At 36.0% G+C, this 139,731-nt stretch overlaps 1 protein-coding gene across 1 annotated transcript; it reads right to left on the bottom strand.

The window, feature by feature from the left end:
• Positions 1 to 20,691: 20,691 nt before the first annotated feature.
• Positions 20,692 to 120,563, bottom strand: PTPRQ (protein tyrosine phosphatase receptor type Q). Its single transcript, XM_059847927.1, has 45 exons — positions 120,510 to 120,563; positions 119,948 to 120,059; positions 119,022 to 119,248; positions 116,787 to 116,856; positions 114,576 to 114,775; positions 112,944 to 113,193; positions 111,091 to 111,219; positions 110,197 to 110,343; positions 108,353 to 108,525; positions 105,763 to 105,982; positions 103,984 to 104,136; positions 103,700 to 103,879; positions 102,771 to 102,878; positions 100,083 to 100,364; positions 99,173 to 99,355; positions 98,388 to 98,489; positions 95,971 to 96,091; positions 92,155 to 92,315; positions 90,447 to 90,592; positions 83,514 to 83,667; positions 82,745 to 83,035; positions 82,233 to 82,508; positions 81,299 to 81,450; positions 80,001 to 80,142; positions 78,146 to 78,415; positions 68,103 to 68,435; positions 61,529 to 61,650; positions 57,739 to 57,925; positions 55,261 to 55,505; positions 54,581 to 54,647; positions 53,835 to 53,993; positions 52,422 to 52,644; positions 51,909 to 51,982; positions 46,457 to 46,556; positions 45,476 to 45,604; positions 37,940 to 37,966; positions 37,199 to 37,280; positions 33,403 to 33,493; positions 31,940 to 32,016; positions 29,407 to 29,541; positions 29,165 to 29,290; positions 26,854 to 27,002; positions 24,801 to 24,936; positions 21,448 to 21,571; positions 20,692 to 21,160 (listed from the first exon to the last, which is right to left on the bottom strand). Exons 1-45 carry the CDS (start codon positions 120,561 to 120,563, stop codon positions 21,123 to 21,125), a joined length of 6,927 nt encoding a protein of 2,308 aa, XP_059703910.1. The 3' UTR covers positions 20,692 to 21,122.
• Between the last annotated feature and the right edge of the window lie 19,168 nt (positions 120,564 to 139,731).

A 139,731-nucleotide genomic window follows, 5' to 3' on the forward strand; every position in this document is an offset into this window, starting at 1 on the left:
CAAGGCAGAGCTGTGCTGCGATGATGAGGCACCCACAGATAGTGCCCCTCGGCTTAGCCTGTCAGTGTGAACTTTCCCACGTTGCCCGTGAGGTGACAGGAGTGATTCCAGGTGACTGGGTTACAGTGTGATGGGGCTCGCCGGACAGCCCTTGTCCTTGACACTGTTTAGGGCAAGCAAAGCCCAGGCATATGGTGTAATTGAAGTTTAATCCCTTGGGGCTGGCAGGGTGTAGAGAGCTTCCCAGACACAGAGACAGAAATGGAGCTTGTGACCACTCTGTTAGCTTATACTGTAATGTCACATCATATCTGGAGCTGTGTCACATAAAGAGAGAGGATTGGGAGAATGACCTCTTTGCCTCTTTTCCTGCACTGCCTTGTGTTCTTTAAATACCATGTAATGTCTTTATGCTTATGTAAATACACATATGTGTATATGCATATGTGCCCATATTTACATGCCCCCCCACACGCATATGTACATATATTTATGTGGATAAGTAAGTATATTCCTGTGTGTTTGTGTACATACACGTGTGTAAGCTTTTTATAGAAACAGTAGTACTTGAAGACGAAGCACCTGCAATGGTCTCATAGATCTCAAATATAACTCCAAACTTCAGCTTTCTGAAGGCAAGTGTGGTGGTATTGTTCATTTCTCTAAAGCTACAATGTAATTAGTCATTGACTCGACTGTTTCTCCAAAACTGCAAACCAATTGTTTGGAGTACAAAAATCTTTAACGCTAAGAGTAGTTGTGGTTTTGTTTTCACCACATCAGTGTTGTTGGAGTGGATCTCATTTCTGCTTTAATGAGGCAGAACAATATCCAGTTTTGGATGAGACAGAAAAATTCCGACTGTTCTCAGTGAAACTAATTTTGATACTGTTCCACTGCTGGGGTTTTTTTCCCTCTTCAGATTAAAGAAAAGGCAGTCTGGCATTAAGGCACTGAACATAAGAAACAGTTTCTCAGTTTCCATGTTCTGCAACTTGCTTTCTGTTTGACCTTTGACCAGTCACTTACTTTTCCTGTGATTTAATTTTCCACCTTTAAAGAGGGATATAATGTTGACCTTTACCCATCCGTTGTGTCTCTGATTTAACTTGCTATCCATGGAAAAGCTACTCCTTTACATGCTTTCCGGTATTACAAGAATCTTTTTCCCATAGCATTGGTAATGGCAGTAATAAAAAAACCCAAAGCAGCAAAAAAAAAACCCCAAAAACCAACGAACCAAACACAAGCAACCCCCCCCAAAAAACAAAAAACCCCAAACTCCACAAACCAAAAGTGCATTGTTTAATTTTTTTTTTTTTCAAATTTACTATACTAATTTTTTTTCTTTTTAATCTTTTGTTTCTTCAAAACTACCCTGGGATGTTTGGAACAAGGCAGATGAGCTCAGTCTACTGGTAAGGTGCACAAATGAAAATTTAGTTTAAGAGAGAAGGATAATTACCAAATTGTTGTTGTCCTTTCAAGAGCTTTAAGTGAACTCAGAGAGTTGGGAAACTGTAAGTTTAGGAGCCAGATGCTCCTGCTGCTTTCAACAGATTTCTTTTTTTTAAACAGGAAACAAAATATGTTCTTTCTTCCTGGCACTTAGCGATAGAGTAAACAGATTCAGTTCCTCACAGTGATGTGGGCTCAACATAATTAGTCCTTTGTAGGAATAACTGATAGGAACAAAACTCTTAACAACTGTAAATAAATTTTCATTTGAATGAAAATGGTCAGTTTCCCCCTTCTATAAGAAACTTGAATTTTGCTGCATCTCCCACTGCAGCTCCTTGGTTTATGTAACACAGCTAGCAAACAGCCCTAGCACATATGAATAAAATATCCTCAGAGATGTTCTCTGTTACAAAACTGAATGAAGTGGGGGATTTGAAAGTTGGTATCGGCCTTTTTCCTCTTCATGCGTTTTATTCCTTATCATGTTAGATATGAGCACAAAGACACAAGAGGAAATAAAAGCAGGTGAATAAAAACAACTGGACGTAGAAATGAAAGGAGGATCGCTAATGACAACTGCTTGTAATTTCAGTTGGCTTGGTAGAACCTCACAGAAAAACTTACTCTGAAGCCAGTTCTTTATTCAATTGCTCGTGCTTCTGTGTGTGGTAGCTCTACTGAAAACACACTTTCAGTATATTTATACAAGCAAAACTCTGGTGTGTTGCATTTGGTCTACAAGATCTATCATCTTTACCAAAGAAGCATTTCAGAAAGTCAGTGAGTTGTAAATTCAAAGAGTGATCAGGATGACCAAATACAAGAAAGATGCACTGCATTTTAAGTCACAGCTGGCCTCCAGGAATTAGATCCCTCCAAATTCACTTTGCCACATACAATTTTTCTGGATAATTGTGCGTGATTAATAAGCCTGTAACTGCCCCGATCACTCTTTACACCTTAAGGTTTAAGCAGAAATTTAGTCCAGAACCATTAAGAAGTAATTTGTCAGCTAGTACTCTCTTAACACTTTTTACCATTCCAAATGTCTCCTTTTTCTCCTTCACTGTTCTCAAGATTCCTCCAGCCACAGGCACAGTGCATTTTAAATCTTTGATCTCTTTGACACCTCATTGCAGTGGCATTGGTAATCAGTGAGGATCCATCGTATCCATTCCTGTGTGTCACTGTGAAAGGGCTCCTGGGTGAAGGTGAAATTTTTGGGCCTGGTGATAGTCCTGTTCTACTCACACCTCAAATACTTGATTTGAGAGATGACTAGGTACTTTGGCTACCAGGGTAATGATTCTTAAATTGCTTCTTGTAGGGCAGGTTACCAGTGTAGGTCCAGTTGTGGGCATACTGGGCCTCTCACAATTTTTCTGCACTTTAGAGATGGAAATTCTCTATTCACACTCTCACTCTCGTCTTCTTCCTTTACAATCGGGCTCAACAGCATCCTTCTTAGCAGAAACTTTCAGTATTTTATTGTTAATACAAGATGTTGTTTTTCTGCTTTTGCCTTTTCAAACAGTTTATATTCTTCTAAATGTGTTTTTGAAACCCTTCTAACATTTGACTTTATATCTTCTACTGATTGCTATTTCCAACATCTTTTTTCTTTTCCCCACAGGAAAAATAGCATCTTTTAAAATTGTAGCCTTTTTCATCAAATTTCTCAACAGAGAAAAAAAAAAAAACACCCCTCTCTTCATTACTGTCTCCAGGCAACCACTTAGAGTACTGAAAACCTCTTTGCTACTGAAAACCTCTAGGCTATTGCTCTTTTTGTGTTCTCTGTCAATTCCAGTTCACACAGGCTTTCTTACCCGAGGCTGGTAGGTTGTTCAGGTAAGGGTAGGTGGTGTGTCTAGAAATATGTGTTACTGCCCCTGTTTTATTGTCACTTGCAGCCTGTGTAGTGACATAGTTGGGACACCAGTCTAAGCTGTTAACAGGGTTGTCTGTCATTCCTCATGATGTGTCAGTAGGTACACTCTGATACTCACAGAGGATGTGTTCACATTATCATTTTGCTTTGTCAGGAACACCTTTGTCAAGGAAATCTCTGACTAGCCCTGACTTACTGCCCTTTCCATTCTCCTAAAAGGGTGCTCTCAAGGGTGTGTCATCTGGGTTCTGTTGATGAGAAGCTAAGCTGGAAGGCACCCTGAAATGTTAAGGGGATGCTGGGTCTTCAGCACTGCCAGGTTTGACAGATCTGTACCTGGCTCTCCTAGATGATCCGCTGACATTTGTAGTCACAGTTCTTAGGGAACAACTAGAGAAGTGTGATTTGCTGCTGAAATAGAATATTATGCCAAGGATTGTAAATTGAGGATTAGAAACTTCATCCCTCCTTTCCCTTCAGGAGGATATTTTAAGCATTTGCTTTGTAGGATGTTTGAAATGGCTGACAAATGTGTAAGGGGAAAGTTGGCACACCAAACATTGGTAGTCTGTTAAAAAGCATGTATCTATTCCTGAATCTGCAAAATATTACAGAAGTGTTTCGTAAATAGGGATTAGAGATTTTCCATGAGTTTTCTTCAAAGTCTGGGCAGTGGAGGCTTTGGAAGGTACCAGAATTTTTTTATGCTAACAATGACCTATGAGAAATTTAAGCAAAAAGAACCTTTCTGACATTCCTGGAAGTAATAGTAACAGTAACAGTAACAGTAACAGTAACAGTAACAGTAATAGTAATAGTAATAGTAATAGTTATAATGCCTGCTGCTGGAACAAAGCATAACAAGCTTCATGGCTCGTGGTAGGTAGCAGCCCTTCTTAGCTGAATTTCATTATCTCTTCTTGCCTTAAAATGAATTTCACAGAGGTCTGTAGGAATAACACAGCCTAGCTTTAATTCTTGATTTTAATGTATGTATGATGTTTGACTTCCCTGAGCTTTGTTTACCTAGAATTTTTTGTTCACTTGACCCTATTCAAATGCTGCTTGTCCAAGGATTTGATATTATTTGTATATCCACAATGTCACACGCATTCTCACTGGAGATTTAGGAACTGACCAAAGGAAGTGTGTGTACCGAACATGCCAGTGCTCATCTATAAGTATGTGACACTTTAAGGAATTTAAAAGCACACGGTAGCAACCATCCCTCAAATGCAAGTTTTACAAATAGGGTGGTGAACAGTGTAATATGTGCTCTGGAGCTGGGAAACCAGAAAGGCAGAGACTTGGAAAAGACAGCTTTGTAGAAATTTACAATCTTCGCAGGGGAAGATTTAAAAATTCTTATTCGCAGAGGTCTTGACTGTATAGCTGTTCCAAATTATTGCTGTTTGCCTTTGATTGGATATGGACTTTAGTGTTCATATCAGTTACAGTCCTGTTAGTATCTGAGAGGTGCAACCTTGCTAACTAAACAGACTTCTCCAGTTCAATATGGTAAGATAGGGTTTCATTGCAGCTCTCATGTTGGCCAGTTATGAGACACAGTTCTAAATGGCAGATGCTTTAATGCCTGTGTCAGGGGCTACAGTGACAAATAGTCACCACTGCACAAACACATTTATTTTACTACAAGACGTTTTCCTGGGGAGGAGGGAGTGCCTATCAGAAACTGGAGGCCCATTGCACTGTTGCTGGCTGGGACAAGCATTTTCCATGGTTCTGTCCACAAGCAGGGATTTCTTGGAGGAAGAAAGGGAGTAATAATGGCAGATGTCTTCTACTTGTGATTAGGCAAAACAGGGGGAACATGAAATGTGGCATAAATAAAAGACACATCACATGTTGTGCAATTGCTTGTTGTTGTCATGTTTTTTGTAGTTAGGCAAAAGGCTATTTTTACAGTAAGTGCTGATTTGTCTGTCTACACTACAGACTGTTGGAAGCGTAAAATGCATTTTCACACCATGCTGTTTCCGAACATGATGACTGTGACATCTAAACCTAATCTCAGTCCAAAGGGCAATAGTCAAACCATAACTCTGCAAGTGAAAGGAAGAAATGGGTATGTGAAGAGCAAGTCTCTGCATCCAGCACAGGCTGATTGCATCCCTGCTGTCTATGTACAAAAAAAGAGTTTGGTGCTCAGACTGTGGAAAAGTGATAGCTTACTGTTCTAGGCCTCTCACCAGGGATTTTTGCAGAGCCATGGACCTTCATGGAAAAGTGGTATGTCAGTGGCTTGGAAGTGGAAGCTGTGGAGATGCACTGAGGGTAATGAATGCGGGAAAGTCTCTCAGCAATAGACAGGGATTGTTTAAAACAGCGAATCACAAAACCATGAAATGATTATGCCAAATGATTCTCTTTCAAAAAGAAAATAGCTGCTGTTTGTGGAAAATAGAAGCTATTGAGATAAAGTCATCTGGAAAGAAATTTGCACTGTATTAAATAGCAGTAATGACCTTGAATATTGTATCCTGTTGTTACGGAAACTTGTTGCACAGCTGCAAAACTGTTTTGGGCCGTGAAGGTCACTCAGCTATTCATCTGTGTGACATTTAAGGTACATGCTTATATACAAGGTTGGTTACCTGTGATCTGCCACTCCAAGAAATACAGAGGTCTGTACTGTACTCTTTTGCCTCTGTATTCCGTTTGTGTCTCATAATTTCACCTAAAAACTTCTGCATGTTTCTATACTAAGATTTCATTTGCTTTGGTATTCTTGAAGGCTCAAAACCGTGTTATGTAAAGTACACTGGAATCTAGATGTTTTATCATAGTTTCTTGAATGAGCCATGGATATGTGACTCAAAGGAAAATCTGCAAATCTATTTCTTGAGATTTTTGAAATAAGTAAATGGCTCTGATGACTACTTGTGTACTATGTTAAAACACCTTGGTGATGTTCCAATATCCAAAGCAGTCTAATGGTCTCTCCTAAAAGAGAACATGACATTTCTCAAGGTATGGAAAGAACCTTGGCTGAGCTGATATTCTTCCTTCCCCGTGCAGTTCTTTTGGCACATACAAACAAAGACAGGAATGAAAGTGGGGTAGTATTCAGAGATTCTATATGACAAAATGCGTCTTACCCTTCTCATTCTAATCAGATTTCAAAAAACATGCTGAAAACCCACTTGTATTTAATTTTTCACCAGACTTTTCTGGACAGCATTTCAGAGAAACTGCACAGACTAAAAGATTCCCAGATGCCCTCTTGGCCTGCAAAAAATCATCCAAAATAAGGCTTCACCTGAATTAATGTAAGCATGTGGATTTTTGGAGAAAGTGTATTGATTGTGTTTTTTTGGGAAAATATTTTAAAATTAAACACTGAGGAAAAGTTTAGAAGAAGAAACATAATCTATTCTGATTATATTAAAAAATCCCAGAAAATGTAATATTAGATCTGTGTTCTGAAAGTGGTAACTGACAATTTATATCTATGTTTAGACTAAGAGAAAATAGAATTTTTATTTTTGAACTGTAAACCGGCTGGCTAATAACAAAATCTGTCAACTTGTAGTGTCAGTATTTGTGAACAACATTTATGTATTAAAGCAGACTGATACAAATGTTTGCCTGGAAGTCTAAGCTTTACAGTTATTACTTTGAAGTATTATTGACTACTATAATAACTGAGAAATAGAATGTACTGAAGTTATTGTGCATTAGCAGTTCTTAAGTAAACTCTACATGACCAATAATAAATTAATTCTATTTTGATAGGTTCATACATAGTGGCCTAATCATGCTCTGTTCAGTGGGAGCTGCTGAGTACTTTGGACTTCTAAAAAGCCCACTGTAAAAATGAGATGAGATTCAATCTTTTGTTGTCTTTTAAGCTGTGAAATGCACCCTGCACACTATACAACCCTCAAGGACATTGTGGTAAAGAAAGTGACATTATGAGAAGCCTTATATATATATATATATATATATATATATATATATATATATATGTGTGTGTGTATATGTATATATGTATATATATATATATATAAAAATTATATATAACACACACACACACACACACACACACACACACACACACACATATATATATATATATATATATATATATATATATGTATGTATGTATGTGTGTATAGTTTTGATCCAGCTGATGCTAGGCCTGAGTATTTAATGGAATAAGGAGTTATTAAATGATCACACAATTGGCACCATCTTTTCAAACTGTATTATTCATTATTCTGGCTGCAAAGTAGTGTGTGAGCACATTCAAGCAGCATCAATGCCTCTTGGGTGCTGATATTCAGCTGTCTTTCCAGACAGAGGATGTGTCTTTGCTGAAGTTGATTTTATACAGGCAGCAGCAACAGTTTATAAACAATAAAGAATCTGCAGAGGCTTGGATTATCACCTCTGATTGTGGAGCTTTCTCAGTCAAGCATCTCAAATTTGACATTTCCATGGTCCCAGGAATTTTGTGACACTTCACAAAACTATTTTCCAGAATTCCAGCTGTTCAGTACTGTATTTATATCCTGATTTAGGTAATAATGAACTTGCTTACCATTTTTTGGAACTTCTAAGCTGTTAGTGAAGTCATGTATCTGAAGTAAGAGGAGAAAATACAAGACTAGAAAAAACAATGTCGCTTTCTTCAGACGTTTGGGATCCTCTGACAGAAGATAAATATGTGCTCACAATGTCCCTGAACTGAAAGTCATGCAAGAATTTTACAATCAGTAGAGAAACTGCCTGATGTGATCAAATAATTCTCTTTTTTCTGACCAACATGAGCTAGCTAATGAAAAAGAAATTATAGCTACATTTTTATTTCTGAAAAAAGTCATTGAGTCACCTTAGTTATATAGCACATTCTAGAGCTGCAGGCATGCACAGAACAATAGTAATGCCTGTGACTCAAACTGACAAATATAGAGAGTTGTAAATGAGATAAAGTTTGTCAGACTTCTTGATGTGACTTTTCCAATGCCCCAAAAATTCTAAGTCATGATCTAGAGTGGTCTTATCAACTGTACCAGGTTCTTGGAAGGAATTAGCTTCTGATTGTGATAGCTTTTGGTTTTAAGTACTTTGAGATTATTTTCATAAAAAATAAGTGTGAATTCTTTGTGATTTATTTGCAACTTTATAGTAACTTATAACAGAATTTATTTTCATTTGAAGAGTCCAAGTTAGACCAACAGCTTTTTCACTTGAGCTGTCAGTGCACACTGCTGATCCCAACAAACAGTCCTGCTGAACTCTGGTGAAGACAGGAAATGCCTAACAGATATTTCTGAAAGAGATTGCATGATATGACTTGTCAAGTTCTCATTGTCCTGCATATCACTTCTCTACCCATGTGTTACCATTGGCTCAGCACAGTGGCAATCCTAGGTGAGATCTTCACGATCATAACTCTGTTGTACCTGAGGAAATGCAGTACTAAGAAGAACAGATTGGACTTGTGGGTTCTCAGGGTTGGGACTGAAGGTAGTTCATGTTCAGACTCAGGTGTTTATTATTTCTTATCAGTGAAACAGCCTCACGACCATGAGTTCTGCAGCTTTTCATTAGCAAGGCACAAAATGGCCAACAATCTCTTGCTCCAAGGTCTTTTATGACTAAACTATCTAATTAAGAGCTGACACCTAGATTATTTTACCTTTTAACCCAATAACTGATCTCTTGATGCCCACAATGCAGACTTTTCTGCCCAATTACAAAACATTGCCCAAACCCGTGAAGAAAAAGGAAGAAAAAGGTAAAGAAGAACAACCTGTCTCCACCCTAAAACCTCTGCCTTGCTTCATATTTATTTCTATATTCTAAAACCCCAAACTCTAAGTTTTCCACCCTGTGATATTCCACACTTCTAACCAGCTACACATCCATAATGCCAGTGCTATTAATCAATTTTAGAAGCCTTCTCCACAGCCTCAGGTCAATTGTAGTGTTCTTTTGTGGGTCTGTGCCTTTCAGCACAGAAAGTTTAAAATTCTCAGCACCCAGAGTTCCAACATCCAGGTTCCAACAAGACTAGTCTCAGCCATCCTTAAATTCCTTTTTGTCATAAGAATTAATATGTGATAGCAACTATTGACCTGAACCAAATGGCTTCCTTTAGCAAATATGACACAGACATGACACCAGTCACGTATAGTCTATGCCCATCATCCACATTCTTGCTCTTGGACACAGTGAGCTTACAGAAATAATTAATGGATAAGTGTGACTCTTCCAACTTTCTGTGTTACAGAGAACATCCCTGCCTGCTTCTGTTAGTATCTGTTTACAGACATGTTGCCCATCAATTTATCTAATCCCTTTCTGAACATCCCAAAAGTGTCTCACCTCCCAAAGTATTTTTTGCAATTACTTACATCTGATAGGGCTTGCAGGATCAAGTCCCAAAGGACAAGCCAGCGAAGGGAAATCTAGATAGATAATCCTTCTTGGACTCACCATGAGAAGGGTCTCAGAGCTGCCAAGAGACATCAGGGAGTTGCATAGGTTAGCACATGCCAATTAGCACTAATGCCATCAAGGGCCTGATTCCACATGGGATTTATGTGCCTGTGCCCCAATTTGAGTGCCTAAATTCACGTGAACTTTCAGGCCTTGCTGCTGCAAGACCTTAGAGATCTCTGGAAGGGTATATGTGCTGCATTTTTCATCGGTAAATATCCAGATGTATCTAAACATGATCTTCTGGATGCATGCAGAAATCACTCTCTGTTGGCTCGGCAGAGCAGCTAGAGGCATTATTTTTCATGCACTGGCATACTGACAATACCTAGAACAGATGGAGCCAGAACACATTTTCTAGATTGAACCTCAAACACAACTTAGCCAAGGGCATTTTATGTGGCAGTTCAGGACTTGTCATTCTCGATGAGACTGTAACTGCCTCTTAGTGAAGCCACAAGATAAATGGCCATCTTGACATACCAAGGCCCTTGAGTAACCTGATCAAACTTTGAAGCCGGACCTGGGTTGGATGACCTCCACAGGTCCTTTCCAGCCTAAATTGCTCTAATACTCCGTTCTAAAGCTGAGCAAGAGCAGTCGTAAGCAACACAGGAAAAAAAAGGTTGGGAAAGAAAGGATAGCATAGATGTGTTAGGTCAGAAAAAAAAAGGCAAGGGACAGTTCAAGAAATCAATATCAAAACTCATGAAAATTAAGAAGAAACTTCTATTAAGGTTTGATTTGCAGTATCAAGAGAACAAAGCAGACCTAAACAGAGAAAAAGCCATTCAGAGATTATGCTGGGCTTAATGCCTCTCTCAATTCAAAATGCTATTAAAAATGAAGTGCAATTAGCTAGTTACAAAATTATTAGCACTAACAACAAAAGTAGAAGGAGTCAGGACAGGACAGAAAAACCAAGAGGTGAATTATTAGATGAATTTACATGTTAAAACTGGTTCAGCCTCAGTGTGATTAGAGAATTGCCCGAAATTATCTTTGCCATTTTCTGACATCTTTGAGAACAACTGGTGCATGAGTCAGCTTGCAGAGGAGTATGGATGGACAAATGTAAAACAGAAACAGAAGGAATGGGACTTGTCAATGAGGAGTTCAACCTAAGTATCTGTGAAAATACTGGAAAATTGTATAATATTTGTGTACACCTGTAAGAATACAAAGGGGTGGATAATGTCAACATGGGGTAGTTTTGTTCCTGTTAAAAAAGCCTTAAGACTAAGCTGTGCCAAATCAATTTTTTTTGCCCTGCCATGATAGCTGTTATGCAATACGCAGAAATATAGCAGAGTATAAGGAGAATAAGCAGAAATTATTTAAATGAAGTTTTTTCTACATTTTCACATGCCATCCTCGTATGAACACTATGAAAATGAAGACTATGTAATGAAAGTTATATGCATATTCAGCTCTTTGTAAACTCACCAAAGCAGAACTCTTAAATGAGGAACTTCCCAGAGTGCTGCTCTAGGAACTTTGGTTTTAATTAATAACTCGTCTGGTGGAAGTGAAAATATGGTTGTCAAGTTTGCAGATATCACAGAGACATCTTGAATTATCACCTTTTGAAGGACTTGTGTAGATTTCAAATTCTTCATGACTTCAATTTGATGAGGACAAGGGCACAAATGAGCACTTCAGGGGGAGGATCTCTGCAGAAATACAAACTGAGTACCTAGCTAAGTGGTAATTCTACAGAAGAAGGAAACTGATAGTTATGGTGAGTTGTAAAATGAACATATATCATGCTGTTCGGAAAAGAACCCCACGCATCCCACTAGGTCATACAAACAGATTAGAGGCACATGAGATACTCCTTTCCTCCTGTTCCAGGCTGGGAAGACAGCTGAAGTTCCATGTCCATTTTCAGGGACTGCACTGCATCTCAAAACTGATACAGCTGGTACAACTATAGAAAGCACAAAATGGGAAGACAAAATGCCAACAAGAATGATGAGGTGCTTGGAAACATTGTGTAAATGTTGAATGAATATGGCAATAAAGAGTACAGAAAAGTAAAGGAAAAGTGCTGGCAGTGATCAAGCAAACAGTAAACACTGCTGCAAAGAGGAACAGAGTAAACTGTTGCTGGTGTTTATGTGGATGGAAACAAATAGCTGCAATTAGTTATAAGAAGGCAGATTTATGTCAGTGTCCTGATAGAAAGAAAAACCCAGATAGCTTGGCTGCAGAGAAGCAGCAAATCAACTTCTTCTAGAAGTGACACTGCCTTCAAGCAAAATATGCTGACTATGTGCCAATGAGATTCCTTTTTTTGCCCTATTTTGCTATGAAAAATGTTATGATTGCTCATTATTATGAAGAATTCCACTTTTTTTTCGGAGGGATAACTGAGGAGCATTAAAGGTAGAAGATGAAAAGCAGTCAAGATATCAGTGCTCTTGTGGGGAGGAAGAGGATCCAACCAGGCTCCTGTAATTTTTTTTATTACTGTACTTCAGGTTTTGAACAGCTTCCTTCCACATTTCATGTAAGAGCCTGCCCCACTCAGGGTACATCCCCTTCTGAAGAAATATCTGAATATTCTTGAAAATGGCACTACTGGGACAAGACAGGTAATGCATGTGTGATTCCTTGGTGTGATGATTCCCTGAGATGGGATAAACAAGGATAAACAGTTCTCTGTTCTGAATCAAGAAGAGGATGAAAGTAAATCAGTTTATTATTTGGGTGCTTAAAATAAAAGCCTAGCAGTTTACTTCTGGACTTTTTTTAGAAGAGGAAATCAGAATTGGCAATTCCAGTTGAATTAGACAACAATTTTTATCTACATCATCAGTCCTTGTTTTTTCCTAAGTCTCATTCATAATTTCTCAGATTTCCTTTTCTGAGTTGCTAGTTTTCTTTGTGCTTTGAGTTTGACCACTTACCTGTCAGCTAAGGATTCTGCCCAAGAGTTAAGCACTGCAACATTTAAATGTCCTTGAAATTCTCGAACACAACCCAACTCCTACTTATGTCATTGCTCCTTTCTTAATACCTTTCTTTTTGACCTTCAGACACACACACACAAAAAAAAGTCCATGAAATATGAAGCAGATTGTAATCTACCTGGTCTGTACACTGAAAACTTCGAGTGCCCAAGAGCCACCAGTGTTTTTGGTACACAGAGAAGCAGGAGAGGAGCACTCATTTGGAAAGGCTGGAATGCAGGAGATTGCTTTGGTTGTCCTGTGAGCTCACTGCTTCATTGTGGAACATGACTGGGCTGAATGCCTGGGCTATTCTGATGCTGTTGGCCTCAACAGCTTCCCCTGACTCACTTCCTCCCAAAGGCAGGGTTTGGATTACCCAGCAATGCCAGCAGACCCTCACTGCCAGTCATGTGCTATGTCTTTGGCGTGGAACTTCATTTGAATTGTGTGTGACCTGTGTGCAGCACAAGGCTAGCCTCTGCTGAAACACAGAGCCTAAAATTATTCTTGCAGTCCTTCTCCACAAAGAACTGTACATAGTTCTTCTCCACTATATACTGGATCGATTTCCTAAATGTGATTGAAAATATCCTATATAGACTTGTTTAAAAATAGAAATAGAAAACATAATTTAATTTGATTTGTATTCTCTTAGAAATGACACCATAGAGTCTTGCTCATGGATTTACACATTTGAAAGATGAACCCTTTAGCCGTGTTCATCAAAACCCCAAACTCTGATTTTTATTTGGAATTTCTCTCTCAGAGAAATGCTGGATATCAATGGAATATAGTGTTTCTGTATTTAATTAATGCAGTATTTAAAGCAGTATTTTTAAATTAATTTAATTAATGCAGTATTTTTTTCTCCTAAGCGTTTTAATACACGTATTTCAAGTTCATCATTCAATGTACTTTTGCTAAGTACAAGGTTCTTTTCATACAGATATTGGCTCAATTAACATGTTTATTTCAAGCTCATGTCTAAGCTTTAATCCTTCTGGAACTGACACCAGCTGTCCATTTTGACACTTTTTGTTAGTTTTATCTCTATGGAAGCTTTCTTCTTCTTCTTCTTCTTTCAGCTGTTGGAGAAATTTTGTTTCACAAAGTCTACTTAGCAACTTTCTTCCTCATTTTGGAGAACCAGATGAGAGCCCAAAGCTTATTTTTAAAATCAGAATCAATTACTTCTGTAGATTCAAGACTTACCTGTCACAAAACAAACTTGTCACACCTGACATGACTGATTTAGATGTGCTTTTAGTTTCAAGAGCTTGAGTAGCTGCTTGGGCATGATTACATAATAAAGGGTGTGTGGATGTGATAGATTGTAACAATGACCACAAGCTAGAAAAAGTGTTCTACAGTTAATTATTGTATTTTTCATAATTTTTCTAGTGTTCCAGACACAGAGCTGGGAGATTTTTTCCCAAACACTGAAAAAGAAGGAAGATGCCTTGGTTGATAACTACCTGCTGTACTCCTGAAGTGCAGATTTGGAATCTTTCCAGAAAGATGAAGTTAGTTCTATGCAAAATCTCTCTAAGCTAATGCCCTTCATCTTGAGAGCCACTGCCTACCACAGGGTCTTCCTTGTCAAGGCAAGAGAACTGAAGGGATGATGAAAGGTAAGCAAGCACAAGCACTGTGTTGCAGTGATGCCATCCATAGTGACCCTTAACAATCTTCTGGCCATTTGTTTGGTTGGGATGGAGAAGGAATTTATTACTTTGGTGGTATTTTTAGTTGTGACAGAAGTGCACAAAGAAATTTTGGGAGAAACTGTTTTCCCCCAGAGCTTTCAAATACAAATCCATAGGACACATAAGTGTTAGGGAAAAGGTTTGACAGGTATTTTTTATATGGAAATTAAGTGATCTGTTTCAGACATGCAAAGTCCATGAAAACTTAAAACTAAGAACAGACTTTCTCCCACATTAGCATTGGACATTCTTCTTCTGACTGCCAGCTGGCAGTGGTAGTGATGCCAGGGATCCCTTCTGGTTTTAGAGGGAGCACACCAGCATGCAGGAGGGGAATGTTTGTCTCATCAAATTTTGACAGAATTAATATAGCTGATGCATTAACCATCATTAACCAGCAGCCTGATATGTCCCCAAAATCTGCTTTGGAGTGCCAGGAGAGGATAATAGGAACTGGAAGGGCAAAAAGAATGGGAAAATCAAGAAGTGATTAATGTCTCTGTCTTCATGACCATTCAGTCATACTTTTGGTGTACAGGATATTTAATAGATATGTTTTCTTACAATAATGCCCACATCACAGGGTGCAGGGGTGTCTTTTAGGAATTACAATAAACTGGCTATTATGATAGAACATTTTTTGTCAAAGAATCCTCCTAGTGGCTGCCTTATCAGGACAACTCACTATTTTCCTAAGACAGCCCGTAACTATTTAAAAGTCATATCTCCAAATCCCCACTTTGAAAGAGGAAAAAATACAAAACATAAAGAACAAAAATGTGTCAAAATTTAAGTGCACTTTAAGTGCAAACCATGAAGAAGACAGTAAGTCTCTATAAGTTAAAAGCACTATTAATACCAGTTAAGCAAGAGGTTTGCTTCTTGGTGTCCTAAGCAACAAGGATGGGTTGCTGACAATGATGACAATGACCTGAATTTTCTTGTTCATCCTTAGCAGAGAAAGGTTCAGATGAAACTCCTACATAAAAATGTCAGACAGCTTTGAGAACATTTTCTAGACTCCCTGAATGGGACAGTGCATTGTCAGATATCTGTCGTGTTCTCAAAGGGAGTAGGATTTCATGCTAGGCAACCACTCTCCTCAGGTCAATTTCTTGCCCAGGCATGGAGGGCAGTATTTTGTTAGTGCAGCTCAGTAAAGAATTCTGCGCACAATATGCAAGCCCAGATTCACACTTTGTGTATTGTCTCTCTAATACTGACAGAGAATTAGTAGAATTCTGTAAGAAAACTAGTTAGATGGAGCTGTTGTGAATCCAAACAGAAGGCAGATACATGAAAAGGCACAGTTCTGTAACTGCTTTGTGCTGGATTCTGAGAAAGGGATTATCCATACAGGAATCAAATTAAAAGTGAATTAATGTTATTTAGTGAATGAATATTATTCCCAACTGGTGAGCACACACAGATAGCAGGCTGAGGGGAAGAGAGGGACATACAGGTTTAATTAGTTTTAAGTTTGTGCCTCCATGAGTGGAAGAAATTTTGTTTCTATATTTAGAAATTTTTGGAAGATGGCTTGTTTCTATATTTAAGATTACTGAAAGAATTTACTAAATAGAGTTCTTTGTTCCTCACACAAAGTTGAATCACAAAGGATGTTACCAGCTGTCATAATAGGTGTTATCTGCATTTGTGTTTTCCAAGGAAACCAGGGACATTTTATGGTAAAGCTTATTTAAGTTCATTCCTGCATGGATGGCAAGAGTTCCCTGCACCATGCATTACTCAGGTTGTTATATTGTCCCAAATATGCTCTGTGTGTTCCAGGACACACCCCCTACTCAGCAGGCTTCACGGAATGCAACTGTGAGTGGTACAGCTTTAGCTGCATATTAGGTTTCCAGTATCCAAGTATTCTTTTTATATCATATAGAACTCCATCTCCTCCAAAATATTTTGGGAACATCCTTGTAAAACTTCCCCCAGCTCTCACAGTACTGACTGTAAGGACTACTGGAACGGTTTATTCATGATTACAGTAGATAGCTGAGTGCAGCTGTCATCCTACAAAAAGATCACCCTGGTAACACCAATCAACAAGCAATGTAAGATGATCCAAATATATCTGAAACCTTCTAAATGTTGTCTTTCAACTGAAATACAGACTCACAACTTCATTGCAAGCTGCCTGATGATGTGGGATCTATGAAATGTGTCATACACTCAGTGGTGAAAAGCTATTGATTTTCAATTTTTTTAACATATAATCAGAGAAAGGGCTTACATGATAAGGCAGTGAGAAGAAACAAAATTAGTAATTAGTTCAGCATTGCTTGGGAAAAGTTATTGGGAAAAGAGAATCGAAACGCAAAAATATCAAGCACTGAATCCATCCTTCTTCCTTCAGCTCACACTGAACAAAGACCAGTACTAAAATCTACCAGAATTTATTTTAGCAGGAAGGGGAACTTCTGGATAGAAAATCAGCTTGCCCTTAGAATTGTATACGGAGTTGATGCTGCAAAGACATGCCACTGGTAACATAGCTCAACTCTGGAACCCCAGAATTAGCTTTGAACTTGCCTGGTAATCATATCCACAGAGAGGATAAGGCAGAAAATGTATTGAACAGGAGTCAGAGCAAAAACACGGCTGATATTCCGTGATGTCATCTGGAAACCAACTCATGGGAAAGAGACGGAGGCAAGATTTGCAGTAAGACCTCACCTGTAAGACCACTACCTGAAGATTCTGTCTGCAGTACTGAAATTCAAATGACCCATATTATTGTTTGTAATTCCTTCTAATATAGTCACATAAAGATAAGAAACACAACATTAGAAAAGAGAAGAGAACATGGAGAAAAATGTTGGGAGGAATTGGCTTTTTTGACACTGTAGAGTGGTGACACAACAGTCACAGAGAAAGGGTTGAAACAGAACATCATCTTTCAGCACATTTTCTCTGACTCATTTCCTTAAAATCAAAACCAACAAAGACATGGTCAGTGCTATGTGTCAGTGGTTTCCAGTCACAGTCTATTGTATTCAATGCATTGCAGCAATGAATGAGCACATAAGTTAGTTATAAAACAACTCTGAATTAATTATTATCATGTGTATATCCTCTAAACCAGTGGCTAATTAAATATTTGTCACATCTTAAAAGAAAAATTATTTTGGATCTATTTTTACTGAATATTTCCATGGACAGACAATGATCTTGTGTTATGCTTAATGCATGTCTAGCCATCTAAAAAAGGTACTTCTCAAATTTTATTTTAACCTGCTGAAAACATTTTCAGAAAAAACCTCCCCTGTTCACAGACTTCACAGGGCTTTGTGTCCTGAAACTCAACAAATTCATATCCACCTCTAGGTTGATTTTCAGTTTCTGTATGAAACCAAGAAGCTCCCTGTCGTGCTACCTTAGTATGAAATATGATTGACTCATTGTTCTTTGCTGATTTTCTTAGTAACTGCTTCTGATCATACTCTGTATTGCAGCAATACATAGATGGTACTACACAGATCAATTCACATTATTAATCTTTCACATAATGTTAAGAAATTAAATTACTGAATAGCTCCACATATGTAGTAAAATCACAATTGAACTCACAATTATTTTTATCAACTCTTTTAAAACAGTAGAAGAAGTGCTTAAAATTCAACATGAACTTAATGTTCTGCTGTCTTTCTGTTACCTTTGTGAACAGAACAAGTCAGTATTTTAAGGGCACGACAGTAGTCTCTTGTCCAGCAGAACTGGCTATAAATACATATATATATAAATATTGCTTCTTCTCTGTATGGAGATATGTCAGTCTCTAGAAATCTCCAAGATAATTTAATACAGTGTGACCTAATTTCAATAATCCTCTAGAATTTCTGATTTTTTCCTCCAATTTTTATTAATTCCATTTCTAATTTTGTCAGAGTACACTCTTGCTATCTTAGTAGGGCCAAGAATTTGTAGAAAATTGAGTGATGACATCAAAAATGAATGGATGGGCTGCTTCATATATAGAAATATATTTTTAAAATAGCAATTGGACAAATTTTGCTTGACTCCAGCTCTGCGGTGCTGTCAGTAGCATCAGCATAGGGAAGGGTCATTTCAAAAGGGAAGGAGGAATGGAAGACAAGAGACTATGTGGAAATTCTTCCTTCACAACTGAAGTGAGGTCTGGAGGAATATATGGATGCTCCTCTATCCTTGTGAAGCATTGGCAGACACACAGGAAAACTCAAACTACTAAAAACCAGTACTTGGAGAGAATTGCTTGGAGATACTTCTTTCCCTGACCATGTACCTTACGAGCTCTTGCCAGTTCATGCTGAATATTATCTTTTACCCTGGAGACAATGCAAATGCATCAAGGTGGCATATATCAGATTGCTTATGTCAAATTGCACAGTAAAGTACTTGAACTACTTTTCATAGAGAAAAGGGAGTCCCTATTTCTGTCAGGCAAGCATGTTCCTGAATGCAGCGTAACCATGGGCAGATCCCCTAAAGGAGTGCATGGAATCTTCATCATAAAGTATTTTATAAAAGCCAGAGAACACTGAAGCACATTTAGAACTTCTGGAGTTCATCTCTAAGTTGCAAAAGGCTTAGCTTTTTCCTGCAGATATTTCACCATTGTGGATATAAGACTATACAAGATTATGACTCTATAATGTCAATTTATCACAGTGCTCCCTGTACTGCTACCAAGTACAACCACAAATCACAAAAAACATCTGTAAGTCCCTATAAGCAATTTGTCAAAATACTTTAAAGTACATGTATAATAAATGAAGAACACATGTTTCATAGGAACCAAATGAAACTAGAGCTGCACCGAATGCTTTGCCAGAGACTTGAACAGCTGTGGACATCACCTCTCTCTCCCCCTATCAAGCTTTAAAAGGCATTGTTTTCTTTTTAGCCTGACAGGTGATGTTTACAATACCGTTGATCTTCCTAAAAGACAGATTGCCCAAATATCTCTGTAGACCAATTCTACCTCCCTAAATGCTGTCTTTTGATTTTCATTTTAGATATTTGGCACCTTGCAAAATTACAAAGGGTCTTCACTGTACCATCCTTGCTAGTTTCTAAAAAGACCCTTGTTTGGTTCTGAAAAAGTACCACGTTACCTCCTGCACAGCATTTTCTGTCTGGAAGCTACAGAAGAAATGGAAATTTTTGTTCATTGGCTATTCTGTTCTGAGTGTGTGCACACAAGAACAGCCCCTCACATTTCAGGGTTCTAAAGAGTTTTGTCTGACTTCCCTGAGCTCGATGCCTCAACAAGACAGCTTTGATTTCTTCTGTCTAAGCACAATATAAGATGGCAGTTCCAAAGCTCCTTTGCTATTATGTTTTTCATCTTATATTAAGGTCACAGCTTCATTGCTATTCAGAATGATGATACATTTCTTTACCTGAGAAAAACTTAGCAATCAACCCTTCCAGCCAAAAATATGAATTGAATACTGCCACTTCCATGTAAAACCAGGGCACACAGTTTCATTATCTCTCTAGCCTTCCTAATTTACTAATTTTTGCTTTTCTTCTTAGATACAAGCTTCCGCCTTCTCTCTTCCGGTTTGAGATCTATTTACAATAACAATAATCATCATATCATCATCATTGGGAGTGGAAGATGTTTACTCTTATTAAATCTCTAGATATAAGCTCCCATAATTTTCAGTGTCTGCAGTGATTTCCCAAATCTTAGGAATGTGCAAAAACATTTTTACTTGACAACCTTGTTATAAAACACATTGATATTAAATTTTGAGCAACCTTTCAAAATGCTGAATAATTCCATAAAGGTGAACGAATTCTAAACGTTCTATTACATAAGTCAATCTAGCATTCATTATAACAGATAATAGATTTATAGTTTTACTTTGTTTTATCTGCTTGAAAAAGTAGCAGGAATGTAAAAGCTTTTTTTTTCTGCACAGAACATATGCAATCATCATTATGTATTTAAAAAAACCCAACCTGCTGATTATAAAATAGTTTAAATAGCCCCAAGTGTCCCTGAAGAGCTACTGTGTGCTGTGTAAAAGCTGAATAATCCTCCCCATGTCAGAAGGTGACTCTTCAGCTGTTCAGGATCATGAGCTGATGTACTACCACTTGTAAAAAAAAATATTCAAAACACAAGAACATACAGTTAGGTAAAGATCATGGTGATGGTCTTGGAATTAATCTGCAAGAACTGACAACACTGAAGCCAATCTATCAAGAATGAGTAAAGAAACCTTAGCTTTTACTTAAAACCAAAACACACAGAACACAGCAAATTCACACCAAAGTAGGTTCAATGGAAATATTAATTTTTTACATCCTATTTGGCTCATTTTTCTTTTACAAAGATAGTTTGGAAATAAGGAATGTGTTCAAATACACTTTAAATACATACTGAATGCACTATTTATAGAACACCAGAAGTGTAGTTTGTGCAAAAGTACTCCAAACCATTATTGCTCAGTGTTCTGAGTAAAATACTTTAACTTATTTATGAAGGCACATTGATAGAAGAAAAGATGTCTCAATCATCTGTGTTTCCTTTAATCAACAAAATAGGGGAATTCTCTTTGGCCCCTGTGCTTAGAAAAATATTACTTTGATTTTCAAAATCTCCTTTTCTGTAATATTTACTCCCAGTATTTACATGGTTGTTTCTTCCCATTCAAGCTCCACATCACCTGCAGAAGAAACAGATATATTAAATTAGTCTACCTTGTAAACAAATAGCAACTTATGGCAGAGAACTGTTTTTCACTGAATTTAAAAGATCTTGCAGGAAAAAAAGTGGGGAAAGCTTGAGCAATGACTGCTGTTGTGAGGGGGAATAAAGAGCAGCAAAAGGCTAGATATTTATACTTTTGAAGCAAAAAATGCATATCAAAGGACTTTTTGCTGCTTCTTAGTCTGGAAAAGTCATTGCACCTGCTGTGAAAAAATAATTTTGACACAGTCTGTATCTCCTTACCTTCCATGGCATCCAGAGAGTCCATCTTTTGCAGTGCTGAATAATTTACAAAACATAAGGGCTGACTACTTCCCTTGGTTGTCAACAGATCCAATACACACTGATGTAAAAATATATATTGTGCCTGTAAGATGTGAATTTAAAGATGATTGAATAGATGCTTGATTAGAAGAAAAATCTACTTCTAATACCAAAAAGCAGTTTAACTTTTTCTATAACACCTAGAAAATCTCAAAGTAACTGCAGTTTAACTCAGCAATTTCAGTACTTTGGTGACCATATCATATATGCCTGATCTGATTTCAATAATTATGAAAGATAATGCTTTAAATTTGCCAAAACATATTAATCCTTATGAGCTGTAAGATATATGAAATTAGACTAACCATTACTGAGACTAATTTTCTGTGAATGTTTGTTCTATGAAAAGACATTTTGCCTCAAGATTCAGACTGAAGAAGCTGAACCATAGGAATGTAATATGTAGATAAGAAAATTCTCCTCTTTCTACCACAGAGAAAACCAGCAGGGTGCACTCAAATGCAGAAGTTCAAGTTAATATAAACCTATATGTTCTAGGAGCTTGCACAAGTGCTAGGAGCAAATTAACCCAGTATTTTGAGTGATACTTCCTGAGCTGTAGGCTCATTTTTAACATACGATAACACAAAGAGTAGGCAACTAAAGTTAATTTGTCACTTTTAAGGACTTAAAGTCTGAAAAGAAGAAAACAAAATAAGACAATGTAAAAATGAAATAGAGGAATGGAAATGGATAGAAATATAATAAGTGGATTAAGCATATATTCACATAGGAGAAGTATTGTGTATGTAGATGTAGAAAATAAGCCAGGTACACTCAGATTGGAAGAGACCTCTTGAGACCACCTGGTGCAACTACCCATTGCTCAAGCTGGGTTAGCTAAAACATTTTGCCCAGGACCTCGTAGAGATGGATTTGGAATATCTGCACCAAAATCATACTCTTACCCTTGATTTTTGCACGGGTAAAATATTTATATAACTTTAGGGCTCAGTAATTGCTATTTTGTTTCAGAACAGCCATTAATTTGCAATGCAAGTGTCTCAGATATATGAGAGAAATTTGCATGCATGGATAAGAGTTATTGTCACAGCTCCAGAGCTGTGGGTAATTAAAACAGCTTTTCACAGGTCCTCTGAAGCATGCAGCACCATTACACCTTTCAATAACTTTCTTACTCAAATAATAGCATGGCATTACTTCAAACTAGCCCTTGTACTTGGCAAGAAGATAAACTTTGATATGTCTGCTGAACAAACATGCATTTCTAGAATGAAGGTCTTAAATTTCAGTGGAGTTTAGATTGGTTATTCCAGTTCAGAATGCAGCCTCTGAAAGCTCTGTAATCTCTTGCACTCATACAGTAACTTCTGATGATGGACCAATGAAAATCTTTCTGGGTTTGCCAAGGGAGAGTGAAGCAGAATACCTGGGCTATTTATGTGTAACTAGGTATTTTCTCAGTTAGAAACAATGACAGTCTTAACTATTCTTATCCATTGGTTACAGTTACATATTGTGACTTGGTTAGCAAAAAGAATATTATTTTGAAGCTATAAACAAACAAAATACAGGCCCGAGAGCAATCAGCTTTTATTTATCTTACTCATAGATCTTACAGACAGTTTGACTGAGGGATTTCTATACTGAGTTCTGGGAAGGAATTGCTCCTCTCTTTTATATCTTCTGTGCTGATCACATAAAATCTGATTAATAGGCAACTCAACAGTGTTTTATAACAGAACTCTAAAACAGCTTGACTTTTGAATCCACCATAAAACTTTACAAGACTGATTCCCTTTGGGCAAGTTTTGATGCTGATCTGACTTTTGTAGTCTTGCAAATATGAGCTAGAAATGACCTGGACAGAGAACAGGTGATCTCAGAATTTTGCAGCTAGCATTTAGATGGATACTTGATTTGTTAGGAAATCTGAACTCTCACACCATCATCTTGTATTGCATTTTGGCACACCTTTTCCTAGCGCCTGCCAAAACATTAAAATGAAGAGATAGACAAAAATGATGCATACTTTAAAAACTTGCAATGAGATTATCAAATGTCTCACTGTTTTAAGATTTTATTTTGGGAGTGCTCCCACTAAACTGCCTTCCAGCCTATGACTTATTTCTAGATGATTCTACTTCTAGTCAAAAAAGTAAAAGAACCAAAAAGTATACCCAGAATTCATCATCACAAAAAAGTAGTGGCAATTTTTTAGCTGCATCAAAATTTCAAAAGGGAAAATTTAGAGCACATGGTATCCAGACTGCACCATACAAGATACATCATGTCAGAATATCACCAGAATGTCCCATAAAATCTTCTGAAGAAGGATCAACTGCTTTTTGTATTCTCACACACTTTTTACATATTCTGCTGTGATATGGAATAGCAGAATTTCATTCCAAATGAACCAGGTCTCCTTATATCAAAATCAACTTAAATCCATCAGTCATGTGGAAGTTCATCCTGAAACTTTCCATCCATACTGAGAAGTTGGTAAGTCATGCTGTAGACTCAAAAGCTTCAGGCTGCCCTGGGTTAGATCTGGCCAGCAGGAGACTTATGCTAGAAGCCTTATCCAAACAAAGCTGATTTCTGTTCCACTGCACATTTAGGATCAGCTTTAAATTCTTCTAATTATTCTTTTACATAAACTCAGAATTCCAGATACAGCAGAAGTCCTCCTCACCAGCAGGCAAATAAGTCTGACAGAAAAAATAAGTCTGCCAGAAATGTACTTTTTTTAGACCCCAGACCCACCATTGATTTTTAACAGTTTGAAATCTGTGATTAAATCCATCCATATGTACTATTTTATTTAAAGCAATTGAAAAAGAATCAAAGAATCAATAGTGAGTTCAATGGTAAATTAATGTTTTTAAGTTTGGTGGACTATGCCACATATGCATACACACAAAAAAAAAAATACACTAAAGTAGTGTAGTAGTAGTACTAAAGTAGTAAATGAAGTCAAATTAAGTAGAGAATGAGTGAATCCATTTTTTATATAACAATTGTTCCGCACCCAAAACTTGGAATAAACTTTCTAAGAGACTGAGAAATTATTATTTAGGTTTAAAAATAAATAGCACTCTTTTCAGCATTTGTCAAGATTTTGCTGGCTAAGTGTACTTAGGTGGATACAGACATTATATTTCCACAATCCTTGAAATAAATAAATGCAAGATTTGGTAGAAAATGTATTATACAGCTGATTGTGAAGAGCTTTCTAGTCTTGTTTTGTAGATCACATGAAGAGAGAACTAATTGTTCAATAAAAGGAAAACAGAATAGATAAATCTTACCAGGTTTTGTACCATACACATTCTTTCACTTCTTAGCTCAGCTACAAGTCCATAGATATCCACAAAATCATGGTCATTTACATGTTGAGTTAAATGGTCAAGCGCAATATAAACACCTGTTCTTCCAACACCAGCACTGCAAATATGATAAACAAGATAAAATATAGCTTTTATGTTAATGCTTTCAGCATTTTCTTAGAATATTTTGGATAAATTGTTTATTGTGAAAAGAAAGACTTTTGAAGGAAAACCTAAATTTTTTCAGTATTTACATCTTGTGAATTACTTTCTGAATTGGACCAAGTGAAATCTGGATTTGAGCCATTTTCTAATTTTGATTTCACATTTTTATAATTTTTGTTTTCACATTTTCATAATTTTTGATTTCTCATTTTCATCAGGCAAATGACATACTACTCATTTATATGTTCATATGACCCAAACCTGTTTGAGTGGAAAAAAAAAGATCCTATAGCTTTTCTGTGAGTTTTCTAGAGCTCATTTATTGAGAGGAAAAAAAGACCACAAGATTTTGTGAAATCACATTGGGATTCTGTAATACTTTTAGTATTTGAGAGAAAATAACATCGGATCTAGCAGAAAAATTTAAAAGAAAATACTTTTAAAAGGAGGATGAGTGTGCAAGACAGGTTGGTAGGTTGTGTTTTATTTCAAGGTCTTAAAATGAATAGTCCAAATGACTATCAGACTTCTCTGCAATTGGTGTAATAAATGTAGGGTATATTACTGCAGATAATCAAGAGACATATAGCAGAACTCCTGAGCTTGCAATTGAGCTTGCAATATCTAATGAGAAAAAGTAATGAATGAGTTTTCTGGATATGAGAATACACAGCAATGCTTTATAACCATCAGGAATTTGAGCACAGGTAGAGTATCAGGACCATGCTGGCCTCTTTACATATCTCCTTCTGAAAAAAATATAGGGTTCCTTGCAAAGAGTCCCCACAGAATATAAGTATCCTGAAAACACGAAGACTGTTGTTCTCTCCTGTCATAGTGTCTCTGGCCCTTGCAGTAGAGGGAAATGTTCATCAAAGACAGCAATATCAAATGAGTAAGGCTTTACTACCCTTTGTGGATCGCAGCAATGGGATGCTGAGGAAAAATATTAAGAACTCCCATGCATGATAAGGTAGAAAAGATTTGTAGCATCAAAGCCATCTTTTCCTTCCACTTGTTTCCAGACTCGTACCAAATGAAAATGGGGCAAAGACTCAGTAGCAGACCTATGAGTTCAGATCCCTTTTATGGAGCATGCCCACACATTCAGTGGGAACACTGACCTGCACAAAATGCAGGTCACACTCATTGGTTTCCTTAAGACTTAAGCCTACTCACACACTTACTCTTTGAAACAGAAATTTAAGGGTGTTAATGAAACCAGTGGAAACTATGACAGCTGAACACCTCTAACCACCAGAGCATTTATTCAAGAGCCTAAATATAGGTTTTAACTGTTTACAGGCATCCAAGTTTGAAATCTGGCCTTTGCAAATCCTTATTTCTATTTGTCATTCTCTGGTTTCAAACAGCTTCTTCCTTATGATATGGAACATATGCATTTAAAATAAATTTTTAATACTTGCTTCTTAAGAAGAGCTCTAATTATAATAGAAGTAATTTAAACCAATACATGTCATTTGCTATTCCTCTTCTCATGATTAAAGAGGAAAATGGAGAAAAATCCAGCAATGCTTTATGGTAATTTTTGGAGCAATTATTTCCCTGACATCACCTCAATTGATTTCCATAAATGGCAGGACAGACGTTGGTATTTTACCTTCTAGAAGGGAGTAAGAAGGACTGCTAGAGAAACCTTAAATCCATCCATATGTACTATTTTATTTAAAGCAATTGAAAAGGTATCAAAGAATGTAGAAGGACTGCTAGAGAAACCTTCACCACTGTCCATCCTAGAACCATATCTGTGCACTCAGCCTCCATGGCTGCTCTTCTGGAAACTTCCCTGTGCTTTATTATGCACTGAAATTCAAAGCTACCAAAGGATGATTTTGGTGAATATACTTACCTGCAGTGCACCACCATTGGTGTGTTATCATGTGCTCGGCTTGCACGGATAAGTTTTACAAAATGGATAATTGGTGCAGTGGTTTCAGGGACTCCATGTTCTGGCCAAGAAGTGAAGTTACACTGCCGCACCATCATGCAGTCTCCATGCTGAAAAATACAGAATAATGCAGTTTTTACAGAAGAAATGTTACAGAAGGTTCAGTAAGGTACACGTAACCTTCTCAGTAATTTCATGCAAAAAATAGAGTTAAAATAACATAATAATTATAAGATTACTGGCACAAAGGGGTAATTTGCTGTGCATAGAACTTCTGGCACATTTTTTTGAGGGTTAGCATCAAGTCCATTTTTCAGGAAGTATTAGTGATTTAAGTAGTGACCCTTCATTTGACTTTAGTCATTATATTTATAATTTGTAGATTGCAGGTTGAAGTTTCTATGGCTCATTTAGAAATTTAGTGAGCTGGGATGGCAAATTTGTTCAGGAAAAAGCAACCACTCTAAGACTGATCCAATGTGATAAAGGCAAACACACATACACTGGGTGAACACAGATATATTTTCTTTCACTCTCTCTCAATCAGAGCAGCAGCAACAGTAACCTCAAAAAAGAGGTTATGATCTAATACCCAGATTACTTTTGAAGGATGTAAAAATGAAAGAACAGGATCATGCCAAAGGCCTGTCTACATCAATATGCTCTTTCCAACAGTAGTCAAGAAAAAATCTTAGGGAACATTATAAAACATGACAACAATGTAGCTGTAGTTCCCCAGAATATCCTTTCCATTCTTAATAGTTTGTGACTTGTGGACTGCCTCAGTGAGAGACAGTAAATGGAAATTTAATAGTACTCATCAGTATTTTCTTCTACTAATTTATATAGATTTTTTTAAATCCCTGTAAGCCTTCACAATATCCTGCAGCAAGGAGTACCACAGTTTAATCAACTGTTGTGTAATGAACCAGTTTCTATTTTTTCAAATTGCTTTTGAACCAATCACTTTCTTCTTTCATATTGCAAGAAATACTGAAAAACGGTGAACAATTATGTGTAGCAACTACTTTGTAGTTATACTATTATTTTTAAACTGATCAACAGAAAAATGGAAGAGAAATTCACAATGGCAATGATTTTGAGTTATTTGCTTCACATATGCTTTTTATCTTCACTGGAAGATCATCAACCATTCACCCATTTGTGAAAGGACATACAGTCTTAAAACCAGCAACAGAGCAAGTTTAATGACATGCTATAAAGGGCATAGCCTCTTGTGCAGGGTAGTTAAGCTATAGCAGATAGCTATAGCTGAACTACCCAGTCAATTCAGATTATCTTCTTTTCAGCCTCACCCTCGTTTACACAAGTGACTTGGCATTTCAGTGGAATTCATTTTTATTCTAAATGGTACTTTTTCCAGTCTTGCTTCTCTATGTTCTATTTTTAGCAGAGAAAGAGTTTTATCTTCTCTCAGTAATTTTAAAATGTTCAGCTTCTCTGTACTATGTGCACAGCATATCCCTGAGGGGAGACTGCTGGGACCAGCCCCTACCTGCTGTGTGCCCTTTGTCACAAGCATATGCCACAGGATGGTAATGCCGACGTTAGCACAGCCAAGATTGGGTCCTAGGATCTGGCTGCACTACTTACAACACAAATCAATTCTGAGAGTGCAAAAGAAAGCTGACTTAATTTTGGGTCTTTATTCCCAGATTGATTTTTGAGCTTTTTGCTGTTCCGAGTTAATGTTGGGTTATAATTTTTGCAATGTGTGGAAACTGTAGTTGTGGGTCATGACAAAGGTGAAGGTCTCTGCTGTACCCCTGCTCCTCCTTCCCAGCACAAAGAGTAGGAGTAATACTGATGATTCTCATTCACATTGGGTGAATCTCCTGGGGGTGGAGGCCAATGGCTGGTGGTACAATGCAAAGCAGCTGCACCAGAGAATCTTGCCCTTTAATCTGAGAGGGATACACTCAAAAGGATTTGTCTGATCTCAGAATGGTTAAGATTACTGCTTTCTAGAACAGACACCCATGTTTCCAAGTAGAAACTTCACCTCCCACCAGACCAGAAGTTCAGTAACCTTAATAGGCCCTTCATAGCATATTGGACAAATATCTGAGCTCTTTGTTACAAAAATTCTCAGGAAATAAAACATGAATGAAAATAAAAGGACAGTACAATGCATATGCACTAAAAGATTAAAAGAAGAATATTGAGGGAGTGGTTGGGTGGGATATAGCATATCTGATGTTCTTTTGGGTGTTGGATGAATTTTTTTCTATCACCTTCAGAGCTGGCTTACCCTTTCAATTTTTAGGTCTCTGATGGTCCAGTCTATTTGAATATCTTCCATCAATTTAGTAATCACTATATCCCCAAACACAGTCACTGGTTTATTATCTTCTGGCCAGTACTGATGACATCTTATCTGCAGAGAGATGATTACTAATTAATTAACACTTATAATGTTATAATCTTGACAGAAACTACATACAGAATTTCCAATTATATCAAATGTTTTTAATCAGTTCACTGGTAACTTACACGTCCTTTTTCAAAACATTGTGTGAGCATCACAAGTGTTTTAGCTCTTGTCTCCCACACCATTCTCCAGAAATCACCCACTGTTCCTGGTAATGGTCCCTGAGTTGCAATAAACTCGTTTGGACATAAATAGCCCTAAGAAAGAGAAAATGTTTAATACATAATGGTTGGCAAGGAAACAAAAGAGTTTGTATGTGACTCATAGTTGTGCCTGCATCTGCCATGCCTAAGGCTAAAATCTTGTCAGAACTACTAAGCAAATTGGCATATGCCTGAATAGTCAATGTGTGGCAGGCTGCCTTGGTAAACTAAAAGAGAAATGGTTTTTTTTGGTAGTCCAGTTATGAACCAATACTCTTACTAGAGTATGGGAAGTGCCATGGTAATAGAAATGCATTTAGCAGAGATATTACGGGGACATCAGGTCATCAATTCCTATTTAAAAATATCTAAGCCTTCATATTATACTTATTTCAGATCCAGCTAGAGGCCACCAAGAACTAAATCAAGAGGTGACCAACAAAGGAGAATCAAATACGGCTAAGGAGCAATGGAGCCAGGGAAACAAATAAGCAGAAGTCTGAGAGCCAGTGCAAGTAATACACACACTAATGACCTTGTTCTTTGGTGATTGTCTGGGTTCTGCTGTCACTTGGGGCTAAAGCTCGTTGAAATAAAGGATCTCCAATTTAAAGATTTTCAAGAAACCTACTGAAGGTGTTGACTTTTATTTTAGTGTTGGCTTTTGCTCTTTGGTTAATTTATAAATCAGTGTAAAACTTGGGAAGAAGGAATTTTATTGAAAAAAATTATAGATGCTCTGAGTGCATGGTTTGACATGGATCTGGTTCCTCACAGAAAAGAAGTACACCTACAGGAACTACTATGTACTACAGAAAGTCTAAAATAACAACAATAGCAATAATAGCAATAAATGTATGTGGTAGAACTAGCAGTTTATAATATCACAGTGTTCTGCTTATTGCTCAAAACAACTGACACAGTGGTTTACAGCACCACCAAAGCTTCTTGTTGGAATTATATAGCCCCATAATTCACAGCTGCCTGTTACTTACTCCATCTATAATATAAAGAACAGGTGGCAGTGGGAAACTATGTTAATCCTCCTTAGTTTAAGAGTGAGGTGAGAAACTATAATTCAGGGATGCAAAGCTCACAGTTCAGTTACTGACTTTGTTTAACCAGTGAATGTCAAAGTAGAGGCAGAGTTCCCATTTGTTAAAACTAAGTACAAGACTTCTCTTTTCCTCTCTTTATGGAGAGGAAAAGCATGCATATTTAAACAGGCCTAGGTAATTAGGTATGTAAATACACACACACATTGCATGCTTACAGCTATATGCATTTATATATTTATACATCTACAAACATGGAAAGTGAGAGCATATAAAGGGCGAAACGTTAGCCTTGAGAAACTGTAACATTGGAATTGTCTGTTCACTGATGAATGGTCATCCAAAATGTATGCACACAAGCAAAATCTCAGCAGGGAACTCTCTGTAGCTGGCTTTTGCTGCAGCTTTTTGAAAGTTGCTGTTAGTGTTCCCTGCCTAAGATGTGGCCTGTCAGTGACAGAAGGGTAAAGACTAGACCATGCTCCAAGATGCCTCTGCTTTCCTTAGCCATTCTGTGTAGTCCCAGCATCAAGTGGCATGGTTCCTTCTATCTGCTAACTCTCAGAACAAAGACATAGTGGGAATAAATACCATTTGCTCAGAGAAAGGAAGATCATCTTAGCTCTACTGCTTATTCTCTGTAATGTATTTTAGTTACCTGCAAATAACCATTTCTACTTTCCTTTGTGTTGTCTGATTTGACTACACTCTGCATGTCTTGCTACATGTTTGAAAAGTCTTTAATGTAAATCAAGCCTTGACCTCATGTGAGATCACCAGCCACTGCTAGAAGAGATTAGATGCATAACTATAATTCACACTTTGAGCTTCAAGAGGACAAAAATGAGATTAAAATATAGATGAAGTATTTACTGAGCACACAATAAGAAGATGGGACAGTCTGTAAAATATAGTTTTACTTTCTTCTACAAGAAGCCTACTTTCATTTTCCTCCATCATAACTTTCTCAAAATAATAAGGAGCATGCCAAAACTGTTAGCCATTTCTATGAAAGTTTTCAGTTCAGTTATCTTTGCATTGTCCTGTTCATATACAACAACTTTAATTCCTGAATCAAGAGACCAAATAATACCCATCTAAACAATTGACCTCAGTGGGAGTTCCACTATGAAAATTGTATGAAATAATTTAAAAAAAGCAATTTGCTGGACACAGTTTTGATTATTATTGGAAATCATTGCTTAGCAATGAAAATGGGATATATGTATTTTTAACTTGGCATGTTCAGTGCTACAGGAGTCACTTGAACAATGTCATGGCAACAGTGGCTGTAGCGAATGAAAGAAAAATTAGAATCCTGTTTTTGTTGCAAGTTATATTTTTGCTCTTCTACCAGAAAACAAATACAGTAAAAATGTGAGAGACTTTCTACTTACAGACACATAGCTGGCATTAATGTAGTCAGATCCAGGAATACCAGCATCAGGCATCAGCTTTACTCTGTTGTTATTATCTATCATGGAAGTAAAGTCTAGTTAACTAAAAGATTGGTTCAAAAACCATAAAACATGTAAAAACTGTTCCTGGAGTGCTAAGAAATCAAAAATACTATTATTAGCAGTAACAATATTTGATGGAGTAGAACAGTAATTATTAAGGTAATTTAACCTTTTTCCATTACTGTATGGTCTTTCCTCAATGTTCCAGACATGTTGAAGATAATACTTTTTAATTTAAGAGGTGAATGAGCCAAAACCTCCAATCTGATGTCTGTATGGGAGAATTCTGTACCTAAAAGGAGCCTATGTACTCCAAAAGCCTGTGTCCTAGCACACACAATTTCTGTGTGAATCAGAGGCCAGGGTCAGGGATCTGATAGTTTTCTGATAGTTTTTTCTATATACTTGCTGCCCAGGTCACTGAGCCAGACTCTGGCACTTTTCTGTAGATTCAGTTTTTTTACATAAGGTTAAGTCATTATTTAAAAAAAAAAAAATAAAAAAGGTTAGGGTTTCTGATTTGGTCCCACAGCACATATGCAGAAATTACAGAAACCTAGAAACATATTATGCGTGTAACACCATAATTTTGGTGTTTGGTCTTCAACTTATTAAAGAAAATTGAATACAAAGTTAAATATTTATGAAACATATCTGTTTATGTCTTATTATCTGTCATGAAGATAGATTTTTAGTGACTGAGAATATGTCTTGAACAAGGCAGTAGATAGCAGGAACAGCTGCTCTGAAAAGTTAATAGCACAGAATGTAGCATTATTAACCAAGGAATGCTATGCACTCCATCTCACATCACAGCTAATGCCTAAAATAATAATGACATTTCTTGTCTTATTAACTGAAAAATGAAGCAGTGTTGAGTATAGAGAGACAGACTCCTGTCTCCTGTGATAATATCTAGCCTGGGCTTACAAGTTATCATACAGTCACTCTGATCTTCCGTGGAACCTTTGTAGCACATGTACACATACCCACAAGAAAGCATATCCAGACTCCTGAGGTAGCTGAATGCACAAATATGTGGATTTTATATGTTTAAAAAATTACTTCTTACTAAAGGGGGAAAAAAAAACCAATGAGGAAGAATTTTAAAGAGTTTGCTACATGGCTTGAATTACAAAGCCAAGAAACTATTGAGGCTACAGTTTCTTGCACCTGCATATTAAAGCTTGTGAGAGCAAGTTGAAAGCTACTTGCAAATAAAACTGTCTTCAAAAAAACCTGCAAAGTAAAGATGGATTACTTGACAGAAAATTATTTCATAATGTGGGCTTGATTGTACTGCTATTTCAAAGACAGATCAAACAAAAATACACTTGCATCCCAAATATCTGTTACACTATTGAAAGTAAAGGGCAAAGTTGGTCAGTAAACACACATACATGGCTTTATGTTTGGGAAACGATTCTTAGACCTATTCCAAGGCAGATCAGCATCCGTTGAAGCAAGGTCTTCAAGAAACTTGGGAAGTTCCTGCAAAGGAATAAATGTTTGTTGGAAAACTTTTCCACTTGAATTTGAAATATGACACAATCATCCAGTAAGAAGAAAAACTACAGTTTTGCAGCAGTGAATTTCTAAGAACAGCTGGAAGCATTACAGAACTTCCCACCTCACTGTCAACCCATTTAAATCAGCAATGTTAGATGCAGCACTGCAGACAATGCTGTCAACTTGAACAATTAAGCTTACATGAACTTTCACCTTTAAAAGCCTGGATAAAGTCAGTCTATCACCTTTTATAGTTTTCTGATTTTTTTCATGAAGCCGCATGCTTGGTTACCATGCCCTACTGACTCAGTCGAATAATGCCTTTTCCTGACTCCTGTAGCTTGGGAGAGTTTTTGGTACAGCATGAGAACTGATGAGAATTTAATTAGGTTGAGACAACTGGAAATTAGTTATTGTTCTTGGGACTGTTTGTTAAAGGGGTGGGAAGAGCTATTTTGGGTTGTACTGCAGCTTCATAACTGGCCATTTGTTCTATTACTGGAGGACAGAGAAGGATAAATCATTCATGCTGAGGAACTTATTTAATGGGGATGTTTGTGTGCATAAACAGGTATAATTTACAAAGTTGATAAAAAGAGTGATGACAAGTTCAGAACTTGTTAATGGAGAAAATGTGTTAAGTGATGACCTTGGTGTTAAGAGAACAGAAGATACAGAAAATCCAGAATTCTAAATACATTGTTAACGTCAATAGAATTTTACTTTGTTTGACAAATGTTATACACAAGTCTATCTATCTAAGATATAAATTAAGAGGTCTACTTGTTGCTTTGAATGAACACAATACAAAATCTTGCTGAAATCCTTTCAAATTTGTCTTTTAATTTTAGTGGTTACCGTCTGCATGGACTACTTCTAAAAGTCGGGCAGATATCTTTACTATGAGGCTCAACATTGATTACGCCCTTTTGCAGAGGTATTTGAGACAGTCTGTCTCTTATGAATAAAATTCAATGGTAATCTCCTAGCAAATAAATAAATAAATAAATGAGGTAATGAAAAATGAAAAACCAGGACTGTTTTATTTCAGTTCTTTTCTTTCATTGTTAATTCAAATATTTTGTCAGCCTGGTGTGTAAAACACAGTCAAAGGTGGAGAAGTTAAATTTCTCTCAATCAGAAAGCTGAAACTCTCCCCCAAAGTTTTCGTCATTGAATATTTTCATGAAGGAAGGACATACACAAAATGCCTATTTTGAATAGTGTTTTGGGCCATGGAATCTCATATCATGTGAACTTTAACTTCCCTCATTTGCCTCACTCCTCTGAGTTTTAGCTTGCCAGTTAACAACTGTAGAAGTAGCACCACTATACAGTACTTTGTAGTAGAGAGGAAATAGAGAAGCAGGTCTTGTTATTTTCATAATGATGCTTCCATAACCGAACAAGTACTCAAAAGCCTTATACCAATTCTCTGGATTAGTAGGGATTTCAGTCTTATCTATTATTTTCATATTTGGGGGAAGAGTGTTTGGGTTCTCAGACTCAGTAACAACTTGACACAGAAAACATGTTTCATTGCAAATTCATAAAACTTTGAAATAAAACATTTGCTTTTTGTTTACTGTAGTACATTTGTGACACTGGTGACTCTTTGAAGGATTTCAGTTTTTTTACTCATGAGCAGAACTTATCATAAATCAAGTATTATTCAAGTATTTCTGTTTCAGTAATTTCCCAGTCACTAGAAAAGCATAAGTTCCCAAATGTATTTAGAGACGCAGGAATCAGCTGGAAAGCTGGAAGTTTGAATAGCAATGAGGAGATGCCCATCATCAGTTACTTTGGCTCCCTATGGTTTCTTTAAACTTGTCTTTTCTGAGAAGAAATGGATCCAGGTCCATTCTGGAGTCCAGATTCCCTTCTCATCACATTAACACACAGGTCCTGTTCACAAGTGAACCAAGATGGGCCCCTGAAGCTGTCCTGGCACTGCAGTTTGGTCAGTCAAGCAAATTAGATGAAACTGGGAATGTCCATGGATTACAAGGGTAAGTGAAATAGAAAGACTCACATTTACGGTGGAGAACTCCAAACTATATTTGTTGTCCAGAAACTGCCTATTGTAAATTATCCCTCGTCTACTTTACCTGCCAAAGCATATCTTGGAATTGTCCAGGAAGACAAGTAATGTAGGTACACTCATTTTGAGGGACTGAATGTACCTTGAAATTCTGCCTGCCCTTGGACAAGTCATCTGGGAAGATATCACTACCCTCTGAAACATGGCAGTTGAAGGTCAGAGAGTAAAAAGACTGAAAACCTAAATGATAAATAAAACTGTCTATTATAGGGTGACTATATAAATTATTTGAAGGATACCTCAGCTTCTTGTATTTCTCTAAATTTTAAGCAGATTGCAGATTTTGGTTTGATAAAACACTATTGTTTAAGATTAAGATGTTACAATGCTGTAAGACTTAGCCAATGTGGGTTGCACCTAAAGAAAGTAATACTAGAGACTTTCTGGTAATGAATGTTAAAATGCGAAAGTGTTACTGATATTAAAACTTTTCATCTGTTCAGTCATGCATAATGTAACTATAATCATTTTTTGGTCAAGTGAAATAACACTTCTACTTTATTGCTCTGAGAATTTTATGGTGCTTTTTATCATTAAATCCAGACCAATTTTACCTAATGAGCATAACAAAAAACCTGTAGGAAATACCATTAATATTTATATACTTTTGTTAGTGCTTCCTTGGAAACTGAAATATAATAATCTAGCAAAAGTAAAGCCAGTTGTTAAGTCTTCATTTTTGTTAATCTAACTGGTAAATTATTCATGGTAAATTTATAAAATAATAAAGTCACTGGACACTGACAAATTTTTTTTGGGCAAACTACTGTATATGTTAAGAAAGATAATGATGATAAGGATTCTGAAATAACAAGAAGTTATTGTTGAGAAAAAATATGATAGCCATAAAATATTGCTTAATGAAAATAGTGAAAACTTTGAGATTTAAATTTGGAACTATACATGTATTATATTATCTGTAATGTATATTTTGAGAATGAGGCCCCTTTCAGAAATGCAGGCTTGCTGTGTTCATCTGCTCATGTAAGGAAATGGAGGCTATTCATTTGGAAGTTATTCTCAAGAGCATAAGAAATATGCCCTATTACTTGTAGAGGAACAAAAGCCAAAGTACCACGTACAAACCTTTGACTTTCTGCACCAAAATTTTTGAAAGAAAAACATTCCTGACTTTCACGGCAGTATGACTGAGGCCTGAAAATTTTACAGAATGTACATTAATTCTCCTTTTGGAGTCATCAACGCTCAGGAAAACAAACATATTTATAGCAGTCAAATACACCTGAGTATATGTTAGAAAACTTTTAATAACTTATTCTTATGTAACTTACATATGCAAAACTAGATATGTAAAAACATAAATATTATGGTCTTGAAATGTTGGAGACTAAAGAAGATCATCTTTGCCTGACACTAAGGTGAATAATTCTGACCAGGTTGTAGTGGAGGCTGCAGAATCCAAATCAGTGTACTGTTACTTTCTAAACAATCAACCTGGTAATTGGGTATTGATTATCAAGGCCAGAGTCCCTCATGGCCTTGCCTGCTTAAAATGGACATGAAATGTGACACACGAAACGACTGAAGGTCTTGCGATGTTGTGACAACTGCTAGCAACATACCGAAAATTCTTCCTGAAACTTTAGGTTGTTGTTTGTGCAAAGCTCTTCAACATGTTGTAGAAAGGATTTTTTGCTTACTGGCCTGAAAGTAAAGAAAGAAGAATTAGAAACCCATAGGGAATATCTTTGTCATTCTTGTTCTATAACTGTAGTTTATTAATAAAAAATATTTTTCAGTTCAATGGAAAATGATACTTATAGGCAGAAAATTATAAATTGCTTACAGCATGCTGATTTGATTTCTTTTCAATCAGTTAAAAGAGAAACATTTTACCCCCTTGTTGTTCCCCCTCACAACATTTTTAACGTTGCTAATGTTAACAGTACTGTAGGCTGTGATTGTTTTTATGGGTAACAGCATTTCAAGCGAGGTTTCGACATTAAAGTAAATTTGTAAACTTATTATTGCATTCTAAGGTACATAATACTTCTTTGCCAGACAGAAAACATTTTACACATTACAAGGTTTTAGACGTATAAAATATTGCAGTGACCTCATTCTCATAATGACATGGTTTTTAAATCCTGAGGAGTTTAAATAACCCTGTATTACTTCCCAAGCTAAAACACAGACATGCAGGCTTCACCCCAGAGAGAGAGAAAGCATTTCTCCAGTTACCATGCAATTAGTCATGCTTTTATGATTTATACGCAGCTTGGAGTTTTTTTCTAACATTGAGGAAGGAACCACACATTGAGACTCACCGATGAACACAACATAAAAATCTTTAGTAAACTTACTTGATGGATTTTCTATAACTAAGCAACCTGAAATAGAGATCTTTGTTAAATGTAGCAAGCTGAGAGTTACCAATGTTGCGCATTTTAATAGGTTCTAGATTAAATACCATGTACCTAAAGATTGGTTTCCCTTATGGATTCAAATTCAGATACCTTGGGTGATTGTCTTTATAGTTTTTATCTCAGGTATCTGCAGATATGAATTACATAGTTAGAGTTTCTATCATTTTCTTTAGATCACTTCTCAGTGCTCTAGGCTCATATGGCCCTGAGAAACCCATACTTGCTGCACACCACTACATACACATTGGCAGGCTTCACTTTGCATTCTTTAGCCAATATCATTCTTCTAAGGGCCATTTCAGAGCATCAGGGTAGGATCAATCTGAGTGAACACAGACACCTATTTCTCAGTCACTCTAGATTTCTTTTATAATCAATGAGGAGAAATAGGTGTAATTTCATCTCATTTGAAGCAGATATCTAAAATGAGTCACAGATGAGTCATGATACTGGTGGGCCTCTACAGAAACCACAGCTGTGGTTGTTTTCTAAAGATTTTAAAAATTAGTGTCCTGATTTCGTCTTCATTTTTCACATGTTCATGGTTGTTTCTGTATATGTCAATTTTAAAAACTGTGATACATATTAAATCTTTAACTTGAGCTCACAGCAGATTTAATGAAAATAGAACATGAGCATCTGTACTCAGAGGACTTTCAGAGGCCTTGAAACTTAGTCAAAATTGCCTCTGAATGGATTTAGAAACCAAATTTTGAGCACTCAGACTCAGAAAACTTGTTTAAAGGACCAACTAAAAAAGTTTACAATAATTCAGTTTTAAAGATAACCTGCTCCTTCAAAAAACTCTGACTACTCCTTTTATGTGTCTGTTCCTCCAAATATACATTCTCACAGAAAATATGACAAAAAATGTTCTATAATACAAAGTCTACTGTATTGCTGTCATAATTTGAGTAGAAAAGGAAAAAATCGCTTTAAAGATAGTTTATGAAATGATTCTTAGTTATTTAAATTTTAATTGAGATAATAAAATGAGATTAATACAATTGTTGAATAATTTATTATTAAGCATCAGGGAAGTTAATTTCAAAGCTATGAAGAATGCCTTTGTGGTACATGCCCTTTCAGAGCAGTTATCCTGAAACAAAGCAAACTGGCTATGAAAGCCTCACTAGATCAATCTCACTGGAGTGAAAAGCATTCACAGAAATAAAGGTGCTTACTAAGAAGGACAACTGAAGGGCAGCTTTAGAGTGAAAAAGAAGGCAATAAGATAAGAAAGCATGCAACTCTATTTATTCAGAATGTTTAGACATGTGGCTTGTGCTTATTGTATTACATAAGTTGTTTGCATTATGTGGCAGATGAAACTACCTCCTAGTAATATTGGCAACATTATAGAACTAAAGTTTCCTAACAAAAAAAAAAAAGGACTTTCAATAGCTGTTCCAAAGTACTGCACAAAAATAAATATTTGTCTTTGACTAGAACAGAAACTTTTGTAGACTTTTTTTATTCGAGTCAAAATTATAAACAGACTTTAAAGGCAAGTTCCACTTCTTTTTCCTTTGAATTCACCTATCTTCACCACAGAACAGAGAAATGTCATGTCCCAGTTGACATTCCAGTAATTTTTCAAATACTCTCCTCTCACATTTTGAGCAATGAGGGGCCTACTGCACATAATTTGCAGTAAGAAAATGCAGTTTGGTCATTAGGAAATAAAAATTACTTCTATGCTGTGCATAATCAATCCAGGTAGGTAATTTAGTGTTTCAGGGCTGAAGGTACATGGATCCAGCAGCTTTGTTTAAGAAGCAAGGGATCTATGGGTTGACACTTGAATCTATCTGTAGGGATTTAGGTGATTTTTAGAACTACTGAAATGTCACACTTTTGTTAGCAGCAAGTGCACATAGCAGTAGCTTGGCAGCTCAGAAGATAAGATGATTTACTTTAAAGTGCTTATAGGAAAGGTAATGTCTAACTTGTCTGACTGTGGCAAAGGTGTTGGCTTTGCTGTGTAAGGATCTTCAGAAGGGATAAATTTTGTGTTCTCACTAAAGGCTTCTAGCAACTCTCAGTTTCAACATCCTTAGGCTAAAAAAATAGCATTTTTTTCTATGTCTCTTGACTTGGAATACATAGTAACAATCTTACAGTATTTTGTCAATGAACAAATACTCATCTATATGTAATCTTGTCCTCCACATTTCCCAGTGTTTCATATAAAATTTAAAAATATGAATATCACTAGATCTTGAGCACATTTCAGAATCAAGCCTTGAAGTTGAAAATGTCCCTATTTCAGCTGGACCATTTCAGAGTCCCAGGTGCCTGACTTTGATATGAGGAAAGAAAAACATTCTCTGAGATAAAGAATGCTTTATAGCTTTAAATCTGATTTTCTTTTAAAACAGTGTATTGTTTCATGTGTGGGGTTTTTTTTGAAAACTATCAAAAATCTGAATCCCACTCAGATTACACATGATAGAGCTAGAAAGAAGCCATTTATTTGTGTTGGCAGTGATAACTGAAGACATATTGTCACACAGACTCAGCTTTCTCTCTGGGTCAATCATCTGAAATCCACAGGGAATTAAAACTTTGTCCAACCAGAAAACTACAAAAATTACTATGTAGGCAAAAGGCTTAACTCATAAGCACCACTGACACTTCCTAGGACCAACAGAGGAACTAATTTTTAACAAGTTAATTGAGAGCAATATTGAGCTTAGCCTTCCTACATATTAAAGGCTAAAGAAAGAGAACACATGGTCATTTCTTCCATTGTACCAGGACACATACATCCATAAACCTTGTTCTCCTGGAACACAAACTCCAGGAAGCCTATTTTTGATTGCTGATTACTGAAGGGAAACTCGTTGAAGAAAAAGGCAAGGCAAAGCCATGCCTATCCCTACTCAAAGGAGCACAGGTCTGTCTACACAGAGAGTATATCAGGCTGCTTTTTAGCATCAGTGTGTGTGCAAAATTGTTACCTCAAATACAGACACCCACTGAATGCACAGTATAGAGGAAAGATGAGATCAGATCCTCATTTCCTATACAATACTTTTCCATAAGGAGTTCTAATTACCTGGTTTTTGCAGGGGCTACAGTGTCTCTAACACAGAAATATTTCTTCTGACCCCATTTTCTTGACAAGCTGTCTCACATAGAGTGAAACAAAAGCCTCAAATGATCAACCACAAGGTTCAGCTTCTCAAGGACAGATTTTTAAAAGACAGGGATCTAAATGGCTTTATCCTTACTGTGGAAACCACTGCAAAAGTAGGGTGCAAGAAATGTTGTCTCTTAGGTAAGCACCTGGAACAGGGAAGAGTTACTTGTATCTCACCAAACCTGGTTCACACTGAAAATTTAGGGATAGAATCAATTCACAGAAAATTAGTGTCTGCTTTGAAGAGTGACTTGGCAAACCCTGTGGACCTGTTGTAAGTCAGACAAGTGATGAATGCATACAGTATATGTATATTCAGTGAGTTTAATGAAACAAAGTTTGATCCAGTTTAGATTGATGGGCTATGCATGTTTTGAACAAGGTTGTTTTTTACTGTTGTCTCACACCATCTCCACCATCATGGAATGCAATGTATGTCCCAAATATTCAAAGTTAGCATTTGGGATTCATAAAGATCTCATTTTCCACTAAATTCTGTAGGACTAAATTCCCTGCATGCCCTCTGAAACTGCATCCAGTTGATCAAATGCTTAAGGAAGACTCGTTGAGAATGAGTTTATGTGTACTAGCTAGTATTAGTAATTTTAGCCACTGAAGTCTTTCAATATTTTTAAATTATTTTTATTATTTTAAAAGACTGCTACTGGAACTGGGATTTTCCTTTAATTTTCTGGTCTTAAAAAAAAAACCAATGTTACCCACAAAAAAATTTCAAAATTGTCAAAATGGAATGCTCGGCCCTTTTAAATTTCTCTTTTCCTACTCAAACTGAGTAGGAACTACAACTTTTGTAGTGCAAAATACTTCATATTTTAAAAAAATTAGAAAAATGTGTAAAATATAATGCTTTGATTAACCTATACTGAATGTTTGCTGAGCTTCAAGCTGTTGAATTTCTGGTCTAAGAATGATGAAAAGTATTTACAGTCATATTCATACAGAACAGAATTTTTTTTTCTAATTTATTGTTTTTTCTCGTGAGATACCAGCTGCAAAAATTTTCTAAGAATATGAGCCAAGATCATAAGCTGCAATCCACCAAGTATGAGAGAATGTCTGAAGAGAAAATGGATGAGACACAGGCAAAAGGGATCTCATGGAGCAGGCTAGAGTATTTTGATTTTGTGGATGAACTCTGTCAGCTGCAAGCGTGTGCCTTTATTGATTTATAGTAGCTGAATAATATAATGTCAGAGTAGTGACAAAAAAACCTGTTTTCCAAAATACCCCCTTCAAATGAGCACTGAATGGAATGATTAGAAGTTGGAGGGAATAAATTTATGTTGTTCTCTTTTCACCCAGGATTTTCACACAAACTCTTCACTGCCCTTCAGGGTGAAGCTGGACCAGATTTCAGTTGATTTTCTGCTGCCTGAAAAATGCAAACATGCCAGTCTGGAAAAGGAATCTGCCCATCTCTGCCCTCCTCATACACTTGCCATGAACTGCAGCACAGCAAGCATTGCAAAAGCAGCTGAGACAGCTGCCTAAATGCAGCCAATGTAGGTAGTGCAGATGCAGTGATGCCCATTCCAAATGCATGGGAAATTTGTGAAGGGTAGACTGCAGTCATCAACATTAAATACTGTAACTAAACATGCTAACATGTCACTGCTTTAGCCACAAATCATGAGAATGATAGGATCAAGAACTGGGACTGTGATTGACTTCAGCATAGCTGTTCCCCAGTGGCAATAGGTACAAAAGAGCTTTTATGGTGCAACTGTGGAAGTGTAAAAACAGGAAACAAAAACATTTTAGTCATTAGGTTTTGCAGTAAGCTGCCTTGGTACATGCTGCGTGCTTCTGCCAGCTCCCTGATACAACTCCTCATTACCAGGAAGAATTAACCATATTAAAGACAGCACTAGAGACACCTAAAATGTCCCTTCTTGCCATTGACTTTACTAGAACAGAATACTACACATAGTGAAAGATTCTTAGAGACTCAAAAAAAAAAAAAATGGCCAAAATAAACTAAAGAATTTTGAACAGATAAAGCACATCCTGCCCTTCACTACTATATGTATGTTGTCTGGGAGAGCTCCTTGGGGCACATTTTCTGTCTTCCAGATGAAAAGATGTCAGGAATCCTGTCCTGAGGAGCCCTCAGCTAGTGTCTACACTTCATCAGTTGGTCATAATGTTCAGCAAAGGACCTGGGCAAGGAGTCTGCTGTAGCTTCTGTGCCACTACGGTTTGAAAAATAATAATCCAAAATTTTAACAGCTGCATCCTGTACCTTACAATGACAGAAGTAGAAAGTCTTTGCTTTTGGCCATTAAAGGACAGTTGGAAGGAGGGAAGAGGAAAATAGAGATGGAAGGACATGACAAATTGCAAACCAAAAAGTGAGACCGACTCATTAAAATAAGGATGATGTAACTAAAACTGGTGAAGCACTGTTCAGTAAAGGTCTTGCTGTGCATAAATCACATAAAGAAGTGTACGTAAGTATGGAATGTTATAGTTTTCAATTACCCTTTAGCATTTGGGACTGTAAAAATTAAAAATACACATAATTTAGACAGAAAAGTGGCAGAATGGTATCTGCAAATCTGCAAACAAAGATTTGACTGTGTGGATATGTTGCTGAGATTGTGGGGACATAGTATGAAACAGCTGCAGTGTGAGTACAAAAGGCAGTTGAGGAAAAAAACTAATTTCTCTTAAGTATATATATCCTAACTTCCAAAGGAAAGAAACAGCATGCTTCTTATGTCACATTTACACTGCCTTTGTTTCAAGGATAGGTTGTTTATATCAGGGCTATATTGCCATACTGTGTTATAATTTCCACTTAAAAATAACCCTGATTTATTTGAAAATAGTTGTGTAAAATTCAACATCAGGGACTAACAATACACTTGATTTCATGATGAAAAATACCGTTGTTTGCCATTAGAATATCTGCAAAGATTGATGTTTCATTTTGATTAGCTATATCATTTGATATAGTATAACACACAGGTTAAGAGAACAGAATGGAAAACACACCATGTTTCTTCAAAAATACAAAAACTTACTGGATGACAAAAATCTCCTTGCGTCTAAAGAAAAATGAAGAGTATCTGGAAGTAAAATCCATTAACACTTTAGTACATAAACAACATTAGTATTATCTTATTCAGCTAACAGTTTGGAAACAAGGTAATTTTGAAAATCCATTGAGATAATTTATCTGAAACACAGTTACTGCAGTGCATTGGCAATGGTTCTGCCTTCAGAGGATGCTTTGCACTGCTATTAGCAGGTACTAAATTCTGCTGTCTGAGCAAGTGCCCTGCACAGGACATACCCCAGCCCTTACGTCAATGAGTTCCAGATGATTCCCAGTATGTTTTCTCATCTGTCACCCGCAGCCGTTCTTGTGTGCTCTATTTTGAACAGGTTTGTACATGCAAACTTACTCTGTACCACACACAGACATACACAAAAACCCCAGGTCAACAGCTACAACCTTTCATCTTCCAGCTATTCCTAGTCTGCAACAGTAGGATATTTGGCTACTAGGGCAAGACTATTTTAGGCTTGTCATCTTTAAGAAGACTGCCTACCACAGTGTTTCATCTGTGAGACAGCAGGGAAAATACAAGCAGGTGAAGAATTTTCACCAAATACTTCTAACATAGTTAGAAGTGACACATATTATGACACATATTATTGATAATCACCATTATATTTATTTGTTGAGTAATATCAACATTTCTGGCAGTCAAAAAACAGTTCATTTGATAAAAATCCATGACAAGATTTCTTGTCAGGTACAAAATGTGAATTGCAGCATGCGACTTAAATAAATGCAAGTTAGGATAGCCAGTGTGCTGAGCTCCACAGAAACCCAGATGTTTTGCCAATCCCTTTTTAAAAAAAGACAAATGCTCTCAAAATGTCAATTAAACAATGACAGATTTGTTCTTGAGCTAGTTTTTCTTGAATTAGTTGTCAGAGATTTCTAGGAGTCTGGCTTTTTCAGAAAGCTTGTGTAAGTTTGCAGCCTAAACAAATAATTGGGCCATTAAAAACACTCAGAAATTCTGCATGTTTAAAATATGTAACCCTTCTTTGGCCAACAATTAAACAGTGATTTGCACTTTATTTTATCTTGTTGTAAAAAGGGTTAAGATTAAGTGATTTTCTAAAAGCTAGTGAGAAGTGTCTTGAGGATGGAGGTCATTCTTTGAAAAAGGATCTCAGTGACCTGTGTAAATAAGAACAGCACAAACACTTCCAAACAAGCAAAGGTCAGAAAGGGGTCATGGCTACAGACCCTTTGGGCTACTGTTTTGCCTAAGGAGTATGCTTACCGTGTAAATCTCTCATCCTTCAGCTCCAGGTCTGCCACTGTGATCAGCTGATCCAGTTTGAATTTCGTGTCAATAATTTCAGCATCTCGTGGGGAGTATGTGCCTCCCTCTTTTTGCTTTTGCCGAATTCTAAATGGAAAATAACAGTGAAAAATACACATGCAAATATTTAAGGACACATATGTCAATGGTTTGGTTTGACAGGCTGAAAGTGAAAAATGGTTGCCAAGAATCCTTCCTTGGCTTTTATTGTTGTCTCCCTCATAACAGTGTAATTTAGTCAAATTTATGTTGTCTAAAATTCAGAGGAAAGAATCTACATGCTGTATTCTTTTAGCTTTCCTACATAAATTCTTTGGTAATGCCTGAATAATGCAGCTGAGTAAGAAGAGAACTCATGAATGAGAAAACAAGCATCCTGTGTGCAGTACACAGCCTGCTTCTTTACATGGATATTTTGTACATTATTTGAATTAAAACTCAATTTGTGTTCCCCATGTGAGAACTCAATGTATTTAACTGCTAAATTAATTGGGAAGACAGAAAATATAATTGAGTGTATTTACTTCACACCCAGCTGTAGATAGTATTAGCCATCACAATAACTACAACCAGCTGACACTCTGATCTGTCAATAGAGAAGTGGCTCTGAAAGGTTAAGAAAGGCTACCACTCTGATTTACCCTCTGGAGAAGTTGGATTTTCTTCATCTTGTGAGGGTAACTTTCCCTTCATCTAGGGAGGTTACCCTCACTAGACTAAAATCTTTGTGAGTCTCTCCCTAAAGTTCTACATTAAAAAAAAAACCAAAAAACAAAAAACAAAAACAAAAACAAAAAACCTTAAAAAATCCCCAACCCAACCAAATACAAGACTTTTCGAAATCCCAGATTAGTTCCACTTATAGGACTGTTTCAACTCTTCTTTAAACCATTTTTGAGTGTTTTCAAACCAGCTATGGCAAGGATATATAAATCTCACCTTGCAAAAGCATATACTGCAGCCACCAGAAGAACAACTGAAAGCATACACAAAGTAACAGCAAGGACAACTTCTACAGATCTTCCTGTCAGTCCTTCACCTGCAACAGAAAGTTGAAAGCTAATATATCATAGATTCTTTGGAATTTTTAAATTTCTGACAATATGAAATTAGGGAATAATGAAAGACCCTTTCAGTCTCTGTATAACTGCACCCATTTTATGTTTGTTGAAGAGCTGTTTCAGAAAGAAAAGTATAACAAAACCAGAAACAGTTTATGTAAGGGTTCCTGAGCATTGCTGATCTATCCAACACATTATTTTAATACAGCTGTATGTGCAGGTGTCGCCTGGTGTTTTTCAGTTTTACCTGCTGAACAGTCTCTACTGCAGTAACATCAGTCTGAACACTGGCCTGAGTTCAGCTCCTGCTTCAGTCTCTGTGCAGGACTGCTCCAGCTCCTCAAGTGGAAAAGGAAGACACAACTCTAAAGCAATGAGACTTGCAGCTGCCACTCACAGACACAAAGGAGAACATACTGGTTTTAGAGGTATTTTAAGGGTGCTGAAAGAACTGAACTAGTGATGAGATCTGAACTTTCTGGATTAATCTGCCTCACTGACCATTAACTCCTGCTCCTGGTTTATATGAGAATTGGTGATATTGCTAGGAATAACCACCACTAGTAGGTCAAAAATAATCATAAATGCCTCTATGATAGAAAAGCAAAGGTGTTAGTATTCTAATCAGTCCTTCCAGGTGAGAATGAAAGCTCATTCAGAAATTGATAAACTATTTAGATTAGTAGTTTCTAGGCCTCTTTCTGAACTTCTATAATGCTAAATTTCTGGGACTCATTTAATTTCCCACCCTTCCTGTAATCCTGTACCTAGAACGAAACTCACCCTCTTTTTCTTTTAGGCAACAGTGAAAATAAGGAAAGCAAGGAAATCCTACTGCTGGTATTGTTCTCTTTTGTTGACATTCCCCTCCACTTGCTGGTCCATTGTAGAAAAACTTAGCTCCTGTTTAGCCTCAAGGAGAAGGAGAAAATGTACTGCTTCCTGCCATATGGAACTATTTCCCAGACAAGGAATGAGGTCCTCCCAAGGACACACTGGGAAACATCATAGTCTTGGCTTTGTGATTTTTGGATTTGAGAGTATATTGCAGATGATCTGGACTGATGTACACAAGAGAATGTGATTAAAATTCAAAACCATCCTGATTCATCTGAAGTCACCTTAAAACAGTGGGATAAACTTTTGTAAGAACAAAAGTGCATGGTTCTACATGTGGGCAGGAATAACCAGCTACAATACAGCATAGGAAACAGTAGGCTAGGTAGAAATTTATCAGAAGTAAGTGTGAGATTGTTGTAGACTGACAGGAGCATGAATAAGCAATATCAGCCTGTATGAAGTGACAGACAACAGAATTCAGTATAGTTTGAAAAAGACTTAAAACAATCCTTCCACTGCATTAGCAAAATTTTAGATGCAACACTGGACATTACAAGGTAGGAAAAAATTTAATATTAGTTTAAGATAATAGAATAGAAAAGCAAGTACATACAAAAATGTTTCAATGAGAAAAGGAATGAAAAAGTTCCTGCCACTCACTTTTTCAGTGTGATAGGGCAAAAGTATTATAATGTGAAAGAAGAGAAGAATATCCAAAGACACCTCTAAAAAACTTCTATTTTGCACTGAATGTTGAAGCCTATGTTGAAATGCACAATTAACATTAATCAAAAAAATTCAGATGTTATCAAAAAAAAGTTGCTGGTAGGATGCCAACCAAGAATTAAAACCCCACACTTTCTGCAACAGGGGAGGACTAAACATATTTCTGTAAGCATGTCTGTAGAGATAATCATGGGCATGGAAGAGGAGACAAAATAGAGAATATCATGATATATAATTCTGAAGTGCTGCACTCAATATCTGTTGATAAAAATTGCAATAATAAAATACTATAAGGTCAGTTTCTATGCAAAAGACAGTGTCAGGAATCCCATTGTGACTATTTCCTGTCTTATCAGCTTTATATTTAACGTAGAAAAGGTATACTTACCCAGAACTACCAGTTTCCCCACAGTGATTTACGAAACCATCAGAGTTTACAAAAAGGTTACAAACTGCCTTAGTGTATTACAAGTTTAAACAGTATTTATCACTGTACCCTAATTATCTCATGGAAAAACGCTGACCTTTCATTGTAGCATGGACAATAACTTTGCAATGAGAGTCATGGATTGTGAGGAAGAAACTCCACCTCTCCAGGTCAAGAGGAAGGTTGTGATACCCCAAATGTGATTGGGTGGGTGGGTGCCCTATTTAAATGTATCCTTTACTATAATTAAAAACATTATTGCAGCTGTATATTTCCAGGACTTCTGCTTCAGTGTTCCTCCCCAACAAAATCCCTATCATCTACAAGACCATCTGACACATCTCACAAAATGATTTCTCAAGATTTTCCATATTTTTTTTTGCTTCAAATACATAATATTAAATTGCACCAAAAGGTTAACTTGCTGATTTTCCAGATCAAAGATCTTTTATATCAGTAGATTTAGAAACCAGAGTAATGTAGGATTTTTTGAACTGTTATGAATACGTCTGCTAGAATTCAAATTAATGTTTCAGCTAATAAAATGAAAAGTGTAATGTTGGAAACCTACAGATTTCAGAGATTATTACGAAAGAAGCTAACTGATTTAAAATCAAATTGCAATTTGGATTTCAGGCAGCATAAATTTTTCCTGGAGAGCGGCTGATGTTTTGAGTGCAGTAGAAATCATTGGGTTGTAAAGATTTATAAAAGCTGATTTTTTGGCATGTTTTCTGAGTTATATTTCTAGAGCAAGCTGAAAGTTCCTATAACCAATCATGTTCTCTAAGGAAACTCTTGGGCAAGGTTCCTCATGCCATGTGTCTCAAGAGTTGCTCTGTCTTCCGGATCATTCAACTGCAGTACCTGCATCACTTGTGATATATCAATTTGGTGTTGATTTCCCAGCATTTGTAAGAAAGCATGCAAAGAGCTTTTCATTATCTATTTCATGTAAGATGGAATTACTCTGAAATTTAGAAGCTCTGAAATGTAAAAGCTAAGACCAGACAAAAGTATGATGTAGTCTGTCCTTAAAATCAGTGCTTGATGTTAAAGTTCAGCACAGAAGGCATTGGATGGGTAAGAGGAGACCCATGTCTCCTCATATTTGGGGAATTAATCCCTGTTTTGGTTTTTTCCTATTAAATTTTATTCAGCATACAAACAGATCTTCCTTATTTATCGTGAACAAAGCAGAAAAATGTCACGAATTTTCAGTTACAACACACAAGGCAATGAATTTCACTATTTGCCTGCCACTAAATATTGCAGATTTTTCTGTTAGTAAGGAGAAAATTGCCCAGAGAACTGGATGCAGTTGGACTCATTTTCAGTAAATTTGTTTTTCCTGATTGGACACACTATCTTTCACTTACTGGGAAAAATATTTGCTTCATTTGCTTAAAACTTTTCAACTCAGAACATATAAAGACAACTTTTATTTTGCACTTTCCAGAGCATTCTGGGCTGGAGAAATAGTGCCAGATCCTTTCAGAATATAAAGGTAATGAATTAGCATTTCAGGGTCTTCAGTATCAGATCATATAACAAATTCCTAAAATGGATAAGATGAATAAGGGAGCTCATATCACAGAAGATGAATGCCAAATGAAAAATATGTGCCCACTAAAATTCTTCTGGGTACTCATCCAGTTGTCTTGATATCCATTTTCAGAAAGTCAGGGCTAAGGCTAAGCTAAGTAAGTTTTTGACTTACAAATATATTAAAAGAACTTACAGATCTTATTGCAATCTGCTACAAGAGTTGTCATTTCCAGTTTTGGGGGTATATCAACTTGGCCAAGAAGGAATTATATTTGATTTCTGACCAAATAACTGCTGGCCTATTTGCTAGTGACTTTAGAACCAGATGGATTCTATTAGACAATATTAAGTTATTAATTCATATGGAGCTTTGTCTGTATCTGAAGGATGAAGGGGCTGAAGGGTCATGCCCTCAAATGACCTGCCATTAAGGTCACTGGAATATAATAATAGAATCATTTAGACTTGAAAAGATCGTAAAGTCCTACTGCTAACCCAGCACTGCTAAGGCCACCACAAATCCTGTCCCTAAGTGCCACATCTACATACCATCTTTTAAATACCTCCAGGGATGGTGACTACCACTTTCCTGGGCAGCCTGTTCAAATGCTTAGAGCTATTTCTGTGAAGAAATTTTCCCTTATATCTGATCTAAACCTCCCCTGTCACCACATTTCCTCTTGGCCTATTGGTTGTTACCTGGGAGAAGAGACTGACACCTATCTTGTCACACACTTTTTTCAGTTAGAGGGTGATAAGGTCTCTCCTGAGCTTCCCTTTCTCCATCCTGAAGGATCCCAGCTCCCTCAGCCCCTCCTCTCAGGACTTGTGCTCCAGACCCTTCCACAGCCTTGTTGCCCTTCTCTGGCCATTCTCCAGCACCTCAATGCCTTTCTTGCAGTGATGGGCTCAGAACCAGACACAGGACTCAAGGTGTGGCCTCACCAGTGCCAAGTGCAGGGACACGTTCCCTGCCCAGGTCCTGCTGGCCGCACTATTGCTGATCCAGGCCAGGATGCCATTGGCCTTCTCGGCCACCTGGGCACACGCTGGCTCGTGTTCAGCCACTGTCACCAGCATTGCCAGCTGCTTTATCCCTTGGGCAGTTTCCAGCCACTCTATCCCCAGCCTGTAGCACTGCATGGGGTGGTTGGGATCCAGATGTAGGAGCCAGTACTTGGCCTTATTGAACCTCATCCAGTTGGCCTTGGCCTACTGATCCATCCTGTCCAGACCCCTCTGCTCCTGCCAAACTTGGTGCTACCTGCAAACTGACTGAGGGTGTCCTAGATCCCCTCAAGCAGGTTATCAACAGGGACATTAAACAGGACTGGCCAAATACTGAGCCCTGGGGAATTCCAGTAGGGACCAGCTGCCCTTCAGGTGAACTCCATTTAAGCACCATTCTTTGGGCTAGGCCACCCAGACAATTTGTCATGCATCCAGTACTTGTTCTACAACCAACACAGAAGGAAAAAGCACAAAGAGAACAGCTACTGGCAGTTTGCCAGACAAGATGAACTGGCCTGGCAACATTCGTATCGGTATAATTGAATCTCTGCAAACAGACTTTGTCAAGACTGCCTCTTCAGTTAACAGTCCAGGATGACATAGAATCCCTTGACTACCTCAAAAGGACATACAAGGCAATGGATATAATTCTTCAGCCATTCTAGTTAAACTACATCCAACAAGAATAGAGATTATTGACTTCATGAAAACCACTGTATTTAAAAGAATGTAGACTTTAGAAATAGAGAAATACTTTAGCAAATCACAGTCTTCTTACCCAATGTTTTGACAGGGTCAGAATAGTCAGAATCTGTAAACTGCCCTTTAATGTTAGTTGCTCTGAACTTAAATCTGTGAAAGAAAACCAGGAGAAGCAATGAAATAAAGTTGATGTGCATTTGCTTAAATAAAGTTTCACTCACAAATGAAAAGAATATATTTAAGTTTAGTATAACATAATTTTAAATCATTATTCACCTGCAAGAATGACATTATGACAGAAAGCAAAAAGTGTGTCAAAATCTTAAATGTATAAAAAAACCCAGTGTGAATTACTTATCGTAAATTTGGATTTATTTAATTTAGGAACTCTATAAGCATCTTTTTCTGCTTGAAAATTTTGTAAAAAATTGTCTCTCATATCTACTCTCAGGTAAAAAATTAAAATTAGATACATTTGATGATCAGTTTTCCTCCTTTTCTAATTTAGCTATATATTTTGAGTGTTTGCATAAATCTATATTGCACTTAAATCTTTCTCTTGGACAAACATGAAGACAAATGTACTTACAGGTACTGCCTTCTTGGTTTCAGTGGGCCATTACATATTTTGTCTTGACTGCCTGGTATCAGACATGTAGTATCAGCACCTATGACATATATCTCTTCTTTCCCACTCAGATCTTCTTTTCCTTCTATGCATGGTGGGTTTGGAAAGCCTTCATTTGTAAAATATGGCCTTGGTCTGTTGAAGTAGGCATCATACCACTTGGTAACATTCCCATCATGTTGAGCTATTGTCAAGAAAATAAATAATAGATATAATTTATATTCTAACCAGGCTCCAATTAAAGAAGTTACATAGGAAATTATTTTTTAAGAGCTTAGCATGCTCTTGGTGCAATTTACACAAATAAGCCTATAACTGAATTTCCACTTAATCCCAAATTTCCTTACTATCCACACTATCCATGTTTTGTTAACTCTGAGAAGAAAACTAAATCACATCTAGAAAATTTGAGGGGCAAATTTCACACAGCAGTTATGCCTGTAGGGTAAATTACTTGTGCAAGACACTTGACTTTGAAACTGAGCATGGCCAGCTAGCTAGCAAAGGATTATTTCATAATTAAATTACTAGTTTTGCATATGTGGATAGTACCCAGAAGCTAATGAGAATCTTCACAATGTTGCTTAGTAGGGTATTTGTTTATCTTTCAGTTCAAGAGAATCTTCACTGCAATAGATATGAACCAAATGGCATTAGGATTAGTGCTAAAATTCAAAATTGAGAAGAAGGTGAGACACTTATGATGCGTTCACTTATTGTGCATCCTTTACTTCTATACTTTGAAATCAAGTAAAAAAAGGTATTTAAATACCTTGGAGTCTTCCTTCTTAGGTAAAGTAAGCCTGACCATGAGCTGTCCTATCATAAAACTCCCACTCACATTGGTAAGCAGTTACTCAAAAGGTTTCACAGCACTTCACATGAGTAAATGTTCATCAGCCCATACAAGGGAATAAACATTCTTACCCACAGTGTGCAGAGGGGTTTATATAACTCTCTGCCCCCGTAATGAAATAGAAATATCAACTGTACATGGCTGCATTATTTTACAGGCAAAACTAATAGAACAGAAGAATAACTTCACCAAACCCCAAAAGTCTCTTATTTATTTATACTCACAAATGTGAAATGTTGGGGTGGTTTTCAAAGAAACAGAAAAGAACTATAGTGATAAAATTAGAGACTGAATAATATTGGTGGTTTCAAAGAGTATGGAAAACACTACACTGGAAAGCATTCCCAGAATCCAATACCCAGCCCACAGGTATTGTATGCCCTTTGTGCTGTTGCCACAGCAGAAGTGATTTTGTTGTCTGTCCTCTAAAATGAAATTACTGAAATCCAAGAACCAAATTAAAAAGACAAACAGCCTGAACCTTAAAACAGTTTTCAAGGGAATTTAGTAAACTCTACCTCCAGCTTCCACAACAAGAACTTGTATCTTCTTGATAGGTCCATGATCATCACTGTAGTAACATATTGGCATTCTGATTGTAATTGTTGTAGCTGTGACAAGTAATGCTCCATTGGTATCATAAACTGGTGCTGGTTTCTTTTTTGGCCTTGGTGGTTCTGTTTTTAAGAAAAGATACACCACAGAGTTCTGTTTTACAATATTTTCACTGGAGGTACATTGGTCAGGCACACAGCTGAGTTATGCAAAAAAAAAAAATCTCCAGCATATGTTCAGGGACAATTTAATGTTCCACTTACTGTCTTAAGCCTCTAAAAACTATATTCTGATAAATGCCTATGTATATAATGTTCAATTAAAAAAAAAAATATAAAAAAGAGTGAGGTTTAGTTTTTCAATTAATATCAATCAATGACTTTGTTTATTTTGACAACTGTGATACTGCATACTTAGCTATTCCTATGTCATATTCCAAACTTTTTGCTGATGATGACTAAAATATTGAACTTTGTATGATTATTTCAGTCATTCTGCAAGTGCTTGACAGTATGATTCTGATACAAATAGCAAATGATCAGCAAAACTGAACACTACAATTCTAGGGGATCAATTTTAAATTCCTGTTCCTACATTTTGCAGCCCCTAAATAATAGCTCAAGGTACACAGCTGTGTAATCACAGGTGGAACAGCAATTTCTTCAGAATTTATAGAGATTTCAGATACAGCATACTTTATGGGACATACCTTTGATATCCATGGTTATTTTCAATTGAATTTTTGGCCCTGCACCGGCACCATTAATTGCATACACCTTAAAAAAACCAAACATTTGTTTCAATGAGTATTGTAATAGCTTCATATTGGCTAATTCTGGATATATCTGTAGCAACAATAAATGCTGAAACACTCCTTTTGTCATTCCCACCAGGCTAGAACTTATTTTATATTGCTTTGAAATCCTAAGTGTGGTAACACTTCATTGTTTATGAAGCTCTTAAAAAAGGAGTAAGCAAGTTCACTTAACGAATGATCTTTCCTCCTCCCATGTGCCAGTCTCTGACTGTTTGAAAGTACTTCATGCACTTACTTCCAGCAAGCTCCCCTCGCAGAACTGGACCTTTCATGTCCAGGGAGCAATGCCAGTACTGGAATTAAGAGAGAGAAATTTAGTCTTGTGCTTGTGACTCTGTGTCTAGCTACATGAGCTGGTCATCCAGACTAGTGATGCATCCTGCTCCCACTCACTCTATCTTGTTCATTGCTCCCCTTGTTCCTCAGACTTCCCTCTCTTTGCAGCCCAGCTAACATTCTTGGCATGAAAATGTCATATTCAGCCAAAGTTTCAAACTATACTCACACTTATATCAAAGAAAAATAAATACTCCCCCTCCACCCCCCCACTCAAAAAATGTATTATTTCTTACGCTGACATTGTAGGTATGTCCTCCTTTTAGTCCTTCTATCATGGCAGTGACTGACTGATCTTTTTTTTCAATGACACTAAGGTTGTGGATCTGGATGGCAGCAGGGTCATCTTCATTGTAAACCATAGCTTGATACACTTGAATATTTCCATTTGGTTCAGATGGTGGCACAAATGTTACTTGGAATTTTGTTACTTCATCTGGTATCTTCTGAAAAGTTATGTTGTTAGGTGGGTCTTCAGGCACTGAAATAAATATTTCAATGACCCACTTAATCAGTTTACTACTATCATTATTAGAGTAAAACCTGAAAAATTAAAATTATATTTTTTGTATATCAGTATTATTTCATTGATATTTTCTGGGTTGTATTAAAGTTCTCAAATACTTATTGCATATGAAAATTTCATAAACACAATAAAAAGTCAAATATCTACTGCAATCCTTTTTTTAATGATGGCACTGAATGTAGTTGTTACTGAGAAAATTTTTTTCTGATTTTCTGTTTAAAAAGTCTGAAAGCATCATTACACCTTGAAACACATCTGGGGTTGACAAATCCCTGCACAAGTTGAGAAGCAAGAAGCAAGAGTCAGTGAGTATTCCTTTCTGAAAACAGCAGAGTATTCCTCTGCTTAACAGCAAGCTGCCTCCCAACATATAAACAAGCCACTGTGCTCCTAAGAGTCTCTGCTTATCACAATTAAATCTTTAGGAAAAAATTCCCACTAACTAATGCCAGACACAAGCACAACGTGCATTTTTCCTGGAGTCAGTGTCTTGTCAAATGCTTATTCCAGTAGTTTATTCTTAAGACAGCAAAGGTATAAATCATTCTCCCAATGTCCCTATCTGAAGGGAAAGGCTGTAACATTCTTTCCAGGCAGCTAAATATTTATTGCTCTACCTGAGCAGACAAGCATGTGGCATGACCTTTAAATAGTGAAATCAAGCGGTGGAAGGTAAACACATTCCCTCAGCCAGGGATTTAGATGCAGTTGTCCTATTTCCCAGGATTTTTATATCAGCCAACAAATGTTACTGAGGCTTCTGTGGAGTAAGTCTAAGTCTCTGTCAATTGGTCCTAACTAAGCTGTATGCTAAACTGTACAAACCAGATGAAATCAGATGTAAAAAAATAAACCTGTTCCTCTCTAAAGTTAGACACTTCCTAATGTATCACATATTGATATAAGGAAAAGAGTGACCAGGAAGGGTATCACAGGATGCTGTCTGTCTCAGAACAGACCCAGCTACCACATAGCCCCATCTTTTTCCACAGCAAAAGAGCATATAATCTTCCAGGCACAGAAACAGGTAATGAAATCCCTAGAATTTATCTTATTTAAACATTGGAGATATCTATCTATATATCCACATATACATATTGTATTATATCAATAAGTACCTTGGATTTTCATACATCAAAGGAAAGATAAATGATAAATAAATAATGATAAATAGAGATAAATAATGATAAATAAAGTCGCTGTGTAGTACATTTAAATCTGGCATTAACCTGAGCATGCAACTAAAAAGTTGTTCTGCAGCAGACCCATTAGAGATGAGGTAATTATTCTTTATATACAGATGATATACAGAATGAAACAGAACTTCAATACCTCTTAGGAAAATTTTTAGTGTTTTGCTTGTTTGGTGGTTTAAACAATGGAAAACAATTAAAAACCAGCAAAGAGAGTAGACAGAACATAACCATGATCTATGTATGTAAAGTTAGGACTAAATTTTCCCCATGTACATATTTATATTTTTGTACTATCTATAGTTTTCTAAGCAAATGCAAATGCTACCTACTTTTCTTTAACATCTCATCTCTCAGTTTTATTTCTCTGACTAACTTAACAGCATAATGTACTTTTGTCACCTTAATATCTAGCTCATTCTCCAGATTGTTTAGAATCTGTGGAACACCTAACTCAAGCAGAGTTTCTTATGGGCCTTCACTAGCAACTTCCTTCCACAGAGAATACACAGATAATGTCCTCAAGTCTGCACTTATAAATGGTAGGATTCACTTCACCTACTTTTTTATGTTTAAATTTTGCACCAAAACCAAGGATGTTGTATGAAGTTTTCAGTAGTGCCTTAACAGGTACCTCCCCAAAGGAGTCATCCCTGCCCAAAACAGGTATCTCATATATGCATGCTAATATATAGATAGAACCTCTCTCTTCATTAGCCATAGAAGTAATCTAGTTGGCTGTGTTCCACACAGACAAATTTTACATGGAGCAAGATAGGATCCCAGTGTAACTGAAGGTAAATCTTAGTATTTATAACCATCCTTCTTTTGCATTTATAACCATCTTTCTTTTTCTTTTTAAATATTAAAGAAAAAATATTGTGAGGACAAACCTGTATTAAAAGCCCACCTTGTGTTCAAAGTCCTCGTATATTTATCAAATTAAAGAAAAATTGTGACTTTTGATCTGCATAAAGTAGAAAAAAGTTACAAACCTGCTTCAAAAGTGGAGACAATTATAGGGGAACTAGGCTTTCCTTCTAGGAGTGCAGCATTAACATCCCCTGTAAAGGCAATGATCACTACAGAATACCTCGTAAATGCTTTTAAATCAGAAATTTCTAAGATTTTATCCTCCTCATTTGTCTTCAAAAACTGAGCTTTATAGTTGTCATTATCCACCTGTAAAAAAGCAGTAAAATAAAATAAAATAAGTTGTTACAAGGTTTGAAACAGCAAAAGCAGGAAATTATTATTTGAATATCTTTTTTAAATTTTATTCTTTCGCCTCCCTAACTATTTATATACAAGGGTTCACAAGGAGTCTCTGGGTACCAAGTGTACAAAGCTGTGCTGGGGACTACGCTCCCATCTAACCCATGTGCTGCCTTTCTGGCACTTCATGTAGTTTGTGGTTAAGGGAATGAGCTCTTGGGTTGGTGCTGGCTCACACCAAGCAAACATGAACAAATTTGGAGACACTGGGCCAGGGTAATTATGGTGACCTGAAACAGGCATTAGACTAGGCAAAGACCCAGAAGATGAGCATCTATGTGTCAGACTGTTTGGAATACATTTAGAAAGTTGGACAGCAATATATAATGTTGATACAACAGCAGAAAGTGCAATTCTTCTTTGGATATATTAATAGAAGCTCTTTTTTATGAGAGAGCTGGGATTAATTCTCCCAGCAGGAAACCTAGAAAGCTTTAAAGTTTATTCTAAAAATGGTGGACTATAGGAGACCTAGTAATAACTTTAAAATATAAAATAGGATGTTAGTAAATTGAAGATACCCCACTGTTTACAGTGTTCACAAAAATACAAATAAAAATTTTACTTACACTAAAAGCAACTAGATTTAAAATCTATAATCTGCATTGATATACCTAAAAATGTAAGTAAAACCATGACTATCAATTTAGTTATAAGCTAAAATAATATATTGAGGGTTACTGACAATTTTCAGCACTGGATGTTATATGAAAAAGACATTGAATAATTTTTGAGGAATACTTTAGGTACACTTGTTTCTGTGTTAGAGCAGGCTACAGGTTGAATTGCATTGTGAATAACTCTCATCTTTACAGCTCAAATATCCTGTAGGTCCCTAAAAAAATCTCCTGTGTTGGACTTTATATTCAATTAATCACTTCTAATGGTATCTTCAAAAACAAGAAAAAGGAAAAAAATGAACACTTTTCTAGTGTTTCATCAAGTATCAATTGCAAAACTGTATTTATGTATATTCCCACTGCTTCAGTTAATAATGTTTTTATTATTGTTTCTTCAGTGTGTAATTTGAAAAGAGAATTAGGTAGCTGTACAGTAGTTTTCCCACTGAACAAAAACTGTATTAAATGCAGCTGATAAAACATTAGAACAGCTCAAGCATACCATTTATTTGACAGATAGGCATATATCCCCACTGAGAGTTAACCTGAACTAAACTTTCTGATGAATTACACAGGCGTTCATTTCCTGGGATGGCCATCAAGAGCTGAAACATTTTCTTCTTTCTGGCTATCAAGAATCTGGCATATAAATATTTATCCAACAGCTAAAGTACAGTCACAGCACTACATCATTAATTGTATTTCTATCTCCATGAAGTTTAATGGTTAAGTTCCATTTTCCTTACCTATTTCAAACAATATTTTATTCAGAAGTACTTATTCAGAATTATAGTATGACAAACTGAAACATGACTAGGAGGAAAAATAATGGAGCAGTTTTCAGCTTTTCTGATCCTTAAAGCTGCAAAGGCACATCCTAGTAATTCAAGCAGAATCCCAATACATTCAGTTATGAATACTAATTATTAACTTTTAGTATATAACAGAGGAGAAATCGGAATTATTCTGTTCTATGATGCCATTTTTATAAATATTTAAAGATACTCAGCTGAGAATAAGAATGAGTAAAATTACACATACTGGAAGTTTGCGGAATTTGGAGTCTTCATAAAACTTTCCCTATGGAAGAATAAAATATATACTAAAAATTTCACTGAAAAAGATTGGGACAGCTTTACTGGTCTTTAGGAAGGAAGAGGTTTGTCTACTAAATTTTCAGAACTGGCACCTGTAGTGCCATTCATTAGACAGAAAACATCTAAATACAGGGAATGCATAAACATGAACCTGGTTATCTGAAATATACTTTGAAAAACCCCAAACAATTCACTTCGTATAAACTGATCCTCCAAACTGAAGACTTAAAACAGTTTTTTAAGTTCCTTTCAAATGCTGGCAAGTTCACATGGAGCATTCCATAGATCATCTTCCTTCAGGAATTTTATTATAACTTATATTGATAAGGTATTTATAATATTTTTAGAATGTAGATTGAGATGATATCATTGATAGCTTTGGAATTATCAGACATAGAGGAAATTGTTTCAGTGCAAATTGATGAAATATTAAATACCAAAAAAATCAAGCTTTGAAAACTGAATTTTTAAATTTTATAAAAACCATGAAATGCTTTCCTGCTGATTTTCCACTAAAATGCTGTTTAGTCAAAAATTACAGGAATTTTTTATGAGGAAGAAGTCTTCTATAACTTTATTAGAGAGGAAATAAAACTTGCTATGTAGTTTTTAGTGACCAACCCCTTGGGCCAAGCGATCACCCCTGTAAGTCCTCCCCTTGTCATACTTCCTTCATCCTGCCATTCCATTGCTGCAGTAAGCCCATTCAGAACTGAGCAGATTTCTCTCTACATATTATAAAATGAACTTAGAGGAAGAGAAAATTACAGGACTACACATTACTCTGTCTTGTAACTTTTCTGAGTAGCTCAAAAATATTTGGTGTTTTTTTACTGATCTCCTTAGACATTTTGATTGCAGAAATATCTCAGCATTAATATATTAGCAGATCAGTAATTCTTATGAGAGGTTCAGAAATATTAAATATATACACATAGTCTTACTCTCTTCTCAGAAAACTTAAAGGCCTTAAATAGTTTGAAGTAGACTTTAATTTTTTTTCCTACTATCTAACAGAATGATTCAAAATTTTTGAAACTGTAAACAGCAACTTTTCCTAGGTAACATCTGGTAAGCTACTTCCTATTTTCACTTACAGCCCTGTCTGTATAATTCCTGGCAGAACATGGAACCTATATCCTACTTCTTGTGGGCTTGAACTTAGAAAGATGCCTATCTTGCCACAGGGCAGGAAATGGGATTTATTCGTGGTGGGTTTTGTAAGTGCAGTAGAGGATGAAAAGAGAAAAGCCACCAGAGTTATTCTCTTATGTCAGCTTTTTTTGGTTATAAAGATCAAGGAGAAAGAAGTGTTATTACTGTGCTACCAAAATCGACCTAATCTGATGGACAGAGCACCAAGTGCAAAGTGGGAAATCTAGCTTGACTTTAAAGCTTGCCCTCTGGTGCTGTGTAACTTTGTACAAGTCATTTCCTTTTGCTAGGCTCTCCACTTTGGTTTGTAAAATCGCTGTGATGAACCTCTCCTTCCTTTGAAGAAGAAAAAGCAGTTATGGTTAAAAAGAGGTCCACTTCCACAAAGCTCAACTACTGTTCTCCTCTACATTTATAGGTACACTTTTTTCCCTCCTTATTTTAAATATGAGCCAATTAATTTATCTCCCATCGATAAATGAATAAATGTACAATTAATTCTTATGTGGAATTTCTGTGGAAATAGACACAATTATAAGGTTTTCAACCCACTTATGTCTGTCCTGCAACTTCTGTTGCTGTGGTATTGGTATCCCCAACCATCTGTATCATCACTGAGTAAAATGGGATTGCCTTACTGAGGTAACATCTATGAGGTAGCTCGTTGGTCCTGTAATGATGGCAGGTTCATTCCAGCTGACATTAATACTGTGAGGAGATGTAGCTAAAACAGTCACATTTTCTGGAGGACCATCTGGAGCTGTAGGAAAAAAAAGTGTATGTGAATTGTGGCCAATGAAGTGAACAAAAAATAACCCAGTATAATTTTAATGGCCAGTAGAGGTTTAAAAATAAAACTTTATCTCTCAATTAAGATTGCACACTGCTTAAATAACTATAATTTTTCTCTTTTTTTCATATGTAAGTCACACCATGTGATTAGAAATACATCTTTCATTATAACCACTACAATTTTTCTAGAGTATGGACTGCCTATGACTTCATTTTAAATTGAGATTATAGGGTTATTTAATTACAAGTTCTTTATTGCACATGACACAAGTAAAATATATGCAAATACTTATACAATAGACAAGTATAATATATTTGTTTATGTCAAATGAATCATTCCAAGAAAAAGAAATTGTGAAAAGACATCAACTTCTGCATGCTAGAAAAAATTTCCTGTAGTATCAGAAAGTAGAAGTAGAAATAATTTTATGCATTTCCTTTTGATTTATTCTCAGCATGTTGAGAAAATACAGAAAACCCAAACAAAAGAAGTGGTAAGAATTGCAAGAGGACAAGAATGCTCACATTAAGAAATGAGATTTCCCTAAAATTTCCATTTGTTGAGGTGATATGTGAATTAACTTAGTTATTTCTTATTAATGATCAAGAAATTAATGAAATCATAATAACAACTCAGCAATTCTCAGCAAATGGTATTATCTTTTCATAATAACCATTGAAATCTCAGGAAAATGAAATTTGGAATAGAATGACCACAGATTTGTAGATAATCACAGAACTTGGCTCCAGGATGCCTTGCTTTTAAAGGATGCACTACAAAAAAAAGACAACTGTGGAAAGTATCACTGAGCAGCATGTTAAAAAACAAAAATATATTTCTACATATTTCCAGAACCTGACTTCATGGTGTCTTCTTTTCAATCTACCACAAAAATATCCATATCAGTACACAGTATATTATGAAAAATTACTAAAGCAATCATGCCTGTGATAATCAGAAGATGCAGTTTCTTTTCTCAAACAAGATTAACACATGAATATACAGTTTGCCACTATTAATCATTAGGTAAGAGGGCTAAATGAGTAGAAAAATTGGAGGGTGTACAAGGCTACTTAGTTCTTCAGGAAGAACATAGGAAGGACATAGGAAAAGGAAAAGAATGTGGAAAGAAGTATGTAGCTGTTGTAGTTATGTGTGAAAGATTAATGAGGAAAATAATACAATTTTGCACTATGGAGGTGAAAATCTGGCACCATCATTGCAGAATAAAAGAGAAATATTTGGGATTAGGTAAGGTGCTAAAATGAGTTTAGGATGTTGGATACAGGAATTAGATTCCTGTGCTGGGATTAGCAGGAATATACAAGACTTTATAGGCAGGATCAAATTCAACCATTGGAAGCAGTCCCCAAAAATACTGAAGAGCATGGGACAACTGAATGGAATGTAACTGAATGAACTGTGAGTGCACATGAGGGGTGGTAAAAGAGGAGAGTGCTCAGAGAAGTCTGGCTGGCAAGCGGGGAGCTGCAAAAGATAAAACAAAATACAAGGGCAAGCATTGTTCCTGAAAATTAGAATAAGCACAAATTTTATTTTTCAGGTAATGCATGTCAGGCTTGTTACCAAACAGCCTTTCAGTGTAAACAGTGCTTCCAGTAACTATGACAATGTTATTTATCAGTTTTAATGCAAAAGGAAATTTCTGAAAAACAGTATAAAATTATATATATATATATATATATATATATATATATATATATATATATATATATATCTATCTTCTTGAGCCTTAGTTTTGAAACCAACCCAATTTCCAAGGACAATTTTTCATTGTATTTTTATAGAACTAATGGACTCTGCAGTTATGCATTAGATGGTGTGAAACAATTTTAAAGCATAATCTCATCTACAAATTATACAGTCTGAAGTTACTTATATGGTTAATTTCCATATGCAGTTTATACTTGATGTATTTGTAAATATTTGCAAGAAAATTCTGATTGAGTATGCTATATTTAAGTTACTTGTTTAATGTATGTCTAAATATTAATACGTGGTTTATTTTCATTTTGCAAAGTAAAATATCAGACATTAACCAAATCATACTGAAATGTAGGAATATTTTCTGAAATTACATGTATAACTGGGGAGATAATCAGAAAATGAAGAGTATCTGACATGTACCATGTCTTACAAAAAACATCTTTTTAAAATCTGTGTTGATTCAGTGGATAACTGCCGCATTCTGATTTAGGTTTGTTTGTGAAATGAATCTGGTCAGTATGAAGCCATGATATCACTACCCCCTTTCTCTTATAAATCACAGCAATTTACTCTGGAGAAATGACCTAGTCTTATTCTCTCATTCCCCCATAATCCAATCACTTCCTCTCATAAGCACTTTTCTCCTGGTTTTCACAATAATGCATTTTCTGTAACTAATAACCGTCATTTCCTGATTATCATGCTTCTATCCTTGCACAGGAATGTGGGTCTTATGGAGGTCAGGGTCATCTTTCCCATCCATCTGTGTCCTAATGCTAAGGCAGCAGTTGAGTGTGTTAGTTTGAAGATAAGTCTGGATAGCCCATCATTTAGCATAATCTTCAAAAATAAGACCGAATGCTCCAGTTTTCTAACAGAAATTAATGCTTTCCAGTTTGGTTAAGATCAGCTCCTTCTTTCCCTTTTCTGGCAAAAATAAAGTGTGTGCTTTGGTTATTTAATTTTTAATCATCTAGGGTTTTTTTATGTAATTTTAAACAGTTATAACTTATATTAGCCCATAATTATTTTCAAATGTTTGCTTTTGAGAAAATGTAACAAACCAGGAGAAACATGTTCTCCCAGGCAAAGCTTTCCAGAAGAAAGAACACATAACAAGACGTGAAATCTCATTACTTTTCATCACACAGAAACATTTCTTTAATAGTACCAAGCAACTGGGTATCAGCAGGGATTGGGAAAGGAGGCGCTGAAAAGAGAAGCATAACCCTCTTCTCCATGTATGTCCTGGCCTTCATGGGACATTCAAACATCTGGGATTTTCCTTTGTACCTCGGTGTATCCTGGCATTAGGGGACTTGGCAGTTTACCAAAAAGCATTGCATTGTGTAACTATGAGATCCACAATGAGGTCAGTGATCTCACTTGTCATTCATTTTCCATCTTACACTGACCCTCCATAATTATTTTTCTCTCAGAAAACCGAAGTTCAGCCAATCTTATTCTCCTCATAAATGTAATAGTGAAACTTCGGGTAAGTGTAGGTGTGAGGGAACAAAATTTCCATAGCTATGGAAAACATTTCTTGCCCTTTCTCTTACTGTGACACAACACTGTGATCTTCTGTGCTGGTAGCTATATAAATCTAAGTTGTGATGGAAATATTTAATCTTGTAGAATAGACTTGGCTCTTGGGTGATCAATCAGCTAAGTAATAATGGTGCCATCACACTACTTTATGAGACAGTAAGACAGTTCCTGTGAGGATAATCTGCAAGACAGAAGGCTGAATAGTTTATGTGTGATGTGAGAACTGGGCTGCACTAACAATCCATAATAGTTTCACAGAGTAACTCTATAACCACTCTCAGTAGAGAACACTGCCATTAATTTTTGTTTGAAACGTGCAAATAACTTAAAGAATCTTGAAAATAATTCCTATAGCCTTACATTTGTCTTCATAATGAACAACTGAAATAAACAACTAAGATCCTCACCTTTTTCACTGGATAGTCAGAATTACAAGGTATTTCTGCTTTAGCACAACAATCAAATCCTCAGAACTTATAAAAAACATTTAGGAGTTTTTTTTATGCAATTTTTGCTGCTCTTGAGGTTTCTTCTCTTTACATTCTGGGAAATGAGTCTAACAGTTTTCACCTCATATGCTCCTCCTGAATATGATAATGAATAACCTCCTGAATACAATACTTGAATATTTTCTTTAGGCTTGAGAGAAACACAAATTTCTGAAAACCCAATGAATTATGAAGAAAAAATCCTTTAACTATTATTTCACAACAAAGGCAACTTTACCTTTGGTGGAAACAATGTCTTACAGAGGCACTTCTTGAAAATCAAATGAAACAGTGCCTAACTTCTGCCCTCAAATGTGCAAACAAAACTCCCATTGATTTTATGGGCTAAGTACTCAGGGTATTTTACATAGCAGCTAAGCACTCTTAAGCCCTAACAGACCATGTACATTGGCTGTGTATCAGCAGGCTAATCCAGAGGATGCTTGGCCCTGTTCATGAGGGAAAGGAGAGGGAGATCAACACCTGTTTGCTGCATACACGTTACAAGGCTGCCCAGAGTGCCAAATCTGTTTGTGCACTCTGAATTGCTCTTTCCTGATATTGGCTGTGTCTTTTGCAATAGAAAGAGCAGAACTGAGGGGATTTTTAACAGCAATTTTAATGACTAGGCTTTGAAAAGTTTAAGGTACCTAGAAACCTGCCCTTGCTAAAGATAAGCCAGCACTCATGGAGGTTCCCAGCACTGCTGAAGCAAGACAAAGCTGCCAGCTGGCTACCCAGATGTGTCATGTCACCTTTGTCTTTTTTCCCCTCCTCAGCTGATTGCCATTACTCCAGAAAAAACCAGTGCCTAGACATGACATTTGGGTGCCCATGCTGCCTTGGCTCCAAAGCAGTGTGTTTTATAGGCAGCTTATCTCCTGATGTGTCACCAGTCTAACTCACAGGAAATTCATTGCTGCCTACTTCCATCACCACAGATACAGGTCAGCAGCCCCAGACACTGGGCTGGAAGAAGTGGTGGAACTTTTATTCCTTCTACCCCACCACTTGTAAACTATCTAATAGAACACACAGAGGACCTACTGCTGAGAATGGCACTGAATTGGCATGGAAAGGGCTCGTGCAGTCTTTTGAGATGTTTATACTTTTAACTACCATCTTCTCAGTAGGACTGCATAGGAAACTAGCTCTCTCTTAAACCAAATCATCCCTCTCTGAAGAGGAAATCATAAAAATCATCCTAACTTTATGCAATTATATGTGTTTTCATTATCTGCTTCCCCTTCCAGTTTAAATCCCTAACTTTTTTTTAACTCAACAACAATTTTTTTTAAAGTATTTGCATAAGTCAGCAGCTGAGTTCTATCATTTTAATAGTAAGCAATCTCTCCAGAGCTGCTGGCTCAAGTGTTGCTCAAGTTGTGGAGAACTTCTGTTATCTATTTTCTGCTCCATTTGGATTTGTTGGGTTTTTTCTTCCCCTTAATTTAAAATGTTGCACTGATTTACAGGCAGAGCTTCCCCATGAATCACTGGACAAAGAAAGTAAGTGCACGTGAGAATGACTCTGCAGCTGATTCCAGCACTTCTCAATCCAAAGGACTACTTCTGAGCTTTATAAAAAATCAGGCTGTTATGATGTTTACTATCACAGTGTCCACACATCACATGATTATAAAAACCTGAGTGGGACAAGGTAAATATCCAGACCACTGAGTAGTCCTTGGTACACAGCTCTTTAAGTACCTGGTAGCATTATTATTATTATTATTATTATTATTATTATTATTATTATTATTATTATTATTATTATTACTTTGAAAAGGGAAATGGCTAAAAGAGCTGTGATTAAGTCTGGCAATGCATGGTGGTTCTCAGTTGTTCTACAGAGGCCAGATCTCAGAATATTCTCTATTCTAGGATAGATGCAAACTGGTAGGGAAGGTCATATATTCCCATGACAACTGCCTAAATAATTTATGTCCCCTTCTCTCAAATATTTTGTGCTGACTTTTTTTTGACAACTATTTCTTCTCTTACTTGGAAACTTAAATCCTCAGCTGAGGCATGAGAGCTCTAATATGTATCATGACAATCCTGTACATGTTTCATGGCTACCCTGATTAGTAAACTCTGTAGGTGGATATGGTTTTAGAAAGAAATCCTAATCTCCCAGAAACTATTGCCTAAATTCCATTGCCAAAAACACACAACAGCATTTCAGGAAAGTTTTACAACTTAATGAACTGACTTTTAGTCAAAGAATTAAAAAAAATACTATTTTCATTGGCAAACCCCACAGGTGAAATTCTTTTGAAAAATGGCATATTAACTCATACCAGCAAAAATTCAGACTTACCAAGTCTACACGTGTAGTACAGCTGAGGATTGAAATACTGTTGGGTAAGCAGTAAATATAAAAGTGTACACAAAACATATTGAAATATCAGTCAGTCTTAGGTATGTATACCTACCACACAATTTATATCATTCATATATATATATATATATATATATATATATATATATATATATATATATATAGAGTAGGTCAAGAATTGCTTGACCTTATTGACTCCATCAATATTGTAGGTCTATGAAGAAATAACTTCTAACAAGAGTTGTTTGTATTTAGATGAATATCACATTGTTATAGCATCATGAGACATGGCAGACATCCTTACTTACAGCCAGGAAGGGTTTGAGTTGAAATCCAAGGTGAAGAACTGCCATAACCAACATTTGTACTGGCAGCAACAGCAAATCTGTACCATCTGTATTTTTTCAGTCCATACACTGTGTCTTCTATCCAGTCATCCATGACATTTTCATACAAATACTGATGCATCTCATGTTCAATACATTCCATAGCCTCCCAGTCACTGCAGTGGATGGATTGTAGCTGTGTGGTAATCTTGTAGTCTTGAAAGTAGCCAAGGATAGATTTTGGTGCTCTCCAATGCAAGGTCACACTTGTTGATTGCACATTGGAAAAAACAATATCCCTGGGAGCACTAGGAACTACAGATTAAAACACTTGTAAGATACCTTAATTTGAATAAAAAGTGATTGCAACTATATGACTTTTATCCTGTTGAAAACATATTTTAATAAGCATATCTAAAGATGAATATTCAGCTTCAGATGTTTAATAAGCAATATTTCCAATGGCATAAATCACACTGTGTGTATTTAGGTAGCATACATTTACTATAACCTTTGAAACAAAGAAAAATTCTTGCAGGCATGGGATGTAGGACCAGCTTTGAGAGATGGGACATTTCTATTGCTACTTTTGGGGCTCTGTCTCAACTAATGGAGGGAATATTACACAGTTATTTTTCTATGCTACCCATAGCATGTTTTACGGTGGGTTCTAACTGAAGTTCTTCTGCTCTCATTTAGAAATACTCATGTGTCTCCCTCTCTCTTGCTAATATATGAAACCCTCACACAATACATCAAGGTAAGTTTTGTAAATCTCCTGTGTCACCTTCTGAATGAAAAGTATCAATACATGCAATATGTTTGTCTGGTGTTATAGAAGTGCTTTACAAGAACATTAAGAGAAAGAGCTGAATAAAAGATTAAAAATAAGCTTCCCACAAACTTTTCTTTATTTATTTTTATGCAGATTATATTCACATCCATGAGACAGAAGCAGTACATATATGTACATACATATGCGTGTACACACATGTACCCTGTCAATATTGAGTCAGCAGTGTACTCCCAGATTTCACAGACTAGTAGCAACATATGGTTTTGTGCTATATCACATAGTCATAGAGAAAGCTAATATTATCTCTAAGACTCTGTAAGATAATACTAATACTCTCTATGGCAAAAAACTGTGCAGAAAAATCAGCTCAGAAATCATTGTGTGCACATAGCTTTAAAGAGTGCTTTAGAGTCTTTGGGGGAAGAGGTATCACTGGTAAAAGAAAAACACATGATACATCCTCAAACTGAAACTGAAGAAATCCCAAGGCTTACATAAAGAGGAAAAGGATCCCAGACCAACGTTACTGGGGAAGAAAGAGAAAACACTCCTTTTTCTTTCCTTTCAGCCCTATGGGAATATCTGATCTTTGCCTTTGTCTACAACAATTTGTTTATTAAAATCACCAAAAAATAATAAGATAAATCTTCTCCATTAAATATGGATGTTTAACAAGAAATATAAATTCTGAATCAGACAAAGCTGTGTTGATGAAAAGGTTGAGAAACTAAAATCCCTTCAAATGAACCCAAAGGAGAAGTCTGCAGGAGAGGGAGTAGGCAGAGAACCACAGACCTTCCCCTGTTCTTCACTGAGCTCTCATGCACAAGTACCCAACACCTCAGCATGCAACAGCCCCATAGGTTCCCATCTTGCTACACACTAACCAGACACAGAGCAAGAGAAAACTATATTTAAAAAATCTTTGCTAAAGATAACCTCCATCATTATACTCCATGCTATCAAAATTAAAGTTGTTTTTCTCTGCTGCTATTAGCATGAAGATAAGTACAGAAAGTAGTAAAAATCATCAAAACATGCAGTAACATTCTTGCTTGCTCAGATTTGGAGATGTAATACTTTGTTTGCCTACTTTCAAAAAAATAAATAATTGCAATATTATCATAAAAACTCTATAAGCTGTATTAGCTATTTGTGTAAAATACAAGAAATGTCCTAGTTCGACTACTGCTTTATGGAAAATAAAGGCAGAGAAATGCTACATGGTTAGTAGAAAATACCTGTATTATTCCTCCATAAATCTTCTACTGTTATGAAGATTTATGGAGGAAAAATACAGGTAGAAGCTTACATTACTGTTGTAATGTAAGCTGTTAACATCTGTTAAGATACTGCAAAAATACAAATTCTTACACACTCAAATACGATAATGATAAAATGTGGGATAGAACAGAAAACTAACTATTGGGCTATATTCCAATACAGATACTAGGGCTTGCCATAAAGCAGATAGTAACTGTGAAAGGCTGGGTTTTAGTAGGAATGTGGAAATATATGCCTTCACTTGCTCAAATGTGCAACTGGTTAAGCCCTTGCTGGCACAACTGCAGTTTCTGCGCCTAAAACAAGGCAGGTTAAAGAGGCTGGTCACACATATAGGAAAAGCAATGCCCATGGTCTGTTTGGCATGGTGGCCTTTCCTTCTTAAAGAGAGTATCTGGTTCCCTTATTTTCAACATGCATGATGACATCAAAAATAACTGAGTGTTGGCAGTTTTGCAGTAAAGAAGGAAAAGACGCTTGGCTTTCATAGAACTAGAAATTGCATCAGGAAAAATGATGGTGGCTCTGATTTTTGGGCTCTCTGGCAGACAAACAAAATTCTAATAAATGCAGCCTCTGAGCCTTCCTTGTATTTGGAAAAGAGACAAACTCACTGGAAGTGGGGGAAGAATGGAGGGTGGAGAAATGATGGTTCTCTTTCTATCTGTTCTTTTTCCCATTGACTGCGGAGGTTGCCCATACACATTATCTTCATTGGACTGAAGGTAACACCTGGGATTATCCCAGTGAGTAACACTACATGAAAACCACCATTTTAAAAGATAAATGTGCAGGTATCCTGATAGCAGACAATCAGACAAGCATTGCTTCTTTCACACAAAAGCTTTAAAACCTATTTTATGTTTTCTTTTTCCAGTTTAGGAAGACCCCTATAAACAAAATATTTTGAACCTAAAAATCAACGGTCAGTCAGCAGAATTCACAGTAAAATTTTTTGTCATTGCCCAGATAGACCTTTAAAATGGAATCAGAGCCTTAAACGTTAGTTTAAAACCAAGCTAATTTTGTCTCCTTCCTTACATAGGGAAATCAAAAATAAATGTAATCACTCATTAGAACAAATAAAAAGATGTGACCTGAAACTGGAGCAGATCAAAGAGGTTTGGTCATAGGGCCACAGTGAGAAGCAGTGACACCCAGTGGCACAGTGTCTCTTGAACTTTGTGATTGTGTTCAGAGACAATTTCAAGACAGCTATGCTATTGGGTTACAGATACAAAGAGGATTACAATTACTCTAGCATGGAGAATCAGATTTCCATTCCTCAAGAATGACTAAAATTCCCCCAACTTTTTCTCCTCACAGATGGTACTGATTTGAACAAACCATTCCATGCTTCCTAGAGTAATCACGCAGCTTGTCTAAATTTTCTAAACATGACCTAACTATGATGAAGTGATCACTATTCACACTAAAAATTATGGAAGCCAGAAACTGCATGTTTTTCAATTATTATTTCAGGTTACATTGGAACTGTATAAAGACTTATTATCGATTCTTATTCACTGACAATTTGATATGTACTTAATGGGAATTGTATTATTAATCCAAATTCCCAGAAAGGTGCACTGAAAGAAAAGGCATGAAAAAGGTTGTGATTGTGGTATTGTAAGAAGCTAATTGCTGAGGACTGTGCTCTGATTGGCAAGTGAAAATTCTCATCCTAATCCCAAGTTTAAATTTCCCAAGAATCATACATAGGATCACTTAAGTCTCATCCAGTATCTCACAGTCTTTCCCTATTGTATTTTGTTTGCTATAATTCAACTATCTCTGGGAGTAGGGAGTTTTTCTAAGTCTGAAACATTTGGTGCAATGTACTCCACCTAATTTTCCATTTAATAGCTTCTAATTCAGCTCTTGAAAGCCAGCCAGGGAGCTGGCAGAGAGGCTAACCATGAAATGCTGGTGAATTCCATTTCTGGAATGGAGGAGGAATGAGGTCTTTTCAGGTTCATCTACCATTGTTCATATGATGCCTAAATTTCAATGAAAAGTAACTGAAATCAGATCTGCATGGGATTTTAAGCTCCTAAAACCTATTTACATGTCTGAGCTCTCACTGAAGTTGACAGAAAGTTAAACACCTAAATACAAGTTATTTGGCAGATCTCGGCCCTACGCTTGTCTGGCTACAATGCTAATCAGCCCTTCCAAGGCTGGTGGACTGCTCTGAGATTAAGTTTTTATTTGATAACATAAATAAAAGGAAATCCTTGGTAGAAAAAACACTAGCACAGTGGAAAGACTCACATCAAGTTGAAATTGGCCAGTAGAACTGGTTTAAACTAACAAAAAAACACTTGGTAGAAAACACCTTATTCACAATGCAAAGATAAGCTAAGGGTAGCAAAGGACACGTACACAAATCTACTGAGAAAAGAGAGGTTATGGCTTTCTGCGGAGATTTTTGTGGAAAGCAACAACTACAGCTGCACAGGCCATGAACAGAAGACAGTAATATGATATGGCATAGTTCCTAACAAAGTTAATGAAAAAAAGCCTGCCTACAGAACAGCTGCTTGTAGCTGGAGTTTGGATTAAAAGGGCTGCGGCAGCCTAGAAGTCTGTTAGGTGGTATTAAGAGCATCAATAGGAGGAAAGTGAAGAACAAAGTAGAACCGACAGCAGTGGGCACACACCAACTTCTATTTGGAAAACAGAAATAACTGCAAAGAAAAGAAATATTCTGTATTGACTATCTCTATTAAATTTTGAAAGCTTAGTTACACAAATGAATTCCATGGGTTAAGCTGATACCCCTGATCATACTAAATACTAATGGAGTATAAAATGCTAACTTCAGGAGGACTCATCATGGTACAAAGTCCTCAGTACGAATCATGAATAGGACCAAATCATTTTGCCATCATAAAAATGTAAAAAATTGTAGACTATTTTTCCCATGACTTGGGACTGACATTATCAGACATGCTTTAAAGGAAATTGCACCATTGAGAGCATGTCTTAAAACAGCCTCTATGGACCATTTTCTCTGTCCTTAGCACATTAGAAAACTTTGTGTCCAACTGTGGGATCTAAGTACTGAAACATAAAATAAATCATGGAAATATAGAGAGAAATGCACTTCTTGAAGATAAAAAGAATAGTGAAAAGCTGCCTACACTCAAGTCTTAAATGTTCAGCTTTCCATTAAACTAAAACATTGTCTGCTATTCAGTAAACATTTGTATTTGACCTGTAGATGCTATCCATGTCAGCTTTGTACATATATGTTGCCACCATTGCTTCTATATTAATGCAGATTTGACCTAATCTATACAAAAAAGACAAAAATTTCTTTATCCTATGCAATATGAATCATCTACTTTTATCAGCCTTCTTATAAAAATCACACCAGTACAATTTCATTGGCAGCAACCAAGTGATACAGCAGTTTTCTAGTGAAGATTTCCCATCAGCCTCAAAGCCATTAACTTAAATTTGGACCAGACAACTAATCATAAGGTGTAAAGAAGTCCATATTAAATAATGAAAATTACATCTGGGAAAAAAAATTAGTCGTTTTGGAAAGAAGTGTTTCAAAGATTCATATTCCTAATTCACTCTGTAATTTTTGGATGATTTTACTTAAACACAATTTTGAAATGTGAACTTGCAGCAGGGATAGCACATGTGAAATGCACAGCTCTTTTCTGCATTAGTGACAGGGGATGCTGAAGTTCTGCCATTTCAAATACAGTGGCTCTTCAGCAGGCTGATTCCTCAGGATAACAGGGGCAAAACATCTGCACTGCACGTCCTACTTGCAGCCTTAAGAACCACTTGAGGGCATGGGTTTAAATATTCTTCCAGTGCATCATGGTCATCTGTCATTTTCTTCACTGCCTAATGAGGGAAATCATGTAGCTCCAGCTCAGAGCTGTCATGAACTGCCAGATCCTGAGAAAAGGATGTATGGTGAAGGAAACAGCATTTCCTTGGATGTGAAGATGGCTTTAAAACTCTTGCTATGTTTTGTGCTTCTCAAAGGTCTTGATTAAAAAAAGCCCACATTTTCCAGTGGGAACCTCCATACTGGAGATACAAATCCAGAACCTTTTGAGTGCAGAGTGTAAAGACATTTTGTGCACATGTAACAAAAGCTGATGCTAATTTGCCACCTCCACACCAAAAGACCTGAAAAACTTTCTCATCACCAATTCCTTTAGGCACTACTCTTCTTTATTCACAAGGCATACTTCTGTGTATAGCTACAAGTTATTAATGGCCTGGAAAATGGAGCACGGGTTAAATGAAAAAATGCTTCTTGGGCGAATTTCTAGCCATATTTCTTTTAAATGTAAGTCATCATGATTGCATCTCTGTTTAGCAGAAAACAAATGGTAAGGACTGTCCCCAGAGTACAGTGGGGGCCTCAACCTCTTCTTAGACTGTTCAGGTATAATATCAGGTATGACTAGCAGTAAGGGGGAGAAGTGGGGAAATTAATCTGTGTCCTAATACTGCAATCAATAACATTTACAATTAACATAAGCAATTAACATTCTCAGAAAACAATGAAAAGTCTATAAAATCTAAATTACAAAATTTAAAGCAGAAGCAATTTTCTTTTTTATTATTCAAGGGTATTTGCAAACCCTTGTGGCTTTTTAATTGTTCTATTTTTATTGTAAACTGAATGACTCTTATACTTGTCCCAGATTTTTGAGTTAACTGAATATTCACAGCTTTAGTGTGCCTTTTGGAGAAGTTTGCTACTATTTTATGGCTCTCTCTTGCTTCTAAAAATTCACTCAACCTTAATGAAATTTCATTTTAGTATGTGCATTTTCTTGAAAATAATTCAAAGATATCTGTTCAGTCATAAAATCCTAACTCATTTATGCATGTGTATGTATACTGTATTGTCTTTCATATCCCTTATAATGTATTTAATCACAAACTAATACTACCACTACAAAGCTGACAGCTTTTATAACATACTGCAGCCTGGCAGAGGTGGTTTACCATGACAATGGAGCTAGATTAGACAAAAAACACTACTAATCTCCTAATAAATTTAAGCGTCATGATTCATGTTTAATTGTACCCAGATATGAACAAATTTACCTCAAAAAAGGCAAGCAACCTTGCCAAGAATTTAAAGGTCAAATGCTATGCAGTGAAACACTGAGCCAAATTCGATTTCACTTTATGTCAGAAATAAATGCATTGTCAGTGACTCAGTGCTGGCTACATATTCTGTGACTAATCTTAGACCACCATAAATAAGAAGCTGACAACAGCTATAAAACTGTTTCCATTCCCATCTATGAATCTCCAATTCCTAGTATCCAGTCACTACAAAACAATTTGTGCAAACACTCAGCTAAGGAAATGTCCTAATAATAACTAGTTTGTTGTAAATATGACTAAGCAACAATGAAGCGAGAAAGGGTCAGCGCAGAGTTTGTGGCAAAATGTGTGTTGTAGTATAAATCCTTCACTTAGGAAAACTCCCAGTGATAAGACACATAAAACACATGTTGTTACAAAATAAAGACTGGTTTGGTTTTTTCCCTGCTAGCACAACTCCTTATAGCACCGACCATAGGACACTGCCAGTCTCTCCCTAAAGCCCAGGCTTAATCCACAGCTTTCTCAGTCTTTCCTTAAGGACTAACTAATAGCCAATCCCAAAATTCTCAGAAATCCCAACAATTAACTTTCTCAGGTGTTAGGCTTCTTTAACACCACTAGAAGCCTTTCCCCCATCCTCCAAGATCCAAGAAAGTCTCCTGTTCTCCTCTGTTACCAGAGAGTAACATCCCTCCTATGCAACTATGTCCAAGTCTGAACTATCCCCAGGTTCAGTCTTGCTCTGGCTCTGAGGGTGGGCTGCTCAGCAGTCATGGTATAAAACAAAGCTTTGAGTGTTCTGACTGCATTTGAGAAATGTCCAGAAATGCAGGAACTGCAGGAACACGCATCTAACATCGAGCTCAGCTCACTACATCATTTCCAGCCGACACTGTAAATGTTGTGTAAGAGTATGCTCATGTCTAATACTTAAACAATGCCTTTTCCTTTTCAAAATTGGATTTTTATCTCTGCTGATGAACAGAAGTTTCTGAACAAAGAGGACAGATGAACCAGGCATAAGTCTTAAATTGCCAAAGTTCTGGACAGAAGGGGACTATCAGAGATCACCAACTGGAAGCATTTGTAGGGGAACTATTGACAAGGAAGCCAATTTAGACAGAAAATTTTCAACAGAAATGTGTATGAATGTGCCACGTCATAGTTCAAATAACAGACGTGGCCAGGCTTTAGTGGGATAGACTGTACCATGAGGAGGGGCAATCATCAAAGTACAACCCTGGCTATTTTCACAATGTTGGCCAAAATATGCCAGCAAGGGGCTTGTCCTCATTTGGACCTCATCCATTTGATCTGGAACCAAGGCAGCAGTAGTTCAGCTGACAACACAGACATGGTCTAGATTCATTCAGACATGCACATCCACAAGTCTAATTTTAAGAAATTTGGAAATCAAAGCTCATAATGGAAGACCGAGGCTTTGCGGACAGGAGGGATCCAGTTCAGGTGCATGCCACTCAGGAAGCTAGCAACAGGAAATCTAAGGGTAAGGGTAGGTCTGAGCTCCTCCAAGTTCAATGTCTGATTTGAGTTTGCCTAGCCGAGCTGCTCCCCTTTATTTGTCATTCTGAACCAAAACCTTGCTCCTGACACAGAGTCTTGTGTTTATTATTTGGCAGATCTGAGAAAATTCACTCTTTCAGTTGAAGTATACACGAGTGCTACATCTCATCTTTTAAGTTATTCAAAACCTTAGTAATAAAGTATTACAAAAGCTAGGTTTGGTTTCTAAGTCTCTGGGGTACAGAAGAGCTCCTCCATCCCACCCCTGTGTTTTCTAATTAGCCAGATTTTCTGAAATAGAGACCACCTCAACTCCATTGTATAAATTGATCTCACTTAAGAGAACACAAAAAAAAAGAGCTAAATGCAATAATTTCTCCTGTAATTTAGAAGAAATGTGAAATCTTATCTGGATATTTCTTGCTTTATATATCTATGTGTGTGTGTATATATATATATTTTTTTTTTTTTAATTTAACTATCACCCAAGAAGAAAAAAATTCCAAGAAATAGTTCCAAGAGTAACAATCATCCCTGACTGGAGGACTGAAACAGGCCTTTGCTTCCTGGATTCAGATTTGAGCTCCTCTCCACTTTCAGTTTAGAAGATAGGTACAAAGCTATTCACATAGAACTACTTCTGTTTTGCATAGACTATAATCTCCATGTTTCACATGTCAAGTGAAAGCACTGCCAAGATTAGGTGAAGTGTGAAGTGGGTGTGCGGAGAGAAAAAGGAAGACAGACTTTGGGTAACAATTTTTCACTTCAATCCCAGAAAACCTGTCTGCGTTTTTCTTTAGATTTAGCTCACAATTTTCCTTCTTCTTTTAAAAAATCCTACCCATGAAAAGTTATGACAAAATTCGCTTGTAGAGGCTAAATTCTTCTCAGTTTCCTGAATTCTGAACAGCTTTATTGCCATTGAATTTATACCACTGTCAGTTAGTAAAAGCAAAACCACAAAAATTTTACTCCCAAAAATTTTTTCAGACATACCGTCTCAAATATGCTAAATACACTAGGAATAAGACAGATATTATACTGTAAAAAATAATAGGTGATCATAAATCAATAAAATAACTATTCAAACTCACATAGAGAAAGGTGTTCTTGCTGTGCTTTTAAAAATGGCAATTTATTCTCATCACTAGGTGTGTTCTAAAAGAGGAGAAAGAGTTTCTCTTCATTCACTATTAGCAAGAAATTTAAACAACAGAATGATTTAACTGCCTGTATTGAAGCAGTTTTTTCATGCCTCCTTGTTTCAAAGTCATCATTTAAATTAAACAAAAAAATAACTTGAATAATTCTTTACCTTTTTCTGGAAGTGTACTGGCATTGCATATCTGTTCTTCACCATCACCAGCAGATGTTGCAGCTCTTATTTTAATTTGATAAGTGACATTGGAAAGCAGATTTCTAAAAGTATGCAGTGTACCAGAAGACGAAAAATTTGTAGAATTTCCTTCAACTGCTATGGTGTAATGTGTAATTATGCCGTTGGCTGAAGCAGGAGGGTCCCACTGCACTAGGATCGATTGCCAACTCGTTGCGATACAACGAATGTTCTGTACAGCATCTGGCACTTAAAGGATACACAGGCACCAAAGATTAACATGCACACAGAACTGAAATTGTAATCACACAACAGTATCATTAGTGAAGCAGACCCGGTATTCATAGCAAGAGTCAAGCACTGCAGTGTCAGACAAATTAATAAAAAAACACATTGAAAGAACAAAATCATTACTTTCTTCTCATTAGATGGTTCTTTTCCAATTGCTATGAATGTGATTGATGTTAGTACTTGAGAAGGGGCCATCTATCTGGTTTCTTCCTAGTTGTGGGCTTCAGTTTTGTTTCCTCAACAAAACTTTTTGCTCATATTTCCCCCATGTGCTTTTAAACACAGTGTACTATAGCATACACAGTATACATACTTTATATACCTACTCCATATACATAGCAACAGCACCAACAGCAGAAGTTTCTTATTTGTCTCTTTTCTTATTTATCTGTCAGCCTTATTTCTTTCAGGCACTATATTATATTTCTCTGTACAGAAGTCACTGGGCAGATTTCAGAGCTTTCCTATCAATTCTTTCAACTTATTGTTTCCCAACTATTTGCTGGTTGTAGCAAAAGAAATTTTTTTAAGTGCTTATAAAAAATTAAGGAAGGTAGAAAATACCACAACCACTTTGAAAATAGAGCAATTATTTATGAACAATTTGTTAAAGAGAAACAAAGAAAGTACCAGAAGTGTGGAATGTCAGTGATAAAATGAAACAACTGATGGATGACCATGGCTTTTGAGGAGGACCACCTTCAGCTGTAGGAGTCCAACAGCCAAATTTAACCAGCTCAGTGATGGTCCAGATTTCGGACAGTGTTGTAACTCTTTGGTGCAATAAGCAGCAAAACTCTTCCCCAGAAACTCCTCTTTACCAGTTCTGGAAAGAACCTTCACTGGAAGCATGATCTTAGCAGACCTGTGTCATCATATGGGATATTTTTATTTCTGGTTCTACTCCCTTTGCTAACAGTGTAGAGGAACTTGGGAGCCCCCTAACCCATGCTTGTTCCCTGGCACTGACAGCTCATACAGAGCCTGGAGGTTGCTCTGACCTGGCAAAGGAGATACAGTTTTGCACAACAGCCAGTTTCACAAACCCACAGGTTCTCTTTAGTGAATGTTATGTATTTCACTTTTAGTGGCTAGCTTCCTTCTTAAAATAAACACTAAAAAAACAAAAAAAAAAAGGTTAAAAATTTCTATTTGTCTAATATAATTTCCAGTTCGTTTGCCAATCTTTTGTCCAGCTGCTTTTGATACTGCTAATGTTTCAGTTATTTTCACAGGGATCTGAATTATTGCTTTGATCTGCAAAGACTGATACCTATCTAATTTTCCTCCCTTTATCTGTGTTGCTATTAAAAGATTTATAGTAGCCATGTAAGCCTCTCATTTCAGATGAGGACATTTTTAATTCTACACTTCCGAAATCAGACTTCAAACCCAGTCTACAATAGGAATGTGAATCGGTGCTACACAGGCAAGAGACAATGGGGTAGTGTTAGGTTATGACTTTTGTCCAACCATACAAGGAAAACAAATATAAATATATTTAAAACTGTCAGAATGCAGCTTAGAAAAAGTCATATCTAACCTGATTCCATCGTTGTAAACTGGACAGCATTACTGAACTGATTGCCATTCCCAAGCTTGGTAAATGCAGAGACACTGATAAAATAGGGACTGTATGGGTCTAATCCAACAATGTTTGCCTCGTGGTTTGAACCTGAAATGTTCTTAAGGAAGGAAATATTATTAGTACACAATTAATCTCTAGAAACATTGTAGCCTTCACCTTGAACCTACTGAAATGAACAGAAGATTTATAGCCATAGTTTTGCCTCTTCCACTCTGAGAAGCTTTCAGTCAAGTACTGAAAACTATTTCCAGCTTCACATCAACCCCTCTCACCTTCTACTTCCTTACAGATCTTTTGGTGGTCTCTATGAAACTACCCAAAGAGTGTGTTTCCAAAGGTAGCTGGCTGTAGAATCCACTGTTCCTCTTTCACATGCACATTGTGGCCTTCAGGCACTATGGAAGAAACTGGGATGATGCCAGCACTTCCTCTCACAATGGGGAATAACAGCAGACCCCACTGCAGCATTGTCTTTTCCTGCAGCTTTTACAAGCATCTCAGATGAACAGGGCTCACTATATAGTTTCTAAGCTTGAGATGCAATCCTGACCTCAGCTTGCTGCCTTTGCAGTTCATGGAACATTCCTTGAGGCCACCCAAGCAATCAGATTTAAGCCTTGATCAAATTTTGTATATCATAAAATTATAGATTCATAGAATGGTTAGGGTAGGAAGGTCCCTTTGAAGACTATCCAGTTTCAACGCCTATACTGTGAGCAGGGAACCTTCCATAAGACTGAGTTACTCAGAGCTCCACCCAACGTGGCTCTGAACATTTCTGTAGTATCTACTTCAGTTACAGTTTACCCAGTTCTTATTCTTTGATTTTTTAATGAAGACTTCTGAACAGTTCTTACTATTTTTTAAGATGGCAAAATTTTTGAATCTTGAAAGTCCATAAGGTACTAAATAGTTAAAAAAAGGTACCCACAAAGCAATTAACTTCTGTCATTTTCTAACATCAAGCTTACACTAAAATACCAAGCAAGATTAATAAATCTCACTGTTAATTAGAAACTGAAATATTAGAAACTCAAAGCACATTAAAATCAAACTACTTTTCCTGTTTAATTTGAAAAACTGAATTACAGGTATGGTGGGAAGGAAAATAAACTGTCTTAGCAAATAGGAATTTATAGGTGTTTCATAATTCTAGGAGCATAACAGACATTTAAAATATTTGCCATATATTTTTTTTCCTAAAGCATAAAAAAATATTTTAAAGGATTATACACTCTTAATTATAAACATACCCAAAAAAAAAGTTCTTCAGTGTTGTTTTGATAAATCTTAAAATTATATCTCATGATAGCACCATTTGACTGGGGACTTGGATCCCATTTTAGCCACACAGAATCTGCAGTGTAGTTGATAATGGTCAAATTCTGGGGTGGAGCTAATGGCACTGCAAAAGAAAAATTCTATTGAGTACCAAATCACTAAGACTCCAGGCAAAACAATACATGCAGGAGAACATAGGCACTTTTGTTAACATTTGTATCTGAACTCAAGCTAACAGTACTTCATTGCTATTTCAATGTTTTTTCTTCCTCTTTGATATGAAACAAATTCCATTAATCCAGAATTCATGTTTAGTCAGGAAGGGATCTTCTTAGAGATCTAACAAATCTATGAATCACTTAAACATCCCTACTGTCAGAACTAAGACATTTAGCAGAAGTCATATTACATATATAACTGGAATGTGATACACTTTGCTTCCTCCATCCATATATGGACCACAACTCATCATGTATTTAAAAGATGTGTAATTTACTATGCGGGGGAGAGGAGGTCCATATACAGGAGAACTGTGTGAATGTGTCAGAAATATTTCCATGTTTTATCATTTTTCAATTTCATGGGGGGATGAAGAGAAAGGTACTCTTGTTTGCTTCAAAATCCCTGACACTTTGCAAGACATAACACATTGCAAAGGCAAAAGATATTTCTTCATGGAGTTATTTTTGTAATCCTGTGCAGAATGTGACCTCTTCTTGTGCACTGTGTCAGGAGGAGGAGCACTCGGGAACATTTGCCTTGCAGTGCTTCCTTCACCTGAAAGCTCTTCACTCACAGGCCAGTGGAAAATTAATCCTTCATATCAACAGGTCTGAGGCTCAGATTTAAGATGGATGCTGTAATAGAGCTGAAATTTTGTAGTTGTTTACAATTGAATTTGCCCACCTGACTCATCTGTGTAGAACTGAAGCATAGCAGATGGACCAGGTCCTTTTATTGTTCTGGCAGCTGCATAAATGCTGTACAATGTGAATGGCAGAAGGTCTTCCAAAATGATAAAATTATTGGTGGTAGAGAACGAGCTATTCCTTTCTGGCCCAAATAGATTTAAATCATAATGTATTATAATACCATTTGGCTTAACAGGAGGGTCCCATGAAAGCATAACTGAGGTAGTTGAGAGATTTGAAAATGTTTTCATTACAGGTGCTGATTCTGGGACTATATGAAGAAATAGGAAAGAGAAAAACAAGGCTAATGTCAGAAAAATATGAGTTACAATGAAAAATTCTATTTCAAAGTCTTAAAATAGAAATGTGCAGTGTTTTTTTGTGTCACTGTACTACAAAAACACTTTAAGTGAAACAAGAAAAATAAACAATTTTTTCTTTTAGAAAGTTATTTGGGGTTTTTTTATATACATTTCTTTAGGAATTAATAAAATAACTTAATCTTACCGTCTTCATCAGTTCTTATATGAAGACTCAGAGTGTGCCGTTCAGAAGATCCTTTATCAGTGGCTGGTGTGATTTTCAGAATGTAATCAGTGTATTTCTCCAGACCATCAAAAATTATGTTTGTGTTGTAAGTAAGGAAAGATAATATCTTACTGGTTCCCAGTTGCATTAAACTTAGAGAAACATGAAAGAAGACTAAGCCATTTGGCTGGGATGGTGGAAGCCAGCTTACATTTACAGAAGATGAGGAAATGTTTTGATAGATCAGATTTTCAACAAAACCTTCTGGGACTATGAGAGATAATAAGCAAAAAATTAAATGCATGGATTACAGTAATAAAACATCCAAACCCCAACCAGAAATAACTGTTCAAAATATAATTAGTCTGAAAGTGTCAGTTGTAATATTTTTTACAACTTTTAAAAATCATTTGTGTTTCAATATCAAAAGCAAAATAGTTGAAGGTGTATTTGAAAAACCATTTCTGTTAAATTTCTTTAGGAAAAGATTCTTAATGAAATCTTAAGACAATGATTTTATTGCTTGTTTCCACAGAGGCTTGTGCTCTATGTTCTTAGTATTTCAAAGACTCAGATCAAAATGCCTTCCTTGCAAAGATAAATATTGCAGCATTGAAAACCACATTGAATGGTCTTTTTTTAACTTTGCCATCATAGCAGTAAAATAATTTTTAAGTTAGAGAATATTTAATTAATATTTAACAAAAGCACTGATATACAATGAGCACTAAAAAATTTATTAACTTACTATCCTGATCTGTATGCACATCTATTTTTTCACTGGTTTTGTTTCCATCTCCAAATGCTGTGCTTGCAGTTAACCACAAAGTATAATGGCTGTATTTTGCCAAGTCATCCAGCACTACACTGACGTTGCTGTCATTACCATAACTTGTGAAATTCTAAAGAGAGAAATAAAATAAACTGTTACCACTTAAAATGCTTTTTATTCATTGAAGTTTCTTTTAGTTCCCCATTTAGCCATCACCACCACCACCCACAGACATGATTCACCATAGCATTCAGAAGACATAGGTCTGTGCTTTGACTCCTAATGAGTACTGATTTTTTTCTGAAAGATTTGATTGTATGATGTCTATTTATACTCCTTGTAAGGAGTATAAATAGACATCAAACTACAGAGTACCTGATTGGCTTCTTCTGTTGTTTGTAATTGCTGAATGCCAATTCAGGGATTAAAACTGTAATATTGCAGTGTGTTTATCCATATTTCATCAAGAAAATGACCAAAAACCCCAGCATCTACTAATTGTTTATAGGTTACATGAATCACACGTGCCTTGGCTGATCATTGTTAATCAAATCAAAGGACCTCTTTCTCTTTACTCTATTTTTCTGAGAGTAGGTTTTGCACTTAAATCTTTCAGTGGCAGAGATCTCACAGCACCACTTGATGAACTGTTCCTTTTGCTAGTTGTCCCTCGCAGTGACACTGTGCCATTATCTCTAAGGAAATGTGAGTGAACCATTCAACTGAAGGGATCAGCAGAATTTTTTTTCCTTTGTGCAGGAAAGTACTTGCTAGTGAAAGAATAGCAACAGAACCCAGACCCAGTGTCTTTTGAACTATATAAAAAAGTCATTAATACTGTGACTACAACAAGAAGTTAGTGCTTCAGATCAGCACCTCTAAGGAGGCCATTCCTATTTAGAATCAACAATTTTGGAAGATGAAAAGAAAAAATATAAGGCATATTATTTAAGTAAGTTCAACTATACCACATAAGTGAATATGTTGAATCATCCATTGATTTAGAGAAACCTGACTTAGATGATCCAACACAGTTAGGTTCATGGTTTGAAAATTGTTGAGAAGTTATTTAGCCCATAAGCATATTCAGCTCAAGCTTTGGGTAGCAAGCAATCTTCACTTGCTGATTCAAAGAGCCAGTAGCATTCTCTCCAGCAGCCACATTGCCCCATTGAGCAGATGGCATGGACAGAATTTCTCAGGACCAAAGAAATCCTAACTTTTCTACATAGAAATATTTTCAGGATGAGCTGGATTTTGCCCAACCCCCTGATGAATTCCAGCTATTTGGCCTGCCCCCTATTTTTGGTGTTAGATCAAATCCACACCCTCCACTTCTTTAAAATGCAAGTTAGCTTTCAAGGAAATTTTTTTTCTGAAAGAGAGAGGCTGTGAGAGCAAACTTACTAAAGCAAGAGAAAGGCAACAGAAATATTTGGGTATTACAGTTTAGAAATACCACATATAAGCACAGGAATGCTAAAACTGCATGCTGAAAAATGGATTACATTTCTCATAAGGAAAGTTCTTACTGAAGAAGTCACCGTGATATGCTCTCTAGTTGAATCCATACTGTGCAAACTGAGAGTTCAGTGTGCAATCTTGATGTCTGTCACCAATGTCTGTCACATATCAATTTATATATCTAATGCAACATTTCCTCAATTTTTTTATATGGGCAAAATATTTTTATTTTTCTAGAAAACAGTAGGTGACACTCTCATTCATTTCCCTGAGATTTTTATGTCTGTATATGAAGACCTAGTTTTGCCTGCAGTCACAAGTACTGACATAACACAAATAAGTAAAAAGTTTGGCAATGAAAACTCAAGCCTGTGTTTTGAATGCAGAAGGGAAGCTGCACAAATTGAGAGTATAATTTTTTTTTTAATTTAATGAGTGTGACTATCCACTCATTAACTGACTATAAGCACACTGTTAGTTTTGCCCAATAGATTAGGTTAAGTCAACATCAGTAAAAATACAGAAAATTCCAGCTTAATATATGACTTTCTTCTAGAAGTAGTTTGGATTTCATACTAGCTTCATGCCTAACTGAAAAAGGCTGGAAAGAGCTTTGTGTTATATTTGGTAGTTTAAGATACAGGAAACAGTGGATCAGACTGTAAGGTATTGAATTAAATTTTCTGATACTCAAGCAGGGTATGACAGAAAATATCATCTGGCCCAGAGGAAGCATTCTAACACCCTGTTGTTGATAATATTATTATTGTTAGCAGCAATTAGTAATTTATAACAACTTGTAATAATCAGATTTTTTTAAAATAAGACCTTAAATAATTACCTGAGCTTTCAAGGTAAAAATGTCAAGGCTACCATCAAGTTTTGATACTAGATTTAATGGAAGTTTATTGATATGAACAGCTGAAAATTCAGCTCTTAATTTAAAAAGACCTTTACAATTTAGGCAGCTGTCTGGCAGTTAAGGACTCAGTGAACCATCATGAATAACAGGGTTTTGGTGGGTCAAGAAAAACTATTTTAGGAGGTAGTTCCTTTACTGTGAGGAGCCCAAGGAGTGGAGATATCTCAAACTACTGATATGACAAAATATTTGGAAAAATAAGGAGCACATAATTAAGAGTAACAGTAAGCAGGAAGAGCTGTGTGGGTACAAACTGAGAAAAGATGAAACTTGTACTAATTGTACCCTGGGGATAGAACACTTTGGGAAGTTTTACAATTAACTGTGGCTGCAGATGAAAGCAAACAGCTTAGGATCTTTGGCTACAGATGAAGAAATTCTTCCTTTTGTCCCTTTCTTCATCCATACATGAAAGAAGTTTTGACATAGCAAAGTATCAGATTATTAAAAGAAGCTAAGTGTAAGCAATACACTCAAGCCATGAAAGTGTCAGCAGAAACTAGTATCTTCTTCACCTCAGGAAGTGGCAGGCATTTCCAGTGGCATAAAGCTGTAGTTAGCTGTATAAGGAAAACAAGGTGATGCTCTTCTTCACTGTTAAGCTTTTACCTCTGCTCTTTTTTCTTCTTTAGGCTCATTGTATTGCATTCTTGTTTTGAGCAGGTGAGATACTGTGAAGGCTAATCCAAGCCATCCTTCAAGGAGTGTAATATTCACTGTTCCAGTAAAAAACTAACAGAAGTTATTTCCTTTTTGTCTGTTGTACCATTCTGAGACCAGCTTTCTAAAAATTTGCAGTGTATTTGTAGTGAAGTTCCCCTTTTTATCCCTACTTTGGTCATACCGGTGAAAGAAAATTTTTGATTGTTAAGTACTACAGTACATTGTTTGCATCCCTTGTCTGGATCCCGAGGGTAGACAAAGTTGAATTTCACTCTCAACTGTATCCATTCATATTCATTTTGCTTGGTTTGAGGTAGAGGTTGGATGATTTTGGGTCAGATATTCAGTTGTTAGAAGGATCATTGGCTTTTTTTATGTCCTTGCCCCTGGTTCCCCTATCTGGTTTGTCAGAGCAGGACATCTTTCATCTGTACTGAAATTCCTGCACTGGGGAAATTTATTGAAGCATATATTTATGTTTGTAATTAGCACCTTTCCACTTTCTTGCTAATCAAAACAGAAGTATATAGAGATTGAATAACAGAGTTCATTCAAGCCAATGATATCTTTCATAGATTCATATTTAGCCATGAGAAAGTTACTCCCATTGAGTCTTTGATTTATTTTCTGGATAGAACTGAGAGTATGGACACTATGATTGCTTCAAGCACCAGGCAAGGCATCGTGGAGCAAAACTTGCAAAGCTGCTATTGCAAACAGTGAAATCTTGAACTGTAGGAACCCAGCAGTGTCACAGAGAAGTGAGGTGAAGAAGAGGTGCAGAGTCATGTCATCTGTGAAGGAAGTACTCTTTGTCAGCATACATTTCATATCTTTACTTCACTGGGACAGGGTATACACACCAAGAAGTAGCATTTTCTCTAGACCTATGACAGCAGAAGATGAAAGATAAAGCTGAATTGGAATCTAGCCTAATGCAGGTGATGGTTTATTCTAGCTGGCTACCAGCCATTCCTCCCTCTCTGACACATTTTCTTTTACAACTGTCAGCATCCCCATAGAAACAGCCCACTCATCTACCAAAATCCTTAAACCTAATCTCCATCACTAAATATTTCCTTCTGCTATTCTGGTCTTGAACCTTGGGTCTGAGCATCCCAGGCCTTCTGACTGGACAGCTGCAGTGTTATTTTTCATGTAGACGAGTAAAGCAAAGAAACTATACATTATTTTTCTGACTGATGAGGGTACATAAATTTTCCCTTTTTGACAGAAAACTCAAATTTCTGCACCATGTCAAGGAGTAAACTGTATCTTTTATCTCAGGTCTTTTTTTGTATTTGGGAATTTTTTTCCTTAACAAAATGCTTCACTCTGCAACTACTAACTTCCTAGTTTTAACATATTAATAGTCAGTGGTTTCTATTGATTAGGTTTTAATATGTCTGAGTATTTTGAGAATGTGTGAGAAGTAATAAATTGAGACAACAGAATAGCACACACAGTGAGAAATTGAGACAACAGAATAGTTTAGTATGACTTCTGTATCTACTTCAGATTATGAGAGCATTGAGAGATATTAATTTGCTTGATATTCTTCAGCAAGGGTGTTTATTCAGGCATCTAGAAGTTTTGCTTTAAGACTTGGACCTCTGACATTATGACCTGACGAAGAAGCAGAGGAAAGACTGGTAGAGAATGGCTGCCCACAATGTGAAAATGTGAAATGTGAAAAGATCACCCACTTTTTCAATTCTCCTGTATAATTTCCCAAACTGAAAATACTGTTTGGTTAAACATAAGCAGAATGGTGACCTTGACACAGAGTATCTCAGTCAAGGATTCTTTCTTTCCAAATATGTGCAATACAAAACTTAGCAGCAGACCCTGCAATTACATGGTTATCCTTCTAAATTACAGAGAGCTGTAAGCTATATGTATGCATACTCATACATGCAGCTTACAACTGTCTGTATATATTTTATATATATATATATATATATATATATAGCCACATATCAGGCTGACTTTCACACATGCATTTCTCTGTTGTAAAAGGAGTAATATAAAATATCTGACAGAAATGAGTTGGCTTTTTTTCACCTGTTTGAAATCTATCTTGCATCCACAGGAATGCCAAGGTACAAGACTAGGACTGCAGTGTAGATTTGGTAGTTGCCATGCCAAACAGTGAGCAGACAGGATGTGAAGGGCAGAAGGAGCTAAAGGGAGTAGACAGATTAAGATTTGATAATGATTCAAGAGATTAATGCACATGTCCCATGGGCAGTAAAAGACAGATGCAACAGCAGCTGAAACCTATCTTCTGAGGGCAGAGGGATGGGATAAAAATCAAAGTCAAAAGGATGAAAATGGTAGGTTCCACACACAAAGGTAGAACTGTCAGCACTTTTCTCCTGACAACACATAATATGCCAAAGCAGCATCAACTTCCACTTGTGCCCCCATCCTTTCCTGGCCTAACCACATCACATGATAATAAAAGTAGAACCCTCACCTTGCTGGGCCAATGCTACTGTGCTTCATCTTCCCTATCTTCCTCCTTTATTTCCAGAATCCTGGGCACATTCTGGGTGGTTTTATCTCCCTCTCTCTCTGTGTGTCAGCTTCACCTTACTCATTCATCTCAGAGTTGCACCTTCCTAAAGGCAGGAATAGACCAAGTCCATAGTCCTCCTCTAAAATTGCTTGAAATGTCCTTTAAAGGATAGGCTGGTTCCACTGGTGTAAAGTTCGTCCAGAGATGTAAGAAAAAAGCTGTTGCTGTAGCAGTGTGTGCAAACAGAGTCTATGATCTGAACTGCAACCCTGATTTTAATCTCATCAGAATGTGAATTCACGGCACAGTCCTGCTTGCACCTGAAACTATGCAGAGCCCAGTGACTACATACTACATACACAAGTCAGAGAAGTGTATACACTGAAGTATGTCTGCAATTAATCACTCACAGCTATTCCTTACATTTGTGAATATTTTTTTTAGTTATCCTCAAAAACGTGCATGCCTCACCCTAGACATATCTTGATCAGAAATTTATGCAGTCAAGGTTATTTCCCATACATAATTTTCTAAATGAATTTATATTTCTTGTTTTTCTTCCATATGTGTAAAACTTGTGACTAAAACCTGTAAAGGAAGTTTATGTCTCTTATTGTATTTCTGTACCATATTTGCTGAAAGTAGAACAAAAACACTATATATGCAATTAATAAGTGTCATGCATAATTAAGAATGAGAGCAGCAACAGCAAAAAATCCTAAATGAAAATGTATCACCAAAATATTATTTATAGGATTTTTTCTTTTAAGTTTTAACTTCAGAATAACAATATCTTTGCTTTAATATACTAAACAGTAATTTCCTTTTGAGAGTAAGAAAAATATGAAAAACAAATGCATTCCCTACTTTCACATTACCCTCATATTTTCAATATTGTACAAACATGTATTAAAAAGTAAAACCAGAACCAGAAATTGACTCACATGGATAAATTGGACTAAAAGAAACACATTTGAGGGTGTGCCATGCATGTAGTGGGTCTTGAGTCCATCCACTACATACATAAAGTGTGTATATATATTAGATGTATGCATGCATATATATGCATATGTGTGTGTGTACATATAAACTTTGCATAATGGAATATTGATCAAAATCTATTGGCATTAATGCTTATATTATGTGAATGCTCAGTGAGATGCACAATGTAAAATATATGATTACAAGATGTGCTTCTGTGTTTGCAAGTTTAAAATCTACATCGTGATGAAGGAAATATGAAAAACCAATTTATTGATAACTATAAAATTCATTTAATCTTTAAGAAATTATTAGAACATTTAATTTACTTCTACAAAATAATATAAAAAAAGCTTACCTGTATGAATATTCCTGAGTTGTTTTTGAAATAAACTGAGTAGTACAGTACATTTCCATTAGGCTTTTGAGGAGGAGACCAGAATAGCATTATTGATGTGGAAGTAAGGTTTCTGTATGTAACATCTTTTGGTGGATCACTTGGTGCTGGAAAAATGTTAAGTTTTAGCATACCTAAAGCTTTTGTAGCTCAAGATTTTGTACACTTTAATACCTGAGGATCATCCACTATAGTAGAGTATACAACATCCTATGGCAAATTAAATGTATTTGATTATTGTGTAGAAACTGTTTCACAAAATAATGAAATAAAATTGCATATGTAAAATGAATTTTTAAAACACTTTTTCAACCATATTTGTATTTAGCTGCATTTGTATACAGATAAGATTTTTCTTATAGAATTTGTCCTGTACTTACTGCTTTGTGCACATAGAAAATCTAATTTGCAGACATGGAAGTTGACTGAGTTATGTGTCTCTACTCCAAATACAGTTAGTGGGGGAAAAAAAGGATTTTTTTTACAAAACTTAAATTTAAAACCTTTTTCTTTCTGATTATAAACAGAATTTAAGCTCCCAACTCATGTAGGTAAACCAGATACTTAGGCTTGGACAGTATGATAATTGATCTTTTTTCCTCTTTTCTCATCCTATTAAATGTGCAGGAAGACCTCTGTAAGCCCTTCTTCCATTAGTCCCTCCTCCTATTTATAAAGAATAGCAGCATATGGTTCTTCTCAGTAACAAAGTGATGTAGGAGAGTTAAATTCAATTTCTTATGTCAGCTTAGGAGAATTTAAATCCATATTTCTCACCATCCAAGAAAGTGCTCTACAGACCTTGCAGTAGCTTGAACACTATAAGTTACATTTCTCTCTTGCTACGTGCTGCTCTAGTTTGTGTAAAATATTAAAATATTGATTGGAGGGGGAACCCCAGGACCTAAAGTCTGCTCCTATAAAGTAAATTCATATTTCCATACCAGTTTCAACAGCAGCTGTGAATATCTACAACCTGATGATGTAGACAGATTTTGGAGGGATGGCTCAGGTAGATGCTATCCTGCAAGTGGTTGTGCATTGGGGAATTGTTGATATCTATGCAGGGAGATTCTGAAGTATACCTGCATACTATCTGTTTTGCAACAGAATATAGCAATATGATTGATGGAAAACCAGAAACAAAACTTAAACTGAATGAATTTCAAAGCACAGTATATCATAGGATTGTATAAAAGTCACTTTCCATGTTGAAAGTGTAAAATAATTGAAATGGAATAGACAAATCAATGTACACTTACACTGTTCATTTTCAAATTAAAAACATTTCAGACTTAGGAGGGATACTCTAAGAAGTATTTTCCCTGTCAGAAATTGTGTCATAGCTGCTTAAAACAAGGATCTATTAAAATATATTACAAAAATAATATGATTTATTTCAAAGTTTAGAATGAAATTATTTGGATCTTATCTGTCCCAAAGAGAAATGTTAAGTTTTTTTCTCAGTAAATTAATAGAAATACCTATCATAATTTTATAGAGCCATAGATACATGTATTCACAAAGATAGAGCCACACAGATAGGTGGAACGTCTCTCCTTTACAAGTCAAATGTCTCTTCTACTTTGGTGGCTTTATTAACTTAAATAAGGCTAACAGAATTTTAAGGCTGAATGAAAATAAAGGTTTATACTGTATATAAGCTTACCTCCTTCAGAAGTTCTGAATGTTATAGTATCACTTTTTATTTTGCCATCTCCAAATCTTGTACTTGCTGTTAGGTAAGCACTATACTCAGAGTTATATTCTAGGTCTGTGAATTCCAGTGATGTTTCTGTTACATTTACACTCCTCTTTGACATTTTATTCCTAAAAAAAAAGTATTTTATTAATTGCATACACACACCATTTCTCTCTCTCTATATATAATTATGGCATTTTTTGCAAAAATGGAAAATGCAGTATCATGTTAAATGCAAGTAGTTTAGGTTTTTAAAAGAGGCTAGGATAACTTATTCTCTTTTTTGGTGAAAAGCTAACTTTTGTACCATGGCATCACAGTATGGCTCTTCCTTTTGTTTCTTAAAAAAAAAACACCCCAAAACCCCACAGAAATATGTTTGCTAATTGCATCAACAAAGACGATGGTAATATGAAATATTAAGGAGGAGTATTTCTATCTGTTAACTGCTTTCAAATGGTTATGTGGTACCCTTGGGAAGGACACAGTAGGGCATAACTTAACTGTCTCCCTGGACAGGAATAGCGAAATATAAAAAGATTATAGCAGGGAGCATGCCCTACTGTGACTCTGTGAAATTGGTCAGAAGGCTGAAGTTATAAATGGAATAATAGAAGATGATATGGAACAGGAATTAGCTGGTGCTGAGTTAATTCTGGTGGAATGTAGCAGAGGATCAGAATGGAACTCCAGTCAGGTCAAAACCCGCCTAGAAAGACTGCAAGATGTAACATTAATAAAACACTGGTATTAGCATAGGTATGAAATGATTATCAGAAAGTAAAATAAGGTACAGACATAACTAACTTGAGTTCAAAAAGTCTTATATTCCTCGTAAAGTTAACATAATCTTTTAAGAAAAAATAAGAGGAAAATAAAAATCAAACATTCCATTCCTTCAAAGGTTTCTGTATGAGTAGGTGTCCTGTGTCTCTAATAGGATTTCATACAGATGATAATTTGATAATTAAAAACAAATATCTTGCTCCAGAAATCACTATGAAACTCTTCACAAATGTGTTCTAATACTAAAAAAAAAGAAAAAAGTGTTTCAAAATTAATGGACTTTGATTCTTTGATGACTGAATGACTGTTCCATTAGCAAATATCACCATCTAATATATCTGAAAAAGGGTTACATTAAAAAACAACTGGAATGGGAAAATGTATGAGAATGAAAAAAAAATCCTTTCTAACCCTCAGATTTTGAGTGGAATGCCATTTTACATGGGAAACACTCTTGGTAACAGAGAAAGTTAACACTTACATTTTTCCCAAACTTCTGACATTTTTAATAGTCAGTAAAATTTACAAGAGATTGCAGCTGTAGTTATCAAACTCTAAACAAAGAAAGACATTTTTTCCTGGATCTTTGCCCAATGTATTCTTAGTATGGAAATACATATCTGGTTATAATTTAAGTAAGAAGAAAATCCACAGCTTAGTGCTGTGAACATTTCTACTCTGAGTAACTGCGTTCTTACATCTGAGTTGCCAAAAAACATTTCCACAACCAGGCACAGAAAGAAGAGCAAAACCTTGAGGTATTTCAAGGGAAGTTGATTTTCTGTTTAGAAACCATAGAGATTGCAATAAAAATAAGAAAACACTGATCAAAGTGAGTGCAGCCTTCACAGACAGTGAGATAGTACCTAGCAGAATAAGTTATGCCAAGAAATTTTACTGAAGAAAAATAATATAAGGTTTTAAATCCCATTTTTTCAAAAATGCAGAAAACATGGATTCTAAGAAATTGCATAATTCCACTTGACAAAGACAGGTGTCATATTTTCTTAAAAATCTATACCTCCAAATAGACCTAGTCAAGAAGCATCTCACAAAAATTTGCAGAAAAGAATAATGCCAAAAAACAATAGCTACATACAAGTTCAGCAATTTTGGTAATTGCACCTTTAATACTCTAAAATTACATATAAGAAGTATGAGTTTCTGGGCTCAAGGAAAGAAGAAATTTGCTTTACTGACTGTAGCACCCAAAACCACCTTGTCCTCCGACAAGTTCCATGAAATATAACTGAAAACATTGCAAATGTTTTATAGTCTACTGATTGTGGATTCTTGTTCCAAATTAGCTAAAGAAAAGTTACCAAATTGTCTATAACTGTTGCAAAATATTTAAGTGAAGTGAATGAACATTTATTTAACAACTGTAGTAACCTTCTTCTTTCTGCTTTATTGAGAAGCACTGGGATTAACAGTCTCCTCTAAAATATATTGAATACCTCCCAAGAGCGGCAATTATGTGGCATGACAACTTGCCTTGTCAAATCTCCCCCAGCAGAGCATTTGATGAAACTGTAGAAACAACTCTTTTAAATACTTAAAATTATTCTCCTTCCTCCCCATCCCTCACTCCCTGCCAAGGAAGGAGTGAAGCTATGACCCCTTTGAAGGCAAAGGGAGTTTTTCTCCTATGTCCTTGCCTTAACATGATACCTAAAGCCTCTCTAAATTTAGGTATGGCACAGTAAGGAAAGACAAGACAGAGCAAAAAGAATATGGGCAAGGCTTACAGCAAGAAGTTGTGTGGTTGCTTAATTGCAATATTTAGAAAAATGGATCATTTAAGAGTTGGGGTTATTTTAAAATAATTCTGTCCAAATCTTTTCTCACAGTAACAAAAGCAGTAAGTTATAAGGGAACATAAGGATGAAAATTTGCATAACCTCAAGTCTTTGAACACAGTGTACCTCAAAACCATAATCCTTACTATAAAGTAACTCTTCCCTAGCTTGAGGACAGTCATTATTTTAAAGAGGAACAGATGTTCCCAGTAGAGTAGAACTAACACGAGAAGACAAATTCACCTATTCTGGAAAGAAGAGCTTTCTCCTCTTCACTTCATCATCAACTTAACTAGAAATTATAATTTAAAAAAAATTAGTGACTGAGGCCAAACCCACCCCAAACAACAACAAAATAATGTAAGCCCAAGAGCAGTATGCCCATAACAACTGAGGATTTACACATCTGGTTCTTGTCTTATGCACTTTAGTATTTGCTTCCTGCACCTTAGCAATGGCAATGAAATGGTGAAACATAAATGCAATAAATTAAAAGTGATCAATAAAAACAGTTTTCCCTTCCAGCAGAAGTTATAGATCTTTGAAGAGATGCCACATCACTAGACCAAACTATGCTTTGCAAGGAATAGGACAGAAGCTGCAAGTTTTAAAGTGACAAAACTCCTTTGTAAAGGTGAAAAAATATGACAGGTGGAAAAAAATAATAATAAAAAAGTCCAGATAGGAAAAACTAAAACATAAGAAATAAAAAGTATCTGTTAAAAATACGTGTTTGCTATGAAAGTAATAAATACAAAATATGAGAGTAGACATAATTGATAGCTCATACAAAAACTCTGAACCTGGCTCTTACACACTGTCTATCAAAGGAGGCAACATTTCTCTATTTTAAGCCTATTTCAAATCTCCTTGACAATTCAGCAAGGGTTTGCACCCTGCCTTGCAGCAGGCCCAATCAGAATATAATGGAAATAGGCACCATGCTCTAGTTTAAATATGAGTTCACTTACTATGCATAACCTTTGGAAAAAAATGTTGAAAATGCTTACAAAGTGCTGAAATTGTTCCCCCAGTTTTTTGCTATTCTGAATTTTATTATAAAGGAGTCCAGTATTTTAAGCGCTGGATGAATATTTGTTCTCCCAAAACATGTATTCAACATATTGTGTAACAAAAACATTCCTGATAGGTTACAGATTAACATTTATCCTCAGAAGTACTTCCAGAAAAATCTTACCAGACACAAACTGTGTAATAGAGGATAATTCCATTTGGCTCCAGCGGAGGTTTCCATGACAACTGCACAGTGACACCCAACAACTGTTTTACAGAGAGGGCTTGTGGAGGAGAACTTGGAGCTATAAAGTGAGAGAATAGGACACAACATCTTGTTAAACACCGAGGATCGGTGGGATACACAGCAACCTTAAAGAGGCTTTGAATTATTTGTGATAGAGAGTTGACCTTGTACCACATTGGTACAGTATCCATCAGCCAATGTTGAGGCACAGCTTCTTTTCCTTTTTCTGACAGATGATAAAAGAAGATTTTGCATGGTGTTGTTAGAACATCTGTTTCTGTGATTCAATGGAAAAAGTACTTCATGAGAAAACAGAGCAATGGCTAGGTCACAGTGATTCACCTACTGCCCAAGTACATTGCTGTAATTTTTTTTCCCTTCTAATAAAAACAAGAGCTTTATAGATATGAACACATGTAAAATACAGCATAATAGTTCCCCTGAGGAAAAAAAAGGTGCTGTAAAGAATTTTATAAAGCACCAAAAGGTGGAAATGCGGATAAGCACGGCATTGAGAGATGATAAAATTGTGGGATAGTAGACAGCAGTAAAATCTATTCACTCCATCAAATAAGGACCACATTCATAGATTTAACGTGTCACAAGGGCAAATGAAAAAATAGGCATTCACTGAGATCTTTAAAATTAATTTTAAGATGAACCCTAGATGATACCATATCCCAACCCTGCAGGGAAACGTAAATAAATGATAAGGTTAGACCACGTTTGACTTTATTCTAAGGTTCTTATTAATTTTACTGAGGACAAATAACTAATTTATGCATAAATTATATTGCTTTATTATCAGCATGTCATTGAGAAATTAATCTTTATCTGCATCTTGATTCATGGACCTATGCATCACTATGAAGTAATATTAGAATTACATTTGTTTTTCTCAAATAAAACCAAAGAGCATCATGCATTAAAAATTCAGGTCATAGCCGTAGTCATGCATGAAAATTGAAAATATGAGCATAACTATTAACAAATCTATGAAACATTTGTTCTGAGCCTTGGAACACTGTGTTCCTGTAAATACAGAACATGTGGTGTATTATAAATATTGTTGTTTTTCACCTCTTGTTCCTTTCACTATCTTGAAAGTTGGCATAAAAGTTTTATAACTCCTTATATTATAGAAAAAACTATTTTACATTTTTCATGAACAAAGGTTCACTGAATTAGTGAGTATTCAGTATTTACTGGTGAAAAAATGTTGACAGCTCTATTTTGTGTTTTACTTCTTATATTATCCTCAATGGCTATATAATAAAAGATCTATCATATGGTGAATATCATGTTTTTGACATGTCTAGTTAATTCTACAAATTCTACAATTCTTATTCAGGGAATTTCTTGGGGGTTTTTTGTTTGTTTGTTTGTTTGTTTGTTTGGGTTTTTTGCTAAAGATAGAAACTACATTGGTCTAAATAAAAATAATCTCTGCTAAAAAAATGGATTTATCTAATCTAGCTCTTTACAGTTTGCTCCAGCAAAATAACTCTTGAGCAAAGTTTTTTTACTGACGGTGTGGCTGTTGAGTTGTTTGTGTCAATGCTGCTTTAGGTAGGTTCCCAGAGATTTCCTCCTGAAGCAAAGGAGAAGAACAGACACAGCCTTTTCCAAAATGTGACCCACAGCACCTAAGTTAAGATTTTCGCTATGAATTTTTTTCAGGATTCGCCTGTAGAAACTAGAGAGGTGATCAGTGATAACTTCACACATATTGTGTACTGAAAGTAAAATTTTAAGGTTCCTCTGCTGGTTTGTTACCTACTGTAAAAATTAGCAGGGGTTGCAACAACTGTGTTTTACTCTCAGCCTGCACACACCCCAGCTCAATTTGTAAGTCCAATGCTGCAGATGATGGACTTTGGGCATTTTCATAACATTAATAATTTCATCTCTATCTATGTGTACCTGTACATGCATCTATTTAGAATAATACAAGAAACTTCACAGAAATGTCCCTGGACCATCCAAACTACCTTTTTGTGGTTTTCCCTTTCCTCAACTCTCACATGACTGAAAAACCAAATAATTCTACCATGTTATGTATTAGATTAAAATAATATGAGTAAATTAAGATACTTCAGATTAATAAAATATTGGTAAGATCAAAAGTCCATGCACAGCAACTGCAACCCTTCATACAGCTTGTACTGATAAATTTATTGGTAGATAGATGGATAGACAGATAAACATGTTTGTGTGTAGATACATAGGTACAGATAGAAATGGAGAGATATAACTGCCAACAAAAATGCATGAAACTTAACACCTGACATGAAGTTTAAGACTAAATTAATGCAGGTAGTAAATGATGCACTGAAACTTCTGTTCTGACTCACCATCTTCATCAGTTAGTACATGCAGAGGTGAACTACGAACACCCTCTCCCACTGCGGTACTAGCAGACACTTCTGCAGTATATTCTGTATATTTACTTAAATCTAAACAAACAACAAAAAAAAGAATAATTCAATAAAACAACCATTCAATGGAACAAATTAATTTTTTAATGGACTGCAAGTATTTTTGAAGTGGTGAATAAGCCTATCACACTGATCTGTGTAATTATAGACTGAAATAAGCATTGGGAAAGCTTGGAACACAAAATATTTTGCAAATGTAGCGGCAAAGCCCTAATTATGAGTTTATACTTCATATTCCCAGAATCCTTTGCAGTTTGTCCTTGGCTGTACTCTGAATGTAGCAGTGAAGGTACTGAGCTCCCAGAACTGATTGCTGTGCAATAGTGACAGAACTTAGGAAAAGATGAAAAGGTGAGTGGAAATAGATATATTCAGAATATATTCAGAATAAGAACAGAAAGATATGCAGGTGACTTGAGGGTTTACTTTGCTACAATGATAGGTCTGCAACAATATCCATTGAACTTCCTTGTACTTTAAACATCTAAAATACAGTGAGATATATGTTAGACTCTACCATTCAATGCCCATTTCACCACACTATGACAAGACATGAGTTATTTCTCAGGACAGGGAGCAAAAAATTTTCTATAAGGGCAAGAAGGGTCAGGTCCAACCAATGAACTAATATATCTCTGTCTGTTGCACACTTCCCAAACAAACTCACAGTTGCCCTAGGTTCCAGGTCATTATTTACTGGCCTGTAATACGTAGTGTCCGAAGGGTAGTGTTTATAACTCTTTGCTCAGTCCTGTTAGTCCTCATGAGATATATTGTGTAGGTCTGTATGATTCCATTGGGAATGGATGGTGGAAAAAATGATAATTCAATTTCCAAGGATGAGATGTTCCTATAGGTTACGTTTTCTGGTGCAGAAGCAGGAACTAGAAGAAAAAAATTTTAGAAGATTTCAGGCAGTTTCATTGATTTGGAAAGAATTCTTATAAACTGGTTTCAGTGAAACACATTGTAAATATTTGGATTTGTAACCTATTTTTTTTTATTAAATACATTTTAAAAGAGGTTGAATTTGAAGATCAAAATCACTTAGACACACACAGTACCAACAAGGTCATTAAAAAATTATAGAAATCAATTCAGCTTCATCGCTGTCATGTCTGTGCTTGGCCATGGTCCCACTGATCCAGTCCCTGACTGACATGGCAGCCCAGCCTCAGCTTGGCTCCCCCACTGCAGGCCTGCCCCACTGGCACTGGGCTCTGTCTGGCCTGGTTACTGTCACTGAACCTTTCCTGGCTTGACCTCAGACCTGCTGCATCAGCAGGAGGTGTTTGGCACTCCAGACCAGCCCTGGCTGCCACGCCTTGCCTGCTCCATGTGCTTTGCAGTAGGGTGGGGAGACAAGTCCTGGCTAGCGAGGCCACTGCTCAGCTGGCCCAGGGACCCCTGGGCTCTTGGCTCCCCATCCCTTACCAAGCACCTGGCCTTGCTCTTTTGCTTTGTATATAAAAGAGAAAAATGGGATTCAAACTCACTGCCTGGCAAAGTAAGCAAATACTTTTAAAATTATTGAAACTTATCTCCTGGCCATCAAAGGTTATCAGAAAGCAACTTCTTGTAAAAAAATTTCAGTTTTTAAAAAATACTCACCAGTTTCAGAAGTTCTGACCAGAAGTGGAAAAGATGACTGATTCCCATGGCCAAGTCTGGTGAATGCTCTTACTGAGATGTTGTAGAGAGTATATGGCTTCATTTCAATTAGTGATATACTTGTAGATGAGGTATTTTTAATAAAAAAATCGTTGGAATCACTGTACAGAACTTCATAGTGAGTTATGAGACCATTAGGCTGCTCAGGTGGTAACCATCTCAGATTTATTTCTGTTGCAGTTACATTTATTAATTCAAAGTTGTGAGGAGGGGAATCTGGTTCTGCAACACAGAAATCAGAAAAAAACCTTTTCAAATAATTGAATACAGAGCTGAGATCATAAACCTATTGGATCCTGGCATTGGATCCTAACTGTACCAAAAGAGCTACACTTATTTTCTAAATCTCCTTCTCAAAGCCTTACCACTTCTTACCTTCATTAATTTTGATATGTCCCTTTTTTACCCATAAAACTAGGCATCTTTTTGCATTATGAAACTTTAGCTTTTCTGGAATTTCTTTTCTCATCCACTTCTAAATCTATCTGAAACCCTACTAATTAAGAAAAAAAATTTCTTCTCTCTACCAGTCTCATGCAGACTGATCCTTCAAATCCTCTCGTCTTCTTCATATTCAGTTCTTTAAACTTGGATTAATGTCCTCTGCTTTCTTTGTAAATAACCACCCTTAGTACTTAATCAACTATTGAACCAAGTAAGGGCCTGCATGCGCAGTAACTAAATTCCATTTAGCGAACCCTCTGTAAATACTGCACACTCTGGTGTGAAGGTCATGCACAAAGCAAGTCCAGCTCCAGGGTGGTGTGTGGCTCAATCTATTGGCAATGTATGAGCTCATGTGACTCCAGTGAGCTAATAAGGCATGGAAGTGTTGAAGAAGTGAGTGGGCTGCACTTGAGAATAAAATCAGCTCTGAATGTCAACTTTGATTCCTCTGAAGGCTTCACCACTTCACCCCTGAAATAATCTGTAAAATCAAGATTAAAATATACTACCTACTCAGGATCATAAGATTCAGTTTGTGTACAAATACCCATTTGCAGATATTTCAGAATTCATTATGAATTTCTTTTTTTTGCCTAAAAGGTCCCACAGATCACTTTCACTCCTGATTTCTGAGCACATGAAAGTGTTAACTGTAACAAATCACTGCTCTCTGGATGACAAGACTACCCACACGAATATTTCCCATGTGAAGAAGATTAATTTTTAATTTAAATGTATTTTGCCATTTATCTGGCATGGTAAAATATTTAAATGCAACAGCCTAGTTTCTTCCATCCTAATGCGAGCTATCTAAGACAGTTGTAGTGAATTTTTTACTTGGAGGCATCTCTCCTTTCAAGAGTCAAACAAATTTCTGTTCCTAGGTTGGCTAAAATTAGGACACATGAATCTCAGCATGAATTACTTCAGGAAAGATAAACAACAAGAAGGAAAAGATAAACAATTATGGATAGCCTTATAAAAAGGCAAGAATTCTTGGTGGTTTCTCACTAGTTTCCTCAAGCCTTGCATGGCTCTTTTATGAAGGGATGAACAGTTGGCTGTTGGCTCTGAACAGAGAAACTCTACTACAAAAAATTTCTTTAACACTCACAGGCAAGGGATTGTAAGTTTTCAGAGAGAAAAATACTTATATGAGTAATTTTCTACTCTTGTACTATACCTTTCTTCTGTAAAAATACTAAAAGCGTAGGAGAATGTAAATTTTAAAAATATTTGCAACTATTTTAATTTTCACCATTTAATCTGATATTTTGTGTGGTTATTTAAATCACCTAAGCTTCATAAATACCCATAATTTTTAATCCTGTAGTCATTTCCTCTCCTTTATTGACACTCAATTATTTTTCTTGTATTGTAGTACACTTGAAAATGAGAGAGGTAAACGACAATTGGGCAATCACTCTCTGCATAACTTCAGCAAACTGGAAATAACTGCTGAAACCAGTGAAAATACAAACTTGGTGCAAACAAGAAAAGACTAATATTCATGGCTCGGCTCTGCAAATCAAATTCCCATGTTTTCTTTGCAGAAGCCAATGACAACTCCAGCTCTTGCCCCAGTGCCTTCATGTGTTGAAACTGCCTTGCAAGTAAAAAAGGAAGATTCAAAAGTCTTTGTAATGTAGTATTATACCTGACATTAAAATTATTGACCAGTCTTAAAATTAATAAAACCTGTACAAAAACAACTGCTTATTATATTCAGCATTAAAAAAACTTCACTTTATCAGCATCTTTACCTACAAATAAAAATATGGCCTCTGAATTGTTGAAATGCCAATATGCTTCAAAACCAACCTAATTTACACATGATAACAAAAAGAAGATAAAATGGAATCACAAAGATTATGATTTAGATGGGTGCTAGGGACACATTGTTTTGAGAGAGGGAGTCTCAGTTCTGCAGCTTTCCTTCCATTTGTCTATCACATTTGAAATCAGTTGATTGCAGGTCATGCCACAGCTTTCATTACTATTTTTTTGGCACTTACCTAAAAATGGTCAGAATGAAGTCACTGACTGATAGAAGACTAATAATTTCAACATTAGTTTTATCTATACTATTTGTTCCCCCTTCTTTGTATGTGCTGGTCTTCTTTTTGAACAGACACAAACCTCAGTACAGAAAACAAATCATCATTGCAAACTGTGTATTACCGTCCTCAGGGGTTCGCACAAACACCTCATTCTCTTCAGACAAAGCACTTTCTCCAACTGCAGTAGAGGCTGCCACTCTCATTTTATAATTTGTGTACTTTTTTAAACCTGAAAAGATTAATTTAAAACATCTTGACTCTTAACTTCATAAACAAGACTGTTGACTTCTTTTGTCATAGGTACTTATAAAATTATAGTACTGGATACTGTTCAGAGAGTTTTTTTATACACAGAGAGTTTTTATACACTAAAAGAATATGTACAATACCATTTATTTGGTGACAGTCAAACAGGCATGCAGTTAAATCAGCAGATTTTTAAGTAAGTCAACCAGTTTCAACCCTGTAAATTACTTAAAGAATTTGTCAAGGACATCAAAGGATGCATATATGAACATCCAAATTTGGGGGTTTCATCTGTATGCATTATTCTGATTAGCATCAATGATAAAATGAAACTCCATTAGGAATATTTTTGCTTCAATTACTATAAAAATTGCTGCCTTAAAATAAGAATTTTTTAATTAATGCCAGAAAAATACTGTGAAAAAGATTCAAATCTGAAAAAGACTTGACAATTTAGGAATATTTTCCTATGGGGAAACAGGAGACTGAGGCAAATATTCCTAGGGGAAATCCATTTCACAGATTACTGCTTGTACCATTTCAAAAATTACTGTTTATCTTAACCAGCCCTCTTCTCCCATCTCACATACCCTACATATTCCTCCACAGTAGACAAGTCTGAGTAGTGTCCCAACCTTGTTTTCACACATAGTTTTGTTCTGTGTGTGTGGACATGGGTGAATGTGTGAGATTTGATCCACATATATTTCAAATGGCTACATTATAAAAAATTGGAAAAAATAAGTTTGTAAAATGCACTTGCAAGTTTAAATTTATTTTTTTTTTAATTAAATGACATTGTACCTGTCATAAGTAAGCTGTTGTTTGAAGTTGTTTCATGAAATGCTCTTTTTGTATCCAGTTCCGTTGCATAAACAGTATAATGAATGATTTTCCCATTAGGATTTGCTGGAGGATCCCAGTACAGTAAAACAGAGGAGGAGCTAATATTCTTGTAAAATATATTTTGTACTGAGCTTGGGACTTAAACAAAAACACAAAAACACACAGTAAGTAAATAAATTAGAAAAAAATTCAAACATTCAGTGAAATAAGTCATGCATGTCAACTTTGGTAATACAATTTACCTTGTTCACTTGTCCTGACTGTAAGAACTGATGGTGGTCCTTCTCCAACAGGAGTGAAAGCAGACACACTAATTGTGTAATCTGTGAAAGGTGTGAGGCCCTTTATAACATATGACAGTTCTTCAGCCAAAATGTCGATGTTATGTTGATTATCTATGAGTAAATAGAGAGAAATAGCTGCTTACTCATAAAGTCATTTTATTTCTTATGCATTCTACACTCACATTGGCATTACAACCTGGAACTATTTTATTCTCAAAGAATTAATTTACATTCAACCACTTAACTCCCTAAAGAAGAGTCCCTTTTCATGTGTACAATAGGATAGATTGGCCTAGGTGAAATGAGCAGAATTGTGAGGTTTTGTGAGTAATCCTCTAGAAGATAGGAAAAGCTACTTTTGTATAAGGTCTCGTCTCTCCAGTGATTTCAGAACAACGGCTCCCTGACTGATGGAGCTTTTGAGGGGTTGTAAATATTTTTCATCAAGAAAGACAAATTCCATCTTCCTTGCTCTCCCAATGGCACTAGTACAGCAATACTTGGAAAGGCTGCCTTCACAGATCCCTTCACCCTGGAATTTTTACCAGAAGAGCTGTGTTCAGTAGAATGATGAAGCCATGCATGCCCACAAATAGAGTTTGGTGCTCTCAAAATAAAGTTCAAAGTCAGCCACAATCCAACTGTGTTAACCAAAACCATCTGCTATAACACAGTCACTATGCCAGTGCAACATGAAAAAGTACAGGCACTTCACATACCTGAATATCAGGCTCAGAATTCAGTGAGAAGGGCATTAAAATGAAGGCATTGAAAAATCATCAGACCCTGTTGAAAATTTGGCTGTCAACAGCTTTAACTACTATAATAACTCCTATAAAACAATACTTGGATGGTAGATCACAACAGACATTGGCTGAAATAAATTTTCGGCAGCACAGACAACTTTTAGCAACTCAATACCTCAAACTGAATGAGGCCATAAAAAGAAGATTTACATTTAAAATGCTGCACATTTCCTGTGTATGACAAAAAAGATTCTTCAGAATTAACATAGCACAGAAAATATCCACTGTTGTTTAAAATAAAGGATTAAATTCAGGTTTTAGATACTCGTCATATAGATTAATTCAGTGACTTAATTAAATCATTAAAATTAAAAAAACACCTTTCTCTTCTCCCCACTGTTCAAAACACTAAAAATTTAGAGTGGTATTTGAAATCCCTGCCTGTCAGCTGAGGGCTGCTTAATGATTTGTAAATATCCATACTTGGTAAAGAAACAGTGGTCCATTGATAATACAGAACAAGTGTACTCACTAACGACATCACCATGTCATGGGGTCATCTCCACCTGTTTGTAACCCATACAGCAAAGTTGTAACTTTTTGACCTATTTACCTTCACTGACATTTGAAAACCTATTAGTCAAAAGGCTTAGAAAAATCAAGGTCTCTGAAGGGCTTGGAGATATGTTAATCCCTGACAATCACACCTGCTTTGGCAACTGTAATAACTGATTGTCTATGCAGCTTGGCTGATGGCTTTCGGGTGCTCCTTTCACTAGGAAGAAGGTCAGCTGGGTGACAAGGGGCTAGTTCCTGCCTGTGTGGCATTCCCATTTGCTTCTGAAGGTTATTTGGTAGTTAAAAAATCTGACTCCAGCAAATGACCCATTTATAATTTGCTTGAACCATGTGCTAAAGATCATATCTGGGACAGTGATGGGGGTCCTTCAGCACAAAGAAGCAGGTAGAAAAACACCCTAAAATATCTTACCCAAAGCAGAACGTAGTTCTGTAGCTCCATTTATATCAGGCAAATTATCACCAGATACACTTGTAAATATTACTGGTACTGGGGAAGCTGTCTGAATGCTGGAAAACATTTCAGCTGAACCCTCATATAAATCATTGTCTGCTTCCATTGAATTCCAAGGGGGAGAAGAAGGTTTGATATTTTCATTTATTGTGTATGGTTCCAAAGAATCAATCAGATACTATAAATTAGAAATATAAAAAGAAATCACAAACCTAGTCATCATTAAATTATATCATTAAATTTATATATAATATAGAAATGATATGTGTATGTTGCACATGCATGTAAGTACTATATACATTTTGGCATACAAACACTATTGATCATTAGAATAATTTTTAAAATATAAGCTTTGTCATAAAAATGTTCAGCTGCCAGTAGCCTACAACATTTTATTCTGGTTATCGTTTAATCAAACACCACAATTTTTTTTCTTAAAAACAATTATTAAATACATATTTTATATTAATGTGGCAATTTTAAAGTAAGGTCTTTAATTTTACAGCTCTAATTTTAGAGCTATATTGAATAGATACACATTTGAACTTGTGAGATTTTATTTGTACTAACTATATTCTGAAAGAAGGCAGCAGGCATTTAAAACAAGAGGACTTCAGATGTCCCTTCCAGTCCCTCAAGAAAAGGATTAGCAGGCTGACTAGATCTCTGAGAGGGAATAAGAGGGGAGGGAGAAAGCCAGAAGCTGATGAAATAAAGGGGAAAGAAAAATGAGTGTGTGTAAATGTGAAAAGGGAAAGTGTAGGGGAGGTAAAGTGATATAGGGGCCCATAGGACAGAAGATGCAAAGAAAAAATGTTGGAAAGGGATGGCAGTGGATATAAGTGGAGCAACAACAACAAAGAGAGGAGAAGCAAAAGCAGAAAAAGAGAGAGAGGCTAAAGCATAGGTACAAAACGCTGTGTTAGTATCAGATCTTCATGCCCCTTCAAAATGTGGGACCAAATCCAGGACCTGAGTATCTCTCAATTGCTCTGCTGTCATGTGGAACACTCCCCACTCACACATATGGCCCACTTCATTGCCAGAAAGACATGTTTTTACAGTGATGTAACTAATACACATTAGTCCTTTCCCTATGGACTCTGGGCAGAGAAAGGGCAAAGCCACATTTTTACTCCTTTACACGAGGTACTTTAGCCACAGGCACAGATAGAACATCAATCTCACCTAAGTACCGAGAAGTAAAAACTGTGTATGATTCATCTTCACCAGCATTTTCTAGCAAAATAGTAGGCCACATGGAAATACTTTTTGCTTATGAGAATTTTCCACATATAAGACAACAGCTTTTTATTGCTATTGGTTTTTGAGTACCATTAGCACAGTGGATCTGCCAGTTTGAGCTCTGTAGCTGCTCTAAGCTGTGGTCAAGGCAGTTCTAGATAAAGCAAGGTTGTATATGATTTGCTTTGTTTTTTAATTAGAAAATTACATTCAATAAATTATAATAAAGCAGCAATGATACTGCACTAAGAACTCAAAAATTATGAAATTCCATCACCAAAACATTTTTGTGCACACCACTTTAAATTTTTGTGTCTGGACTATGATACAATCTTTAATTACAGAGTTAAATACTTTCCTTTTCCAAGGATGCCTGCCTAGTTTAATGAATGGATCCTTATCCTAATTTTTTTCCTCCTTGCTCCTTATTTAACATTTGACTCCAGGGCTCTATTTAATGTATATCATTCAACTTGAAAGTGAACTCCTTTCTTGAGCCCTACATCAAAAACTTAGATTCCAATTCAGATCCAGTGAAAGACATCACTGTCTGAAAAAATAAGGAATTATGCAGACTTTGGGCACCTGTTTCCGAAATTCAGCCCAAAAAGCCCTACCCAGAAAGAATTCAATCCTGAGCTGAATGTTTGCCAGGGGTCTGCAGCTCTGTGCAGCATACTCAGAGCTGCTCTAAGCATGTGAAGCACATCAGCACCCAAAATCCCAAAGCTAGACTGATTGACAGCCTAAGTCCCCCCAGAGATATGATCCCATAGATGTGCACAGATATCCTTAGTATGCAACCACAGCATGGAGCTGAGCATGTGGCATCACACATGTGAATTTAAGGATATAAAAGGAGGCAGAAATGTCTAAACCTGTCTGCCTTGCTAGTAAAACACTTAGCTAGCCTTTGGACACTTCTGCTGAATTCACAGGGGTCGTACTCACGTCTTCTAGTGGTTTGACTGAGTGGCTCTGTATCAATCTAGGCACCTAATTCTTTACTCCTTACAGTCTGGCCACCCTGGGCTGCAAAGAACTCAAGGGCTGTGGGCTGTGGCTTCCTGCCTTCAGCAGCTGAATCATTTTACCAGAATGATTTAATTTTTCATGTTGTGGAAACAGCATTATTGGAATCTTTTTGAAAGCCAGTCAGAGAAAGAGAGTGGACAGAGGAAGATGGCTTTAAAAAAATTGACAACTTATCTGTGGGACCTAGCTCATTCTGTAAATGTCAGATAAGGCAGAGAGCAAATTTAATCTAACATGCAATCCATATTAAAAAAATATTAAATAATACCTTATTTTTGTCTCCAAGAATAGTGTTCTCCAGAGTGGTGAGTGTTGCCTGTGCATATACTTTAACTCTGTACTGGGTAATGATTCCATTTGGTTGTTGTGGCTTCCTCCAAGTAATTTTTATATATGTGGCTTCCACTTCTGCTAGTTGTAAATCTGATACAGCACCTGGGACTGAATATTCAAGAAGAAATTTCAGTTCATTAAACACTTGTGATTATTACAAGGTTTTTCAGCCCTGTGCACAAAGTACAATAGACAACTAATTTCACATGCTTATCTTTTGAGTTGACCCTGTGCAGGGTAGAAACTTACTTCACACGTTTTCTTAGCAAACAAGTTGCAATTCTAAAAATATGCAGACTCTTTTTAACACATAAGACGTGTATGAGTATGGTCAGAGACTAAGGTGATGTAAACCAGGATTGCTCTACTGAGGTCTACTTGCTTGGAATCAAGCAAACCTTTGTTATTTTTCTATATGGACTCTTAAGTATTCTTAAAAATAAAAGGTTAACTCTAAAATCATTAAAGCTGGGTGGAAAAATTAATATGATACAGCTTGTTAATTTCCCTTTTACAAAAGGTTTCTATAATTTTACTTATATTATATATTTTATATATATGTGTAAAAATAGATATAATATAAATATTATAGATAGAAATTGTATAGTTTATATAATTTCTTCAGTAAACTTTCAGTCTTAATTATATTGAAATTTCTATAGGACCACCAGAGGTAAAATACATTTATATTCAGATTTGATACAAAAAGAATTTTTATTCCTAATGCACTTCAATAAAAGACTTTTTTGAAATTACTTGTATAAGGAGGATTTTTAGATTTGGCATTAAAATAAGACACTCTGTGTTATGCTTAAAATACCCCAAACCCACCAAAATTCCTTTTGGAATCTGACAGTGCATTACAACAAAAAGGAGCACCTGTAGTCAGATGGGTCATCTCTGGAAATTGTCTCTGAGAGCTGCCTGAAGAAGATCATTCAGGAAAGAATATGATAAATAAATAAAGATATGTTTTCCTCCCAGTGTTGCACCTTGACAACAAACCTTGCCAGCAATCCCTGAGGCAGGGATTTTCTAAATTTGTGTTGTGCGGCACAAATGTAAGACAGAAATAACCGTCTTGAGACTGCCTCTCTATTACACACCAACTCTCAATTTTCCTCCTTGCATCCTCAAATGCTGACCAAGAATCTCGCACTATCTCACATGTATGTGAGATAAAGCTGCATTTCCATGCAGCCAAGGCCTCTAACCTGGGGAGTTGGCTATTTGGGGGCGCAATTCCCAGAGCACAGGACCGAGGGCTCAGAGGAAGAGCCAGGCACTTGGCTGTACTGGGACAAGCCCTCCATGCGAGGCCTGCCTCGCTGCTGGGGGTGGCTCCATCACAGACGGGGCCTTGGAGTTGGTGAGGATGGGTCACAGGAGAGGTTTCATGAGGAACGGAGGCTGAACGAGCCAGCAGCGGGAATCTGCGCTGCACTTTCTTTTCCTCTTGCTGCCACCTAACGGGGCAGAGGGGGCCCTGCAACTTCATTACTGTGCCTAAAATTAACTACTTTTGTTAGAAAAACACTGCCTTTCTTTCACAATCTCTGAGGGCCTCTGATAGCGGATAAATGTACTGACAGAGCACGAACTTGACAAAAAAAAAAAAAAAAGACATAATAATATTCAGCTGATTTATTTTCTTTTCCTCTCTTGGATGGCACTTACATCTATTTTCTCCTTTGCAAAGTACCTTTGAAGCTCTGAAGGGGAAACGGAAATGCTTTATCACATTCAATCCATTTGTTTTGCCTCTCTATGCTTACTTACCATCTGCAGGAGTGAAAACTGTGAGGTTGGTCTTTGGCCCCACCCCGGCGCTTGTCTCAGCACTGACGTACACGTCGTATGTTGTAAAGGGAACCAGGTTACTAAACACAAACTTAAGGTCTTTTGTGCTGTTATCCAGAACGTGACCTGGAATTAAAAACAAAGAGATTTAGGTCTAAAAGAGGAGTAGTAGACAAAGCAGAGAAAGTAGTCCATGGCTACTTTCTAGTATGATGAACAAATGGAAGGACAAATTTGCTCGGGGAAAGGCTAATCAAGAATCAACTTTAGTGGAACAATGCCGAATAAAACAACAAACCAACCAAATAAACGAACAAACCACTTCAAGAAGGTGTGAGTTTTAAGAGGAAGAGATTTTAAAAAATGTATCTACTTTTCCTGTGTGGTTCCATAAAAACATTAAATGCAGCTTATGTTATACTTAACTACAGACAGTTCTCTAATGTCTGTATCTATATATGTCTGAACTCAAAAAATTTGCAAAAACATCAAAACATACTTAAAGAGTTGATTGCATACTGCATAAGAATGAAAATTCTCGAAATCTTTAACAGAAATTTTAAAAAAGCAAAGATTTAGATGTATAAGCACAGCAATTCAGCTGTGCTTAACCTGTCATCTCCTGAAAGACTCAGGAGAAGTTGATTACTTCATTCCTAGGAATATCTAATGTGAATTTAACTTTATACTCTTCCTTGTGATGGACTGACTTTTCCCTTAAAATTAGTCTGCAAACCATTAAAACATATAATAGTAAAAAGGGATCTATAACACTGCTTTTGACTATCCATTTTTGATTGGCAGGCCCAGAAGAATGCATAAGGAAATAATCACAAAAAATCAAAAGAAATGGTAACATCAACTCTGACTTACCCGATGGTCCATACAGCTCAACTCTGTAACTGAATTTCCCTGTTACTATGGTTGGTGGGTCCCACATTACTGAGAAAGATTTTGCTGTAAGGTTGCTCTTGGCAAAATTCTGTGGTGGGTCTTCTGGAACTTAAACAATATTGGAAAAAGTCTTTGAAAATGAAATACTTTATATTAGGATGTCCAAGAACCCCATATCACACAATTCATTTTAAACATAAACATGAAATATTCTGAAGGGAACCATAAAAGCATATCATTAAAATTACTTGATTTACAGTTTAATGTAATTCTCAGGAAGGTATCAAGAGAGTTCATAGTATGGAAATAATCTCTAGAAGACAAAGGTGAAAAATAAACTGGAAATTAGCTCTGAAATCATTAGAAGAGAAACTGACCAAAATTTCATTAACCCTAGACAGAGTAGCAAACTAAGGCTATTGAAATTCTGTCAAAGCAATTCAACTGAACATTTCTAGGAGGGAATAAAATTTCTTTTTATCTGAACAGTGCTATCTACTTTGTATGTATGAAAGGGAACAAAGTAACATCAAACCATCTCAAGCCAAAGAATGATGTACTAGCAAACAGATAGCCAGAATAACATTCCTCTGGGATGCCTTTTTTGTATAGTTCTACTAACAGTGCTCCCACTACCTAAGACATTATAAAAGTGCTGCTCATGGACCATTGCTTCCAATTCCAGCTTCTCAGTGCATTGCAAGTAATCAAAAATCAACTTCACCTGGTGCTTAAAAATTTCTTCAGCACTGAACAACTTTCTACAATAGGTACAGATTGGCAACATAAATACAGGAGTTTTCTTCATTATTGCTTATTTCTCAACACAGGCAAAGAAGCTTAAAGTGCATTTCTATGTACAAAAACCACGCACTTTTACAATGTTTTGCCTGACAGCTATGATCCTCCATCTTTATTTTCAATTCTTCTACCATTATTCTATTATTAGCAGTTCTTAAATTGACCTCAGTTTTTCATAAAATTTGATCTGTCCTGACCATAATTTTGGTATCTTTGGCTCCTAGCAACAAGGGAACTCTCACTCACTGTACATTATTAGATACATACATTGTTGGCCGGGGGCCATGTTCAAATCACAAATGGGATGGGACTGCTAGGAATGTGCTTTGAGCTGTTTTATTTTCCAGCATCAATCTCATTGCATGCTTATGACAATGGGAAGATGCCATCAGCTCACATCCTAGGCAGCAGATAAAGAACTTTATGTTACAACTTACTTTAAAAATTTTTTGACCAATCACACAAAGCAAAAGCATATTGACAGTGATTCCATCCAACCACTATAAGCACGTGTACCTTTGGTTAAAACAATGCTTGCTAATTTTTAATAAAACACCTGCTTGTAAGCCTTAAAACACAATGCACAGAGCTCCATTATTAAGCTTAAAATTTCCTGATATTTCACTAGATATACTTTTCTGCAGCAAAGGGATTTCTAGACAAGCGTTAACACACAGACCATTGTTCCATTTGTCTTTACTTTTTTACTTCTTACATAATTGTTTTGCTGACCTATCTCATAGCTACTACTTAGCTCTAATCACAATTCTGCTATTTTTGAAGCTTGCCTTTTGCAGTTTTCCTAAAACCTCCTGATTTTAAAGATTCCCACAACACAAATATATATATACATTTTCAATTGTTTCCATCAGGTAAAAATAAGTAATAATGAAAATATAAAAGCATGATACAGATAAAGACAGGTTAGGACAGAAGTATCTTGCAGCAGAAAATCAAACCTAAATTTTGAAGTTTTTCACTTAAATCTGAGAACTTTATTGCCATTTTAAAGCTGTATGTATTTAACATACCTGATTCTGGTGTCCGGACAATTGCACTGTCAATGTAGCCTGCTTCAGTGGTAACTGCAGAGACTTCAAAAAGATAGGTGGTGTATGGCCTGAGGTTACTTACAACAAAGCTGATGGGTTCACTCCAAACAGAGCTCTTCTGGCTTGCTGCCTCTGTACTTGGTGTCACTGTTGTCAGTGAAAGACTTGTGGATTTCCCAAAAGTAGTTGAAGGAGTGGTGGTACTCCACAAAAAAGATTCACTCTTATCCTATAAGTACAAAGTAAGGAACATAATGAGGTAATATATATATAACCAATAATTGTAAATAAATGTAAATTAAAAAGAGCAGACGACCTTTGAAAAAAATTGCCCTAAATTTGTTCTTCTTTTTGTACTTCAGTTTCCAAATTTTAGGCAGACTGTGCTAGTGCATCCTATTAGTGAGAATGTTATAATTTCCTGCCTTATTCAAGAAGATCTCAAATCTGACTGAACAGAAGCATCTCTCTAGGATTAATTTAATTATTCCCAGTTTTCATTTTCAGCATTCAGTCTGTCTCTTGAAAAACGTTCCTTTTGCATCACATACAGGTTGTATGTGTGTATGTGCACATATATCCACACATCATGGATAAAACCAGACATGAGTTTCTTCAGGTCTGGTTGTTTCTTCATCGTGTCAGGAGAGAACTCTGAAAAATTGCTGGGCATTGTGGTGACCAGTGCTTATGGTTCAGTAGGTGGCAGCCTGCCTTCTCAGTGCTGAATTAAACCAGTCTGGTGTCAGAAACCTTTGCAATGCCTAAGATGATCTTTCAAATAAAAACTGAAACCAAATTTAGGTTAACTTATGTCATTTAAAAGTGCACATTTCATTAAAGCACTAAGTGTAAGAAATTTACAAAAAAAAGGTCAAAGGAAAAAAAGTTTGGTTACTTGACATTTTGACATTTCAGTAACTGCAAAACTGCTCTCAAAGCGAGAAAGAAAAAAGGAAAAAAAATTCTGGAGAATTTTTTTCAAGAAATTCCAAAAGAATACAATGGTTACAGGTCTGAATTCAACAATAAGAACAATTCAGACTGCAACCATATTTTTGAAAATCACTCTGCCAATCATGTTCAGTTTTTATTTTGATATAAGAAGTATTTAAAAAATATTGAAATGTGCAACACAGAATAAAACATATTTCTAAAATACAAAAATATCATACCAAAAAAAGAGTATCGTACTATATAGAAAATAAGATATTAACAATACTATATCTTGTCACTGACCAAAAAAATCCATGTAAGTTCTTGGTTTTTTCTAATTGAATAGTGTGTAAAATAAAAAGATAAAAAATTGAAAGCTGAAAAACCCAGAAATTTTCTATTTCATTATTTTCTGTTAAAAGGATGGCAAACTTAACTTTTCATAATATTTTTACTTTCAATGAACTGCACTTTTCAAGCAAAAGTATTCAATTTAAACTACTTTGAACAGAAAGGTTTTTCTTCATCCATTTCATCCTGTCTTGGGACTGAGTCTGTAAGGTTTTTTAATCTTTCTGGAAAGCAAGCCTCCACATTTTTGTCTCAAATTTTAAATGTGAAACTATATTCTGTGGGCTGAGCCTACTTCTAATGTAGAAGGTTTATAGCACTTACATTGCATTCTGGTAACCTCCCAGACAGAAGGTCCTCTACTTTAACCAGGACATCTTTCACTACAATTCCACTTCTTGCGTGTTTCACACTAATCTTGAAACTAGTTATCTTTCCATTTGGTTGCCGAGGGAGAAACCAGATCAGATTTACAGCTGAAGAATTTAAGGCTTCAACTGTGAGATTCACTACTTTACCTGGAGCTTGAAAACAAAACAAACAAAAGCAGTGAGACAAACTTTTCCTCTCATCACTGAAAAGTAGCAAATTCTTCTCTTTTTTTAATGCCATTTCTAGCTTCCAAATTCTGAAGAAAACACATTAAAAACATTCACAAACACATGTAATGCAGCTGATATACAACCAGCTATTTTTCAATATGGTTTAAGTGAAAAATATAACTATTTCAGACTCATAATATATGTAGTAATTGATTTGGTCAACTTAGAGATAGTCTTCTCAGAAGAAAGTCATCTACTGTTCCAGAAGTAGGAAAAAAAAGCCTTTTTTTTTCTGGTTAAGAGCATTTGATAACACTGTGTGTTTTATTTCACTTTACCTGCGTCATCTTTTCTGCTGCACATAGCTTTAAGTAACTCAATTAAATTGGAATATTCACTATTACTGCATAGATGTTGCTCTTTGTATCAGTGACAGTTTCTGTGGCCTTTTTCAGAGCATCAGTATTAATCACAGCACAAAGGAATGAGATGCAGCATTGAAATCAGATTTTACCTGCTATTTTACATGCTGAACTCTCCTGGGAGTTAGAGCCCTGTGGCCCTGTCTTAGTGCTGCCTACATGTGGCAGAGTCAGCAGCAGGTTCTGCAATAGCTGTCATAGTACTAAGGAGAAAAGGCTTTTCGCACTCTTTCCAAAAAAAGGCATTCCACAATTACAGACCTTCCACAGGTGAATTGAGACAGCTCCTCCAAGCCTCATATTTAGGGCTTTCATTCCTGCTAAATCTCTTCCACATCTTTCACCTCTTTTCCCCTCCTCCCAAAATTTAACTTGTATATTTAAATAATTTTATCTTCTGGCTAACTTTCTCACTTTAAATTTCCCATCTTTATGTTGATTAAGATGTTTGGCTTTCCTTAACAATCAAAGTAAGAATTAGAACAAAAAACAGTTGAGAAAGTAAAAGTATAAATGGTTTACAAATGGCACATAACTCACCTATAATTTGAAGAAACCTTCCAATTACATTTATAGTAAGGCATTTTAGGTTTAATAAAAATGTAGACAGAAATGCTTCCAAAAGTAAAAAGCTTATGTTCTCATATGGAGAAATGCCAGTGCTGTCCTCTGTCAAACATGAGTAAATAACAAAGCTCACAAAAATAAGTGTTTTTACCAGCAATAATGCACAAATAGTGAAGAATAATGATCTCACACATATCCATGTGGCAAGTTTCCTATTTTACTTATATAGGGTTCATAAATTATTGCGTTATTTCTTCAGAGTGATGATTTCTGCCATTAATTAAGATATCATACACTGCAGTTTGCACAGAAAGAGAAAGCAGCCTAAACCCAGATGGGCAGTCAAGAGCTTGGCAGCACAAGCTCTGTATTCCACTGAGATGGTTCACTGGTGCAAGCTTGTCAGCCAAGGCACAACTGCTCCTGGAGCACAAGCAAGACCACAAACACTAAATTAGTAAAGATTGTGCAAACTCAGATTATGTCTTCTAATCTTCAAAACCACCAAATCAAATTTTCATTTCAGATTTTTTTTATCTTCAGAATCAATACATAAAAATTTAATAAAATACATTCTGTGCTGAAGTTCTTAGAACCCATCACTAAACAAGTACAGATTGACTTAGCAGACAATGGCAGAGATGATCCCACAACAAAGTCTGTCTCCTAGAACTGTTGCAGGCAACAGCAGATGGATCCACTTGATAGGTAGTTCTGCTCTGCTATGACCTTGCTTTCTGGAAGCTGCCTACCTAGAAACTGGCATAGGAAAACTCCAAGAAAAACAGACTTTGTGTACATCAAACACCCCTATGGGCACACCATAAATGCCACTGTTAACAAATAGAACAAAATGAACCTTTGTCACTGAGTGACAGAATAATAATGAGTATTCTGTTCTAAATGCATTGGAATTTGTTCAAGTATGAAATTCATAATGGAAATTTATTTGAACAAATTAGAGTAAATCTAATCAAAATAATTAACAGCTTTATTAAATTTACCACTTTCTGCAGTCTGGAAAAGGAAAGGATCGCTAAACACTCCAATACCAGCACTGTTCTCAGCAGCAACCTACAGGAATAAAAAGAAAGCATCCACATTAGAAAATCTACAGTATATACAGTTTCAGTGAATATGACAGTCCTGAGGATACAGAGAGATACAGCTTTTAGATTTTAAACTATAAGTATACAGATGAACATGCCCTTTATAGTAGTGTTGTATAATTTATACTCAATGTTTAAATGTAAAAAAAAAGGGAAAAAGTACGTAACAGCATAAGAAATTGAGAAAACCACATGTGAATATCCACACAGGAAAAGAGGATCCCTATTTTATTAGTCCCTATTTTATGCAAAAATCCACAACAAGAATAACATAATTAACACTCCTTTTCTTACCACAAGACACTTACCACTACACTTCTGCATTCCTATTTTACTTACTATAACTTAAAAGGGTAAAAAGGAGAATAAGCTGCTTTTATTTCTCTGTCTCCTGTAGGCTAGTGAGAGCAGAACCCCAAGGAAAGCATGGCTTTTTGCAGAAAAGCAATAGGTCAGGGAGAGTGTAGATGCACTTTATGATGGAAATGCTTCAGTGCTCACAATCATGGGGTAGTCTTCCCACAGAAAAGCAATAAATCAAAACTTAGGTAAAACTTATGGAGATGAACAAAACAACAATGCCATTTGCTCTGCAATATAGGGTTTGGTGACAATTCAACACAGTGATGGGCCATGGCATCCAGTACTTACAAAGAAAGAGGAAGGAAGTCTAACAACTTTTTTTGAAAATAAGTAAAAGCGACAATGAAAGGTAAACATGAGTAAAATTCCAACGGTGATGGTGAGAGGTGTGGGAAAGAAGAAGCAAAGAGAAAAGCTCTCCAGCAAGGTTATAGTTAGCAGTATCAGGCAACAAGGTTGTGGCCCTGGGGTCTAGGGATCTCACAGCGCAGACTGTGGGGAACGCAGGGTGAGAAGGGGTAGGTGTGCAAAAACTAAGTGTGGATCACTGTAGAAGTGACAGGCAGCACACAGGGAGTGGCAAAGGACAAAAGAAAACAGAAGGCCTCAGGCCAGAAAGGGAAACATGTTTTAATCACTTCTTGGCACTAAACAGTGCACTTTTCAAAGACTGTAGAGATTAAACAAAGGGATAAAGCCACAACAGACAAACACAGTACAGGAATACAAGGTAGCATCAAAGACAATCTAGAATGACAAGAAGAACCTGTGTCACTAGCTAGATCCTTCCTAAGCCACACAAACACAGGCACACCCACCTGATGACTACAGCCAACACTACCTACTTGTGCTTCACAGGGACAATGGCTTGAAACATCCTTAGAAATTGATGAACTCAACAGTAATTGCAATAGCTGAGGAAATTGGCTGGAGATCTTCAGGGGCTTGACATGTAGTCAGGAAATTCTGACAGTATTTAAATTACACCATATAAATCTTTAGCTATGTCCTCACCTAAACATTGTTTTTATTACCTCATCTCAAGGTAGCTATTGTAGAAAGAGGTCAGAAACAAAACTAGCATTAAGACAGATATGGAAACTCCTACCTCATATGTGCAGCTTTACAGCAACAGAATGAAATGAAGCAAATCAACACATCATTTCATTTAATTCTTGGTATTGAAAAGAGGAACCTCTACAAGGTTCCTATGAAAGAGCAAAGCAGGCAAAGAATTGCTTGGCAAATACTGCCAAGAGAGGAGAAGTTAGCTTCTGCCCACCTGAAGTCTTCTATTGTTAAAGAGTTCAGAGATGGATCAGGAATGCCTAATCTCAGTGCAAACAAGTTCTATATATGGAAGACATGCTTTTTTGGATCTGGCTGAGATGATTTAGTAATCTACATGTAATATGCACAGCACACCAGCAATTTGAAAGGTTAAATCTCAATAAAGAAGGATTTAGATGCTTCCAAAAATTCTACCCTTTGCTTTTTATTTTTTACCACATAATGCCATATGTTAATACAAATATCAGTTGAAGAAAGTACATTTCAGTGCAGTTTGACTGGGAAATTTTAAAGTAGATTTTAAAAGCACTACTCAAGTAAACTCAACCAAGCAAATACCTGGCTAATATATTTTGTTACATGGCAACAGTAAATAACATGGTCCCTCAGAAAACTCTACAGGAACCTACTATAAACTCACACAATTTACAATAAATCAGAATTCAAATTACTGAGAGGTGTTTGCAAAGTTTTTACCATAATTTCATAAGTTGTTCCAGGGTTAAGACTGGTGAGAAGAACTTCCAAACTATCTGGCTTTGTTGTGACCTGTGTATAAGCTGTTTGCATCCATGGGCAGACTTCTTTATATTTAACAATATAGGATAGAATTCTCCCATTTGGATAGAGTGGGGTGTTCCATGACAGCAGAATCCCAGCAGAACCCACTCTTTCACCTGCAAGGAACACAGGTGGCCCAGGATCTAAAAAAAAAAAATTTAAAAAAAATTACATATATGCACACACACACATATGCACATACACAAGCACACACACAAGCACACACATGCAAACCAATTTTTAGTTAAGATTCATGAGAGTGAAGACACATTCACAGATTCTACAGAGAAATTAAATCATCTGCCACCATAACCTCATAAAACTACTAAAAACTGATGTACTTCTGAATAAAAATCTTTTTTCCTTGCTAGAGTCCTGTTAGAAATTATTAGGTCAATTTTGGAACACCAGAAACATTCTTCTGTAATAATGTAAAAAATGTATTGGTCAAGAACTTTGTTAAAAAACAGAGTTTAATACCAATTTAACATCTGACATATTCTAGCACTCAATTTAAGTGTACACTCTTAAAAAGCACATCTGCTTTGGCTACATTTTGTTGGAAATAGCTCTGAACATTTCTTTATGTACCACTACAGGTGTTAATCAGACTCTGGATATTATTACATGACAAAATAGAAAATTTTTCAAAAGTTTGCAAATTCTTAAGCTCTCATAGAGCACTTCCAATTCAGTGTATTTTTAAATAGTAAAAGAAGATGAAAAACTTTAATGACTGTTCAAAACTAATTATAAATCTTGGACATCACTGTGCACATCACAAACATAAGAAAACATAGTTTAAAAAATGAACAAAATTTCATCAGTCATTTTTAACTCACTTGTCACATTTGTTGTCACAGTTCTACTTGCAGGTGAACTATAGACTGACGAAGAAACTGCAGAAACTGTAACATTGTATGTTGTTCCAGCAATAGTATTGGAAAAATCAGCCTGAAATAGGACATAGTTTTATTTAAGCCTTTTATGAAGAACCACAAAAATGAACCCCTCTCCCCTCAAAAAAAAAAACAAAAAAACAAACCAACAGAAAATATCCCTACAAAACAAAGCACAAAAAAAACCCACAGAAAATTTTGAGCGATTCATGACTAAAAATAGTTTTCTACATCTGTTTGCTACAGTACTTCATGAGATGTGTGCAACATTCAATATTGAAGAACAATAAAATTACCTATTAATTTTATCCCAGAGTCTCCTATTAATGTATCTATAGTTTTTCTGTATTATCATTATCAAAGTAAATATGAAGCATTATAAAACTCCTTTTTGGAAGAATGGGCAAAAAACAACCCGAAAAACAAGTTTTTGACCCTTAAACTAACCCATCCTTTTCAGTAAACATAATTATTAACCTTTTTAGCAAGAAATTATATAAAATACCTGTATCTTTGAAGTTCCAATGAAAAACAAAAGTAAAACATCCAGAACAACCATTATTTCAGTTAATATTATATGTTCCAGGCAGCAGAATCCAAAAAGTGCTCCTATATCTTTTTGATGGCTTTGCAGTGAAATGTTGCCTGCATTAATGATTTAAGCAGAGATCTTCCTGGCAAGTACACAATTAATGAGTCTGTACTACTCAATAGCTCTGCCCTTCCCTTGTTAAACTATTCATGAATCCTTGGATGACGGTCTGCGTCCTTCTAGTAGGCTTTAAAAAAACAGTAAGTTCACTACCTGTTGTTAGGCAGCAAACTGTGGGTGCTGAAATTTGCTCTCATCCCACCAATTTTTCATTAATACTTTCATATTCATATATACATTGAACAGCTAAGGAGGAAAGCTTGAATTCCTCATCAGCACAGCGCATAAGGAAAAGCCAGCCCTTCAAGTCCTGTAATAAAAGCACTTACTTGATACTCCCTAACTCCAAGATCTAGGATAACAACAGAAGCATGATCAGGAACAAGAGCCACATGAAATCTGTCTACAAGTCCATACGGCAGTCTCCAATACAGTGAAAAATAATATGATGAAACATTGAAGAGTTTAAGACCTTCTGGCTTTGCAGGCTCTGAAAGAGAATTGCAGAATAAAAGACATTCACTTAAATAACTCCATTTAAATTATATTAGTAGCTACAACTGAATAGAAAAGCATCCAAGAAGAGTTTACTTGCTATGCAAAGGATTAGTCTGGATATGGCAGCAGGTGATCCTACAGCTACTACACTACCTATAGGACTTGGTGATGGCCTCCCAACTCTGCTGGGGTGCCCGTCCACAGAGAGCAAGCTCAAGTGTCTCTGCACAGTGTTCAGTTAACAACAAAATCTCTGCACACTCCTGGGGTTTCTGCTGTCCTCAGCCTTAAAGTTAGCTGTACTGCTGACATAATTACTGCTGACATAACTAGTGATACAGTGGAAATTCAGGATATAACTAGTGTTTGTCCTGCTGCTAGCCACAGTGTTGGTAATTCTTTCATACATTTCATGTATTTGGAATCCATGAACTCTAGTCAGTTAAGATCCCAAAATTTGGGTAGTCTACTCCTTTTATAAAAGCCAAATATCCACCTGCTCGTGTCACAACACACCATTTTCTTCTGCTTTTAAATGCACCTTTAAATCAGTGTATTTAAATTTAGCGTATTAGTCACTTTAAGCCTAATAATGGATAATGAATGAAAAAAAGATTTTTAATTCTTTAAAATCTTTAAAAGGAGGTCATTAAAATGTTATCTACATAACAATTATACATAAGACTGTATAATTTGTTCACCTCTACAATCTCTGGCCCTGTCAATCTGTTTTCTTTCTACTTTAGAACTCACATACAACTATCCACTTTCCCCATGCTCATCCCTCAGAGCAAGCCCAGTCAGTGATACTCTTTGCCTCATTTCAGATTCACCCTTGCACTCAGTCTTTTGTCTGCCTTTCCAACATGGTTCTTCTGAATTCAGACTAAATCTTCCAGTTTATACATTAGTATCATACTGTGCAGCCTGAGTAATGTATAGCTTCAGCTCTGAAAGATTTCCATTCCTTTCTTATTTGCTGTAAATCTGCTAAGATTATATCTCTTTGATGAACCTTTTACACAGACTATGCTAAATTGCATAATTGTTTCAGACAGATAACTCCAGTTCTGCCATCAAATAATCTGAAATAATAATATATCCAAATACTAACTTTATATTTTACATTCCATCTGTATTTGTCTTATATGTATAATTTTTTTAACTCATGATTTTATTTTAACACTAAAAGAACAAAAAAAATAATAATATATGTGGAGTTGTACAAGTTTAACTGAGAGCATAAGTTCTTCCTTTTAGTATACTCTAAGAAGGTTTTGAGTCCTACTGCTCTCATCAGTCCTATTATTTGCATGAATCTCAATTTCCATCAGAGCTGGATTTTATGGTTATAGAGGTCTTTTCGTACAGACCCAGAATAAATTTCTGAGTGTAGCTTACAATCCAAAGCCTTAATTCTACAAATGTTTCTAAACGTGTTTACCTTTGCTTACTGTAAAAAAAAACCTACTGAAATAAATTTTAGGTGAAATTCAGCTTGTGTGTATCTCTTTGCAGGATAAGATCCAAAATACTAAAAATAGTCAAAAGAAATGCAGCACAGCTAAAGACATTATGTTTCTGACAGGTATCCCTACGTGCAGCTTGAATAGGGTATAGGTAATATGTGCCCATGACTACAGCAAACTATTACACCTAAGCTCTCTTGAAATCTGGAGTGAGATGCACACTGATAAACCTGCACTGTTAGGGACAGGTACCATTCTCTGGCAGAGGAAGCAGGAAACCATACAGACCTGTTACAAATTCAAGGAAAGCAGAAGCTCCTTCAATATTTCCCTTTAGTCTTTTCAGTGTGAAATTGTAAATGCCCCCAGCCATCAGGTCTGTAACACTGAAGTCTGTCACTGTTCCTGGAATTCTGAACTTTTTTATGAAGGTGTTGTTGGATAAAGATGCTTTATAAGATGTGAAGTTAGTCTTGGTTGGATTCCACATTACAGTTGCAGAGGAAGTATTTACCATCTTTAATATCAGACCACATATCCCAGCCGGTTCTATGGTAAAAATTATTGAGATTAATAAAGAAAAGATTAATCCTTAAGTACTAAGACACAAGACAATAACAGCTTTTAAAAATAAATGGTTTTTACCTAAATGAATGTTTTGAGATTTCAAAACATCATGAATTACGTATACAAATTTTAGAACCCTTTGTATGGATATACAGAAAACAGTGCAGCTATGTTGCACAGGGTAAATAAAACCCGGGGATGTACCTCCTGCGTGCACTATGAAATTTATGGAAGAAAATTTCAACTTTATGAGGTCTCCTCTAAGAACAGTAACATTGCTCACAGGTGCAACAGGAAGAGAATGGAATATTTTGTAAGCAAAAGTAGAGATTTTGGTCACTCTAAAGTTTTCTAATACATTATATGCCACATAGTTTTAGAAAACTGTTCATCTGCTCACTTAGGGAAAGAGTAAATAGCACAGTCTTGGGGATTATCCCTTTTTTCTTTTTTAAAAAGTAATTTTTATTCGATGAAGATTCCTAAAATCACAGATAATTCACTAATAAGACCTCCATTAATCTGTGTAGCACAGCTGCTTGGGACAGAAAAATGTTTCCATTCCCCCTAAAAAGTGAATCTCACATAATTAGTTTATCTTGCTTGAAGTTTTATGAAAAATACTAATTAACATATGCCTATTACTCAGCATGAAAAAAATCCCAAGGGTTTACCATTAAAATTATACTTTCTATAATCTAGGCATTCTCAGGACCCATCCACAATTCTCTTGAAAATATTTACCTGAGGACCAAAATCATCTTCAGGAACATGATAAGGAATATTCTGCTGCACATTTCATTCACGAGAATCTGCAGGACTTGGTCTGGTTTTTTTTTCAGAGATTCACTTATCTCTGAATAACTAAGTGCAGAGCCTCCTTGACTATTAACTGAGTTAAGGAGTTATAGTCCAAACAAGCCATAGAATATCCATCAAAGAGAGGAGGTCTGTGACATGCATGTTTATAAACCTGGGAGTTGATTAATTTTCTGATTACAACTAGCTTCTTTTTATCTGCTTTGGAAGTCCAGAATTCAATATAAATCTTCTTCTCTACATTTATGTCACAAATAAATTTCCCTCTTTTAAAAGTTGTATCACAGGAGCATTGAAAATATATGTTTGATCAGAGAGAGAAAATGAGTGCAAGATTCTGGTTTCTGGACCTTCTTAAGTTCTCTGAAGCACAATTCCTCTTACTGTCTCAAACATTCCGTGTCCTTGCACAGGAGCAATACTCCAATCTGAGACCATGGGCTTGCAAGAACTTAGGAGATACAGAAACATTTGTAAACAAAATGCAAGATAATAATGAAAGTATAGGAAGATCTATTCTGGCAAGATTTTACTTTGTTAGAGCTGGAAGTTTTTTTTCAAAGAGCTCTTTTCAGCCATGTCTAGGCTCCTCAACCTCAATCCAGTGGGAGATGTACAAGGCTCCTATTTAAACTACCATAAGAAGAGGCACAACTTTCCTCCCAAAGTTGAAGTTTCATTTTGAGCTCTGTGATCTTTATGAGTTATTTACAAACAATGATTTAAATGTCTCTGAACATTTACTGGTTTTCAAAAGGACAATTTATAAGGTATTTCCTTACTTGTGATGACTTTTTTCTCCACAGCCACAGAGGAATCCAAGCCTTTAACTGTCCATAACTGAAAAATGTATTCCGTCCCAGGGGTCAGATTTTTCACTACAGCTCTGCTGTCATAAATAGTTCTGGTAAGCAGCTTTTCATTATTCATCAGAGAATATGAAAGCTATCAAAGCAAAAGAATTCTTTATATTAGACTATTTAAGTTCATAAAAGTAATGATCAGAGATTGCAACTACCTGTTAGTATAAAAATATTTCTAATATTTTCCACATTTTAATCACAAAAAGACCAAGGAGCTTTATATTATGTTCCACCAATGTAGAAATCCAGCATTCCTTAATAGCCCAGTAGTGAAAGGAATGACTTTATTAATAATAAAAGTAGACGGAGTAAGCCAAGTGCAGTTGAGGCTTACAAGTTTTTGCTCTTGGAGGGAGGACAATAAAGTGTACCCTGACTGTTCAGTCTCACAGCTGTACTGATGAACTGTACAATTAATTAACTCTGTACCTTCCTGGCAAAAAACCTCCAAACAAAACAAAAAAAGCAAAACCTAACAAAACAAAGGGAGAAACCCAAACACGTAAAACCATTCAACCAAAAGCCACACCCATGCACAGTTAAGAGCTGAGATTCTGAAAAGACTCCCAAGGAGTCAGTCATTCAGCTCTGTTCACTGCTATACCTTGAAAATTCATCTGTAAAGAGCCACTGCAGAGAATAAAAGGGTTGGAGACATCAAGACATTGACATCTGGGGACTTAACTCCTAGATTCCTTCTGACCTTCCAGACAATTCTAAGGTAACAAAAATTTCCTGCACCAGTTCTTTCTGTGGACGTGGAAGAGAGTCCCTGCAGACTGGTTCCTCTCTGCACCAGTGAGATGCAGACCATGCCTGCCCTGCAGAGGAGGGCACTGGACAAGCACCTCCAATGAACAACACACATTTCTCAGGCATGGCTCTTAATGCTGAGACCAAGTAGGGCTGCAGCTGCCTGCAGAGTGAGTCCTGTCCTGCCACTAGTCCTTTCCTCCAGCAGAAAGGGGATGTTGTACACATGGCAGTGACCTGAAAGCACTGGGGTTAGCTGCTATTCATCTGGGGAGGTGATAAGCTGCTATTCATATGGGGACGAATGATCCATTCTGTGTCTATTTTACCAGTACAGTGCCTGTTTACACAAACAAAATCTTGGAAACTGTCATCACCTTATTAGAATTACAGCACTGCAAGATGCTAGAAGCAAAGCTATAGATTAAAGATTTACATCTAGTATAAAGAAGTTAGGAAAGTACCTTTTGTGCACTCTTCACTTTACAAATTACAATATATTGCATAGAAAGTTGGTGAGCAGGGATGATTAATTTTAAATGATTAGTAAAGCGATCCCTTTTATGCAGGTGCACCTTACTAAGCAACCAGTCTACGAAAGCCTTTCTCATTAAAGATTTAAAGATAAGCTCATTTATACAGACAAAGCACTGTCTGATGTGGCTGCTTGCTCTATAAGATGCTGAACAATAATACCATGACATAAAGATCAATGTTACACATGACAATCATTTTCTGCAGTGGCAAAAATAGGATTACCACGTTCAAAAGTGTATTTGAACTGTCTCAAAATATGAATAAGATAATTAAATTTATTTTAAAATTCATGAATATACTCCAGGCTGCACCAGCAAATAGTGTGAGAGGTTAACTGGCTGCTCTTATCCATTGAGATCAATGCAGCTTTACACTAATGAAAAGAGAAGAAATGTCAAGGAACTGTCCTAAAGATACTCAGATTTCAGGTTTAGGTGAAGATATAATTGAAGCCATGGGAGAGCAGAAGGAAAAGAATTGGCCACTGCAATATTGGGGTAAAAACCGTGTAGATTATTAAAACAAAGTACTTTGACTCTTGGTAGTGCTGTGTACCAAAGAATATCCCATTCAAGTAAGTTAACTGTGAAATACCTGGAAATCCATATTGATACAAGTGATGTGTTAAAACAGCAATATACTAAGTTTTGTTGACCACAATTCTAAGGGTAATACAAGACAGACTGCAAAAGCCAGGATTCAAAAGAAAGACTGGCTGCATGTCATAGTAAAACATGATCCATGCTATTTAGATGCTATTGTGGATCAGTATTGACAGAGAACTGAAATAAGGAATGATGAGAAATTGAAAAAATTGAAGTTTATAAATCATGAAAGGTATGGTGAACAGGGAAGTACTAATTTTTTTAAACAGGGCATAACAAAACTGTGAAGTAAAAATAACAAAAAAGAAATCAGGAATAGTCCTTGTTTTTCTTTATATATATCCAATTTCACTCAGGAAATCCCTAAACTACTTACTGCCCAAGGCCAGAAGGGTATGGCAGGTATCCAAGGATTGCAATTTTGTCTAATAAATTTCTCTATTAAAAAAATATAATAATTATTCTTTAACTGTCTAAACAGAACATTTACATTCTTCTGTAAGGAAGGAATTTTTTATTTTTGACTTCAGTTAAATTAATTTGCATTACAAATTTGAAAAGCTAAGAAAAAAATATTGCATTGCAGTTGCATTCAACCTTGACTTCTGATCTTTTTTATTTCAAACCAGTTGAAAAATCAGTTTTTGAGAGCTATTAAAAGTATACTTTTTTAATAATTTTTTCAATTGTTATGTAATAGGAAATACATATTTTGCTGACCTTTTTGAATAGCATTATTTCCTCCCAATACTTACATGGGTTATCAAAATAAATATTTATTACTGGTGTTGCATCATGTACAGAATGATAATTTTATTGAAAAATTGAAAGAAAAAAATTTTATTTTTTCTTCCTGTTCTAATCTCACCTGAAACATGTCAAATCCTCCTCTTGGTAGTTTCCAAGAAAAATAGACTGTATTTTCTTCTTGTCCAAACACTTGTAAATCTGATGGTGGATCAGGATCTGAGGATGTAAAATTTAGATTTAAAATAATCCATATTTATTTTAAGGAAATTGACATCTACAGAATGCATAGCTTTAATTCACTATTTTTTAGTTCTATCTAGAAAGATATTTCATTTTGTACTTAAAAAGAATTTAAAATAAATGAAAATCACCTCTAATATTTGAAACAGAATTAGAAATTAAGTCAACCTTTGTCAATTTTTATGGAAAATTTTTATCATGTTAACACTACTGCTGATTCAGTTAGTGGCAATATCCCATTTAATGCAGAGGAAACTGTGTTTAAAAAGCTTTTATATACTTAGCCACGTTCAAAGATGTTTAGATTGAAAAGAAAAACTTTAAAGAGTTCATTCAGTCATTGTTAAGATGCATGGATATAATAAGGAATAGCTTTTCTTAGAAAACACCTGAAAATATAAAAACCTGAATTATCTGAAACCATGAAAAGTCATTAATAATCTGAACCTACAGGTGCTAATCTTGAGGACAGTAGGGCGACTTCTTTTTAATCCATTGGTTGTGACCATATTGATTAAGAAATCAGTGCCTGGCAGAAGATGCTCAAATTTGTGCATTCTACAAAAATCAAAAGAAGAGATTATGTCCTTTGGGGTTCTAAAAAAACATGTATGTTCATATGTTAATTCTTTATAGTTTTATGGATATTATTTACACATGATGTCTGTATCTTGTGAGTCAGAAAACATTTTACTACTATAAAACCTTGAATAGGGTGCATTACACAATGGTTCACAGCAAGTTCCAGTACTAGAAAGTTTTAAAATGTTGAATTAAATATCCAGAGTGGCACACAGGTTCTACCAGTGCTCACCCCAATGCAGTATTTTGTTTGCTCTTCTTTGTATAAACATATCATATGAGAATTGCAATTTGATTAAAAATGCAGTTCTTAAAATACATGGGCATAGTAATGTATATCAACTAAGCCATCAAATATATATAATATATAAATAGCAGCACAGGCTACTTATTTTAAATATCAAGGGTAACAGGTGTTTGAGTTCATGTCAGTTATTTTTAAAATGTAATCATCATACCTCACACCAGAAGGTAACATTTTCTTCTCGCTGAAGACCTTACTGTTTATTGAAAGAACATATCCATCAAATATACTTTGGGCTGGGGGCCAGGTAACAGTTATTGATTCTGAGTCTCTGCTACAGTTTAGATATTTGACTGCACTTGGTGCTGTGTGACAATAAAACAAAATGCATTGATTCAAAAATACATCTTAAACATGTTTCTTTATGACAGGCTTCTCATCATCAGAATGCAATAAAACTCCACATAAATGAGCTTATGTTCTTCCTTATCTCAAGGACATACAGACTACTACCAATGCAGAAACATGTACAGTGACTTTTTTATCCAGGAAATCCAGAGCCAAGCTGGCCGTAATGCTGCTTAGTGTAGTTCCGACATCACTGATGTGAAATTCCTCAAAAAATGCCAATTTTTTAAGAAAATAAATGTCAGTGGAAGAGGTAACACACTGTGAAGACATCTAAGTCCCAGCTAGCATAGTATCTTTCATTCAACAGTGGCCAAAAGGATATGCCTGCAGAAAAAGCAAGAATTGCATAGAGTGATAATTCCTTTCAGTGGTCCCCCAGACTGCAGTTTGCAGCCCAAGGATTTCATGAACCAAAGGTTCTATGTTGCAAATCTCAGCAGAGTTTTCCTTTATGTCTTTGGTCTCCACTTGAACCCATGATCACAATCATCAGACAAAATACCTTGTGGCAAGAAATTCCGCAATTTATCTACAAATTTAATAAACAACCATCTCCTTTTGCTTCTTTCCTACTTTCTGTTTTCTAATTTCAAGCCCTTAGTTCTTGAAAAGGAAATGTCAGAGAATCATGATTTACTTTCTCCACAATTGCCTCTCCACGATCTGTTCTCTCACGAATTTCACATTGTTCCTGTACCAGTTTTAGCTCAGTGGTTCCTTAAATGCAAAACATTGCATATCTTTGATCACGTTTGCTGAACCTTTTCAATCACATCTACTATACTTGATTTTTTCACATTAGTGACCTTTTAGAGGAAACTATAACATGCCAGATCTAATAGCCTGAGAGGCCTTGTCAACCAGCTAGAAGTACAGGAATAGAGGAGAACTACACTACTGAGAATCAAATGTCCTAACCCAAAGGAAAACTAAATCTAGTAAAGCCCAAATTTACTTGTGATGTAAGGGGAGGCCAATGAGAAAACACAATAAGACTAATTTAGTTCTGGTCATTTAAGTGTGTGATCAAAGTCACAGATAAAGAGAAAAATTAAAGCATTAAAGAGAAGTATAAGAAAAAAAGATTGTTTCATATTGGTAGCCAGACACTATGCAAGTATTAGTTACTGGACTGTAGAGCTGCTTGAACCAACATGAAGTCAGCATTGGTATCTCATTGTACACAGGAGCTATATTGAGATCCTTAATGGTCCCTTGCAGTCAAAGAATAAGAAAAATAGTAATGAAAGAGAATAAGGAGAAAATTAAAAAGATAGTTGAATTACTCTTCTTTGTTTGAAACAAAAATAAAATTTAAGAAGAAAGCAAGAGATATGGATGGAGTAAAACGAATTGAATTTGACAACCTTGTTGTCTTACCTGTGGCTATTTCTTTTGTCACAAAAACACTGTCTCTGAAACCTTCCTTCTCTGTTCGAATTGCAAAACTGTACAGCTTACCAGGAATGAGGTTGGAAAATGTTGCTGCTTCTTGCTTGACCTTCTGAACCTAGAAAACCAAATACAGCTTTAGCAGAACGGCTTTCAAAACTCACTTATTGTGTGCAAACCGCACATCCAACTACTTTAAAGGGAAATAAAGCCCTTCATTCAGCCTCTGACTACTTAATAGAAGACTGAAAAATAGCTGCAGTGTATATGCACAGGTGGTGCTCCACACAGCATACCTTGAAAGCGCTTGCACAGTTAGTACAGGTGACCTCGTACTGCTCGAAATCTCCATCAGCGCGGTCCCAGGAGACCTGTATGGAAGTGTCAGTGACGTCACCCTCTCGAACATTCAGGGGAGCTGCCAGACCTACAGATGAACACAAAACACCTCTCTGTTCAATCCCAGGCATTGCTCAATCTAACACTTTTCATATCTCCTGGGGAGGCATAAAAGTGGAGACAATCAGTAACAGACTAATAGAGGGCAAAATCTGATCTCAGGCATGCAGGCACACAGCAATTCCAAAATAGAGAAGGAAAAATATAGAGAAAGAAAAAAGATATAGTAATGCCTCTATTTAAGAAAAATTGCTTGTGTTTTTATCTTAAAACTACTTGAGGTTGAAATTACATTTCTTCCTGAGTACAGAGCAGCCACTCCTAGGTGGGAAAGTTCTCTAGGATGAAGTGAATCCCTCCAATAGCACTACCATAGTGGTCAGAATGCACCTAAATTTTGTCAAAAGGCTCAGCAAAACTGGGTAGATCAGACAAGACACATAAAATTAATCCCTTATTAGTATAGTCTTGTTATGTACAATTCAGATCACATTACTGGAGAATTTCCACTCTCCTCTAGATCTCTTTCATCCCCACCACAGTCATTTCTGTCTGGAATACACCAAAATTTACACTTTCTCTAAGGGAAAGCTGTATACATGTGAGCTGTCAGGATTTTTATTTCTTCCAAATTTTTGAGGCCCCAGAAGAGTCAGAACAAGACTAGGTTTTGTAAGGCAGTTTCCCACTAAATTTAGGAAATTATGTCAGAAGATTGATTAAACCCCAAGCTTTTATTAAAACTGTGTTTTAAAAAATATCAGCTTTCAAGGCTTGCTTTATTTGGGGATAATTTTTTCTGTCTTGCCCTCATTTTCCTCTTCTTTCTTCCTTACTTCTTTAGGTCCTATCTTAACTTTTCCTTTTATAACATTTCTATTCTGAAAGACAGAGATCAGAAAAAGAATTTCAAAGGAAAATGATAAAATGGGAAAAAAAAAACGTATGGAAATATAAATAAAATAGAAAATAGGAAAGTAAACCCACAGAATTTCAGCAGGTATTTTAAAACATTTTTTAGGTTTCTATTAAAATTCTGTTTCTAAAGGCCTTGTTAGAAGGTACCCTGTCCACTACAATTCTTTTAATATCCTCGTGAATTAATTTATTACCATGGAGAACCTGTGCAGTTTTATTATTTGCTTAAAGATGCGCCAGGAAGAATAAACTCAATAATTTCAAAGTACAGAAGTAACCCCATTGATACTCATCTACTTGGTTAAAATAAGTGATCAAAATATGTCTTGCCTCCCACAAGGACAGTAATACAGCCTAAATTCCTGAAATGCGTGCCAGACGTTTTATGCACTATACAAAAAACACAATTTAGTAAGTCAAGAAATTATGAGGGATTCTTATAGTTTTGTTTAAAAACCAATTAGTACAACTGCAAATTGCTTACATAAATATATCAAGATGATTTTTGAATAGCAGGTCTTTTCTATTCCACTGAAATAAAAATAAAGTTTAAAAGGTTTTATATTGTGCAATTTTATGAGAACTTAAAACACTCACATGTTTTTACACCATTTATATGGTAAGAGGTGCTCAACATTTTTCCACTTTTTGTGGAGACACAGAAATCATATTGTCTTCCTGCAGTAAGGTTCTCAATTGTTATTTTACCATCACTTTTTAAAATGAATGTTGCATTAGGTCCTTCTTTACTTGTAACAGATATGCCATCAAACACTCCGAGATCAGGCATGCGCACAAAGAGCACCACGGCATTGCTGTGAAGCTCATAAGGAACTACAATTTGAACAGGCTTGGGCTCTAGAAGAAAAAAAATATTGCCACGTGTTAAATCAGCTGAAAATAAATTAAGTGAAAGCCACATAATCTGAAGTTGCATCTGAAGCAACTGCCCTGAGAAATACTCTTGCCAAATGCAAACAGCTACCATAGCATGTCATTGCTCAGAAATAATAAACAACATGATTTTTTAGCTATTTATTACTGGAATTTCCTTCTCAACCACAACTGCACCAGGATAACTTGAAAACTATACAGAAATGTAGATGTGGACAGGGAGATAACCATGGAGAATGAGATGCATTTGATGGATACAACATTGACGTGTTTAGTTTTCTTCCCTTACAGTTGGCTCTGACAGCTGTGAAATATCCCATCTAGAATTTTGTCATCTGTGCCATGAATGAGGTATTAAATCTAATCCTATTTTAAAAAATCTGGAAAATAATTAAGACTGTTACCCTCCAAAATACTGTAATCATTTAGAAAGAAATGACAATGCAGCATTTCATTAATCTAATAACCTGACAGCTGCAGCTTTTACATATTACATGTAGAAGCGAATCCTGCCCACTCCTTTCACATATGCAAAAAATTTAGACTGCACCAAAAGCATTTCAACATTTTGGTAAAATAAGACCCTTCAATAAACCCTCCCCTATCAATGGGAAGGATGCTTTGAGAAACAATGCAAAGCTATTATTACTTCTAATTCTTTCTTAGCAGCCTCTCACTAATGGTAGGGCAATTCTTTCTCACAGTTCTCAGAAAAAACTAGAGTATCTCCAAAAATCAATAATCTGTTTCAACCATTCCAATATTTTCCTATTTCAGTGCAAATCAATGATTCACCCTGCTTCTTCTGCCAGTGGGAACAGGATTTCCAGCTGTGGTCCCCATCACAGAGGTCGCTACTACCAATATGCTTTCCAAGTCTTTATTGTCATTGCAAAAATTGTTAACTTTGTTGTTAAAGTTAGGATTGGATCTCTACATTTCATATTTAAATTTTGATCCTTGGATGTTTAGCAAATTTACTTGACCTACAAAATTTATTAGATGACAGCAACAATGGTGACACTAACATATGTATTATAGTCTGTAGTTTCCACCATAAATAATGCCTTACTTAAAGTGCATTGAATGGTCTTCAGTTCACTCAGAGTTCCATTTTTCACACTTGCCACTGCTATTTCATAAGCCATTCCAGGAGTTAGGTCATCAACCTTTAATTCTTCTTTATTACTTAATAAAAACTTTTTAGTTTCACCAATGCCTGCATGAGGTTTCACTTGAATGTAAGATTCCAGACACTCTCGTGGCAGCTTCCAGTGAAGGATCACACTCTCTTCTTCTACATCCTCTGGGTGAATATAAACAGCTGTAGGTGGGCTGACAGCTTGATCAAAGAAAAAGATGTCAGTATAAAACCACACATCAAACTTACTATCACTTTACAGTCATTTTCCAATAATGTCTCTTGATTTGTTTTTTTCTTCTAAAATGTCACGACTTTAAACCTACTGTTTCATTTATTTATTTCTTAAAATAATTTGTAGGCATCTACCTGTTAAAGGCAGACTGTATTTTCTGTTTTCTCATAACAAATAAGGACTCATTTTGCAAGCATATTCCATTCCACTGGATATATATGGGGTAAAAAGATGACACAGTCTGCCCTAAAAAATTTGAGATATTATGGTAATGTTTTAACTTTGCTAAAATTAGAGATTTAAACTATAAATCAGAATTTCTCAAGCAGAATATCACTTCTTTAGTTCATACTAATGTGCTGTAAGTAGGCAAATGAATAAATAAATAAATAAAGGGATTGGTACTTTCAAAATTTTGGAAGGTTCTGAAGAATATCCCAGCAGCCACAATCTGACATGGCTTTAAAAATACCTTTATGCCTTGTATTTTCATTTTAGACTCTGTCTAGTGAAATTAAACAACTAGAAAATGGATACATCACCTGTTGTGATTAATATAGGCTTCTCGTGGCAGCTTAGAGTTCCTTTTTCTGCTACATTCTGCAAATATAACTGATACTGATGATACGGTTTTCTGTTTTGTATGACTATTGAAGTCTTGCTTTTCTCGACTGGTAACTGTTCCCAGATGTTGGTTTCAGTATCCAATATGTTGACCAGGTAGTGATGAAAAGAAATGCTGTATGAATGCTGTGGAGATTTCCATCGTAAATGTATTTCTGTAGATGAAACATATGTAGCCTCTAACTTCTGGGAGTGCAAGGGCCCTGTTGAATAAGGAACAGAAATGAGAGAATAGTTTCTCATTCCTTTCATCAATAACTGTGGGGTGTTTTATTGCTTTTTTTTTGTTTGTTTTTTTGTTTGAAAGAGAGCCTGAAAACCTAACAATGCACACTTACATGCAGGCTAAATACTATTAGAGCAAATCTAACAAAGCAGCCTTGACAGTGCATCAGTGACTGTGAATACTGATAAACAGAGAATACAGGAAGCAGTGCAATTAAAGAGAAAATACAAAATAGATATGGTTATCTGGTTATTACTGCTATATATTTTTGTAACTTACTTGTTTCTACATTCAGAACTGGACTTAAGCTAGTCTGTGCTCCTTCTGGGTTCCTTGCTACTAATAAGAAACTATAGTGAAGGCCTGGAGACAGCTGCCCAATTTTTGTTTGAGTTGTATTCACAGGCAAGTTCAGGATGTATGGTTTCCTCTGATCAAAGTAGTACTTAAGTGAAAGTGCAAAGCCTGACTTAAGCCACATCTCCATACTGCTCCACACAAATACAGCTTCGGTTGTCTTGACATCATGCACATCAAACATGAAGTTTTCTGGTACCATAGGTACTGAAAAAAAGCATCGAAAATGAAAAACAAAACTTTGAAAACCACTAAAACTCTTTTATTTTGAGATTTGTATATTAAAATATAAACTTAATCAGGGCAAGGCTTTCAAGAATAAATGCTAAAGATTGAAAAAAATATAGTTACATTCATATTCACAGATATATGGTAGCTGGACATAGCAGAAAAATCCTGTGAAGAAATATTCTGGGCCAGTGGGATCTCTCTGAAGGGCGTAGCAGTCAGTTTGATTTTCTGGAATCATTGACAGAGATGAGATACCACCTTTTAGAAGATAAGGAGATCCATCTGTCCACACAAGCTGACCTTCTTCCTAGATTGAAATAAATGAAATTAAAACCCAGACATTTTTAGATGATATTTATAAATTATTAAGGTTTCCCTCATTGCAAGTGTTTTCCTAAATATCCAAAAATTATGTGTAAGTTAATTATGTAGGTCTATTTTTAATAAAGGTTCCAATCTGAAATTCCATCCCTTCTGTCAGAAAAAAATACAAGATAATAATACGACATAGAATAATATAATATAAGCCACATGAGTATGCTTTATCTTTACAAACAAGACTTTAAAAATGATTACTAATCTAATAACTTAACAATCTTGTATGGATAATTTTCTAAAAAGGGTATTTACTTTAAAAAATCCCTCAGTCAAAAATACTCATAAATTGAGTCTGAACACAAAAATATTTAGCTGAAAAACCATGGCTAGATTCACAATCAGATGAGGAAATGCTGTCTATCTTTCCCTCTTCTCCTGTTTGCTGGTTTCTCAGCTGTTGGGACACTCACTCACACCTCACTCCAGCTTTGTAACCTTTGAGGTACTTTCTGTTTTTCCAGCAGAGCTCTACAAACACTAGGGTGGCACCACATGACATTTTGGAGGAAAGATGCTTGAGGAATCTGCTTACAGCATCTCAAGGCAGAGCCCTCCAGCGGGACATGGGTTTCAATCTGTACTAATTTATATTTTCTAACATCTACAGGGGATTAATAGAAATCCCAGAAGATTTAGGCATGGCACTGGGGCACTGTCCAGAGGTAAAAGAGCATGAGTGCTTTCAGACACAGCAAGTCTGTGGTCCTACGGGCTAAGTGAAGGCCTTAAGTACTCCAATGGAGAAAAGTTGAGGTATCACCATGATTTTAAGACTTCTGTTGTTTATTCTTTTATTAAAGATGCTCAGAAGAGGGGAGAGGGAGGAAAAAAACCCATTTTTAAAATTTCTCTGAGCAATTTAAAAGTCATATTTGTTGAGAATAATGCTATTTTTCAATTAATTTGTTGTGATGAAAAAATGAAATAACATATTGTGATATTTTTCACTTCCCAAGAGAGCAAAGAACATCTTCAGTGATATGAAATACTTGAACTTGTCCTTCAGTTGGACTTGTGCATATAGTCTGCCACTTCAAAAATGCTACACAGATCAATGTATATCTTTTTTTCTTTTTTATGTACTGGTCTTCCTAGACACTAGAGTTAATGACAAGCACAGGAACCCACAAACCTCTGCAGCAAGGCTTGCAAGAGAAAGCAAAGCAAACAGTCTTTGGCTGCCTTTTGCACTTCCTAGCTGAAGAACTGCACCATGTCAGGACAGACATGAGGGTGTCACCAAAGCACTCCATTCATTCGTGCACTAACCTCCACCTCAGGGGCCTCTGCTGCATTCCACAGAGCAACCATCCTCATCACAGAGGGTTTGAATTCAGACACAGATCAGAGTAGGGTTAAAGAAGGAAAAATTGTGAGACTACAAATGCTACAGAACTAATCCTGCTCACAGTGCTGCTAATTTTTATCAGTGTCACAGGGCTTGGCAGTTTTTCTAAGGCTGCTGAAATCTTCTGAGTAGGTCATAGTCCCAGCTTCTTTTCAGCAAGAATTTCAAGTTATGGGGCTCTTGGAGAAAAAAAATCGAAATTTTGGTTGTTTACTTTTTTTTAACAGAGATTTAGCTTCCTAATTCTTCAAATACAAATGAGAAAGCAAAAATAATTGAATTTGCAACTCAAATCTCAAATTTTAAAGAACTTTTACTGTATGTCTCATGATATTTGAACTCCAGAGGTAAGTGTAATTTGGTGCAAGTACAATTCAGAGTTCTCATAAGATGAGAACAGATGACAACAATGACATTTCAGATTGAAACATGTTCAGAGAGCACTTGAACACACTAATTAAGTACAAATATTTAGGAAAGAAGTTCTTGTAAAACAAGCATTTTATTATTATACCTTGTTATTCTTAAAACATGGTTCTCATCTAGTTCATTTAACTGACTGACTCCCACAAACATAAAAATGCATGCAATGATTAAACAGTTGGCTAACAGTCAAATTTCAAACTGACAGTGGACTCTTTTCTGTGTAATCAGAGCTTAAAAACCCAATTTTCTAGTACTCCTTCCAGCTTGAAAAATTATAATGCTTCAGATAGCCTCTTACAAATACTACCTTATTTCTAAAATATCCAGGTGGTTACAAGGAATATCTCTATTGTAAAAAACTTACAGCAATTTGAGAAGTGACTTTGGAGTCATATTAACAAAATATTATTACATGTAAAATGCATCTATTCCTGGTGCTTTACTAACCAGGATGGTTACAGTGCTTCTCTAACCTAGAGAGATTTGTGTTTCCTCAGTCTGCATGCTATCCCACCCTGACTTCTTTGTGTAGCCCATTATTTAAACGAGTCTGCAAAAAGGAGTTTTTCTGTCTCTGTGGCATGTGACGTGACACTTACCACTCCTATTCTTTCACATAAAGTTTGCTTTGATTTTACTATTTTCACAGTGAATAATTTAAACATAAGTTTGCCAAAACAACATTAAAATTAAATTTCAGGTGGCAGATTTTTTAAAACAAAACCCACTAGCTTTCTTTCAACCTTCTACACTTAGCATAAAGTTTTCACTCAACCAAATCACAGAGGCCTGGGTCCTACATTTCTGGCACTATGCCTCCATCCTTCCAAGAGCTTTCCCAATACTTTCATTTATGTCTGTACTTCCTCCCAAACCACACACTGAATAATTTTGTAACAGCAGATGTGGCATTGGGAACTTTCATCTCCCAAATACAAGGAACAGGAAATATTTTACAGGAACCACCTTGCTCCATCTATGCTGGACAGACTTCACTAAGCTCAATACTCAACGTTTCAGACCTGCATCAAAACTGAGAAAGCCAAAGCCAGATTTCAATATCTGGAGTAACGAGTGTGTAGACTGAGATCTGAAAATCTGGTAATGCAGCACCACCTACAGGCAAAATAATATCCCCAGGAAATACACACACACACACACACACACACACACAATATTACAGGTTAAGTATACACAATGGGGTTGTTTTCCCCCCAGCTGTGGCCTTCTAAATATTTTCAGTATTTCTAAATAGGAAGAAACTATAATTCTTTGTCTAATTGCAAATAACTATATAACCAATGTACTGTTTAGTAATTTTTATTCCAAAGGATTGGCTCCTCTGTTTCAAAATTCTCCTGCTGCCATACCTGTAATAACAAAGATGATAAAATATACTGACCTTTAGGTCATTAAGACCTGTCCATAACATGATTATTCGACTACTTTTCTGGAGATATGACAACACAAACCCATGTTCTTCTTCACTCCCTATGTCAAGAAGATGTGCCCCTTGTGAGGAGGTTTCACAGGTTTGTTGTGCCACCTTCCATGGCTTGCTGTCCTTACCCATTTGGTAGCAGCTGCTCTGGAATGCCACCCACCCTTGGGAACAGGCACCTATAGGCGAAACAGGACAGGATTTTAAAGATATGCTGTATTACTCATGGAAGTGGTGCTGATTTCTTATAATTACACGGACATTTTGAGGACAATAGCCTTTCATTAAGTCATTATTTCAACCCCCAAAACATTCAGTGATTATAAACCAATAGTCCTTCAAAGTGCTGAGTGTTTTTAAAAAACTGATTGACTGAATTAAAAGCTATAATGGCAATCCAGTGAAGAAAAAAAACAAAAGTAGAGATCCACTAATCAATGTCATACATTAGAAAAGAAATTAATTTTTAAGTTTAGTTACTGATTACTAAATTTTGTTAATTATAAAAATTAATTTAACAAATAATATGCTTTTAATATCTTCTTGCATTTAGGAAAATAATTATTTCCTTGAATTTGATTCTATATAATTCCTTCTTTTGTGTATCTAATTGTAAAGATTCTAGGTTGCATTATGAGAGTAGCACGTTTAAAGGAATGAGGATACACAACCATGCTATAACATCCTCAGAATCTTGGTTCCCTCACAGCACTTCTAACAAAACTGC

Source organism: Haemorhous mexicanus, chromosome 5 (assembly GCF_027477595.1).
Source record: "Haemorhous mexicanus isolate bHaeMex1 chromosome 5, bHaeMex1.pri, whole genome shotgun sequence".
Taxonomy (NCBI): domain Eukaryota; kingdom Metazoa; phylum Chordata; class Aves; order Passeriformes; family Fringillidae; genus Haemorhous; species Haemorhous mexicanus.

What these genes read in the sequence shown, in the direction of transcription:
- PTPRQ (XM_059847927.1), bottom strand. Translation starts at nt 120,563, where the DNA reads ATGGTTGTTCTGGATGTTTTACTTTTGTTTTTCATTGGAACTTCAAAG. An exon ending in TCTTGTTGTGGAAGCTGGAG is followed by an intron (nt 52,645 to 53,834) that starts GTAGAGTTTACT and finishes TCTTGACAATAG; the next exon opens with CTCAACATGATGGGAATGTT. An exon ending in AAACCAAGAAGGCAGTACCT is followed by an intron (nt 51,983 to 52,421) that starts GTAAGTACATTT and finishes TTTCTTTCACAG; the next exon opens with ATTTAAGTTCAGAGCAACTA.